Genomic DNA, 144,179 nt, shown 5'->3' on the forward strand with positions numbered 1-144,179 from the left:
ACTTCATTTAGGTCTCAGACATTTGGTTTTAATCACATTTCTGAATGATACAATTGACAAGGCATCAGAAACTGATACGTATGCAACTTTAGATGGGGCCCAACTCTGCCCTCCCCAGTTCCTGGGCTCAGCTGGTTTGGGCTTCACAATCAGCAGGGGTGGGGTGAAGCGTTGGGGTTCACTTTTCATCTGGAACTGGGGGAATGGCGGTTTGTATATACACATATTTGTTCCGCACCTTGCTGTCTGTGAGCACGTTGTCCCTGGACTCAAAGCAGATACAATCATTGCTAATACTCAAGTGACAGACAATAAAACATTATTCAAATAAAATAAGAGCATAAAGAGGAATAGCGATAGTGACAGGACTTAACGCAGGGGAGAAATTTGTTTTTTAAATGGGAATCATAGCTTTCAGCATCCTCCAGGATTAAAGTGAAGCAGGGTGTGATTTGGGGACAGACATACAGCCATGAACATTGTCACACACACACGAACCTATGAATACATGTATGTATGCGAGCACATGGGTAACACGGATTAGTGATGACAGCCACATTATATCCGCACAGTGTGTGGGTGTGTGGGTATGCTTTACACATTCTGGGGTTGCCTCTGTATACACACATTTCTCACCAAACAACTGGTCAAAATAAACTGGTTACTTTGTAGATAACTTACTGTTTGTGGGAATTTAATGATCTAAAAACAGAAGAAAAAGAAAAGAAGAAAATCAAAACCATGTAGGGTGTTTTCTTACCTTCTGTGTTTGAAATGTTGACAGGAAGTAGAGAGGAAACCAAACTCATTCAGGCTCAGAGCAGGTGCTCACGGTATCATGCGAATGGGAAGACCCCAGAAAAGGGTGTCCCTCCCCAAGGGACAGTGTCTGTCTCTTCCCACACAGTTCTGGGTGAATTCAGGGAGCTGGATAATCTCCAGATTGCCTCAGTGTACCAGCTCTTTTGACAGCTATGTCCCTAGCTGGTGGTGTGAGCAAATGGACAGGTGCTGAGTAGACTTTGTGCCTGGGTGGCTGTATTTCTGAAAGGATTTCTGCACTTCTTTTTAGGAGCAAACATCTCACAGGTCACCTGTTGGCAAGTGCCCCATTCCCACCTCCCACTTTGCCTCTTCTCCCCCTTCCTTCTCCAGAAAGCCCTGCCCTTTGCCACTCTCCCACAAGGTGGGGACTGTGGAGATTCAGCCACTGCTCTCCTGTCTACTTCTAATTCTCTGCCACCTCCTCTGGACCGCTCCAGTTCATGGCTGCAGCCCAGGGGGAGAAATAACACCTCCAAAGAGTGGGATGTTATCTTATCTCCCCATATCTTTATCCCACCTTGGGTGGCAGGGACAAGGCAGTGGCTGACAAGCAGGCTTAGATGAGGTTATTCAGGGCCCGGTTAAGATCTTTGTGCCAAGGTGGAGATCTAGAGGTCTGGCCTTGGGGCCACCCTGACAAAAACATCAGAGCCCATAATCTAGAAACATAATTTAATGCATCTCAGTGGGTTTGAGTTAGGAGTTTGGTGGACAGGTGAAATTTATGTTTGCTGGGATTCTTCAGCTGGCAGGTTTTTGACTGATGGACAGGAAATTTGCACAAGTATATCAAGTCACCAGGGAGCTCATGTTCACTTTGGCCTACCTCGCAGGGTTGGGAGGCCTCGGGTCTCAGGGCACTCAGGGGAGAAGGGGACTGGAAGAGGGCAGTTCTGGTCCGTCCAGTTCAATCAGGTTTGCAAACTGCTCTGCCGCCTCTGTCCTGTCCACTGCCACTAGGGTTCAGGTTCACGCTTATCTCACCACGTTGGTGTCGCCATCTCCCTCCCCAGGCTGGGGACTGGGATGAGGAGCACTGCCCAGAGCCTGTGAGTTGCAGACACACTGAAGACAGAAGTGGGGCAGCAAGGACAACAGGAATGTGTGTTTCCAGTGATGTCAGGAAGCGTCATGAAGCGATTGTGATCCTTGCCAGGGAGGAGTGCTCCCGCATGTGCACAGGGCAGCCTGAAGCTACCTCACCTCGCACTCCCTGCGACCCTAGTCCGGATATAGAAGAAAGCCGGAGAACGTGCTGTACTTGTTGTTATTGCCTCCGTGCGCCTTCCCGCCGTCCAGCTTCACATACACCTCGTCCCCAGAATCGAGGTGCAGCACCACGCTGTTACTGGCGTAGTCGTAGTTCTGGTCTGCGTCCTGAGCGATGGCGCTGGCCCGGACCTGAGGGCGAGTCACGGGAGCTGGTGGGTCGCAGCATTTCTGCGTAGGCCCTTACCCGGCCCCCACCTGGCACACCCCCGGCAGGCCTTCTGCCCACAGCTCCAAGTCCACGCTCCCACCCAGGCTCCATCTTCTCTCTCCAATTTAGCCAACTCTTTCTCGGCCCCCTCTTTTCCTCAGCTAGCAAGTCCGAGAAGGTGGAGAGAAGGGGCCTCATGAACACTGATCAAGCCGGAAAGGGAGGGGACCCGGGGTCAGGGCCGAGAGGAAAGGAGACTGACTGTGGGGCAAAGGGGCCAGCGGGGTGCACAGGGGGAGTTAAAGAAGAAAGAGGTTCCCGAGGAGCCCAAGAGGCTGCAGACAGGGTACGCAAGTAGACAGGGAGTGCAGTTTGGGTAGCGGGGTCTCTGGGCGCTCCGGGCACACCTCCCGCGCTACGTTCAGACGAATACGACCTGGGCGCATTGGGAAGTGAAATACCATGGCGCACTCCCTCCCGGGCTCACTCCGACGCTTCCAAGCCCGGAGAAAGGACGTTGATTCCCAAGCAGTTCGGGGCACCGGGTGGGGACAAGGGTCTGCGAGGACTTGCGGGCCCAGCAGGGGTGGGGTGGGGGGTCACTGACCTGCCCGTTCTTGCAGAGGTCCGCCCACATGCTGGTGCCATCGCCGCCGCGCATTAGGATGTGGTAAGTGAAGAAGTAGATGCCCCGCACCTGGCAGCTGAACTTGCCGGTAGTGGGGTCGTAGTGATTGCCGAGGTTGGTGACCACGTCGTCGAACTTGAGTACCTCGTAGCCTTCGTGGGGGCTCTTGAGACCCACGTAAAAGGCGATCTTTGGACCGCTGAAGGCGGCGCTGATCGCGCCAGTCATTTCGCCCTCAGAGTCGCCGCCGCCTCGGGTACCGCCACCCACCACCCCGTCACCTCCTGCCGCTCCCGCCGTAAGCTGCAGCCCCGGCAGGCCCGGCCGCCCCGAGTCGCCCTTCTCCCCCGGGGGCCCCCTGGGTCCGGGCGGGCCCGGCTCTCCAGGGGGACCCCGTGGCCCCGGCTTGCCTGGCCGCCCCGGGTCGCCCTTGGGTCCCTGAATGAAAGGGGGCGGAGGGTTGGCGCTCAGGTCTTGCATGACTTCCAGCGCGGCAGTGCTGGGTCCCGGCGGCGGAGTCTTGGCGCCCACGGGGCCTCCGCCGGGTGCGGCGCTGTATGGGTCGCAGATCATGCGGCAGGTGCCCATCATCTCGTAGTGCGCCGCTCCGGGGTCTGCCGCCTGCAGCAGCAGCGGCACCGCGATGAGCAAGCCCAGCGCCATGGCCAGAAGCACGCCGACGGCCGCCAGACAGGCGCGCCGCCGCCGCCGCGGCCACCGCCGGGAAGCGGCCGCCACCAGCTCCTCCTTGCCGCCCGGGGAGGTAATGGTGGGGCGGCGCGGGCGGCCCCGCTCCCCCCGCTCAGGGCCCGACTCCGCGGGTCTCTGCCGCGCGCCCGACGTGGCGACCGCCTGCTCCGGGCGCCGGGCGACTTCAGCGAGAGGCGTGCCGGCTCGGGCGCCGCTGCTCGCGGCGGGAGGGCTGCCCCGGAGAGCCGCGGGTCCCCGCGCGCATGGCGCGGGCGCACGGGACCACCCCGTCGCCCACGGGTGCGGACCGCGGAGGCCGGGAGCAACGGGAAGGAGGCGAAGTCCGGCGCGGGCTCGGCGTGGCTCGGCGCGCAGGGCGGGTACCGGGCTCTGCGGCGCTCACTGCTCTGCTCTCCCGCTGTCGCGGGCACCGCGCGGAGGGGGACCCAGCTGCCCTGACGTAAAGAGTCCGGGGCTGAGCGGCGGCGGTGGCGAGGCAGCGCGCGCTGCCATCACTCGGGAGACGGCGCCCTCATGTCATCAGCCTTCGATCCTCCTCCTTTCAGGCGGCGTTCCTGGCAGAAACGGCAAAGGCGCTGTTCTTCCTGGCAGCGCCTGGAAGCCACAAGTGGACGCAGCGGGAGCCCAGCGCCTCGGACACACCCATCGGAGGCCACTCTCACGCGCCTCCCACCAACCACACACCGAAGCTCACTTATCGGCGCACACGGGCACCTCCACATGGCCACGGAGGCATCCACAATCCTGATGCCAACAGGTGCTGCAAGAGTCCCCGAACCCGAATCCATCCCCCTGCCTGCAAGCAGGACCAGACCTCGACCCAAGGAGAACCTCACTTCCATGGGGCCCTGCAGCGAAGGACTTTCTAAAAGCGCTCCTGAGCTGCTTCTTCAGAATGGAATAAATCTCACTTCTAAAAGGTCTTTCACCCACCTAGCCTGAGGACTGCAAGCTGTTGTGCAGGCTCCGGAGACCACCCCACCAACTCTTTTAATGGCTCTTTGAAAAGTCCACAGCCCACATGCAAGAATCTATAAGCCTCTACCTCTTTCTTCCACCCAGAAAATGCCTGGCCCTTGTCCTCTGTATAAAGTTCATTTAGAGATGCAAACGCTGGACACCTAGCAATTGGCGGTAACCTGGGTGCACTTTGCTCCCACTCTCAGCTGGCCACTGCCAGTCAGATCCTGGAACAGGTAGGTGCCTGCAGATATCCCAAGCTTCCTCCTACTGAGGTGGGTTTAGTTAGTTTAAAAAAAAATACTCCAAAGCCATTATGAGCTAAAGTCTCAAGCTATTAACACCAGCTTTAGAGAATTATCCATCTCCAGTGCAGCATGTGAGCATGAGAAGGATGTGAATGCTCTTGTATCTGGGAAAGGCCTCCAGCTCAAACATCAAAAACTCTGTTCTCCAGTTCTGCTGCTCTTGCCTGAGCAGCTATGCGACTCTGGGCAGGCCATCTCCTGCTCCAGCCCTGCAGCTGTGGGAGTGCACCTGGCCAGGCCTGGGAGAAGAGTCCGCCCACGGGCTGGTATCAGCGTCTGTCAGAGCATCAGTATCCCCGGAAACAGCCGTCTGCCCTCTTGAAGCTGTTGCTTTGTGGAGAACATTCATTTATCAAGTATCGTATTCTCATGGTTACTTGAAAATCCATTTTTCTTTCTGGTCACTCTGAGCTATTTCCCCATCCCACCCCACCCCACCCCACCCCACGATGCTCCAGCCTTTTCCTTCCTCAGTGCATTTCCCAGGGATTGACAGACCTGGCACCTGGTAGGCCCTCAGTACATATTTGTAGTAGAGATGACTAAACTGAGGTTGCAGTGAACTTTACCCAGGAGAGAAGGGGGAGGAGGGATTCATTTCTTGGGCACCTACTGTGATGCATCAGGCACTTCACACATGCTCCTTCACTTACTTCTCCCAGCAGCTCTATGGATGAGCAATTATTCTCCCATTATACAGGTGAGAAAACAAAGGGTCTGAAAATGTTAGGTGCTGGCCAGTGTCCTCCACCCATGTGACAGACCAGACTCCTCCTCACACCCAGTCCAGGGGCTCTGAGAACCTGGCAGTGAATGCAGCATTGACAACTCACTTCTGGCCACACTCTTCACTGGATTGTCACATCTGGAATCCCTCCCTTCCCTATTCTAGTGCCACACCTGGAACTAGTTAGCTACAGTGACTCCAGGAGCCATACTGCCAATCCTGGCTCTGCAAGTTCATGTCTCTGTGACCTTGGGCAAATTGTTTTACCTCTCTGAACCTCAGTCTTCATGTGTGTAGAATTGGAATGACAAAAGTACCTATGACAGAGTTATTTAGAGATTAAATGAGTTAATTACTATAAAGGCCTTAGAATAGTAGCTGGCTCGGTAAAGATTAGCTATTCTTGTTAACATTGATGCTTTAGACCTCCTTCATCATCATGCTTAAGGTCACTGAGAGGAATCGTGAAGTAGCAGGGTGTGGAAGCTGAATTTATGACTTGTAAGTGAAAGAGGCCCAAAGACCTCCCACATGCTCTTTTTCTAAAGCCAAGAAGGGGCCACACTGTCTTTCCCCCAGTCCCCTCAGGCTGCCCTGCTCTAGCTTCCCGACCTCAATCAAGACTGCCCAGAATGTTTTCAGTCACCAGCTCCACTTGGACAGATGTTTTCAGGCAGATACTCACTGTGGTTGGATTTCCCAGCCCTGCAGACTGTCATCCCCTAACCCCACACTGCTCTTGCCCCTGCAGGATCTGGGCAGGGAAGAAGCAAGGAGGAGCACATGTGTGAGATGGACAGCAGCCGCCAGAGAGGACAGAGCAGGCCACATAAATCATGAGGTCCTTGTCCTGCCGGCCCTCCTTTGCTCCCTCCCACAGTGACACCATAGTGACAGAGCACCCTGCTGAGGTGTCTGACACACCTCCTCCTCCATCTGGCTTCTGGGCCCCCTGAATGATCTACATCATCTACCTTTTCATTAATATTTATTATGATCTTTACTAGCATATTGTCTTCCATTTTTACTGCATTTTTACATGTCAAGGCCGGTGATGACTCAAATCTGCCCAAAATTGCCCTTAGTAATCTAGCCTTCAATTCTTCCACCAACATTTATTGACAATTAGTCAGTTCCACCTTCTCACCCCCAAAGCCCTCTGGTCTATGATGTATAGTTTGACTCTTGATCACAGGCTATTTTGTTTGGTACCCTAATGCAGTGGTCCCCAACCCCCGGGCCACAGACCAGTACTTGTCCATGGGCCATTTGGTACCGGTCCGCAGAGAAAGAATAAATAACTTACATTATTTTCGTTTTATTTATATTTAAGTCTGAACGATGTTTTATTTTTAAAAAATGACCAGATTCCCTCTGTTACATTTGTCTAAGACTCACTCTTGATGCTTGTCTCGGTCACGTGATACATTTATCCGTCCCACCCTAAAGGCCGGTCCATGAAAATATTTTCTGACATTAAACTGGTCTGTGGCCCAAAAAATATTGGGGACCACTGCCCTAATGGGCAGCAAGAAGTCCCCACTCCATTCATCTGCACAACAGTGTCTTCAATCTAGGATGCCTGTCTCTCCTCATCTCTCTAGACTCATCTCTAATTATTTTTTAAGTCCCACCTAAGTGTCTCCTTCTCATCTGAAGTCTTCCCTGAAACCTCCCCAAGACAAGTTGACAGCTCATGAGGACAAAAGGTACATTGAATGTATATACCACTGCTATCATGTATCATGACTAAATGTGTGTTTACTTATTTGCCTCTTCTACCAGGATTTGAGTTCCATAAGGGTAGAAATCAGGGCATTCATTCATTCATGTATGTGTCTCTTACTTGTTCAACAGATATGTATTGACTGCTGTTGTGTCCTAGGCACTGTGCTGCATGCCTCGTATGCAGTGGGGAACAGTACAGGTGTGGTTTCCCTCCCTTCTAGCTGTTCTGCAAAGCTTCCTTGACCCCTTCACCTCTTCCTACTTGTATAGTTGGGTTTGCATCTGAACTGCTGCTATTTGGTGTGGCTGCTTATTGGCATGCTTTCTTTGAATTAGACCTGTGTCCCCAACTAGACTGTAAGCTTTTTATAGACTTTTCTTTTCTTTTTTTTTTTTTTTAGAGACATCATCTTGAATATGTTGGTCAGTCTCTCGGCTCCATCCTCAAAGGGTAGGGCAGCATGACACAAAAGGCTACATCATACAAGGCCTTGGAGTCCACGTTAAAAGATGTGGCTTTTATCCTAAGTGCAATCGAGAGACTCTAAAGGAGTTTGAAGCAGGAGAGTGACATGATGTACATTTTGCAAAGATTATCCTGGCTGCTGTGATGAATGCTGTGGGGGAGGGAGTAAACATGAGTAAACCAGTTTGGAAGATATTGTGTAAACAGGCAAGAGGTAATGGTGGTTTGGTATGGTATAGTAGAAGAGAAGTGGGAGAATTCCAGATGGATTTTGAACATGGAATCCAGGGGTCTTGCTAACAGATTCGAGATGAAAGTTAAGAGAGGAGGAGGAGAGATCAAGGTTAACTCCTTAGATATGGCTTAAGCAACTACACGGATGAACATGAGAAGGGGGATATTAGGGGAAGAACCATATATTGCAGGATATGGGAGTTGGCAGGTGGAAGGATTTTTGAGTTCAGTTTGGTAAATGTTAAGTTTGAGATTGCAGTGAAATAGCTGATGAAATCATCACCTGGGCAGCAGACGTGACTCTAGGACTCAGAGGAGAGGTCAGAAAAGGAGATATACACCGGAGAGGCTGCAGGATATAGGTGATATTTGCAGCCTTGGGAATGAAGAATGGGGAATTGGTAGAAGGGGAGGGAGAACCCAATCTCATGACCAACAGCCCCTCCACCCCAGTCATCTCAAAAGTGAATAGAGGAGAAAGGGGGAAGCAGCAGCCAGACAGAGGAAGAAAGCTTGGAGAATGTTTACAAAGAAGAGCATCTCAAGGGGGAGATATGATCATTTCTTTAGAAAACTGCTAAAAAAAATTAGTAAGATGAGGACAAACAGTTATCCAGTGGGTATGGCAACATAGCAGTCACTCAGGACTGTGGCAGAGATAATGCCGTATGCTCACAAAAACAGAAGTTCAATAAAAGTTTGATGTCTTTAAGAGTACTAGTGAGCCTGACCAGGCGGTGGCTCAGTGGATAGAGCATCAGACTGGGATGCGGAGGACCCAGGTTCGAGACCCCAAGGTTGCTAGCTTGAGTGCAGGCTCATCTGGTTTGAGCAAAGCTCACCAGCTTGGACCCAAGGTCACTGGTTTGAGCAAGGGGTTACTCGGTCTGCTGAAGGCCCTCAGTCAAGGCACGTATGAGAAATCAATCAATGAACAACTAAGGTGTCGCAACGAAAAACTGATGATTGATGCTTCTCATCTCTCTCCATTCCTGTCTGTCTGTCCCTATCTATCCCTCTCACTGACTGTCTCTCTGTCTCTGTAAAAAAAAAAAAAAAAGAGTAATAGTGATAGGTAATATTTGTTGAGCACTAACTATGTGCCAGGCACTGTGCCAAGAATTTTAGATTATTAATTCTTTTAATATTCTGTGAGATATGTGCCTCTGCTTTACAGATGAGAAAACTCAGATAAATCTATGTATTGTGTGTGTGTGTGTGTGTGTGTGTGTGTATGAGAGAGAGAGAGAGAGAGAGACAGAAAGAGAGACAGAGAGAGGGACAGATTAGGAACAGACAGGCAGGAAGGAAGAGAAATGAGAAGCATCAGTTCTTCATTATAGCTCCTTAGTTGTTCATTGATTGTTTTCGCTTATGTGTCTTGATGGGGGGGCAGCTACAGCAGAGCAAGTGACCCCTTGCTCAAGCCAGCAACCTTGGGCTCAAGCCAGTGATTTTGAGCTTCAAGCCAGCAACCTTTGGGCTCAAGCCAGCAACCATGGGGTCATGTCTATGACCCCATGCTCAAGCCAGTGACCCCACGCTCAAGCTGGTGAGCCTGTACTCAAGCCAGATGAGCCCATGCTCAAGCTGGCAACCTCAGAGTTTCAAACCTGGATCCTCTGCATCCCAGTCCAACACTCTATTTACTGCACCACTGACTGGTCAAGCTAAATCTATGTATTTACACATGTCACTGTTGTATGTAATTTCCTAAGTAGTTGCTTCAGGACACCAGACAGGTGTCTCTCCAGACCTGGAGCTTCGTCCAATACGCCATTCAGGCTGAAGTTTCCATGTATGTGTTACTCGTCTCTCAACTAAACTGTAAGCCTCTCAAGGGCAGAAACTATCATGAGGACATGGTAAATATTTGATAAACATTTATAACTCTTAAGAATTTTATACTGCTTGAAAGAAGTTTAAAAAAAGTTAAAGATACTCTTGATGGTAAAATAGAAGTAAAGAAGAAGTACCAACCTTACCTGCCACACAAATTCTCTTTCGCTTTTGAAAAACCTGAAGAGCTTGCCTTCCTTTCTTCCTTCATTCCTTCTTTCCTTCATTTCTTCCCTCCTTTTTTCTTCACTTCCTTCCTTTCCTTCCTTCTTTCCTTATTTATGTATTTGTTCATTCATTCTCTCAGTAAGAATTTTATTGAGCGCCCACCATGTACAGTATGCTGTGCTGAGAGGAAGGATTCAAAATGATGTTTTTGTTAAAGAGCTTACAGTCTAGTTGGGGGGCAAGAAAAATGAATAGAAAGCACTCGGGCAGCCATGTCTCTTTAGGTTGTATTGACAAGGGAAAGACAGGAAGAGGCTGACAAAAAGCAAGTCATTGAACCACAAAACTCGAGGGTAAGGGGACAGAGTATAACCTTAAAGGACAGGTGACATCTGAACCAGTAAGAAACCTGGATAGATAACAGAGGTGGAGCCTTCCTCCAAGGGTGTTTGGAGCACAGTAAAGAAGCTGGTATCTACTGGTCGAGGAGTTTGTGATGGGCTGGGGAAGCAGTTAGTCACGTGAGCCACAGTTCCCATCAAGTCCCCACTCACCAAAAACTGATTACAACGACTTCCAGCTCCATGTTCTTCTTGTGTCATTTTTGGAAAATTCTAGAACCATTATAGTAGGCGTGCCCTGTGCCTCTCTTTATGTACACAGCCCTTAGCCCCCCAGTCTTCCACTTTGTTTCCTGAGTGGTTTCTTTGAAAGGAAGATAAGGGAAATAATGTTCTCTACTTGGTGCTGGGCTCTGGGCTTATCAGTCTACAGGGTATGGGTAACACGGCCTCTCCGATCCTTTCAGCAGGAACAAGGTGAGTACACAGCTCCTGCTGTTCTCAGAGGCTGGGCCACTGTGACCCAAGGGATCTTTTCCATTTCCAACTCTAGCTCTTGAGAGCTCACAGCCAAAGGGGGTTGAGGAAGATTCCCCCACCCCGAAGACATTCAGACAGCCTTACTCAGGGGCCAATAAGAAAGCGCCCACCAGGCCTATTAGCCCCAAATCAGCAGCAACACATTTGAGTCAAGAGGGTCAACCTGCCCTTGAAAGCCCTTGCCCAGCTTTCTCCGAGACTATGGCTAGAGCCCTAATTATTGCTCTTCTGAAGAGCTGGCTCTGGTTGGGTCTTCATGAAGTTATGGTTCTATAGCTGTCTCTGGTCTACTTTCTCCAGGACCCTAGTTCCCTGCAGCACCACCAACTGCCAAAGACAGCTCTCCAGGAATCTCCGAGGTGATAGAGATGTAAGCTGGGGCCCCCCACTGAGCCAGCCTCATCCCCACAGTGTGCTAGCTGTTCAGGCTACACCACTCCCCCTGCTTATCTCTGTCCTTCGGCAGGCAGGAGGTGTAGCTTCATTCTTCATCTGTGGAGCACATATTGAGTGCCTACTATGTACATATATGGGAGGGGGAGATCCAGCAGAAAGCAAACACCTGTGCTTGCTAGCTGAGTAAGTTACACAGATTACTTTTCCAGCCTCCTCTTTTGCCTTCCTAAAAGCATCCACTGTCTCAGAGTTGGCGTGGTACATGTGAAAGTGACAATCTCAGATGGCCCTTGCAGTATCTTGCTTCTCTGAGTGACTTTTTCCCTCTAGGAGGCTATATTTTCTTCAGGGACCCTGATCCCACAGAACTGGTCCTGGGACAGGACCCCAACATACCATTATTGGATGGAATAGGAAGACAGGAAAGCCCAGGATTGGGTGTGTTTTACCCTGGGCAGCATAACAAGCTGCCAACAGCTCCACAGTCCACCAAAGGGGTGTGGCGTTTTGTTTGCTTTGTTTTTTTATTTTAGCAAGAGAGAGATAGGAAGGAAGAGAGATGAGAAGCAACAACTCGTAGTTGAAGCTTTTCAGTTGTTCATTGATTGCTTCTCATATTTGCCTTGACCGAGAAGCTCAAGCTAATCAATCCTATGACTGCTTGCTCAAGCCAGTGGCCTTGGGCTGAAGCCAGAAAAGTTTGTGCTCAAACCAGCAATGATGAGCTCATGTCAGTGATCCCACACTCAAGCCAGTGACCCCACGCTCAGGCTAGTGAGCCTGCATTCAAGCTGGATGAGCCTGTGCTCAAGCCAGCAACCTTGGGGTTTCAAACCTGGGACCTCAGTGTCCCAGGTTGACTCTCTATCCACTGAACCAAGTTTGTTTGTTTTTTCTTTGCAAATTTGTGCTTATCTTGTGCTTTGAATAAAGCAAGGCTCCATGTCCTGAAAACAAACCTATTGACCTAAAAGGGAAACAGGCTTTTGATTCAAAAGTTCATCAGAGACCATAGGATCTCCCCTAGAGGGAGACACAGCCTTTTGTTCATGCAGATGAAGAGCTTAGTCATGGAGCAGAGCCCTCCTCTCACTGCTCCGACATTAATAGAGCAGCTATTCCAGCTTGAGTAGTGAATATACTTCCTGGCCCTGAGGACACTGACCAGCCAGGGAACCATATAGTACAGTGCCACAGTGCTTGTGGGGCCTCCACTATCTCTGTGCCCTCCTGGAAAACAGGGCTATATCCTCTGGTACCATTGCCCTCACCTTGTGACCATCTTGTGGGTTAAGGCAAGCATTTCTTTTCTCTGGTACCCTGTGTCCATTGAATGGGATATGCGAGGAGGATGGGAGAACTTAGATGACAGCAAGTTTAGCTAAGACACCATCTGTGCATTGCAAAAATACCCTGGGATGCTATCAAAACTCAACCCCAATAGTGTCCACTTCTTGAGCAAGGGAAGTCCAGCCCATTCCCTTCCCAAGGGAGTACCTGGCAGGCCTGCCGCTGTCCGTGGTGCCAATTATTGTGGCTGCCTGGCTTCCCTTGGCAGGAAAGGCTCAGGTTTCAGAAATCCAAGAATTAACTCATATTTCCAGGCTTTGATGTTAGGCCATAATTCTCTGTGGAAATGTTAGACACCCCCCCCCCCGTATGCCCTTCCTATCCTGGCTTCACCTCTACACAGGAGACATACGCCCTGTCTGGGTCAGAGGTTAGATAGCTAAGAACTCTCTTCTCTCTCTGTCTCCCAGATTTCCTTCCTCTTATCTACTCACTCTGTGTTCCCATTCTGTCACACACACACACACACACACACACACACACACACACACACACACACTTCCTGTGAAATATGGCTGTGATGAGGCAACCACTCGCCATCTCCGACAGTCACCTTTCCTTCCAGTCAGGAGAGAGAAATCAAGCACAAGGCTAAAAGGGCAGCTTTGACAACACATGTGCCTCTACATTCAAATGTGTTTGATTTCCTTGTGTTGTAAAAAAGTGGAGGGAGCACATGGTTCCCTTAGGGAGGGCTGCAGCTCTGTGAGATGGTGGCCACCTAGCAACAGACCCGGCTGGGGTCATGAGGACCAGTGCCCACCCCCAATCAAAGGTCCTACCTCCAATGGAGTCACGCTTAGGAACAGCACAGCAATTCCCAAAGGGTTTTCCATTAATTCATACTTGAAAGAAAAAAACAAAAGTATCCCTAAGTAAAATCACTTTGGAAAATTCTAGGTGAAAATATTTGCAGTGTGTGTTTGTATCACCAATGCACTTTCAGAACCTTTGCTATTCCAACAGGCATCGTGCTATGTTTTCCTGACATATTTGGCCAGCTTTTATTTAGTCCATAGAGCATGGATTCTAGAATAATCTGGTTCATGTTCCAACCCTGCCTCTGCTATTGATGAGCTGTGCTGCCTTGGGCAATTTCCTCAGTCTCTCTGTGCTACTGTCCCCTCATCTCTGAAATGAGGATACCTGCCTCACAGGGTTGTTGTTAAAGTTAAGCAAGTTCAATGTGGAGAATCTTAAAAGAGTACCTGGCATGCAGTAAGCCCTAGGACACTGTTGCCTAACATTATCATTATCAGGGGCACTAACATGCAGGGAACCCAGTCTGGGCAATGCTGGGTTAAGGCGCTGTCTCTGGAAGGCTCTTGCAGAAATGCCACATAGCCTTTGCACAAGCTGTACCATTTCCCTACCTGGAACATCCTTCTTACCACTTCAAATTCCTGATGAATTCTTTTTAGCCTTCAAAACCCAACTCAAAAGTTTCCTCCTAAGAAAAGTCTTCTATAACTCTCTCAAGCAAAAGTTAGTCACTCTCTAAAAATTTAGAACAATGCTTTAGATTGGGGTTGTCTTTGATGGGAGAATTTGACACAGTAAATCGTAATAATGACGTGTCTCTCTCCCCCACTGTGCCACTACTTCTTCAAGATCAAGAACTACAGTCTATGTCTGGGGCCCCAGTACACAGCACAAAGCTTGAGACACACATTGTGCTCATCATGTGCATAATTAATTAATTGTGTGTGCTTGCATAGTGCCTGGGAAGGGTGGTATGTGATATTCTCTGCCATTCACTAGCACAATGAGGTGAAAAACATGGATGTGACTCGTGCCACCTCCACATATTAGATGTATGACCTTGATCAAGTTGTACCCCTTCCCCAAACCTGCTCCTCATCTTAAAAAGATACCGATACTCCAGCCCTGGTCAGTTGGCTCAGTGGTAAAGTATCAGCCCGGCATGTGAAAATCCTGGGTTCGATTCCCAGCCAGGGCACGCAGGAGAAGTGCCCATCTGCTTCTCTACCCTTCCCCCTCTACTTTCTCTCTACCTCTCTCTTCCTGTCCTGCAGCCAAGGCTCCATTGGAGCAAAGTTGGCCTGGGCGCTGAGGATGGCTCCATGGCCTCTGTCTCAGGTGCTAGAATGGCTCCAGTTGCAACAGAGCAATGCCCCAGATGGGCAAAGCATCGCCCCCTAGTGGGCATGCCAGGTGGATCCTGGTCAGGCACATGCGAGAGTCTCTCTGCTGCCCCACTTCTCACTTCAGAAAAATACAAAAAAAAAGTTACCAAATACTCTTTACCTCTTGGATCTGAGGGAAGATTAGAAGTAAATGTCAACCCTGCCCATTCCCTCAAACTCCCACCACACACACACACACACACACACACACACACACGTGCGCGTGCGCGCGCGCGCGTGCACACATTCATATATCTTGGGTTTTTCTGAGTGGAGGAGAGAGAAGGAAAGCAGGATATGGGGATTTGCAGGAGGAGGTGAGGGATAGGGTATCGTAATATTCCCGAGTTCAGATTCCGTGATAATTGCTCCCTAAGCACACCTAACCTGGCTGGCCTGGCCTGCCAAATGCATGCAGAATTCTGGAACATACATGCAGAGGAGAAATTCTTTTCAAAGCATGTTTCTCTCCAAAATGAGGGCAAGGAATTAATGTTACTGAAGGAAGCCCCCCCCCCAGAAGCCAGCATACTTCACTCAAGAGGACCTGAGGCTAGAAGGTGGGGCTGGTGGGAGGGTCTCAGTCCAAACAGTGTTTCAGGTGGAGCTGGTCATGGTGATCTCTACCACCCCCTTGTCCAGAACTAATAGAACTAATCTCCAAACTCTCGGCTCTACCTTACTCAACCTGAGCTTCACACAACTTTCCTGTCCCTTATTTATTTATATTTTTATGTTTTTGGAATTTTTATAAAAGTTTATTTGAGCTGAACTGACAACATACGCTCCCTACCTTTTCCATTCTTTAAAACTCCAAAGGATTCTGTTGGCCTCTGTCCCACACACCGGAGCTTTTCCCTGAGAGTGGAGCACAGCTGCCTTCCACATACACTAGTAGAGAGTAACCTATCAAGTCACAAACCCTTTGGTCTGAATTAGTGTCGGGGAGACCTTCTGAACAATCAAAGACACCCTGTGCAGCCTGGAAACTGGGTCCCAGGGATTGGTGAGAGCTGAGAGGAAGACAGCAGCATGTGAAGTCAAAAGAAAATGGCCAGAAGTGGGTTCCCATTTTGGCCTCTTACTGCTGGGTGACCCTCCGTCTGAGCTGAGTTTCCTCACTGTCAAATTGATGTCATAGCAGCACTTCACAGAGTAGATGATGCTGTGTGTCCGAGAGCCTGGCACCTCATAATCATGCAGGGCATTTCCATCCCCTCTCCACTGCCTTCTTACAGTGAGAAAAGTGACACGAGGCCTTGGCCAGTTGGCTCAGTAGATGGAGTGTTGACGTGGCATGTGGCTGTCTCAGGTTCGATCCCTAGTCAGGGCACACATAAGACGGGACCATCTGTTTCTCTTTCCCTCCCTCTTATCTCTCACTTTTTTTTTTCCTGTTAGACTAAATTTTATTTATTTTATTTTTTTTAATAATTTTATTTATAATGGGGCGACATCAATAAATCAGGATACATATATTCAAAGATAACAAGTCCAGGTTATCTTGTCGTTCACTTATGTTGCATACCCATCACCCAAAGTCAGATTGTCCTCTGTCACCTTCTATCTAGTTTTCTTTGTGCCCCTCCCCCTTTCCCTCTCCCTCTCCCCCCTCCCCCCATAACCACCACACTCTTATCAATGTCTCTTAGTTTCACTTTTATGTCCCACCTACGTATGGAATAATGCAGTTCCTGGTTTTTTCTGATTTACTTATTTCACTTCGTATAATGTTATCAAGATCCCACCATTTTGCTGTAAATGATCCTATGTCATCATTTCTTATGGCTGAGTAGTATTCCATAGTGTATCCCCTCTTGCAGCCATTGGCTCAATTGGTTCCAATGTCAGCTTTAGATGCTGAGGATAGCTCGGTTGATTCGACCATTGGCCCTAGATGGGGGTTGCCGTGCCGAGTGCGTGCAGGAGTCTGTCTCAGGACGGGGAGGTTGGGCAGTTAAGGATAGACTTCACTAGCCCTCAGCCCTTGTGACACCTGCTTTGCACAGGTATAAAGAGACAGACTCCTGCATGTGGGAGTCTGTCTCAGGAGAGATCAGGGAGTTTCACGTGGAGAAAGAGGTCTTGTTTGGGAGGTGCAAAAAGTGGACCCAATCCATTAATTCCACCAGTGCTCAATGAGGCCTGCTCTTTCCCTTGTTCAAAGCCTTCACCAGGGTGCTGCCCCTCATCTCTCTTACGTGGGAAATCTACATCCCTTCAGTGTGCCCACAGTGCAAAGGTGCAGCCCCCTGGTTAAGGAGGAAAGAGACAGAAGCATGTGGCCACCAGAAACATAACAAATTCATCTCACAGAAAATTTGGTGACCTTTGGGATGCTCAATGAGACATTTACAGGACATGAACTTGGACCAGGCCCACCTGGGATGTAAGAGTAAACAAGATATGGACTTGATGGGGCCCTCCCGGTGGAGGTGACAGATAAGTAGGGGACAAGAACCGCTGAGAATTATACAGCCCTTGCTCAGAGACACGAAGTTCTCCAGCATTAATTTGGGTAGGGTCTACTGGGCTGGTTTGGACTACTCTAGACCAGAATCCTGATACTAACTGCCAGGTAGACATTCCACTGGGGCCCTTAGCTGAAGACTTTATGAAGAAGATGTTTTAAGCATCATTGGCCTATCGTCTCCGCTGAGAAACTTGGATGAGCTCCTGCCAAGCACATTTCTGTGTTAGCCCATCTTCAGGGAAAGGAGGTGTGAAGCCCTGAGTCTTATCAGTTATCCTGTGAACTGCTACAGACACTTTTGGGGCTACAATCCTGGTCTCTGCCAAGGACAGTGCCCTCAAACATTCTGAGCTCTTTCCCTGTGCCTAGTCACTTTCTACTTGGGGTCCAAACTGACATACAGTATATCTTAGGTGGATGGCCCCTTGACTCTTTCTCTGTGTCCGCCCCCTGGTGGCAGTGGGCCCTTATTACTGTCTATTTTTTTTCTTGTCCAGGTTCATCTAGGTTAGGCCACAGCAGCAGGGGTGTGGGGAAGTTGTCTCTGTCTGGGGAGACAGAAGAGGAGTGTTTTTCAAAGAAAAGAGGACATCGAGGCCCTGGCCAAGCATCAGCCCAGCGTGTGGATGTCCTGGGTTCGATTACTGGTCAGGGCACGCAGGAGAAGTGCCCATCTGCTTCCCCACCCTTCCCCCTCTCCTTTCTCTCTATCTCTCTCTTCTCCTCCTGCAGCCAAAGCTCCATTGGAGCAAAGTTGGCCTGGGCACTGAGGATGGCTCCATGGCCTCCACCTCAGGCGCTAGAATGGCTCTGACTGCAGTAGAGCATCGCCCCAGAGGGACAGAGCATCGCCCCCTGGTGGGCATGCCGGGTGGATCCCGGTTAGCACATGCAGGAGTCTGACTGTGTGCCTCTCCCTTGCTTCTCATTTCAGAAGAATACAAAAAAATAAAAATAAGTTTTATAAAAAGACATCTGATATGCATTTTATAAACCAGCGGATAAATAAAGGAAGGGCATCTGGCCCTCAGAAAACCACATGCAAATGTAGGAGGACATCCAGGAGAGGTGATCATGAACCCCACGGTCTGGTTTAATGTGAGAAGGCAGAGGGAGGAGGGGATGACTTCCCATTAGCAGAAATAAAAGGGGCCTGAGAAGGAGCCTGAGGGACCTGTCGGTTGTGCTGATGGTGGGAACCAGCCTTTGCCAGATCCTGGGTCAACCTGGGCCCTCATTAATGTGGAAACTGGGGAATCAGATCCTTCACAGATAAAGAAATATTTTGTTCTAAAGGACCCCTGCCAGGTGTCTGTGACAAAGAAACACAACTCACCAGTAACAGAAGGGCCCGGGCCGCAGAGGGACCTGGGCAGGGAACCACCACCCATGTCAGGATAAGGAGGCTCCCACCCCGATAGCATTACCCAGAGGGATCAAAAAGTTGAATTCGCATCTTTCTATAGAATCATACCAGGGTTTGAAGGTGCAAAGGGGAACAGGGAAGAAGGGGACAAGATGTGTATACAGCCCTTTGTTTCTTATGTAATCCTCATAACAAACCCTCCAGAAATATGTCATTAGCTCTTCCACAGATGAGGAGCCTGCAGCTCAGAGAGGCTAAGCAACCACTCCCATGTCACCCTGTGGTTAGTGTATTTAAACCAAGTTCTACATGTAGCCTTTAATGTCTTCTTTGCCGGGCTCCACAGGGAGAAGCAAGTTTGCAGTGGCCATCACTGTCCACCCTCACAAGCCCCTGGAAGGCAGAGAGCCATCATGCCATTGGTCCTAAAGGCCATGATCTTTATTTGACACGTGCTCAGCCTGGGCCTGGGGGGGAGCCGCTCAATCTCGCTGTAATGATGCTGGGTCACCCTCAGTGTCAGCCCCTCCCCTTCCCGAGACCCTCCAGGCCCACAGAGGCCTTTCTGAACTTCTTACTGGGCATTTCCTCATTTCACAGTCCAGAAAACAGCCTGGCCCCAGGTCTCCGCCTCAGGGTGGGAAACAAGAGCACTGATGGGGTTCTGGCAATGTCAGCTAACGGGGTGGTGCAAGTACTTTTATTTTTTCTGGGGTGACAGGCCAGGCCTCCTGACATCCTGAGGGCCCAGCCACCCTGATCTATGGCAGACGAGGACTCCCCCAAGGGTCTTTAAACCTCCACACCTGGATGCATTACATACGAGGGCAGAGAGTCAGGCAAGGGGTGGAAGGGCTGTGCCTTGCTTTAAGCACACCCAGGTTATGAGAAAATCAGTTCCTACTCTGCCCCTAACTATAAGCATCTGAGCACATCGGGCCCCCTCTCTGGGCCTACGGCCTCCTCTGTAAAGTAAGAGGGATGGGGGGAAGGGTCATGTTTAACTCAAACATTACATAAAACTCTGGGCTGGGGAAACAGAGTGTATTAGGCACCTAAGGCCGCTGTAACAAATACCACAGCCTGGGTGATTCCAACAATAGAAATTTATTTCTTGCAGCTCTGGAAGCTGCCTGTCTCCTTGGCTGTCTTTTCTCTATTGTCTTCACATGGCCTTTCCTTTGTGTCCTAATCTCTTCCTATGAAGACAGTCCTACTGGATTAAGGTCCACATGTATGACCTTATTGAACCTTAATAACCGCTTTACAGGCCCCATCTCCAAATACAGTCACATTCTGGGGGGTTAGGACAACAACATATGAATTCAGCCCATAACACAGATAGGAGATATCCCTCATCCCATAAAAGAAATCACAGCCCCAGCCCTTTAACAGTGAGCTCCCTAGTGCATTTAAAAGAGAATTTAGTCTAATCTGTGGTAGCTGAGTGGATAAAGCACTGACCTGGAATGCTAAGGTCGCTGGTTCAAACCCCAGGCTTGCCCGGTCAGGGCATATATGGGAAGCAACTACAAGTTGATGCTTCCGGCTCCTCTCTAAAATCAATAAATAAAACCTTCAAAATAAAATTTGATTCTCATTTTTTCTCCAGGTCCACATCGAGGCCTCTGTGTCTGCAATCTGATATTAGAGGCCAGAAACAATACTTCTATTAGCCACTTACCAGGCACCAACCTCGGGCCACGGGCTGGTGGGGTGATGCAGAGACTCTGCCCTTGGGTGCAGCATCTTAGGAGGAAAGTAAAAGGTGCCAGCACTAGAGCAGAACGAGCACAGGCCTCAGGGTCAGAGGCCAGCATGGCTATCGCAGCTGGGGAACCTTAGGGAAGAGACCTCTGTGAGCCTCTCTTTCATCATCTGGGCAACGGAACTAGGGTGCTCCAGCAGATGTCCTGGCCCCCACAGTCTCAGGGCATGCAGGCCCCCTCCCACTGCCAACACCTGCAGCTCTGTGCTCGGGGTGTGGTGAGGACTGACTGGCAGCCAGGGCCTGCTCTGCACTCAGCTCCTTTGCCAAGAGGCCAGAAAAGCCCAGAAATCCAAGACTCCTTGGAGCAGTCCTTAACCAGTGGCCAGCGGGAGTTGGCTTATAAGTCCTCTAAGAGGAACAACTGTAAGAGGCATTTGCACATCTTTCCAAGCCTGACTCCCTTCCCCACTCCCCTCCCTGACCTCCCTGCTAAATAAATTCCTCTCGTTTACCCACCTCTCGCCCTGCTGCCTCACACTGCGGGACTGCCTAGGATCACCCGTGCACACTCACGGCTTGCAGTTTTGTGGGTGGTGGTGAAGAGAACATCACACTGAGAATACTTTTAGGTAGGAACCTTTATTGCTGCTGTTCTCTGATCTCCTAAGCGGTGGCGGGTCACTGGCTTCCACCTGCCTCTCTTTGAGCCCCTAGCAGTGTTTCAGGCTCTGGGAACAACCTCAGTGAAAGCCCAGTCCCCACCCAGCTTTCTAGTCTGTCATTTGGCCACTGTGCCAAAGTGGGGTTGGGGGCTGAAGAACAGCTGGCTCTGGTCCAGAAAGACTCTATTTGCATCTCAGTGGCCTGACCCGGTACTCTGACATCCAGAAAGACCCAGCAGTGAGGCTTTCATGGCCCCTTGTCCCCTTTCCATGTTCTAGATGGGAGACAGGCTGACCATGCTGGGCACAAGCTTGCCTCCCTTTCCTGAACAGCTTGGACCTCATTCTCTTCTCTCACCCAGACCCCCACTCCCTTCCCTTCCTCTGAGTGACACCACAGTCTGGGATTCCCTGCCTCTGTCCTTCCAAGAAAAGATGAGTTTTCACAAGTATTGTGAATTGGTCATTTCTTAAAGAGGTTGGAGACACAAAGCTTACATGAGGGGTGGGCTATGAGTGGTGGGCTTTTAGGCATTGGTGGCAGGAGAACCCCAGGCTGTTCTCTAAATGCAGAAGAAACAGTATTCTGCCCAAGGGTAGGTCTGTTTGGGGTGGGCGGGTCAGACTTCCAGTGGGGATTCCACAGTGTGCTCTCCAAGGACCCAGGATAAAGTCCTTTTCTGACCTATAACCCCAGGATTCAAACCCAGGCTACATATGTCTGATTGCAAACAACATGAGCTTGTCATAAGAGTGGGGCCTCGGAATAGGAACAGGGATGGGAATGGAAGAAAATAAGCCAGGCCCTCTCCCTGCTCCCCTCTTGTTTGTGCCTTGGGATTGGGAGAAGCCACAGAGGCAGGGCCCTCTGTCCCTCCCCTGGCTCTAGCTCTGTCCATTGGGCTGAGCCTGAATGCTGGGTCCACCAGGGCTCCCTATGTGTCATCCTTGGCCAGCAGGATGCTGCTGGCCATGGTCAGAGCCCAGCCAACCCCAGCCAGCCCCTTGTCCACCCTGGGCCCCGCTCAGAGGACAAGGCTGAACTGATTCTGTCAAGAAGAATTAGACTTATCTCCTGGGCTGGCTCGATGCGACAGGACGAGACAAATGCATTCGGACAACCTGGATCCAGAACGCTATCTGTCATCCACACTGCCACTTCTCCAGCAGGCAGCGCTCTCCCCGGAAGATCGTGCAGGCTCCCTTCATCCTGCCCTGAGAAGGCTGACATCAGAGCTTGAGGATCCAAGGTGAGGAAAGCAGGTGTCCGCAAGTCAGGGGCCCTCAGGGGAAAGGTGTCAGGATTGGTTCTGTCCAGGCCCTTGTGGAAAAGCCACAGCCAGCACTTTCTCGCCAACCCAGGTCGCTACACATCAGGCACCTGATTCCAGGACGATCCCAGCAGCACAAGCCCTCAGGGCCTTCACCCACCTGAGAGCTGCCAGGTGGGTGGAGAAGGAAGAGTTCGTTACTGGGCGACTCCAGCTTGATTCCAGAGAAGACTCGTACCCTTGCTACCCCCTGTAAGACCCCACCTGCTTCACAGACCAGCTGGCATGGCAGTCAGTGACAGGAGTGCTGGTTGAAGTCAGCAGGATGGAAGCCACCAGCCTCCAAGCCCGTCTCCAGGCTGAGCTTGCAGTGGGCAATGGCATGAAGCCAAGCCCCGCCCGTCAGCCCTCAGCCTGTCGGTGCTCCTTGGGCAGTCGTTCCCTCGTCCCAGACATCCCCAGGCCTTCCCCTGAGAAATGCAAGAATCAAAACTTCACTGAGCTGATGGAATCCCACTAGTAGGAATTTCCATGTATTGAGTCATCTTGGGCATCACCCATGTCTCCCAGCAAAGTAGATTTCTTGTCAATAACCCAGGTGGTTGGAGGCTGCAGCCATGAACTTCATGTCCAGGGTCTGAGTAACAGAGGCAGGTGTTATGAACTGAATGTGTCCCCCAACGCACTTCTTGGGTTGGAATCCTATCCCCCAGTGTGATGACTTGGGAGGTGGCTGGGATTACACAAGGTCATGCAAGGGGAGCCCTCCTGAGTGAGTTTAGTGTCCCTTAGAAGAGTCACAGGAGACTACTTCCTCTCTCTGCTCTCATCATGTGAAGACACAAGGAGAAGTGGCTCTCTGCAACCCGGGAGAGCTTTCACCAGATACTGGATCTGCCAAACCTTGATCTTGGACTGCCCAGACTCCAACACTGTGAAAAATACATTTCATTGTTTTTAAGCCACTCAGTATATGTTATGCTTAATTGCAGCTTGAGCTAAAACAGCAAGTTAGAGGATGAAAATTAGGCTCTCATTAGAATCATTCTTGGCCCATTCCTGGGCCTTTAGTACACTGTGTGACTTTGGGCAAGGGCTGGAGCCCCTCCGAGACTCATCTGCCCCCTATTTGTCTGTTTTGCCAGAAAGATGATTTAGAAGTAGCTATAGTCAACCTTCCCAACACCAGCTCCCAGGTGTTTATTTAATAATCACCTTCTCTATGCCTGGTTCTTGGAATACAGTGGGCAGAGCAGACAAGATTTCCTGCCCTCCAAGAACTCACATTCCAGTAGATGTGCCCCAAACACTCCCCTTCCTCTTCATAAGGCATTTCAAATATCAAAACTCTTCCGAACTCCCCACAGAGGGTCCTGTACTGACCTGTGAAAGAGCCAGAGCAATGGAAAAGGGACAGGAGCCTGACCGTGGTGGCACGGTGGATAAGGTTTCAACCTGGAACACTGAGGTTGCCGGTTCAGAGCCTCCAGTTTGCCTGATCAGGGCATATACTAGAAGCAACTGCAAGTTGATGCTTCCTGCTCCTCCCCCCCAGCCTTTCTCTCTCCTCTCTCTAAAATCAATAAATTAAATCTTTAACATAAGAAAAAATAAAAGGAAGGTGGGTGCAGATGAGAAGCCCTCCCACCAGGCCAGTGGCAGGACATACCAGCGTTCAGGGCCTCCCACTGCCCACCCAAGCCAGGGCACCTATCTGTCAGCCCGTAGGTGCCAGAGAGCCTTGGAACCTTTCTTGATCCCTTTTAAGAAATGCTTCCTTCAGATATAGACCCTCCAAGTGTGGCCCTCAAGGTGGTTCTGAGGAAGAGGGTGCTGCCCCCCCAGGCCTTACCTCTATTCTCTCCTCCGGTGATCCCTTCAACAGTGACAGCCTTCGCTAGGAGGCCTTTGGTGCTGCTTCCCCCATGAAAGTTGGCCAAAGAGTAGACTCAGGACCTGTCCCCCAAACCCCCACCCCTATAACACAGGATAGCAACACTGGGGGCTTCTAATAAGGACTGAGAAAGGGCTGGAGGACAAAAAGGGGGGATTAAGAAGCCCTGATGGTGTGGTTACAAAAACATGGTTTTCTGCCAACTTCCTGGCCACTATAAGGGCCTCGCCTGGTCTAGTCCAACCACTGGGCACTACCAGATGCCACTGAGTCCAGACTCAAGAAGAGAAAGCCAACTCTAGCCAGATAGCTCAGCTGGTTAGAGAATCATCCTGAAGCGCAGTGGTTGCTGCTTCGATCCCCAGGCAGGGCACACACAGGAACAGTCCTGTCTCTCTTTCCCTTCCTCTCTCTCTAATCAATAAAATAAACATTAAAAAAAGAAGAAGAAGAAGGGAAAGCTAGTCTCTCTCTCCTCCCACCCACCTGAGGCCCACCCTCACATGCATGGCTCGCTAGCAAGGGACACAGGGGTGGGGTGACTCCTTCCAGAAGCCTCAGCCTCTGTCAACAGGTTGACGGCCTTTCCGCTGGGCCACGACGGGGAGATAGAGGCTCCACAGCACACAACAACCCCACACCCAGTGCGGGAGGAACCCACGCAACAGCTGCCACAGCTGAGGGGGCTGGGGAAAGTGGGGTGCCGCCAGGGGGCCGTCTCCCTTCGGGGGAGAAGATGCGGCAGGGAAGCTGAGCAAGTTGATCGGGTGGTTTGAAAGTCTGCCCACGAGGCTGAAGCTGCTCTACCTGGGCCTCCACCTGGGTCTCCTCTTGAGTTGCCTGGACAGTTGGATCCCCAAGGTCCCCAGCTGCCTGAGGCTCCCCAGCTGCCCGAGGCCCCCCAGCTGCCTAGAAGGAAGCTTGAGTAGCTGTTTCCACATGAAGCGACATCCATGTGCAATGTTTACTGATAAAATGCAAAGGCTGTCAAAGGCACTCTAGCCCCCTCATTTAGCTCTGAGGTGTAATTAATACATAAATTAAGCTCCCACAGACTCACAAATGCCCAGGAAAAAATATATAATTAGTTTGCCCATATGACTCCATCTGTCAGCTCTGAGCTCAGCACCACGCAACAAATCCCGAGGGCTGTGGTCCCATCGGCAGTGCCAGGCGCTCACTGCTCCCGCCCTGCTCTGAGGACAGGGCTTTTCGTGGTAGCTGCAGGGAGCTGGGGACTCTGGACACGGGAATCCTGGTGAGCAGTGGACTCCGGAGTGCACACAGTGCAAGCTGGGGGCACCCGGAGTGTGGCCCTGGGTCAAGGCGGGTTGGGAAGGGCAGCCATGGGGAATTGGCACGTGTGTTTTCCAGGACTGTCCTTCTCTGAGCAGACCTTGAAGAGGAGGAAAGAGAACTGGAATGGATCTAAGACTCGTCCTTCTCCTCCAACCTGTCATCTCTGTCACATACTAAAGGCTGGAAAGGGCAACAGGAACTGGAGGGAAAGGAACCAGGGAGGGGAGGAAATGAGGAGGCGTGGGGGGGAAGGAGGCGATGGTAATGTCGCAGTAAGATAAGTAACTACGCACCCGTTTGTGTCATACCAATGGCTTTCACATGTAGTAGTATGTCACTAGATTTTTAGCACTCTGACAAAAGGAGAAATTTTTTATCCTAAAAATTATCTATATTACAAAATTAATACATGTTTGTTTAAATGTCATTTAAAAAAGAATATGTAGCAAAAAGCAACCCCAAATATTTCTTCCCTTACTTTCAATTCACAGGGGATCATGTGATTAATAATTTATTGGGTATTTTTTTTGATGTATTAATATTTGAAGCAATAGTTGTTAAGGGGATTGTGCTGGGCACGTGGTTTGGCAACTGTTGTGCTAACTCCCAGCTACACGCTACAGTGCTCTGCCAGTTACACACACCACATGTGCACACCTTCCTATGTGCAGTGTCTGTGCCACACGCACAGCGCTCTGCCAGCTACACGCACCACATGTGCACACCTTCCTATGTGCACAGTGTCTGTGCCACACGCACAGCACTCTGCCAGCTACACGCACTACATGTGCACATCTTCTTATGTGCACAGTGTCTGTGCCACACGCACAGCACTCTGCCAGCTACACGCACTACATGTGCACATCTTCTTATGTGCACAGTGTCTGTGCCACACGCACAGCACTCTGCCAGCTACACGCACTACATGTGCACATCTTCTTATGTGCACAGTGTCTGTGCCACACGCACAGCACTCTGCCAGCTACACGCACATGTGCACATCTTCCTATGTGCAGTGTCTGTGCCACACGCACAGCGCTCTGCCAGTTACACGCACCACATGTGCACACCTTCCTATGTGCAGTGTCTGTGCCACACGCACAGCGCTCTGCCAGTTACACGCACCACATGTGCACACCTTCCTATGTGCAGTGTCTGTGCCACACGCACAGCACTCTACCAGCTACACGCACATGTGCACATCTTCCTATGTGGCATGTGAAGTGATTCATGTATGTTCTATTTATATTTACCACTGAATCTATGTGGTCTTCTATTGATAAATTTGTGGCTTATTTCTAAAATTTTACTCATAATTAAATCTACAGAGATATTTAAGTCTGTTATTATTACTTTTTTAAACATATTTTTTCAAGACTTTATTTATTTATTTATTTGTATTTTTCTGAAGCTGGAAACGGGGAGAGACAGTCAGACAGACTCCCGCATGCGCCCAACCGGGATCCATCCAGCACGCCCACCAGGGGCGATGCTCTGCCCACCAGGGGGCGATGCTCTGCCCCTCCGGGGCATCGCTCTGTTGCGACCAGAGCCACTCTAGCACCTGGGGCAGAGGCCAAGGAGCCATCCCCAGTGCCCAGGCCATCTTTGCTTCAATGGAGCCTTGCTGCGGAAGGGGAAGAGAGAGACAGAGAGGAAGGAGAGGGGGAGGGGTGGAGAAGCAGATGGGCGCCTCTCCTGTGTGCCCTGGCCAGGAATCGAACCCGGGACTTCTGCACGCCAGGCCGATGCTCTACCACTGAGCCAACCGGCCAAGGCAAGACTTTATTTTTTTTAGAGCAGGTTTAGATTCACAGCAAAATGGAGAGGGAGGTACAGAGATTTCTCATCTGCTCCTGCCCCCACCATCAATATCCCCTATGGAGCGGTACATCTGTCACAGTGAGGAACATACATGGAAACATTAGTGTCACCCAAAGTCCATAGTGTACAGGAGGGTTCACTCAGGGTGTGGCACACGCTGTGGGTTTGGACAAATGGATAGGGACTGTATCCACCATTATAGTATTTCACTGCCCTGAAAATCATCTGTGCTCTGCCTGTATTTTTCTTCTTTTTAAAGATAGAAATAGGAGATCTAGGGAGATCACAGCTACAGTTACACAAGCAGGAAGTGGCAGACACTACCTGGGGTCCAGCCCCTCTGACTCCACATCCCACGCTCTCTCCCTTGAACCATTGTGGAACTGGGCAGGAGGCTACAGACGAGGAGAGGGGAGAGGGGAGGGACGGAGCAAAGTTCAAGAAAAGAGGCAAAGAAAATCAATGGGAAAAGGGTAGGGATAATGAGAAGGCAGAAAATAATTCACCAAAAAAAGATTTTAAATTTCTAAAAAGCCAAATGTTAAAGCAGGTTTGTTTGGGTTTTTTTGCAACATTGTACATAGTTATGAAAAATTAGACCCATCAACGTATCCAGCCATTTAGGGGAGGTGAAGTCCATGTTGATGACCAGCGGAGGGAGCACAGCACAGGAGCATAAAAATGACAGAGCCACAGGGAAGGAAGGGCGAGGAGCTGGTCTGGGGGGGTAAGGGAGCAGAATACAAAATGGTACATAACTTGGTTTAACCTCTCTCAAAATATGTGTGGGAACAAGAACAGGGAAGATGAAACTATGGAAGTGGTTGCGTTAGCATAATGACCCACGGGTATCATTTTTGTTCTACCAGTTTCCTTTCCTAGTGTGATCAAGCAACTTCACAGGCCCTCAGCTCTGAGGTCTCATCCAGGGCCTGGAACCACACACCTTCACCCAGGATCATCTCTCTGCGGGCTTTTCGGAGCCAAGAGCAGGGATTGGGGTGAGGAGCAAGCGAAGAATCTCCTCACTCTGAATTCATCTTTGTCATGGGGGGAGAAGGTCATTTAACTTACTGGGCTGTCGGAGGATAGAGCCGGGTGGCTGGATTTCCCCTCACTCCCGAGCCACCTCCCTCACAGAGGGCGGGGCTCCCTCACTGCTGGTGGGACCTGCGGGGTTCAAGGAGCTGGCTGAGCTCCATGATGGGGGTGGGCTGACTGTCAGCAGGGGTCCTGGAAAGGAGAGGCGACAGGAGAAGGGCACTTCTAAAAGATTCCCAAAGTTTACCGTATCTTCATGCCACTGTACTAGGTTCATTTAATGTTTAATTCTACTCCATTTTTAATTAAATAGCTGAGGCTTTTCATAGGTAGCAATTATAAATGGACAACTAATGCATAACTATTCAAAGAAAAAATGTTCTCCCGTACTCTTCTCACATACGCCAGTGGCTTGGGCCCCCGGCTTTGGGAATTACCCTAACCCAGGAAGCACAGGGAAGGGCGTTGGCACTGGCAGGCTGGGGCTCTCCACCGTGCCCTTGGGCAGCTGTGGGCTTCTCCAGCCCCTTTCCACACCTTTACAGGAATGGCTGTTTATAAAGAGTCAACAAACATGGTAGAAAGTTCCTGGTTCAAAATGGTAGACATACTGGAACATCTCTGCAAGGAGAGGTCAAAGAAGAGAAATTGTCTCTCCATTCCTGAATCCAGAACTCTGTATACAGAGAAAGGAAGAAAAGGTGAAAGTGGAGAAGAAAACGGGGGTTCTGTGGTCCCCAGTCTACGTCGAACACGCCACCAGCGTGTCTCTGGGACGGGGACAAAGGAGGAAAACATGAAGCTCACTACAGGGCCTGAGGAGTCAGCCTGCCCCAGCCACTGCAGACGGAACAACCCCGGGCACTGCCAGCGTGGCCGGGTGCCACTGCAGACGGAACAACCCCGGGCACTGCCAGCGTGGCCGGGTGCCACTGGCCCGACGGAACAACCCCGGGCACTGCCAGCATGGCCGGGTGCCGCCGGCCCGACGGAACAACCCCGGGCACTGCCAGCGTGGCCAGGTGCCACTGCAGACGGAACAACCCCGGGCACTGCCAGCGTGGCCAGGTGCCACTGCAGACAGAACAACCCCGGGCACTGCCAGCGTGGCCGGGTGCCACCGACCCACCATTCCCAACTCAAGCCTTCCTTGAGCCCCACTTGAAGCTTCTTAGCTTCATGAGCTAATCCCCTAATCACCTCCTTTCTCTGATATAATATCCAAAATATGCCCAATTTCTCTTCTGACGTCTGCTCACTCTAGATTCTTGACAAAGACCCATGTGAGGCTCCTGGTGGGCTGCTCTTCCGCCACTTCCCGGCCCAGCCAGTGCTGCTGCCCCCAGCCCGACACTCCCTCCATCCAAACCCACACACAGTCCGGACAGAGGCGGGTTAGGTCAGCTGAAGCCCCAGGCACAGAAGAAAATATTGGGTCCCTTAAAAAGAGAGAGAGAGAGACAGGGAGAATAAAATACATGTTAACCATATTTTTAAATAAATAAAAAATATTATATTAATGTTAAAAGTGCACATATAAAACCAAACTTGGAGTCATTAGAAAAAAGTATAAAGTTGGGGTTTTGCGAGACCCTTCAGAAGTCTGGGCCCAGGGCGTGCGCCTGGCGTGCCCACCATTAAATCCACCTCTATGTCCAGACCCTCAAGTGTCTGAGCAGTGCATCCACCTTACATCTCGTAGCACACCAGGACCACAAGACAAGACTGCTTTCTGCTGGAGGTGACCCAGAGACTGTGGGTTCCCAGCCCCTCCTTCAGGGTCAGAGAGGACCAGCATCTCACCTGCAGGGCCTACAAGCACAGAGGGGCGCCCGCGGGCAACCTTGCTCTGCGGCACTGCAGGTGCTCAGAGCCACCTCCTTTCTGAAGTGCTTCTCTCTGGGGTGGTGGTGGTTCTGTGGCCTCTCTCCAGGCAGGCAGAGCAGTGTCATGAGTCCCGGTTTTTCATGATTGCACACGCTTCTCAGCACCCCCAAAATATGCATATTGGCTTATTTTTATATATGGAATAAAGCAGATAAATTACATCCATTATAAAGCACATGCAAATTACATATTAAAAAGGAAGATATAACAATAAAATATTTTCAAGATAATGTTGTAACTTTACTTGTTAATGGTACTCAATAAAAGCCTTTTCATGTTTTCACTGAAAGATATTTAACAATAGCGCTGTTAGTGAGGGCAGGGTGATTGAAACTGTCAGATCCGATTAGTGAGTGACTTCTTCTTCCCCTTCTCATGTCTCACAAAGAGCTCCTCCACGGAGCAGAGTGTCAGCTCTGACCTCTCCTCTCATGCACTTGGGCTCCCCTCCCCTGCTCAGTGTCTACTCACCCTAAGCTGTGCTGCTCTGGGAGGTTTGCTTAGTGACTGTGCCTTCTGGGGATGTGCGGGTCACAAGTGTCCCAGCAGGCTGGGAAGGAAGCCAGCCAGGGCTCCTCTCCTGTGGACTGAAGAGCCCCTTCCCTGAGGACACCCGGGCAGGAGCCCTGTGCATGCCCCACGGCCATCCAGGCCGTCTCACTTCTCTTTGAGAGACCTCATGTCACGGTGGAGGCCAAGAACTTGCACGGTCTTTTGTGACTTGGCCTGAGAAGCCACACAGCACCACGTCTGCCATGGCCTGATGGCCCCACAGCGGTTCTGACTTGTGGAAAGAGCCATACAGGAGGGTGAACACCGAAGGGGAAGGGCCCCTCCTCCCACAGCCCTTACTAGCTGGGTGAACGCAGGGGGCTTTCTCCTGCTCTGTGGCTTGTCTTGCCTATAAAACCCTGAACTAGTTTTGACAGACTAAACTGCTCTGGGTAGAGGCATAAAATGGCTTTGTTTTCTCAGCCCCGTCTTTGCTTGGGCTCTGTCAAAACTCCTTTTTGTGTCCCCTACGGACACCTCTGTCAGGTCCAGCTCTGTTACAACCTTAGTCTCCTATTCAGCTGACTTATTCCTCTGCGCTCTGCCAGCCTGGGCTGGGCCCTGGGACCCTGCAGCATGGTGGGGACTCAGCTCCCCATTTCCCTCCCCCACCTTCTTTCTGCAAAGACCCTCTCTCCCTCTGGGGACAGTGAGGGCAGCCTGGGAGGTGATACTCTGCCCTCTCTCCCCATCACTGTCACTCTGTAGAACCCATCTGTGTGGCTGAAGGCCTCGTGCCACTCTCTGGATGTGAGTGGATCACCTGCTGGAATTTTCTGGGAGCCATGTGGCTACAGAACCCCTGACACGGGTGATCCCCACCTGAACCCCCTCTGCCGTGCCCACTCCTGACACTGTTGATCCCCACCTGAACCTCTTCTGCCGTGCCCACTCCTGACATGGGTGATCCCCACCTGAACCCCCTCTGCCGTGCCCACTCCTGACACGGGTGATCTCCACCTGAACCTCCTCTGCCGTGCCCACTCCTGACACGGGTGATCCCCACCTGAACCCCCTCTGCCGTGCCCACTCCTGACGCGGGTGATCCCCACCTGAACCCCCTCTGCCGTGCCCACTCCTGATGCGGGTGATCCCACCTGAACCCCCTCTGCCGTGCCCACTCCTGACACGGGTGATCCCACCTGAACCCCCTCTGCCGTGCCCACTCCTGACACGGGTGATCTCCACCTGAACCCCCTCTGCCGTGCCCACTCCTGACACGGGTGATCCCACCTGAACCCCCTCTGCCGTGCCCACTCCTGACACGGGTGATCCCCATCTGAACCCCCTCTGCCGTGCCCGCTCCTGACACGGGTGATCCCCACCTGAACCCCCTCTGCCGTGCCCGCTCCTGACACGGGTGATCCCACCTGAACCCCCTCTGCCGTGCCCGCTCCTGACACGGGTGATCTCCACCTGAAACCCCTCTGCCGTGCCCACTCCTGACACGGGTGATCCCACCTGAACCCCCTCTGCCGTGCCCACTCCTGCAGCCCAGGCTGGCAGCAGCAGGGCACCTCTCTGAAGTACCCCGGCCAGGCCAACCTGCAGGCTGCTCCTGGCCGGCTGCTCCGCCCCCGAACCTGGCACCAGGAAGGAGGCACTGGCCTGCCCGCTTGCAGGCACCCCAATCTCTCAGAGGCCTCCTTCTCAGCCCCTCCTTGGCTTCAAAGAAGCCAGGTACCCTGGGTCCTAGCACGCGGGAGGGACAGCTGTCCTGCTCACCCCCACCAAGCACTCACTGCCTACGCCTCCTCTTGTTCCTCTGCTCACACAGTTTGAGGGAAGCTTTCTGACAAGTGTGTCCCTCGTCAGCACGCCCTGCGAGGGTCTGGTTCACGTATTGGTTTTGCTCTGTGTGGAGTGCAGAGCACTTGGTGGCCATTTGTCCTCAGCTTTTGTCCACAGGATCCATCTCTGGGGAGGTGGGGGAGAGTCCCACCTGCCTGGAGCTGCCCAGTGCTACCTGCCAGCTGCAGAGCATGAGACGTTGAGGAGAGGGGCGCTCTGTGCCACTGTCCTGGTGATGGCTTGATGTTGCTGTCCCCTGTGTTTTTGTGGTCTTCCCACTCTCCACACCATTATCCCTCCCTGTGCAAACTCAGTCTGCGTACTCTGGTTCTCCGACTCTCCTCTCCTAGCTGTCTTCCAGAGTGACAGCTGAGTCCCCAGTTCTCTCCCCCGCCCAAGATTTAATTACTGAAATACTGGGCTGATTTTTCTCTTAAACTTTCCACTGTGGGGATTTTGTTGATTGCAACCCCATGGTGTAAATTACTCATTTCTCTGTTCCCTTTCTATAAATTAGCAGTTGGATTTTGTTCAGATCAGGGTTAGATGTTTGGCAAGATCGTCTCATAGTCTTCTTCCATGGGAAGGCACATTATAGCTAACTGCCTCTCTTCTTGTGAGGACAACAGTGATTGGTGCTCAGTGCTTAAACTCCTTGTTAACTACAGACTACAATGTGGATCTTCCAATTCTATCGTTTCATCTTCATTGGTTTTTTATGAAGAGATACTTCCTCTCATCTGCTATAGGATTTGGTTACTCAGCAATTTATATGGGAGAGGCAGGATGTTTTAGTCTTTCTTTTTATTTACCAATTGCCTAAAGAATGTAGTCCAATTCTAGAGCCCAAGTTTCTAATGGACTTCACCAGCAGAATGCACGTACCGCGGGGGTGAGCTGCTGTGCTCCTGCTGCGGGCAGGGGCCGACCACACCCTGCAGACCCTGCAGTGCTTCCCTCCACCCTTCATTTCCTTTACCGCACAGAAAGCCACTAATGCATGTGCACAGGCATATTGTATTTTTTTTAATTTATTTTTTGTTCCATGACCAATGATTTCTTTTCATGGACACCAAATGGAGATGGGGTGAGGAAAAACTGATTTGGCCAAAGTTTACACTTTCTCTATTACTGGCCTGTTCACTGCATTTCCATCTTTATCTTCTAGTAAATTTCTTGCTCTCAATGTTATTCAAAACAAATCTTTGCATATCTTTTTATTTTCTTTTTGTTTTTTTAATTTTATTTGCAAGATACAGAGAGGGACAGACAGGAAGGGAGAGAGATGAGAAACATCAACTCATAGTTGCGGCACCTTGGTTGTTCATTGATTGCTTTCTCATACGTGCCTTGACCGTGGGGCTACAGCTAAGCCAGTGACCCCTTGCTCAAGCCAGTGACCATGGGATCATATGTATGACCCCATGCTCAAGCCAACAACCCCATGCTCAAGCCAGCAACCTCTGAGTTTCGAACCTGGGTCCTCAGCATCCCAGGCTGACACTCTATCCACTGCACCACCGCCTGATCAGGCATATCCTGCATGTCTTATCTGGGGAATTCAATTTTTTTTACTTTTTGTAAAGCCAGGGACCATTCTGTCACTTTCTAAAATGTAGTTGTTTCATGTAGAGGAATCTGTCCTTACCTGGGGACACTGCACTTCCGCTTCAGATTAAGCATCTGGTTATTTAAGTATAGTTCTGATGCTGGGCTCTGTGGGTCCTTGGTTCTGGGGTGAGGCCCAAGTATCTGTATTTTGAACAAGTTCAGGAAGTGAGCCTGATGCTAAGACCTTCAAGAGCTTTGGGACACGCTGTTCTGATCCAGAGACGGAACAGTGGACCAACAGTCCCACATGTTTGACTGACGTGGAGAAGCTCTGTCTGAGGCTGCCCATAACTTGCTGTTAGAGGGAAAGCGAGCAAACACGTTGAGTACCATCAAGGGCTGATACAGTGCTTGTGGACAAGAAGGCATAACGGAAGGAAAGAGCAGTTTCTGCTCTGGCTCATGCTAACTGAAAGCAGGGGTGGGAGTGGAGGGAGGGCTGTGAAATGGGTGTCTAGGCTGTGAGCCCCCGAGTGAGGGGTGGGCTGGAGGCATGGCCAGGCCTGAAGTGACCCAGAGGCACATCGGAGTGGCATTCTGATACAACACTGGATTCTTTGTAAAGGTTTTGGAGGAGGATATGGGAGAGGGGGAGGGATTCCCATCCATCCTCCCACACACTTCCAGAAAACCGGTTCTTCCTCCCAGGACTGTGTCCTGGATAACCATAGCCCCAACTTTCTGCCCACCAGGGAAGGCCCAAAGAAGGGCTCTGTTTCAGTGTGTGGGCAGAAGGTTGAATACGAGGATGAGAATTGCACAGATGAATTGGCTGGCAGACAAAGGCACTGTACTCCTCCACAGACCACCTGCTGCACACCGCCATAGCCTACACACCCCCATCCCGGCCCCCTGGCCACTCCCAAGTGGCTGGTGAGCACTGCCCTGAGTAAGAAGGCACTGGGTTTGGCTGAATATTCAGGGATTCTTGTGACTATGCCCTTCTTCTTTCCTCTCCCATGCCCAGAGAATAATTGGGGTCTTTCCCCTCCCTTCTTTTTTTTTCTCAGAAGACAAAGGATCCTCCACTGTCATGGGTAATTTCAGGCTCTTTCTAAGGTGGAGTTTTTCCCTAAGCCTGACCTCTGTACTAGCTCTGCTTGTTACTCAGGGAGCAGGATGTGGACAATAGCACCGAAAACAATTGCACTCCTTCTGGGCAGGGATCCACTTTCCAATTATTTCTTTATCTCATTTACTTAATGACCAAACCCAGTGTCATTCCATATTTTATTGCCATAAGCAGACCAATGATAAAGGGAAATGGCTTCACACCACTGCCAGCAGGGGGCCCTGCCTGTTCTGAGCCTGAATGGACTGAGGAATACTTTCGGGCTGTCCCCTCTCTGCACTTGTGCACCTGCCACACCTCCAAGATCAGCTACCCCTTCCCACATTTGAATCTTCAGTTCTGCCCACTCCTGGGCCCCTCCCCTTGGCAGTGAACTCCAACCCCAGCCTTACAAACCCTTCTCATCCTGGTCCTCTCTTAAGTATCCTCACCTCCCTGCTCCTACCCTCCACAGAAGCTGCTGTATCCAGCAATAACGCCAGCTGCCCATGACTGGCACTCCCCAAAGCAAGGCACTGTGCCAAGCACTTTCCCAACCATTGTGTCCTTTAGTTCCTCTGACAATCACATTTTACAGATCGAGATACAGAAACCAGAGAGGTTAAGCGATTTGCCCATGGAAACACAAGCAGCAAGTAAAACGCTACAACCTGAACCCAGCTCTGATTCTAAACCCCATGCTTGCAAGCTCTGCCCTAGCCAATCCCCCAGAGGTCACCAGGAGCAACCCCAAACCACGCCATGGATCCTCTTGGTCTTAGTCTCCTTGATAGCCAAGCAACATTTGACCCTTCTGGTTTCTGATCCCTTCCTTGGTCTCACTCGACCTCTCCTCTCAGCCATCAGCGCCCACCCCCACAACTGCTCCACCACAGGTCAGATCTTCAGCTGTCTCCTCACACTCTGTTCTGTCCAGGTGGCTCCCTGAGTTTCAGCTGTTACCACCACCCTTGTGCCTGTCCACTCTGTGTGTACAGCTCTCCCCCAACTTCTCCTAGCCCCAGGCACGCATCTGCAAGGGCTGTGCCCCTTCTCTTCACATGCCTGCCGCCCACAGCTGTGTTGGCCATAATGTGCCCTGATCTCCCCTCCCCAGGTCAGCTGTGCCTCCTCCCACTGTGCTGCACTCCGCACGAAGGAAGCGGCTGCCCACACTCCTCTCTGTGCGCATTATTCTTCGTGCTGCAGCCCACTCCACACGTCCCTCCCACTGAGGGCCCCTGCTCGCCACCCTCTTCAGAAACTTGCAGATTCCTGATGGGTGCCTGTCCCCAAGTCCCTCACTGATCAGAGCCCTCTGTGCTTATCTGGCCAATCAAGTTGACACACCCAAGGCTAGCACAGGACTCAGCTCAGAAGCCACATCCACTAGAAGCCACACCCCTTATCTGGGCACTTTCTCCTCTGGGCTCTGACAGCACCTGGACTAACCTAAATACGCTGTGCTCCTCTGCGCCAGGTGCTGGGGACACTGGTGAGGAGAGCGCACGGCCCTGCCCTCCTAAAGTCCCCAGTTTTATCAGAGGAAATGGACATGGATAAAACGCAGAGGGCGTATCTAAGGTTAGGTTACATACAGGAGGCTGACAGTTATAAGGGAATGGTGGAAGCAAGACTGTGCAGAAGACAGAGACAAACAGAGATGCAGTCACAACAGAATCCGCAGCTGCCCCGTAAAAAGCTCTGAGCTGGGTGGCCCGTCAGAGCTGTCTTGACTGGCCTTTGCCGCTCCCATGCCCTAGAGTGCAGGCTGCTTCCAGCAAAGGCGTGGACTTGGACAAGGCATCCGCCTTCAGCTACCGCATTCCCAGAGAGGGACTGCAGCCATGGCACCATTGCAGCCAATACTCTAGGCAGCTGGGAACACAAGTGCCTCTGTGCAGAAGAAGGGTTAGTGCAGTGTATCCTAGCAACCACTCCAGGGTACGCACAGGGATGCCTGAAGAGGGGCTGTCCAGTTCCGCGTTGAAGGGAAAAGAAATAGAAAATGTTCACATTTGATCTAGGACTTGAACTACATACACCTATAGGTGTTTGTCAAGTAGACAATCCAAACATCTTAAATTCTATCACCTATCACCTCTTCCTCATATAAATATATGGTAATGACTAATGTTTTCCCTGCGTGTACTGTGCATCAGTCCCCGTGCAAAGCTCTTCCATTACATAACTTTCTTAATTTTTACAATACTCTAGGAAGTACAGCAGGTCCTCCAATGACATTGTGGAGTTCAATGTCATTTTGTTACAATGTAGATGAGATGCCAGAGGAACTCCACTTGTATTAATTAGCTTATGGTAAAACTGGTTCATTATATGTCATTTTGCCCAGTGCCAAGAACCTGTCAATGACATCAAGTGAGGACTTACTGTACAGCTATTGCCCTCATCTTACATAAAAGGGAAGCAAGGCTTAGAGAGGTAAAACAACTTGCCCAAGGTCACAGAGCAAGCTCGCATACCTGTCCTTTCATCTTTCAAAGCTCAAACCTCACCTGCTCTATCTAGTCTTCTTCATTCCTCTTGGAAAGATCAGCCCTGTTCCAGAGCCATGAAGAGAGCCAGCTCCTTGGATAAGAACCACCTGAAGGATTTCCAGAATTCCGAGAAGTGCAAGGCCTACCAGGACATTTGCAAGTGCTCTCTGAGGAAGAGTGTTTGCTTCCCCTTTACGGAAACAGCACCAAACCTCTGGTTCCTGCGTCACTAACTATTCTGGGCTGCTCAGCAGTGAAAACTGGAACCTGCCCAGGCCCGCAGGGAGACAATGACCACCAAGACTTTTGTTTTCCAAGTTTGGGTTCCCGATGTTGAAGAAATGGGATTCTCCAGACAGACAGGGCATCAATGCTCACAAAAGTTGGAATCCAGGGGGAAAAAGAATCTGATCTTCTCCAGGCCCTAGAGATTGAAATTTAGAGATCCTGGGGGTGGGGTCTCTGAGATGGCAGATTCTGGGCCTTCCTCTGAACATCTTCCCAAGCAGACAGCAAACTGCATGCAGGCGGTGCCTGTGGGAGGCTGACCTTACATACAGAAGCTCCCAACCTCAGGACAGACCCTCAGCTTCAGCCCGGCAGGGAAGTGGAAGGATCACTCCCTGTCAGAGTAACCAGTGAGAGCAGAAGCCCAGAGGGCTTTTCCCCAAACTCTAGTCCTGGGTGAAGTGTGCCTAAAACATGACAGAAACGTATTTCTCATCTATCTTGACAAATAGGGGTTTGCAGCCAGTTTAATTTGATTAAGAGCAAATAAAATAATGTGACATTCTTTCACCTGCAGCAAGAACTAATCCCTTTCTTCAGTGCCACTGCAGTGTAGCATATATTTCCCCAATATTTGTTCTTGGCATGACTGTGCTTCAGCCCTAGGAGTTCCTGGTCTCCGTAGGAGAGAGATGACAGTTTTGGCCATTTCTGCACCCCATATACTTAGCAAGGGCCCAGCACCCTGGGGGTCTGCAAGGAGTGGTGTCTATTGTAACCAACCTTCCTCTACATCAGCACATAGGACATCACTGTTGTTAGTTATTTGCATTTCTGCATCCCCTCCCCCTTCTCCTCACCTCATAAGTCTCCAAGCACATAGGACAGTGCCTAGCCCAGAGCGGGTAGTTATGAATATTTTATGAAAGACAAAATGGATGGATGCATGGATGGCTGGATGGATAAATGAAGGATGGATGGACTGAGAGATGAGGTCGGTGAGCAAGTGAAGAAATGCTGTTTGGGCCACGACCACTTTCTGTTGACTTAGCAGTGAGCATGCCACAGGGCTAATCAGCTTTAAATGCAAGGAAGTGTGTGGCCAGAGGAAAGTTTCTGCTCTCTCTCCTTCATCCTGATGGCCTTCACCCTACCAACTAGCAGAGGCCCTCCCCAAATTCTGCCATCAAGAAAGAAAAGCCATGACAAAACACTCTGCGTTCAGAAAGTCAACATTTGTAACACAGGCAGAACACCATGAACCTATGTCCCCAGCCAAGCACCAGGCGATGCCGTCTTGGTGGGTCTGGCCAGCACTGGCCAGCCTGTCTGACCTTTTCACCTTCTGCACATCCCACGTGGAGTAAAAACACTCATTCCCATCCGTTGCTCTTACCAGTCCCCATTGGCACAGCCTTTACTAAAGGGCAATGCAGCAATATAGGATAGCATTTTATTTATTTTTTATTTATTCATTTTAGAGAGGAGAGGGAGAGAGAGAGAGAAAGAGAGAGAGAGAAGGGGGGGAGGAGCTGGAAGCATCAACTCCCATATGTGCCTTGACCAGGCAAGCCCAGGGTTTCAAACCGGCGACTTCAGCATTTCCAGGTCGACGCTTTATCCACTGCACCACCACAGGTCAGGCCTAGGGTAGCATTTTAAATGGGCATTTGGTCCAGAGCTCCACTCCTAGGACTTTATCCTGCAAATACAGTCACACGTATGTACAAAAACCCATAAATACTGCAAAGCATAGAAACCACTGAACTCTCCATCAAAAGGGAGATAAATTAACATGGCGCATTCTGCCACCATCACAAAGAATGAGAACCCTACATGCTCCAATGTGGAGAATTCCAGGTAGTTGGCTAAGGTGGGGACGCAGGGTGCCACTCTGTGTGCATCATCTGCTGGGGAGGGGAGAGGGAAGGGAAGAGAAGCAGATGGTCACTTCTAATGTGTGCCGCAACTGGGGATTGAACCTGGGACATCTGCACGTCGGGCAGATGCTCTATCCATTGCACTCTATCCACTGACCCAACAGGCCAGGGCCTTTTTAGGTGCTTGTGGAAAGTTACCTATTTAGCATAATAAACCCAGTTGTGGTGGAAATGGGGCTGTTGTGAATAACAACACCCATTTCACCTTTATGGCTCTGAAGGATTTTCAGAAACTGAGGAGGAGACACCAAATATTATAACAAAAGACACTCCCATTGCTCTTATCAATTGGAGAATGCCAAGATTCGGGGAGCTGTGAGCCAGAAACCATGAGGGAATATATATGTGAGAAATATATTTTGGTTATCTAAATGACCAAATATATATTTTTTGCAAATCATATTTCAGGGGTAGTGAGAGGCATGGCCCCTCCTGCAAGCCTGGCTGGGAACATGGCCACAGTACCCAGTGGTGGGCCACCCAGATGTTCTCAGATATTCAGGGGCTGTGTTTTCCTGGCCAGCCCACACAGGCGCCTACTCCCAGCTGTCACTGAGGCTTACATGACTCTGTCTCCATGTCCCCAGGCCCCTGGCATGAACATAGCTTGCTCCATTTTCCTTGACCCATGTTAACTACAGATGTTAAAAAAAAAAAAAAAAAAAAGTAAAAACGAACAAGAGACCAAAATGGAGTAATTTTTTAAATTTTTTTTTTTTTTTTTTTTTTTTTTTTAGTGAAAGAGACAGAGACAGAGAGAGGGATAGATAGAGACAGACAGCCAGGAGGGGAAAAAGATGAGAAACATCACTTCTTTGTTGCAGCACCTTAGTTGTTCATTGATTGCTTTCTTATGTGTGTGTGCCTTGACTGAGAGGCTCCAGTCGAACCAGTGACCTTGGGTTTCAAGCCAGTGACCTTTGGGCTCAAGCCAGCAACCACAGTAAGGAGGGAGCAAGCCTGCCTTCTGCCCTGAATGGGGAGAAACCAGAAGAATACACGGGAAAGGAGCCTGCAGGGATAACTGAGTCAGCCAGTTATAAATTAACTACCTCCCATAGTTCTTTAAGTGGTTGCCTGGAGCCGCTTGCAACACAAAGCAAGAGAAGCAGGATCTGTATGTAGCTATGACCAGTGATCTGGAAACCCCTTCCTCCTTGCTTACTTCACCAAAACCCCCCCTCCCCTCTACTTGAGTCCTGAGAAACCTTAAACAAAGAAATCATGTGCCCATTGTTTAGATACTGTAAAGGTATATAACCTGTGAGAAAATCTAATTCGAGGAGCTTGTGTTTTGGTCCTACTAATCCCACATGCTCCGCTATCTACTAATAAATTCTCCCCTCTCCATTAATTAAGCTGTCTGAGTGCCTTATCCTCTGTCCGGGTCACTCCTCCAACAATGGGGTCATAGCCAAGACCCAATGCTCAAGCCAGTGACCTCAGGGTTTCAAACCTGGTTCCTCAGCATCCCAGGCCAGCACTCTATCCATTGTGCCACCATCTGGTCAGGCTAAATATTTTTTATTGATTGATTTTAGAGAGAGAGGAACATAAATTGATGTTCCACTTCTTTATTCACTCATTGGTAATTCCTGTATGTGCCCTGACTGGGGATTGAACCTGCAATCTCCCTTGCCAGTTGGTTCAGTGGATAGAGCGTCGGACAGTGTGCAGATGTCCCAGGTTCAATCCTCAATCAAGGCACATGTGAGAAGCAACCATCTACTTCTCTTCTTCTCCTTCTCCCCCTCTTCTCTCTCTTCCCCTCTCACAGTCAGTGATTCAGTTGGTTTGAACATCATCCCAGGCGCTGTGGATAGCTCAGTTGGTCTGGGCATTGGCCCCAGAAGGGGGTTGCTAGGTGGATCCTGGTGGGGCACATGCAGTTATCTCTCTCTCTATCTCCCCTCCTCTCATTTAAAAAAAAAAAAACCTACAATCTTGGTATAACATGATCATGACCAACTGAGCTACCTGGCCAGGGCCTGGACCAGAGTCATTTTTGCTAAGTCACGATCAACAAACCAAAATTTAGTACCTAACTTAATTACAGTTGAATTTTAAAACAGTCTGGAATTGCCTGGTCAGCACTTGTGAGGGAATCTGCCTCACTTATGATAAAACCCTGCCTTTCCCTGGAAGTAGGTCTCCTTGCCTGAAATAATTCACTCTTTTAGCTTCTTAGCCCAACCCTCGTTCTGCCTATAAAAACCTTCCCTTGGACAGTCCCTGAGAGTATCCTTGTAGTTGCTAGAAGGGACGCTGCCCCATACATGAGTCATTTAATAAAGCCAACTAAATCTTGACATTCGTTTGCTTAAAGGCTTTATCACTGTAAAAAAAAAATAGAAGACTGGATAAAGAAGATGTGGCACATATACACCATGGTATACTATTCAGCCATAAGAAATGATGACATCAATCACTTACAACAAAATGGTGGGATCTTGATAACATTATACAAAGTGAAATAAGTAAGTTAGAAAAAAACAAGAACTGCAGGATTCCATACATTGGTGGGACATAAAAAACAAGACTAAGAGACATGGACAAGAGTGTGGTGGCTACGGGGGGCAGGGGGATGGAAGGAGGAAGAGGGGGAGAGATGGGGGAGGGGCACAAAGAAAACTAGATAGAAGGTGACGGAGGACAATCTGACTTTGGGTGATGGGTATGCAACAGAATTGAATGACAAGATAACCTGCACATGTTTTCTTTGAATATATGTACCCTGATTTATTGATGTCACCCCACTAAAATAAAAAATTATTTATAATAAAAAAGGGGGGCCGGAGGTCCAACAATGGGTTGTGCCAGGACAGAAGAGCAGAAGCCATTTGAGGCCCATGTTACTATCTTGCATTCTGTAGTGCTCAAGCCACATGAAAGGCAGAGGAAATAACTATGGGCAAAGCCACATGTTCAGAGCAGTGTTTAAGAAGCTGCGATCCTGGAGGAGAACGCCTAGAAGGCTTTCAGGAAGAGGAGGCTCTAGAGAGAGAATGTGGGGACTGTCACATATCAGAGTTGGGAATGGAAAAAAATGTTTGAGTGATAATACCAAGAGCTAATATTTATTGAGGGTTTCTCTGGTCCGACAATGTTATAAAGGCTTTACATGAGTGATCTAAGGTGGTCCAAACAATAGCTTCTGACATAGTTACCATTATTATCATCTTCATTTTGGAAATGAGAACACTGAGACACACTGAAGTAAAGTAGTCTGTCTAAGGTAGCCCAGCCAGCAGGGGGCAGAGCCTGGCTGGAAGCCCAGATTGGTCTGACTCAAGACCAGTGCTTTAAACTACATATAATATTTTATTGCCATAAAGATCTTAACCCATTTGCATCTATTAACAATTTTTTTTTAGCATTTCTGATCACTTATATATATATGTCTGGTTTTCAGATTCGCCTTTGAATAGATTGTAACATCTTACTGGAGTTTCCTTGTTAATTAATTAGTTGAGTAAAATCTTTGACAAGTCCAAACAACAACAACAAAAAAATCTTGACATTCACTGCACCGAATCCTGTTCTTTAATACAAGGCAGGCTGTCAGGACAGGCATTCAATGAAGCCTTGGAACACTGCATAATGGACACATGGGGCTGGGAACAACTCCTACCAGAATGTCCACAACACAGTTTCTAGAAAGAAGGTCCAAAACCCCATCCTCATTCGGAGACTCCTTTTTTCCCAGATCTCCTTTCTGTCTGGCTTTGAACTCGGGCTCCTCACACTTTTTTCTCAGGTTGCCTGAAATTCAAAAATCCTGTATTTTAAATGCAGGACAGTTTTTCGTGTGTCTGGTGCCTCTGCCACCAAATGTGAGGTGAGGGAGTAGAGGAGCATTTGCCTTTCATAGTGAAATGCATATTTAAAGGTGGTGTCCCAAAGAAAATATCTCTCTCTCTCTCTCTCTCTCTCTCTCTCTCTCTCAAAAGAATTCTGCTTTCCTCCATGTCCCTTGCCCAAGTACCTCAAATTTTAGCCTGTATTTTTAAATAATACAGTTCTCTGCCTTGGCCTGGTAACTCAGTTGGTGATAGCATCATTCCGAAATGTCAAAGTTGTGGATTCAATCCCTGGTCAGGTAACATACAGGAATCAACCAGTGAATGCATAAATAAGTGGATCAACAAATAGATGTTTCTCTCTCATACTCTCTCTCTCCTTCTTCCCCCCTCTCTAAAATTAACATATTCAAAAAAATTTAAATAATACTCTTGACCAGGTGCAGTGGATAGAGCATCGACATGGGACCCTGAGGACCCAAGTTTGAAACCCCAAGATCATTGGCTTGAGCGGAGGTTACTGACTCAATTGAGCCCACAGGTCACTGGCTTGAAGCCCAAGGTCACTGGCTTGAAGTCCAAGGTCGCTGGCTTGAGCCCAAGGTCGCTGGCTTGAGCAAGGGGATTCTGGCTTGGCTGTAGCACCCCAGTCAAGGCACATTAGAGAAACAATCAGTGAACAACTAAGGTGCCACAACTCTGAGTTATTCTTCTCATCTTTCTCTTCCCTCTCTCTCTCCCTTCTTCTCTCTCTAAAAAAACCAATAAAAATATTAAGAAAAAAGAATAGCTTCCCAGACCCAAGACTCAAGTGGGGACCACAAAAGCGATACCCCATGTTCAGGCTGACTGCCTCAAATTCACTCTTGAGAAAGGCTGCATGGCACAGGTCCCATCTCTCTTCCTCTCTCTCCTTAAGACCAGATGGCCCTGCCCAACTCCTGGCTACCTCTCAGGTCCACACTGTGCATTTGGGAACCGGAGGGGACGCTCCTCTCCAAAGTGCATTACCCAGGACTGTGGTTAATTTTTCAGCAGCCACTCGCCTCACTAATGGTCAAGGAAATGGACTCAGCCTCCACCCCAGCTAAGTGCTTGGGCCTCCCCCACCTCTGCCCAGCTCTGGCAAGAAGCCGATGCTGCCCCCACAACCAGGCTCACCACGCTGCCATCAGCTCCCATTTGCCCTCTGCTGAGGATTTAAGCCCCTTCTGTGGAGTTTGGCATCTTGTTTTATCGATAATTGTACCTGGTCCCCATGTGGAAGTGAAAAGTTGTGTCTTATTTCACATGGGGAACCAGTCCATTTCTGAAGTGAATGCTACTTGGGAATGAATCCAGTGCTCCAAGGTTGGGGGCAGGAGGAGACTGGAAGCTGGGCTTGGAGACCCTGCACTGCCACGGGTGCCCCAGATTTCTGGGCCCTGCCAGCTCCAACCAGGCTTCTGTCGCTGCCACACCAGCCTCAGTGGATGCTGTCCCTCCTCACTGTGGCTGGCCAGTTGCCAGACCACAAAACAGCCTGGGAGATGTGGGTGTCTGAGCCAATCAGCCTGTCACCCCCAAAAGGAGTGCCTTTGCCCCCTGGCCAGGTAACTCAGGTGTGGAGAATGTGCCCAGGAAGCCCCAGGTCTCACAGAGCAACTTCCAGAAACAGAGCAGCCAGAGGGACCTGGGACAGAAAGAGAAAAGGGGGTCTCATCTCCCCTTCCCATACTGGGAAGGGGAGGGTTTCTGCAGCTCCAGGAAAGTGTGAAGCAGAGAGCTGCGGGAAGGCTGGGCCTTGCAGTCACTCAAATCGGGCCTTCCAGCCAAGGCTGGGCCAAGGGGCAGAGTGCAGCCTGGGTCTTAGCACTCTCCTTCTAGCCCTCACGCTTCTGGAATCCATGGTCTGGAATTAATTGTGGAGCCAAATAACCATAGGTGAGGGTTGGTGGGGGGACTAACACATGTTCAACGCCCAATTTTTCCAGCTGCACTTAGCTTACTCCTCCTTGCCGTCATCACTCCCATTTCACAGAGAGGAAAACTGAGGCTCAAGATTCAAACCTATGTCCTTGCAACTTCATGAGCCTTCTTTCCAAGTGTCAGTCAGTAGGTGACTTTCCTTCCCAGATTTCACAGGCAATAGATTTGACTTTGCATTTTCACCCCAAGTCAGAGGCCTGAGGGCAGTTGCTCTGACCTCTGAGTAAGTATGCGCACCCCGGACCTCAGCAAGGGCTTTCCAACACACAAAACTTACAGATGTATTACATCCCTTAAGTAGACTTCAAAGCACGGCCCGTCCCATCTGCCATCGTCGCTGTCCTGCTGTGACCCACCTCCCCCGTGGCAGCCAGGGCGAGGCTCTGCACAAATGACTGGCACCCAGGCAGCAGGAGCAGCACAGGAAGGGGGGCGCCAACACCGGCCTGTGGTTCAGGCTTGGCTCACCACTGTCTGAGCTATGTTGCCCACAGGAGGTGAGTTAAACTCTCTGCATTTCAGTCTCCTTACTTGAAAATGGAAGAAAGTATGCTAAAAGGATAAAATGAACAATACAATTAAAATGCTTAGGACAGTGCCTGGTATGTAGCAAGTCCTGCCCTCAGAAAATGTTAGCTATTATCACACTCTCAGCTTCTTAGCAACCTCCTGGGTCCTCAGTGCCAGCAGATAAGCATACCTTCTCACCCAAAGGCAAACCAGGCCCCTCTTCACCTCCACCACCCTCCCAGCCCCCTGCTGCCACACCCTTTATGGCCCCTCAAACCATACACAGAGTAGGACCTGTTTGCAGTGACTCTCCAGGCAGTTAGTTTCAAACACTGAGATCCCAGCCACCTTGAGCTGGCAGGGTCAGACCCAAGAAGAAGAGTTCCATGTTTCTCTTGAGGCCGGGCATAGCCAGGTCTTCCGATTCCCAGACCAGGGTACTCACAGAGCTATCTAGCCACTGGGCAGGACAGGAGAGGAAGGAGGGGTGGCTGGTATTCACTGCCCACCTGGAGTTCCCTGCCATGGAGCAAGGGGAGAGCAGGGGTGAGTGTGCTCTCTGAGGCCTTCCCAGAGTTCACTGAGGTCAGGAAATGGAAACAGAAGCAACTGCCAGGGGTGTGGTTTTGCGGACCTGGCCTTTTCAGTGTTCTGCCTTCCTCTCCCTGAGCCCCATTGCCTTTCCTCTCAGGTTGGCTGACTGCTCTCTGAAGGACACTTATTCAGTGCCAGGCACTTGCCTGGTAATTTCTCACTTGATTCTCACGCCCACCTAAGGAGATAGATACTCTCATCTTGAAGATGAAGAAACTACGGTTCAGTGGGAGACCACCTTCAAACCCAGGTCAGTGTATTTCCTCACCCTCCGGTTGCCACCCTAGACCAAGCTCTGCCCCCCCCGGAGCCCCTCCCCCAGGCTGACAGCAGGGTGCGGCCCTCGGCACAGAGAGCAGGCCTTGGGCCATGGTCTCCCTTACCTTTTCCAGTGGACCCGCTTCTCACATGTTGCCAGTGACCAGCACATGCCTGAAGACGGCTCGAGGAAGATGGCCCACGTGTGTGCATGTCAGTGAGATCAGGCAGCATGGCAGAGAGAACAAGACTCTTGAAGACCGACCTGACATTCCACAGACCTGCTCCAGGCTGTAAAAATATCAGGTGGCCACACCTGTGAGAGGCTGGGGGCCGCTGGTGGGATGGCACCTGGGCAGGGCTAGGGAGCATGGTGAGAAGCATTTTGGAAAATGACTCCCCTGGTTCACCTGGTCACACACAGGGACTGTCCCTGCTCTGCCCTCACACCACACTCGCTCCTGTCCTTGGCACTAAGAGGGTGTCAGCCACGACCCGCAGGAGCCCTCCACCTAGTGAGGCAGAGGAAGTGAAAAGATCTGGGAGCCAAGAGGACCTGGCTCAAATCCGAGCTCTGCCACTTCCTCACTGATGCTCAGTGAGCGCTTTCCTCATCTGAAAGATGGGCGGATTCCACCGCCCTGGCGGGGGTCTGGGCGGGGCTTAATGGGGTAACGGAACATAGCACAGCGCTTGCTGCAAGGTGGGCGGTCAGCAAATGTCACTTCCCTACCCTCACCTCTGCTGGGGAAGAAAAATTATCCTCTACCCTTCAAGGTTATCCTGGCTGGGCTAATATCAAATAACACGAGGCAGGCTAACAGTAGAAAAACACATTTAAGTTGAATAACACGTGTAACTCCTGTGTACATGGGAGAGACCCAGGAACACCCCAAAGTGGCTGAAGCCACCACCTGAAATACCACCTTCAGCTAAGGACAAAGATGATGTTGTGGGTGGAGAGTCAGTTATGGGAGGTGACCAGGAAAAGCACAGTATACAAGGGTAAGGTTGTCAAGCAGGCCCACTTCTCCATGACAGTGAAGTCGGCCTGGCACAGAGAGGGAACCACACTTTTAGGTGGATATTTCCCTGACAGATGTGAATGTTTTTTACAAGAAGTAACTCTGACTTTCAGGACTTCTCCCATGTGTTTTTTCTTAAAATTAAACTGCCTAAAATAATCAACACCCCCAAAGAGACCTAGTTGGGGTGGCAAACTCTGCTCCCCTTGGAAACCCAGGAAACAGAATTGAGCAAGGTTGAAACACATCCCCAGGCCTGGAGGGATGTAGGCTAAGCGGTGTGTTTGCACAGAGCCTTGACGCCAGTGACCCCACCTGCGCTGGGCCAGGCTGTGACCCTCCTGCCCTCGAGCATTCTCAGCTGGCTCCTCCTCAGCCCACACAGTGTGCTGACTGAGCAGGGGCCACCCTGCTGGGGTTCCCGCTGCAGAAAGAGCAGCTCATTAGAGATGGCAGCAGAAGCCGCTGATGAACAAGCCCCTGCCCTTGGCTGTGGAGAGTCCCCTCACACAAAGGACCCCCAACCAGGTGAGAAGGGGGCTGATATGCATGGAGGAAGCTCGGAAGGGCACAGAGTGAGCACCCCAAGTGGTTGTAGGTGAAGTCGGATCTTCAGTTCAGCAAAGGAAGAATTCAGAGCCAGGAACTCAAATTATGAGGGAAAGTTGATTTAGAAAGTCACAGAGGTGGCAGAAGTGAGCCAGCTGGGCCACGAAGGCTCAGGAGGCAAGGTACTGAGGCAGAAGAAGGGCCTTGGAGCTTAGGAGAGAGAAAAGCAAAGGTAATGGCCTGGTGGTGGGAGGCGGGAAAAGCTCAGGTGTGCTCCCCAGAGGAAGAGGGCCTTGGTCTTCAGGGTTTTACAGGCTGGGAGTTTAGGGGAGGTTTTAGGGGAGGATCTCAATAGAATAATCATCATCTTTATGCTGATGTGCCCAAATGAGATTTATTCCCCTGATTTCACGTGTCCTGGGGTGTGGCTGGCACAACCGGCACAGACTGAACTTCCACTATCTCTCTGAGCAGGGTGATCTAAGCTGTTTACCCTCTGGTTGGGGAGGAGCAGTGTAAACCATTTACTCTTAAGTGTCCTTGGTTAGGGGAGACAGTATTTTGCAATTTATTGGATGGCTGTAAACTGCTTGGTTGTTTAAATATCTGTCTCAGTTTCCCTATCCTCCTTGCCCTGGATTACTGGCCTGTCTCAAAGTGACCCCTAGCTGGTTGGATTTTCTTACCTCAGTAGCTCTGGGTAGAAGTCCAGGGCCACTTCCTTCTCCCAACCCCTCCATCTTCGTCTCAAACAGAACCCAGCACAGGATGTGTCATGCCCTGGCTCTGCCAGGAAAGGGTGATGTCCACCAAAGGGAAAGAGGACTTGCTACTACAGCACCAAGATGTTTCCAGTTTATCTTACTCAAACAACTGGCTGTTTTAAAAAGCAACTTAAGAGAGCTTATTAAAAAAAAAAAAACAAAAGAAAGAAAAAAAAAGACAAAGAAAAGAAGCTTAACAATAAGGCTAATAGTATACTAGACACAAAAAACATGGACTGGCGTGCCCCACTCCTCTCCCCCTCCAATCAGCACGCCCACACCTTTCTTCCCTCTCAAGTGTGCATCTTCTACATTCTTAGGGCCCCACAAGACTGGCAACCAGGGGAGCAGTGGGAAGCAGCAGCTCGTCCTGGGCTTATCCCCTGAACCTGTCTCCAAGGCCCCCTTTTCTCTGACTTTCCAATGAGTTAAAAGCAGCCCCACCTGGGCTCCCTTCTGTCATTGTGAGTTTCTTCTCAGTGAGTCCACACAGCCCCACATGGCTCACTAGCCTACAACAAGAGCAGCCCCACCTGGACTCACTTGTCTTTGTGAGTTTCTCCTTAGTGAGTCCACAGCCCCACATGGCTCACTAGCCTACAACAAGAGCAGCCCCACCTGGGCTCCCTTCTGTTATTTTGAGTTTCTTCTCAGTGAGTCCACAGCCCCACATGGCTCACTAGCCTACAACAAGAGCAGCCCCACCTGGGCTCCCTTCTGTCATTGTGAGTTTCTCCTTAGTGAGTCCACACCCCCACATGGCTCACTAGCCTACAACAAGAGCAGCCCCACCTGGGCTCCCTTCTGTCATTGTGAGTTTCTTCTCAGTGAGTCCACAGCCCCACAAGGCTCACTAGCCTACAACAAGAGCAGCCCCACCTGGACTCACTTGTCATTGTGAGTTTCTTCTCAGTGAGTCCACAGCCCCACATGGCTCACTAGCCTACAACAAGAGCAGCCCACTAGGCTGTCTCCTGCTGCTTCTTCTATCCTAAGCTCTTCCTTATTTCACTGTTTCCAGCTTTAATAAACGTACCCTCAAAATAAAGGAAAAAAATCATGGACTGAGGGAAAATAAAGTAGAACTTAATACATTTGATAAGGTTAATATAGTCATGAATATGGGTCTGAGGATGATAAACACCATGCTAAAAGAGGAAATAATACATGCCTGACCTCGGTGGTGCAGTGGCTAGAGCATCGAGCACTGAGGTCACCAGTTCAAACCCCAGGCCTGCCCAAAGAAACAACTAAGGGTGATGATTCCTCAACTTCCTCAACTTCCTCAACTTCCTCCATCTTTCTTTCTTTCTCTCTCTCTAAAATCAATAAATAAAATCTTTTTAAAAAGGGAAACAATATCAGTTATTAGAAAGTAGTAAGCATACTAGTCTTGTATTTTTTTCTTGAAGTTTTGTATAATAGACATTGAGTATTATGAAGGACACAGTCCTTTACTCCATGTTTATAAACATTCAGAAGCAGATTAAATCAGGCTATTTGGTTCATATGGACCTTTGAGAAAACAAAGCATACACACAGTATTAAAATAGAACCCCATGAGATGACTGTGGTCTAGCATAGGCTATCTACCTGGGCCTCGAGGCTCAAGGAGGTGTATGTTTCCTCATCTGCACTGTGGACCAACATTTCTAAACCTTTAATGTACATATAATCTCTGGCTGGTCTTGTTAAAATATGTGATTTTTGATTCAGGAGCTCTGGGGTGGGTCTGAGACTCTGCAATTTAAAAAGCTCCCAGGTAGCCCTTGCCCGCTGGCTCAGTGGATAGAGCATCGACCTGGCATGCACAAGTCCTGGGTTCGATCCCCAGTCAGGGCACACGTGAGAAGCAACCATCTGCTTCTCCACCCCTCTCTCTTCCCTTTCTCTCTCTCTTCCCCTCTTACACTCAGTGGCTTAACTGGTTCAAGCACTGGCCCTGGGCACTAAAGATAGCTCGGTTGATTTGAGCATCAGCCTCAGACGGGGGCTGCCAGTTGGATCCCAGTCAGAGCACATGCAGAAGTCTGTCTCTATCTTCCCTCCTCTCACTTAAAACAAAAATCTCCCAGGGCAACATGTGCATCATATTTGAAACAAGGGGCTAAGGCCCAGAATTCTGTAGTTGTGTGTCTTTGCAATCTCCCCTAAGTGAAAGAGAATGCAATGCTACCATAGACACACAAGAAGGACCTGCCCCTGGAATCACTAAGTGATTCCTGGGAGTGCTGGGCCAGCTTTCTACATTCGCATTGGCCATTGATGGCCTAGTCCAGTGGTCAGCAAACTCATTAGTCAACAGAGCCAAATATCAACAGTACAATGATTGAAATTTCTTTAGAGAGCCAAATTTTTTAAACTTATACTATATAGGTAGGTACATTCTATATAGGTGAGGTAGCGCCCACACGTGGTATTTTGTGGAAGAGCCACACTCAAGGGGCCAAAGAGCCACATGTGGCTCGCAAGCCACGGTTTGCCAACCACTGGCCTAGTCACAAGCCAAGGCACTTGATCTTATGCAAAAAGTTATTAAATACTGTGGACAAAAACGAGGTTCTACAGAAAGTAACTTCACAGGATGAGCGGATCATAAATTCCTAACTGGGCAATTCATGGTGGATAAACCATACCTTAGGCTTATAACTTCCCTAGTAAAAGTTTATCTTTGCCTGAAGCAAGTCCTGTCCATTAATTTGTGCATCTAGGTCAGTGGTCAACCTTTCTAATGCCGTGACCCTGCAATACAGTTCCTCATGTTGCGGTGACCCTAAACCAAAAAATAATTTTGGTGGCTACTTCATAACTGTAATTTTGCTACAGTTATGATTCGGAATGTAAATACCTGATATGCATTATGTATTCTCATTGCTACAAATCAAACATAATTTAAACATAGTGATTAATCACAAAAACAATATTTAATTATATATTGAGAAATATTTATTACTAATGGACCTCCTTACCTAGTGTATTGGGGCTACCATCCTGTAAATAGCTGCTTAACTAATGGATCTGGTTTTTTTCCAGATTAGTGGCAAGTTTTCTATATAGAACAGTGTGAACTACGTCATAGGATACACTGCAGTTTCTGCACAGCATGGTATCTTTCAGGGCTCTTTCACACTATAAAGCAGCGGTTTCTGCGGTGGAATCCACATCTCATTTACTTCAATGGGAGACCCGTGGATTCCGCAGAAGAGAGATCCCCTGTACGGCAGAAATGCAGTTCTGACACATTTCTTCCTCCTATTCAAGTCAATGGGAGGCCGCAGCAGGTTCCGCTCAAATATAGAGCATGTTGCTTAATTTTTTCTATGCTAGAACTTTTCCTAGAGCAGAAAAATTCCAAAGGTGGAACCTGCCACCCCCAATAGACTTCTATAGGAGTCAGATCGTTTACACTGCAGAATCCGCACAGCAGATTCCTCAGTGTGAGGCCTCTTTCAGTCTATTGGGGGTGGCGGGTTCCACCTTTGGAATTTTTCTGCTCTAGGAAAAGTTCTAGCATAGAAAAAATTAAGCAACATGCTCTATATTTGAGCGGAATCTGCTGCGGCCTCCCATTGACTTGAATAGGAGGAAGAAATGTGTCGGAAACTGTCATTTCTCCACCTCTTACTGAAATCAAAAGGAGGCTGTGGCGGATTGTGTGGTAACCCGAGATTCTCGGGAGCTCTCTTCCACAAAATCTGCCGCACTCCCAATGAAATCAATAGGAGGTGGATTCAATGCCAGAAACCGCTGATTTCAGCACTTTCCTCATTCAGAATATGGGAAAACAGTGGGAGATATGGGAGATAATTATACATTGGGGAACAGTGTGAACTACATCTTATAGTGGTCTCTGATAGTGTAAGACCGATGTAGTTCACACTGTGTAAATGTATGGTGCTTTGTGTAAGTGTAAGCTGCTTTGTGTACTGTGTAATGATTACACACAAAGCACCTTACACTTACACAGTATTGTGTGTATGGTGTGTGTACTGTTTTTACATTATTAACCTTTTTTACACCAGAAGGCTGTCTCGCAGGCTCTCTTGGCTCTCTGCCTCTTGCCTCCCCGCCTCCTAGGCTTCTGTCCTCCGGTGCTTGCTGCACCCGCCCACTGATGACCTCAGCAAGCGCCGGACACACGTAATGCGCTGCTATGGACTGTGGAGCGTTCCCCCTGCTTCCCCCGCCCCTTAGGCCCCGGAGGGATGATGCAATCACATCTGCGCATGACCGCAGGCATTCAGTTTGGAACTCACGTCCATAACGGCGTGCATTCAAGCTGAATAGCGCTGCTGCAGACGGTAGCATGGCTTCTCAGAGGCTAAAGCCATTGGAAATATGTATTTTCCGATGGCTTTAGGTGACCCCTGTGTTTTGGTCATTTGACCTCCGCCGGGGTCACAACCCACAGGTTGAGAACTGCTGATCTAGGTTAACACGTCTTCAAAATGCTTCTTTTCAGATCCCTCAAGCAAAATCACCCTCAGGAGAGCACATGATCTTGTTAACTATCCTGTAACCTAATCTGACTTTGCTTTCTCCTATCTTTATGTAATCTTCCTTAGTTCCCTCCTTAATTCCAAATGGATAAAAAAAAATCTACAAACTAGACAAAGTCATTCTAGGAAATATTTTTCTCAATCTGTTTAGATCTTGCTTCTTGGCATGATCTCTGTTGAGATCAAATGAATTTTTCTAAAAACTCTCTATAGGTTTGGACGTTTTTATATCAACAGTACCTACTATGTGCCAGGGAGCAACCTAGAAATAAGGTTGCTTCTGCTCACTTCACCCTCAGTTCTTTCTCCACCTTCCCCTTTCAGCCGCTGCCTTTCAAACCTTCTCCGCACTCTTGTGCTGACCACAGGTCAATCTTCAGAGGAATTGCAGCTCCTCATTCTCTGAGCTCAGAGAACTTTTCCTCTCCGGAGAGTTCATGTTTCAGCTGAGGACCAGAAGTAGGACAGCCTTATGCAAAGTAGAGTACCAGAGTACCAAACTCTAGGGCAGGGGTCCCCAAACTATGGCCCGCGGGCCGCATGCGGCCCCCTGAGGCCATTTATCTGGCCCCCACCGCACTTCCGGAAGGGGCACCTCTTTCATTGGTGGTCAGTGAGAGAAGCATAGTTCCCATTGAAATACTGGTCAGTTTGTTGATTTAAATTTACTTGTTCTTTATTTAAAATATTGTATTTGTTCCTGTTCTGTTTTTTTTTTTTGTTTTTTTTTTACTTTAAAATAAGTTATATGCAGTGTGCATAGGGATTTGTTCATAGTTTTCTTTATAGTCCGGCCCTCCAATGGTCTGAGGGACAGTGAACTGGCCCCCTGTGTAAAAAGTTTGGGGACCCCTGCTCTAGGGTACAGGGAGATTTGATGTCTGGGTGGGCATACCCTAGTGCCCTGTTTCAAAATAAGTTGCCCTGTGAAAACAGAGTAAGCTTAAGTCCCAGGTCCCAAGCACACTTTTGCCAGCCTGTCTCCCCACCCAGTCAGTGCCCCTCCTTCCCAGACCATTCCTGTAGCTCACACTGCCTCAGCGCTGGGAGCTTCTAACGTGGCTTAACCCATTGAGTCATCACAATGGCAGACACAACCCCTCAGTTTGCCCAAATCACCATGAATTTGTGGGCAAAAAAAGGGGCAACATAATAAACTTGGCAAGCTCAGGACAGGCCTGCATGGAAGGCCTTGCAAACTTAGAAACCTAGAGTAACCACATTGGATGGTCTGAAAGTAAAACTTCCTAACTAAAGGAACAGTGGGGGGGAGGTGCAGGAGGGTACACGGGGAGATATGTGACGGAAGATGAGTTTGGGAGGGAACGTAAAATACGGAGCACAGGTGATGTCATACAGAATTGTGCACCTGAAACCTATATAATTTTATTAACTAACGTCACCCCAATAATCAATAAAAATTAAAAAATAAATTAAAATAAATAAAAATTCCCAATTAAAAGCAAGCAATGGCGGTTGTCACATCTTATACCTATAGCTTCCTTGACAAAGGTCAGAGCTCCTCTACTGTCTTTTTACATCCTTGATAACATAGCTTTGAAACCTCAGAGTAATCTCCTTTTTTCTTTTTAATGTTTATTTTTCAATGACTTTAGAGAAAGGAAGGGAGGGAGGGAGAGAGACACAAAAACATCAATCTGTTCCTGTATGTGCCCTGAAGATCGAAGCAGCAACCTCTGTGCTTCAGGATAGTGCTCTAACCAACCGAGCCATCTGGCCAGAGAAAAAGTAATCTCCTTTTCCAAACCACTCAGGGCTCCACTTCCCACCAAAGCAGGAGACTCCAGAGCCCCTCATGGTTATCTTGTGCCCCACATACCATCTCTGTGTGCTGCGAATGTTGTTAACTATCCCATGCCCATCAATGTAAAAGATGTGTCTCTGTTTGACTCTTTATCCAATCTCAGAGATTCCCTTCTAACTTTTTCCCATCCCTTAATCTACCACCAATGGGCTTCATGTAACCCTCTTACATCTCCTGTTTGATTCTGTAGATAAAATAAGCTACAAAACTGCCATTCTCCATGGCATTTTCTCAGTCCATTGAGATATTGCTTCCTAGCAATTGTCCTCAGTTTGGTTCAAATACACTTATAAAAATTCTCTACAGGTCTGGACATTTCTTATGTCAAGAAATTGGAAGGCTCTGGTTGGTTAGCTCAGTGGATAGAGCATTGGCCCAGTGTATGAATGTACCAGGTTTGATTCCCAGTCAGAGCACACAAGAGAAGCAATCATCTGCTTCTTCACCCCTCCTCTCCCTCTTCTTTCCCTCTTCCTCTTCCATAGCCAGCGGCTCCATTGGCTTTAATGTCACCTGGGTGCTGAGCATAGCTCATTGGTACCAATGTCAGCCTCAGGTGCTATAAATAGCTTGGTTGACTTGAGCATCAGCCCTAGAAAGGGGTTGCCAGATGGATCTTGGTCAGGGCACATGCAGAAGGTCTGTCTCATTATCTCCCTCCTCTCACTTGAAAGTGAAGGAAGGAAGGAAGGAAGGAAGGAAGGAAAAAAGGAAGGAAGGAGGGAGGGAGGGAGGGAGGGAGGGAGGGAGGGAGGGAGGGAGGGAGGAAAGGAGGGAAGGAGGGAAGGAGGGAGGGAGGAAGAAGAAAATTGCAGATCTACTCCTCCCTCCCACAGAGGAGCAGCTCCCTGTGCCCAAATGTGGAGAAGTCTCACCATGCCTGGGTGAGAGGAGGGGTGAGCTCAGGTGAAGAGCCCCTTCCCTAGGGTTGCTGCCCTGGCCGAGCAGAACTGGATCCACACAGCCTGGCTCCCAGCCAGTGCTGTCAGAGTACATCAGGGCACACAGCTTCTCCTGGCCATCTCATTTTAATAGTCAATTAAGAGTATTTATTTTGTGAAATGGATATGCTCTGTCCCAGAATATAAATGCTGCATCAGTCTGAGAAGCTGAGAGGGAACAATAACCCTCTCCTCTCTGACCCAAGCAGATGATTCTAGATTCTCATCCTGGATGCTCCTGTCCTCTTAGCCAAAAGGCTAGCCTTGTTTTTAGGAAAAAAGGAACTCTGAGGAGACCAACAGCTATGGGCTCCATAAGGAGAATATTCAGCAACTCCAGGTGTAAACACACATCTGTGTGTGCACTGAGCACCTGCTCTAGAGAGCACCCTGCTAGCTCTTGGGCAGGTAAGGGAGGAGACCACAAGTGGGCGGGAGCCATGAGGGAAGCTTCCTAGAGATGCTGATGGAACGGAGAAGGGTGAGAATGGGACTGTATTCATTCAACAACTATTTACTGAGCACCTACTATCTGCTAGGCACTCAGGATACAAAAGTGAATGAGATAGGAAAAACTTCCTGCCCTGCGGGAGCTCACATTTCTATGAGAGAAGACAGTTATATGCCTGGGGTGTGATTACTCACCATGTCCTACTTATGGACAGACCTCTGCCAGTCCAGCTTTCAGATCTCCCTCTCCAGCTCATGGGGAACCCTACAAAGATGCCCACCTGGCCTCCTGGGAAGAATGCTGGATAGATCCAAGGACCCTTCCAAGTATCCTGTTAGCACCTTCAGTTCCCAAGTTCTATTTCCTGCGCCACCCATTGTAGTCGCAGGAAGGATAGCAGGAAGGACACACAGAGATCCCTATCAGCTAGAAAAGGTATTTAGAGAGCACCTACTCTGTGCAGGGTACCATGCTAGGGGCACTGAAGGGGGCAAGGAACTGGTTTCTGCCTTCCTAAAACTTATAACCGACTATTGAGGCAACTCACCATCTGAAGGCAGGGACCAGGCAATAGGCACCTGTGTCTCCAGCACTTGAAACATTGTGTGGCATTACAGGGCTCCCTGAGTGCTGAATGGATAAAAGACCTATAAGAACAGCCAAAGGAGCTCAGAGAGGGTGATGCCCTGAGACAGGGTGGGGCAGGAGGGTCCTTGAAGAAGAGGGGAGAGAATCTTAGCCTTGGAACCAGGCAGTACAGAGCTGGGAAGAGAAGATATTTTAGACAGGAGGAAACCGATGGTGGTGAGAAAGCAGATGCTCATGGTGAGTCTTGGTGGGACAGAGGGTGGAGGAGAGGCCCCTTAAAGCAGCAGTCCAACCACAGAGATGTCAGAACTCTGTCTCTTCATCCCCACTGTGCTCTCTGAGGTCCAGTGTGGGGCCATTCCTAAGGCTCAACGTCCCTGCCTCTGGCTTCAGGGTCCAGATAACCACTGTTAGGGCTTATCTCTCTAGCACAGTTGGCTCCCTGGAGTAATTTAAAGCTCTATAACAGGCTAGTAGAATATGCACCCCAGCAATATTCCAGAAAGTGTATGTGTGGGCGGGGGGGGTCAGATAACTCCCAATCAGCCACCCAGAAGATGAGTGACATTGGTGCCTAACTAGCCATCAGAGCCCTCATGTCCTCACCTGTACAGGCAGAGGAATAAACTGTCAGTAGCACCCTGGGTGAGAGGGCCTCAGATGAAGACACACATCTCTAGGAAGCTTCCCAGAAGATATCCCCCTCACTGCTGGGCTGTGATGCTGTCAGCATAGGGGAAGGAGGCAGCCCGCGGGGCTAGTTAGAGGCAGTTTCTTAGAAGCAAGCGCTGGTTTGGAGTTCAGAAATCTGGACCCAGTGGCCAGCTCCCGAGTGCCCACAGCTCCTGGAAGCCCAAAGGCCTTGAAACCTCAGAACTATTGGAAAGGATCAAAGGTCTGCTCTAAGGGTGGACAAGGGACAGATATGTGACAAGACCACAAGGCCTGGGGATTCAACCTTGTTGAGGGACCTTGCTGCCCGCTTCCATTGCAGAAAAGAAGGAAGCCAGATCCACCCTGGCACCTTGGCCTCTTACTATCTGTGCCTGCCACTTAAAGTCGTGATGAAATAGATGCGTGTGTGTGCGGGGGGGGGGGAGGGGAATAATAGACATGGATTTGAGGTGTCCCTCAGAGTAACAGAACAGGTCTCCGAAGTCACTCCGGCCTCCACGCCCCCCCCCCCCCCACGTTCTGGTTAACAGGCGGTTCCGAATTAAGGCACAATTTAACCCGGGCGGGGGAGGGAATGGCGCGGGTCAGGAAGCTGCAGGACGGGCTCCTAATACTGGGCCAGCGGAAGGTCATTGGCTGTCGCCGCCGCCAAGCTACAGCGCCCAGCGGATAGCGAGGACCCGGCAGCTCCCGGGTTTCCGCCCCGGGGGCGGTGGCCGAGCCGGATAAGCGGCAGCGGGCTGGCCGGCAGCCACCTTCCCCGCAGGGCCGCCGGGCGGGGCGGGGTGAGGAGGAGGAGCCTCGGTCCAGGCCACCGCCTCCGCCGCGGAGTCTTCAGCTGCCGGTGCTCCCTGGAGCGAGGATCCGAAGAGGTGAGTGACCCGTCTCCCCGACCGTCGCGAGGCTATGGGCTGCGCCCTGCCCCCGGACCCGTGGCTCGGCGGCTGCCCCGTTGCCCCCTTGCTCAATTGCCGCGTGGAGGCCAGCAGCTGCCACAAGTATGCGGGCGACCGCGGCCGCGGGGACCGAGCCACGTGCGCCCGGCGGCCGCGGGCCCGGGTCCTGGGCGCCCTCCTTCCTCAGAGACGCAAACCGCCGGCGCCTCCGAGGTGCGTAGGGTGCGGTGCGCTCCGCGCACTTGGCGGCATCCGGGAGACCCCTCGATGCAGCGCGAACGCTCCTCCCGCGGACCCGCAGAGTTGACTGGTCCTATGTTCCCGCCGCTCTGGCCGGCCTGTCACAGGGAGGGTCGCGGCAGTGGTCTGGGTCTTCCCCGCCTTCTCGTCCAGGTCGGTAAGAGGCTGGCACTGCCCGCGGAGTTCTTGCCCGGCAAACTTACCTCTTCCTGAAAGTTGGGATAGTCTGCTCAAAGACACGTGTGGTTGGAACTTTGGTCACTTTGGGTAACTGAAGGGAAGGGTACGCTAAGCTAATATAGGGGTGGGCAAAAGTAAGTTTACACTTGTAAGTACGCGAAACATAGTTTATTATTTGTATTAAAACTGTACACCTACCTTTGCCCACCACTATATGTTGTTCAGGCACTAGGAGGCAGGATCGGGGCTGATAATGAAGGCAGCTCCTTCTGGAGCCCTGGCGGAGGGCTGTGCGAGGCCTCCCAGGTGTCCAGGGCTGCCTTTGAGACAGGCTCCAGATGTGGGGGTTCTCGAAATACCTCCAGGGAAGTTCTTTGGTCCATCAGAGTGCAGTGATGACATAATTAATAGCAGACATTTATTATGCATTTATCTATGCCAAGCAGCTTGCTTTACACTCTATCCCTGTCAATCCTCAGGACAGGAAGGCACCATTATTATCTAGTTAAAGATGGGGAAACAGAGCCTCAGAGAGCATGGGCAATTTGCAAGGGCACACAGGTAGCCAGTTGTAGAAGAGGATTTGTATACAGCCTGACTTGGAGCTCAGCAGGCTTGGAGCATGTTCTCAGAGGACTGTGGCAGCCCAAAGAATGCAAGTGCTGGAAGCCAGATTAGTCACAGACTTACTTTGGTGTGTCTCTTCAGTCACCTACATGGTTTGTTAAAAATACAGATACCTAGGTCCTACCCACAGCTGACAGAATCCAAGTTTACAGCGTGAATCCCCCAACCAAGATCACCTGGGACCTGTTTTCTTCATCTCCATACCCATCTCTGTCCCCAGTGCACAGCAGAGGAGCTGGCATGTCAGTATCTGTGGCATGGGTGGATTTAGTGGAGCAGGGGGCATCTTGGGGTAGAGAAGGTTTCCTTGAAGGAGGCCTTAAATGGTGGACAAGTGGCCTCAGCCTGGCAACTCGGGAAGAAGGCCTGGAGTTGGCATGGGATGACACTGACTACAGAGCCATCAGGGAGTTAGGGGTTGGGCAGCCAGCCTCAAGCTTGCTGAGCTCCCCAGGATCCGGCCTGGTCACACTGGGACCACATCTCTCCAGCCTAGAGATGCCTGGAATGAATTCCTCTTCTGTTCATTTTTCCTGCCTTTGCCCTGTTGCTCTTCCCTCTTTGGACTTATCACAGTACTGGGTAGGGCTTTGCATAGTTAAAAAGTGAAAGTGACTGACTATAGGGAAAGGCGTCTGCCTTTGGAGTCAGAGGGACCCAAGTGTGCATACCTCCAGCTCTTTGCCATGTGATAACCTTGGCAGAGTGCTCGGCTCTCTGAATTTGTTTCTTCATCTGTAAAACATTGCTAAGGGCTTTGCACCTGATATTCCTATAAATAGGGGACAATAATGCCTTCCTAGGGAATTAATTACATGAAGGGCAGTGCTTTTAGGAGTGCAGAAAATATCTGATCCCTCCCCCTTCTCCCAGGGTTTGGGTATTAATCAGCTGGGACTTTCTAGTCTGAACCCCTCAGTTCCCTGGAGAAGGTAAGTAAGGCCCAGAGAGTGGCATCCATTGTCCTCTTCTCTGTAGCAGAGCTGGCCTCAGGCCCAGCCTCAAGACTCCTTGCTCAGTGTCCTGGCCTGTGTCTCCGACACTGGGAGAAATGTGTACCTCCCGCTTCATAAAACCTCAGCAGGCTGAGGTGATGTTCAGGTAGGCTGGGAAGCAGTCTGTGCAGTGGTACGAGGCTCCCTGGGCCCCAACAGAGGCTGGAGCCACCCTTCCTCTTTCTCCACCAAGCATGGTGGCAGGTCTTCCTGGGCTGGGCAGTCTGAGCTGCACAAGTTAAGCACTCCATGAAATTGCTTTCTAGCATCTGGACCAAGAATGGATCTCCTGATATAAAACAAAGAAGCTTGCCAGTTTTAGCCGTTTTTAAAAGCCAAGGCCAAGCTGGCTCTTTCCCTTCTTTCTGGGGGTTGGAGGGGGTGAGTGCCTTTCTGTTTCACTCACCTTACCCTTGCCAACCCTGTCCCATTCTAGGAGACTGTGGAGATTACAGAACTTGGAGAGAGGTAGGGAAAGGCCACTGTAAGTGGTTTTCAAAGGTTTGTGTACAGAAGCCTCACTTCTTTCTGCAACTGGGCCTACATACCTGTCCAACTTGACCTCCTACCGATCTCAGGCATCTGCATGCCAGCCCTTCCCATCCCCAGCATGCCATGGGAATCACTTCCATCCCACCTGAAGTGATCATCGTCATCACTGAACACTCAGCTTCCCCCCATCATTCCCTGGGCCGAGCATATTATATGTGTGAGCACATTTGAACCTTCCAACTCTTAATCATTTAAGTTTCCCAAGAATACATAAGACTCCAATCTATTCTTTCGACCCCAAACTTGCAGCTCCTAATCACTAACTATAGATATGCTTGTCCAAATTCTGCCTCATTTATTCATTTAACAAACATTTACTGAGTGCCAACTTGGTGAGGCACTCAAGACTTGGCTGAGTCCCACTCTTGGCAGGGTGAGTGTTGGTTGTCATTTATAACCCTGTGAAAAGCGCACACCCTCCACTTATTTCTAAATACAAGTAGGGATCTTGGCATCCCCAAGGCCCAGGTCCCACAGCTGAGGCGAGCCAGGATTCAAAACCAGAGACAGCTCCCCGCTAAGCGGGAGGTACTGACTGCTATGCTTGCTGGCAGGACTGGATCTGAGACTGCTAATTTATATGAGAACATAATATTCTGTCACTTCAACCCAGGGCACGTGTCCCTTCTCCTCAGGTGCGGAACACTGTCACTGGAGAATTACCTCATGCTTAGCTCTTCTCAATCAGTCTTTCTCATAAATCACCATTGTCACCTGGCAGAGCATGCAACAGATGCGCACTAATTGTCCTGCAATCACACAGTAACTTATTTTTGTCTTCCTCTTCAGATTTAGGAGAACCAGGTGGGGACTAAGAAACAGAACATTTTTAAGCCTTTGGAGCTATCAGATTAGGAGATTAAACTGTAAAAAACAATAGGCCCAAGTATAAATCAGTCTCAGGTAAATGTAAAGTAACATGGGAACTGACGGATGGGCCCATGAAGCTTTCTTTGATGGAGTGGCCAGCTCAGTTTATGTGTAGACGGCAGGTTCCTGATGCTGGTGTGCTGGCATCTGTGATGGAATAACACACACCTATTACTGTGGCATCTGTTACTATAGCGTCTGACGTTTGTGGCCTGGCCGTCACCAGAGCGGTCCTCTTGGAGTCCGAGGGGCCTGCACACAGGTTAGTAGCAGTGCACTGGACACAGTTGGTGTGGGGATGGGGTCAGTCACCACTTCCAGCAAATCAGCCACAACCTGGGTGTGGGGCTGAGCAGTGCAGGAGGTGAGACCAAGCCCTCTGTGTCTCCAAGGAGAGGGCTCCAGGCTGGCCAAAAGTATGGTAGCAACTGCAAGGGAGGGAACTAGGACCGTGCTGGGCCAGGGCACTAAGGATTGTGATGGACACTGGGGTGCTTCCTGGACCAGAAGGCTGGAGATTGGAGACCTGGAAGGGCTGCTTTTAGTCTTCCCATAACCTTTCTACAACTCTTCTTGAACATTCTGACCTGGTGCAGCTGTCCATGGTGAGGGGGAAGGGGAGTCCCCAGGATTGGGGAGCTCAGGGCACAGCTAAAGGCTCAGTGAGAACCCCAAGGGACCAGCATCTCAGCTGATGTGGACGACGCCAGCGACTGCAGGGGGTGCTCTTGGAGCCCTGTCCACTGTGCCTGGAAGGTTTGCTTTCAGAAGGAGGCGTGGTTTCCTGACAGGGCGGTTTCTCCAGAAGGACCAACCACCCAGAGGCTTTGAGAGGAACAGAGAGTGACCAGTGTTCACTGCCTGAGTCTCGTTTGCCCAAAAAGCATCTGCCAACCTCCCACTGAGCAAAGTATGCTGTGCAGGACTGTAGATACACAAGTGGGGAGGGCGCACAGGTCCTGTGCTTAGAGTCTATTTGGGAAGCTGAGAGATGATACAGCATGTGACCAGGCAGCAGAGAAGAGTCCAGGCTCAGAGCAAAGCACAGGACGTGTGTAAACAAGAGCAGTTCTAAGGTGTGGGTTTGGGGGCTTTAAAGTTCACTGTTTTATTTAATTATCACAACAGAGAAGGAGAGTAACCTGTCCAAGGCCACAGGACTGGTACATCACCAAACTTGAATTCACAGCCAGGTCTGCCTAACTAGATCCACCAGCAAACACAGCTACGTCTCTGAATTCAGAGCCGGGAGAGCTGGCTGTGGGCTATGGGCTCTGGGCAGTGCCCGAATGCCCAGAGGTTCAGGTGGCTCTTCAGGAAAGGGGGATTTGGGTAGCCAGGAAGATGCCAGGACTTCAGGGGCAGGTAACGGCCTTGGCCGAAGTGGGGAGCAGCGGGGACCAAAAGGACTGAAAGTGGAAGACGAGCTATGGAGGAGTCGGTCTGTGCGTGCTGGACAGTGCTGGGCTCCGGGAGGCTCAGGAGTACCTCTGCTCACAGAGGGTTCTGTGGAGCAAAAGCGAGCACACTCAGGGGCCTCAGCAATCAGGATCACCTGGGCCCTGTTCTGTTGTAATAACAGAGGAAAGATGTCTGGAGCCTGTGGTGTATATTCTGCTTATCAAATGCCCAGTTACTCAGAGCTACCATTTTCCAAGATTACCAGTTTTCAAACAAGTTGAAAACAATCTAATATATTTGTCCTAAGACTGAACTTGGCATGACTTACTTTAATGATACAGAAGTCTGCAAACCTTTGGCCTCCCTTTGTGCTGCCAGGGTGGGTTCTGGTCACCTGAGAAAGCCCTCAGCAGCAGACAAGCACATGCCCGTCATGCTTTGCCCTGTGACAGCGCTGTCTCTGTCTTTCTCCCCACCACGGCATTGACTAGGAGGTAAAGACAACAAGGAAACCTTTGTTGGCACAAAATGCAGAAAGAATCATCACTAAGCCTGTGATAGCCACAGTGATTGCAATAAATTATCTCCACAGCAATTGATAAATTGCCACTTTCTGTCCCCATTATGTTTGGCTTTGTATAAACACCAAGCATTGTACAAACACTGAAGCATAAACGCACCTCTTCCTTTCCCGCTTTTTTTCTCTTTCTCTCATGCGCTCACACACCCCTGTGGTGAGGCAGTCTGTCCTGCCTTGGGTGACATTTATTTATTTTATGCGTCCCAGGTTCTGCTGCCCGTCCTGCTTTAATTCCTGGTGCAAACAGACTTGAACCTAGGCCATTACTTATCACCAGTGAGGTTTCTTCCCTGAACAGGAAGTATCAAGCCAGACCTGCTCTTACAGTGTACTCTGTAACCGGTCACACCCGCGGCCAGTTCTGTGGCCAGGAACAGAATTGCAGGTTGAGGAGGGTGGTCTCTCGATGTCCCAGCCCCTGGGAGGTCCTCGCCTTCTGGGGCTGTTGGGCAGATAAAATATATTATGCTCACTTTGTTAAAGATAGTGCTGCCCACATGGAAGTCCAGGCCCAGGTGATTGCTTGGGATGGGCGTGATTATATTAATGTGTGTTGGGGGCAGGCTGTGGGCAGGCAGGATCCTTGTAGCCTGGGGCTTGGTTTTAGGATTAAGCCTTTCCCACCCTTTTTGATGTGGGGTGGACTTTGAATCAGATACTTCCCCATTTTGTATATTGGATTAAAAGTTTTGATTTCTGCACTATACAGTGGGGCAGACCGCAGACCAGGAGCTTGCTCTCTCAGTTTCTGAGATTAGCATTAGAGAGGAAAGCAGAGAAAGGCCACGTGGAGGAGGCCAGAAGAAGCAGCCAAGGAGTGCTGAAGGAAAAGCCAGTTTGTGCAGAGTTTGTTCATTCATTACCGACTGTCTGAATCCAATGCGAACCTGCATGGGCCAGGTGGCTGTGATGGTGGCCTTGCCTACTGGCTTTACCGAGGGTCAGCTAGAATCCTGCTTTCAAAACAAAAGTCAGGCTGTCCACAGGTCAGAAGGATACCTGGGCAGGAAGGGTGGCCTAGGTCACAGTGGAGTTAAGTACTGGCACTTCAAACCCTTGCATTGGCCACATGTTGTGCCAGCCTCTTGTAAGTCTGGTTAGGGCACAGATCCCAGATGGGAGTGCACGGTTCCCTCCCACCAGCCCTGCCAGCCCCTGGCCTGCTCACTGTCACTTCGAGATCCCAAGGACAAGGGCAGCATGGCCTCAATTCAGGTGCTGCCGTGTTGGGACTGGCAGCAAAGACAGAGAAATAATGACGTTCTTACCAAAGTAAAATGGGAAGTATTACCATTGAAACATTAAATCAGTAGCCTTTTCAAAGTACAGGATTCAAGAATTTGTCACACACCATGCCCTCAGTTAGTAAGCGCCATGTGCTATAGGGCCTCGTGTGTGAAAGGAAAAATATATTCGTGTCTGTGACGCATTTCCATGGAAGGCAGTCTTACTGGGAATTGTACATTTTATTTATTGGTAACCATTTCTAGCTTGGTTTATCACAGAATGGCTGCTGTATAAGTGATTGACCAGATTTTTCTAGAATGGTTAGAAATTCTAGATGTTTGCAAAAAGCCTTATAAATTATGCATTCACTTCTGTTTTGCAAAATGGTGTGGTAATAAACTTCTCTTTTCTGTCAGACCAAACTTGCATGTGTGTGTATTGTGCATGGATTGGCTGGTACGTGTGCATTTCTGTGTGTGCCTGAGATTTTTGTATTATCTTTTGTAGAAACTTTTCAGCCTTCCTTTTAAAAATATAATGATTTTTTTATGATGTCCAAATAACAATTCCAGGCAGTATTACAAGAAATATCACAGTGAAATGTGTGTGAGAGCCCATCAGAAAGGGAGCATACCCACAGAGAAAATAGAAACGCATCAATTAAGATGTATGTGGCTATCACCCAGCTTTTAAGCTCTGGTTTGAGACCAGCATCCTCTATCTTGTTTCTCCTCTCGTCAGTTGTGGGGACAGGGGAGAGGAGGACACAGGCAGAGCCTCCTTCTTGCCTCCTAAGCCCCTGAGCCCAGGAGGAAAGGAGGGCCTAGGGCCCAGGCTGCCATGGTTTGGCATCTAGGAGAGAGAGGGACCCAGATTGGCAGAAACAGCCTGAGAAAGAGGGCTAGAAAGTATGTGTTCGGGTAGCTGAGCAAGAGGAAGGAGCAGACCACCCAGGAGCCCCATGTGGACCAGGTGATCGGCTATAACTCATGCCCATGGCTGCAGGTTGCCTGCCCTCACCACCCTGAAAGTCACTTAAAAGCAGGGACTGGACGTGACTAGGGCAAAGCCAACTTTGGGGCCTTAAAGAAGTCTTAACTGGGCCTCAGTTTTCTCATCTGCAAAATGGAAGTAATGATAGCTTTGAACTCCTCAAACCCTGAGTGGATAATTCCACAGTCAGCATCTCTCCGCGTGTGAGTCTGGCCTGGCCTCACAGTAGCTTCCCCTCTGGTGACTCTGGATCCCTGCTGCTGTGCCATGTGCCAGACGCTCCCAGTGAGCTGGGATGTGGCCTGCTGGCTGCCTGCCTCTCTGAGGGGGAAGTTGGACCTTCATAGCCCTGGGGCGGCCCAGGATTTCAGCAGGAAGAGGAAACTAGGAGACTTCTCTGACAGCCGCTTTTTTTGCACAGTAAAGGGTCTGCTTTCTACTTAGGCTGCTCATTTCAGATCATAAAATGGGAAAGATTTTCCAGAAGCTGTTACTCATTTACGTCACTGGGAAGTGTGGATTATTATATCAAAGGCTATTAACTTTAATACTAAAATTAGCAAGTGGAAATGGGTGATGGAGATTATGGGGGCAGCGACCCCACCACCAGCCCTTCCCCTTGGACCTTTAGGGGAAAGGGGGCCAGCAAGAGGGAATTAATCTTAGCCCAAATAAGAGATAGGGATAGGGCTTCACAGAGGAGGTGGTTTTAAACCACTGGACCTTGAATTTCATCAGTTAGAGGGAAGAGACTTTGCAGGCAAAAAAGATTAAGTCTATGACCTCAGCAGAAAATAAAGGCCAACATACGTTGGCCACTGACGAGCCTGTAGATCAGTCAGGACTAAGTTAGGAGAGGCCAAGGAGGCTATCTGTGAGTGGCCATAGCTGAGTCTCACCTGCCTGTGAATAACCTGCCTAATGGAGACTGGACAGGCTCCTCCGAATGGCTGCTACCCCTGGCTTAGAAGATCATGGGCCAGGAGCCATTGACCTAGCCTCCCTGAAGCCTCCTTCCATGGGTACCACAGACTAGGCTGCACCTGACAGGCCTCAGATGTGGTGTCTGATTTCCCACGCAGGTCAGAGATGCATGAATCCTTTTGTGTTTTCTGTTTTTCTGCTGTGTTGAAACACATCTGCATTATTCATCTTCTGTGTTATTAAGTCAATCAAATACAGAAATGCCTGTCCAGGTCTAACAACATTGCCAGGCTACAGTAGCATTTAGAAGCTCATGGTTTTTAATTACCTTGGTACAGCAGGGCCCAAGCTAGGTCCCGGGGAGAAAGGCCAGGACTCACAAGCACACTCTGCCCTCGGCACAGCATCTAGCACCGAAGTCATTCAAGCTACAACATTATTGAGTACTACTTGGTGCCAGGCCCAGGTTGGTTGCTAGAGACATAGAAACGAGTAAGAAGAAGCCCCTAGTTTGGAAGCGTGACAGAGGAGTGAACCAGGGTGTATAGTCAATGGTACCATGACAGTGCAGAGTGAGTCCCCGAGGACGAGGGCCCAGGAGGAAGCCAGGAGGTGCTCCCAGGCTGCCTGGACCAGCCTTTTGAGTTGTCAGGGACTCTTAAAAAGTTGGGGTTCTACATGGAGCTGGCCCATAGCAGAACTGGCCGTGCTCAGGGAATAGTTGCATGACCCTCCTCACACAGCAGTTAGGGAGTGGAGGCTGACTTCCAGAGACCCTAGGGGTCCAGAGACTGCTGAGGGCCAGGGGAGGATGCTCCTTTCCCCCTCAGAGGATTCCTGGAAAAGGGGGCCCATTAGCTGGACAAAGCAGGGGAAGCCTGCATCCCCAGACCCAGGAATCGGACCACGTGAGGCAGCTGAGCTCCTCGGCAGAAGCCCCTGGAGCTGCCCCTGTGTGCCCTGGCTGCCGCTGGCACTTTCCCTGCACCCACACCTCCCCCTGCCCAAATTCTGAAAACCAACACTATGGCAGGAGAGGGGAAGGGCAGGGCAACCACAGACCAAAAAACTATGTAGTCCCAGGTTTGCAGCTCCACGTGTCCCTGGAAAGCAAGAAAGCTACCCAACCCCAGACACTGAGACTGCAAACTTAGCTGCTGCTGCCTGACAGCCTCCAGCCTGGCTGGATTCACCAGCCCAAGAGGAGACGGCTGCCCCGACCCCCTTGTGCCAGCTCCCTGACCTCACGGGGCAGCAGTCAGTCACTCCTCTCTGGTTCCCCGTCAGTCAAGCACCCTGCTCATTGCTGCAGTCTGCCTTGGGTCCATCCAAGAGTCCTGCGTGGACAGGCTGTCTTCTGGCCACCTGCATGGCCCTCGTGCCTTGCTTCTTGCTGGGTACACAGTAGGTACACAGGGAATAACGAATGAGGCAATGTTTCGGAAAAAGACTGTCAAGACCAAGTATTGCATAAAACTGCACAATGTGGATTACAATATAAATGGCGCCCCCTGGGGTTGTGCAGCACGGGGAATACTGGGTGGTAAGCATCTTCACTTCACTGCCTCGAGCCCCCGGCCTTGGTGCTGACCTCTGGCCTTCCTCCTTCCCCTTCCAGCCGACGCTGACCACCATCCTGCCTACGTGCTGGTAATGGGTCGTAGTGACCTGTTCCGGTGAGCAGTTCTTTCCAGCCCAGCTGTCAAGTTGTGGTCATGAAAGAGTCCTGGATGTAGTCAGACCTCTGAGTTCTTGCCGATTCCAGGGAACTTGGTCTTTGGTAAAGATTTCCCTAGTTGGGGTGCTGGGGGCTCCTGGGTTCCCCAGGAACTCTGGTCTCCCCACACCACTCCTCTGTTCCCCCTCAGCCCACAGTGGGCCTGATGACCTATGCTCAGGAAGGAAGTGGCTATGGGTGCGTCCCCAGGGTGTTTGCCTCATTGGCTCAGCAAACAATGCTGCCATGACCCTGACTGCCTTCTCCTCCTCAGAAAGACCCAGCTCTGACCCTCAAGACCTGGAGAAACACAGGGAGAGACCACTGATGCTGCTGGTCCGGGGGTCAGGGAGGGCTTTAGAAGGAGGCGGGCTCAGAGAGACCCAAGTATAAGAACCCAGGGAAAAAAAAGTCAGATACGGAGTGATTCTTGCAAGTGATTTGTTGATTCATTCATGCCTCACACAAGACCTTATTGAGCATCAACTACAGTGGTTTTCAAAGAGTGGTCCTGGGACCAGCAGCTTCAGAGATTCTGGGGATAGAGCCTAGCAACACATTTATCAGGCCACCAGATGACTCCACTGCCCCTCAAGTTTGAGCTCATGTGTGCCAGACACTGGGCTACATGCTGGGGTTGCTAAAGTGAGTTTGATGCCATTCCTCCCTCTTAGAGCTTTCCATCAAGGGAGAAGGCAGACAGGAAAGAGAGAAATTCCATCAGGGAAAGGGCTGCTCTAAAAGGGTGTGGAGGCAGATAGAAAGCTGGCATGGGTTTGATCTGGGAGCTGGAGCTCCTGGCAAGGAAAGGTCACCCGGAGACCCCAATGGTATGAGGACTGTCCTTTGCAAGGAGCCAGATGTTGGGACTAGCAGCCCCCAGAGGGCTCACAGAGCCCATGGCCAAATCCCAAACCATCTGATGCCCTATCCCTAGCCTCGAACCTCTCCCTACTCTAACCCCCTACCAGTCCCACCGCCCCCTCTTCCCACTCTGAGTCTCAAAGAGCAGCTAGTCAATTCCTTCAATTGCCCTGGTGGGAAGTGTGCAAAGCTCCAGGCCATTAGCTCAGAGCACATTTTTAGAACATTCTAGAGTAAGTTCTTCCATTCAGAAGAGAACACCATTTATTGATTTAGGAGCATCTATTTCTGCTTTAAACAGACAAAAGGTTTTTTAAAATCCTAGGCAGAGAGGAACAAAATGAAAAATGAGTGAATTTAATAGGCTCTGACGATGGCACTTGGCTTATCTCATATAATCCTGACTCTAGCTCATTAAAGTAAGTAATATCACTCTATTGTCCAGATGAGGAAACTGAGGCTCAGAGAGGTAAAGTGACTTGGTGAGGCCATCCAGCTAATAAGTTGCAGGGCTGAAATATGACCTCCGCTGCCTTGAAGCCTGTGTTCTGGCCTATTTTGTAGTTTAGTGAGGAGACTGATGCTGAGTAATCCCAGTACAGGCAGATGTTTTCCTGAGTCCACATTCTGAGCTTGCATTTGTGGCTGGCTCTCAGGGCTGATTCTCTACCTGAGGGGTGATTGGGTGGTGCAAGGGGAACAAATAGACCTAAGGCTGCTCCCAGTGGTTTCAGGGTTATAGCTGGTTTCCAAATTTGAGACTGGGTGCTCTGTAAGCCCTCGGCCATTTGGGTAATTAGCAAATGATGCCTTCCCTCATCCTTTGACCAAAACACGTCTATCTTGCTCACTGACCCATCCCGGAGCTGGTAGGGTTGGCCTCAGAACTCTGTATCCTTCTCTGCCAGCCTCCCATTTGTCCCTGGAATGGCTGTCTGCTTGCATGAGGTGAAGTTCAGACAAGTAGCTGTGTGAGCAAAAGCTGCAGGGCCCTCAGAGGCCAAGAGGACTGCTGGCCTGTGGCACCATCTCTCCACAACAGTTAATAGTGTTGATTACCTAAGCCTCACTTTTCTAGAGGTCATGGGGCTTAGAAGCCTCAAACATATGGAAAATTAGGAAGTAACTTTGGAAGATTGTAGAACCACCCATGTTGATGTACAAACGCCATGCATCAAGCTCAGGAAGAGTCCTTAAGCTCTCACTGAAAGTCTTAATTTGCTCATGTTTATAATAGGCTGTTAAAAAGTATTGTGGGATCACAATACTTTTTATAAAAGCTCTATTGAGTTATAATTCACATACCATATAATTCATCCATTTAAATATACAATCCAGCGTTTTTAGTATAAAGCTGTAGGACCATCACCACCATCAATTTTAGAACGTTTTGATCACTCTAAAAGAGAAACCCGCACTCGCTCCCTATTCTCCCTGAACCCCCGCCCGCATTCCCTGAAAACCGCTCATCTACTTCTGTCTGTAGATGTGCCCAGTCTGGACATTTCATAGAAATGAGATTATACAATGTGTAACCTTTTGTGACTACCTTTTTTCACTTAATGTGTTCAAGGTTCATCCATGTTGTAACATGCTTTGGTACGTACTTTCTTTTTATTGCTGAATAATATTTCTTTGGATGGATAGACCACATTTTGTTGATCCATTCATGAACTGATGGACATTGGGTTGTTTCCACTTTTGGGGTACTATGAATACGCTGCTAGGAATGTTGATGTACACATTTTTGTGTGGACATATGTTTTCCTTTCTCTTTGGCACATGCCTAGGAGTGGGGTTGCTGGACCACTTAGAAACTCCGCTTGGTGCTCGCAATGCCGCAGACCCTTCCACAGAGGCCGTACCCCTTTACTCCCCACTAGCAGTGCGTGAGGGTTTCAATTTTTCTACGGCCTACATTAAAAAGGGAAATATTATTTCTCTTTATTTATGACATCTTACTGGATGTGAAGTGGTATCTCATGGTTTTAATTTGCATTTATTCCCCTGGAGCTAATGATGTGGAACATTTTTTCATATGCTTATTGATGATTTGCATACCTTCTTTGGAGAAATGTCTATTCAATCCCTTTGCCTATTTTTATATAGGTTATTTAGGCTATTTGTCTTTTTTTTATTATTGCTTTCAGTGATAGAGGAAGGGAGCGAGAGAGACAGGAACATCAAGCTGTTTTGACCGGGGATCAAACTAGCAACCTCTGCACTTTGGGACGATGCTCTGACCAATTGAGCATCCAGCCAGGGCAGGTTGTCCTTTTAATGTTAGTTGTAAGAGTTCTTTATATACTTAGAAACAAGCCCCTTATCGGGTACATGACTTGCCAACTTTTTCTCCCTTTCCTTGTGTTGTCTTTTCACTTTCTCAGTGGTGTATTGTCCATATTTTTTGTTCACAGCAAAATTAACAAAACCTGGTGGTGGGGAGGGGAGCCTTTAAGAGACAAGCAGGCAGTCAGATGGCTGAGCTCTGATAAATGTTCTGACAACAAAGGGAGACATGAACCTAAACAGGTTCTATAAAAACAGAAGACAAGACCCAAGAGCATCCGCCTTTGCAGCTCAGGGGGACCCCTGAGTTCTGGGTGAAGTGAACAGTGCATTTTGAAAGGATGTTTGCCCCCAAAGGATAGAGTAATCTTTGGACGGTAAGTTCCAGGGATGTGTGCCTTCAGTCAGAAATATGAGTGTTCTCCTACTGTGTGCCAGGATGGTGCTGTGTGCAGGAGGCACAGCCATGGAGTCCTGGAACAAAACACAATCACCTCTGCCCCCTCAAGTTGACAGGAAGGTAGGGAAGGTTGATGAGCAGAGGTGTCACCAGACAAGGACTTCCAGAGAAGTCTCCAACCACAGAGCAATGTCCCAGGTGTGTAAAGTCCTCAACTACCCTGTGCTCATTGAGGCAGCAGGCAGTTTGGCATTCTTATTTCACAGATGAGGGCATTGAGGCTGGAGAAAGGCTAGGACTTGTGGTGTCTCCAGGTGAGGAAGTCATTGGGAGCAAACCCAGAATTTCAGCCTCTCACATTACTCCTTCCACTCCTATAATTTTTTAGACTTAAAAAAAGTTCTGTGCAAGAATTTGTGTTTGAATTTATGAAACACAAAGTCCTCAGTGCTGGCTGCAGGTACACACCAGACTGCCCCAGTGACTCAGGCTGCTGGTGGGTCCCTGCACTGCCGTTTGGAGCCCACAGTCCCTCATTCATCACTGCCCTCTTCTCAGGAGACCTTGCACTCTCTTTGGGCACAAATCTCAAGCATGGGGGTGACTCCACAGTGATTAAAAAAGCTTAGAGCTCCTCTGACACCAACCCAAGATGAACTAGAGCCAACACTACTGGCAGTGGGTGACAGACAGCACCAACTCTAGACTCAACTACTTACACAAGCAGCATGCCCAAAGAGGGAGTCTGTCAGGCACCAGACACTGTGGAGAATAAATACGCCCAACAGGACAGACATTGCACAGTGTGTAACACACATGATCAAGGCTGACCCTTAGAGTCAGCCAGCCTGAAGGGATAACCGTACCCACAAAAGGGCCAACTGCATCTAATACTCACATACAATGAGAGGGAAAATAGTACCCTCAAGAAGCATTCCTAGAACAAGGAGAACAACTGGCCTGGAGGACAGTACCACCGAGTCCATCTTCTTCATAAAGACACCACAAAAATTTCAACATTCACAGTATAGGGGTTCCTGAAGAAGAAGAAAATGAACAAGAGATAGAGAACCTGTTTGAAGAAACCATAGCTGAAAACTTCCCTAAATTGATGAAGGAAAAAGTCACACAAGTTCAAGAAGCACAGAGAGTCCCAGTAAAGAAAAACTCAAGGAGGCCTACACAAAGATGCATCATAATTAAAGTGCCAATGTTAAAAGACAAAGAAAGAATACTAAAAGCATCAAGAGAAAAGAAGTTAATTATCTACAGAGGAGCCCCCATAGGATGGCATCTGATTTCTCAACAGAAACACTTGAGGCCAGAAGGGATTGGCAAGAAATATTCTAAGTAATGCGGAGCAAAAACCTACAACCAAGACTTCTTTTTTTTTTTTTTTTTTTAATTTTTATTAGTGTTTTAATATTTTCTTGTTGATTTTCAAGAACATCAAGCACTCAGTAGACAGTGTTATGTTGAGTTGTACATTAGAAACCTGTATGGTTTGGCAAACCACATGAACCCAATACATTTTTTTTTTTTTATTTTTTTTTATTTTTAAAATTTTATTTGGAAAATTAACACAGTGACATGGGTTTCAGGTGAACATTTCTATAGCATTTGAACTGTTGATTATGTTTATACCCATCACTCAAAGTCAAATCACTTTCCATCACCTTATACTTGTCCCTCTTTTTTTTTTTTTTTTTTTTTTTTTTTATAATTTTATTTTTTTAATGGGGTGACATCAATAAATCAGGATACATATATTCAAAGATGACAAGTCCAGGTTATCTTGTCGTTCAATTATGTTGCATACCCACCACCCAAAGTCAGATTGTCCTCTGTCACCCTCTATCTTGTTTTCTTTGTGGCCCTCCCACCCCCTATCCCTCTCCCATTCCCCCCTCCCCCCCGTAACCACCACACTCTTATCAATGTCTCTTAGCTTCACTATTATGTCCCACCTACGTATGGAATAATACAGTTCCTGTTTTTTTCTGATTTACTTATTTCGCTTCGTATCATGTTATCAAGATCCCACCATTTTGCTGTAAATGTTCCGATGTCATCATTTCTTATGGCTGAGTAGTATTCCATAGTGTATATGTGCCACATCTTCTTTATCCAGTCATCTATTGATGGGCTTTTTGGTTGTTTCCATGTCCTGGCCACTGTGAACAATGCTGCAATAAACATGGGGCTGCATGTGTCTTTACGTATCAATGTTTCTGAGTTTTGGGGATATATACCCAGTAGAGGGATTGCTGGGTCATAAGGTAGTTCTATTTTCAGTTTTTTGAGGAACCACCATACTTTCTTCCATAATGGTTGTACTACTTTACATTCCCACCAACAGTGTATGAGGGTTCCTTTTTCTCCACAGCCTCTCCAACATTTGCTATTACCTGACTTGCTAATAACAGCTAATCGAACAGGTGTGAGGTGGTATCTCATTGCCGTTTTGATTTGCATTTCTCTAATAGCTAAAGAAGATGAGCATCTTTTCATATATCTGTTGGCCATTTGTATTTCTTCCTGGGAGAAGTGTCTATTCATATCCTCTTCCCATTTTTTTATTGGATTGTTTGTTTGTTTGTTGTTGAGTTTTATGAGTTCTTTGTATATTTTGGATATTAGGCCCTTATCTGAGCTGTTGTTTGAAAATATCATTTCCCATTTAGTTGGCTTTCTGTTTATTTTGTTATCAGTTTCCCTTGCTGAGCAAAAACTTCTTAGTCTGATGTAGTCCCATTCATTAATTTTTGCCTTCACTTCTCTTGCCATTGGAGTCAAATTCATAAAATGCTCTTTAAAACCCAGGTCCATGAGTTGAGTACCTATGTCTTCTTCTATGTACTTAATTGTTTCAGGTCTTATGTTTAGATCTTTGATCCATTTTGAGTTAATTTTTGTACAGGGAGAGAGACTGTAGTCCAGTTTCATTCTTTTGCATGTGGCTTTCCAGTTTTCCCAGCACCATTTATTGAAGAGGCTTTCTTTTCTCCATTGTGTGTTGTTGGCCCCTTTATCAAAAATTATTTGACTATATATATGTGGTTTTATTTCTGGACTTTCTATTCTGTTCCATTGCTCTGAGTGTCTATTTTTCTGCCAATACCATGCTGTTTTGATTGTCGTGGCCCTATAATAGAGTTTGAAGTCAGGTATTGTTATGCCCCCAGCTTCATTCTTTTTCTTTAGGATTGCTTTGGCTATTCGGGGTTTTTTATAGTTCCATATAAATCTGATGATTTTTTGCTCTATTTCTTTAAAAAACGTCATTGGAAGTTTGATGGGAATTGCATTAAATTTGTATACTGCTTTGGGTAATATAGCCATCTTGATTATATTTATTCTTCCTAGCCAAGAACAAGGTATATTCTTCCATCTCATTATATCTTTTTCGATTTCCCTTAACAATGGTTTATAGTTTTCATTATATAAGTCCTTTACATTCTTTGTTATGTTTATTCCTAAGTATTTTATTTTTTTTGTTGCAATCGTGAAGGGGATTATTCTTTTGAGTTCCTTCTCAGTTGTTTCATTGTTGGCATATAGAAAGGCTATTGACTTCTGTATGTTAATTTTGTATCCTGCGACCTTACTGTATTGGCTTATTGTTTCTAGTAGTCTTTTTGTGGATTCTTTGGGGTTTTCGATGTATAGGATCATATCATCTGCAAAAAGTGATACCTTTACTTCTTCTTTTCCGATATGGATGCCTTTTATTTCTTTGTCTTGTCTGATTGCTCTGGCTAGAACCTCTAGTACCACATTAAATAAGAGTGGAGAGAGTGGACAACCCTGTCTTGTTCCTGATTTAAGGGGGAAAGCCTTCAGTTTAGTGCCATTTAATATGATGTTAGCTGATGGTTTATCATATATGGCCTTTATCATGTTGAGATATTTTCCTTCTATACCCATTTTGTTGAGAGTCTTAAACATAAAATTGTGTTGTATTTTATCGAAAGCCTTTTCTGCGTCTATTGATAAGATCATGTGGTTTTTGTTCTTTGTTTTGTTGATATGGTGTATTACATTAACCGTTTTACGTATGTTGAACCATCCTTGAGATTCTGGGATGAATCCTACTTGATCATGATGTATTATTTTTTTAATATGTTGTTGTATTCGATTTGCTAGTATTTTGTTTAGTATTTTAGCATCTGTATTCATTAGAGATATTGGTCTGTAGTTTTCTTTTTTTGTGCCATCCTTGCCTGGTTTTGGTATGAGGGTTATGTTGGCCTCATAAAATGTGTTTGGAAGTATTGCTTCTTCTTCAATTTTTTGGAAGACTTTGAGTAGAATAGGAACCAAGTCTTCTTTGAATGTTTGATAAAATTCGCTGGTATAGCCGTCAGGGCCTGGACTTTTATTTTTGGGGAGGTTTTTAATGGTTTTTTCTATTTCTTCTCTACTGATAGGTCTGTTTAGGCTTTCTGCTTCTTCTTGACTCAGTCTAGGAAGGTTGTATTTTTCTAGGAATTTATCCATTTCTTCTAGGTTGTTGAATTTAGTGGCATAAAGTTTTTCATAGTATTCTACAATAATTCTTTGTATATCTACAGTGTCCATGGTGATTTCTCCTCTTTCATTTTGGATTTTGTTTATATGAGTTCTTTCTCTTTTTTCCTTGGTAAGTCTTGCCAAGGGTTTGTCAATTTTGTTGATCTTTTCAAAGAACCAGCTCCTTGTTCTATTAATTTTTTCTATAGTTTTTCTGTTCTCTAATTCATTTATTTCTGCTCTGATTTTTATTATCTCTTTTCTTCGGCTGGTTTTGGGTTGTCTTTGTTCTTCTTTTTCTAGTTCCTTAAGGTGGGAAGTTAAGTGGTTCACTTGGGCTCTCTCTTGTTTGTTCATATATGCCTGAAGTGATATGAACTTCCCTCTTATCACTGCTTTTGCTGCATCCCATAGATTCTGATATGTTGTATTGTCATTTTCATTAGTCTGTATAAATCTTTTGATCTCTGCACTTATTTCTTCTTTGACCCATTCATTTTTTAAAAGTATGTTGTTTAGTTTCCACATTTTTGTGGGATTTTTTTCCTCTTTTTTGCAGTTGAATTCTAGTTTCAAGGCTTTATGATCAGAAAATATGCTTGGTACAACTTCAATTTTTCTGAATTTGCTGATATTGTTTTTGTGGCCCAACATATGGTCAATTCTTGAGAATGATCCATGTACACTGGAGAAAAATGTATACTCAGTCACTTTGGGATGAAATGTCCTGTAGATGTCTATCATATCCAGGTGCTCTAGTGTTTTGTTTAAGGCCACTATGTCTTTGTTGATTCTCTGTTTGGATGACCGATCTAGAGCCGTCAGCGGTGTATTGAGGTCTCCAAGTATGATTGTATTTTTGTCAGTTTTTGTTTTAAGATCAATAAGTAGCTGTCTTATATATTTTGGTGCTCCTTGGTTTGGTGCATATATATTAAGAATTGTTATGTCTTCTTGATTCAGTGTCCCCTTAGCCATTATGAAATGGCCATTTTTGTCTCTAAGTACTTTTCCTGTCTTGTAGTCAGCATTATCCGATATGAGTATTGCTACACCTGCTTTTTTTTGGATGTTATTTGCTTGGAGTATTGTTTTCCAGCCTTTCACTTTGAATTTGTTTTTATCCTTGTTACTTAGATGAGTTTCCTCAACCAAGACTTCTTTATCCAGCAAGGCTATTATTTAAAATTCATGGAGAAATAAAACATTTCCCAGACAAAAAGAAAAGAAAAGAAAACAAAACAAAACAACTCAAGGAATTCATTACAACAAATCGGTACGTCTAGAAATATTAAAGGGCCTGTTGTAAAAAGAGCAAAGGAAAAAATATCTAGAAAAAGAGGATTGTAGACTTTAAGAATAAAATGGCAACGAACAACTACATATCAATAATAACCTTAAATGTAAATGCTCCAATCAAAAGACATAGGGTAGCTGTGTGGATAAGAAAACAGGACCTGTACATATGCTGTCTACAAGAGACCCACCTCAAAACAAAAGAGACACATAGATTGAAAGTAAAGGGATGAAAAAAGTATTTCATGCAAATAGAAATGAAAAAAAAAAAGCTGGATAGCAATACTTAAATCTGATGGACTTTAAATGGACTTTAAAACAAAGGTTATAGTAAGAAATAAAGAAGGTTACTACATAATGATAAAGGAAGCAATCCAACAGGAGGATATAACCACTGTAAATATCAATGTGCCTAATATAGGAACACCTAAATATATAAAGCAGATTTTGATGAACATAAAGGGCAAGATTGACAGCAATACTATAATAGTAGGGGATTTTAATACCCCACTAATATCATTGGATAGATCCTCCAGACAGAAAATTAACAAAGAAACAGCCTCCTTAAATGACACACTAGATCAACTGGATTTAATAGATATCTTCAGAACCTTTCAACCCAAAGCAACAGAATAAATATTCTTTTCAAGTGCTCATGGTACATTCTCTAGGATAGACCACATGTTAGGACACAAAACAAGTCTCAATTAATTTAAGAAGATTGAAATCATATCAAGCGCCTTCTCTGATCACAATGGCATGAAACTAGACATCAAATACAATAGAAAAACTGAAAAACATTCAAACACTTGGAAACTAAATACAATGATATTAAATAATGAATGGGTTATCAATGAGATCAAGGAAGAACTCAAAAACTTCCTTGAAACAAATGAAAATGAACATACAACAACTCAAAATTTATAGGACACAGCAAAAGCAGTCCTGAGAGGAAAGGTCATAGCATTACAAGCAAACTTAAGAAGCAAGAAGAGCTCAAATAAACAACTTAACCCTGCATCCTAAAGAACTAGAAAAAGAACATCAAATAAAGCCCAGAGCTAGTAGAAGGAAGGAAATAATAAAGATCAGAGCAGAAATAAATGACATAGAGGCTAAAGAAACAATACAGAGGATCAATGAAACCAGGAACTGGTTCTTTGAAAAGGTAAATGAGATCAATGAACCTTTAACTAGACTGACCAAGAAAAAAGGAGAGAGTACTCAAATAAATAAAATTAGAAATGAAAGTGGAGAAGTAACAACTCACATCGCAGAAATACAAAGGATTGCAAGAAAATACTATGAAGATCTGTATGCCAAAAAATTGGACAACTTAGGCAAAATGGATAAATTCCTAGAAACATATAATCTTCCAAAATTCAATCTGGAAAAATCAGAAAACCTAAACCAGGGGTCGGGAACCTTTTTGGCTGAGAGAGCCATGAATGCCACATATTTTAAAATGTAATTCCATGAGAGCCATACAATGACCCGTGTATGTTATGCACTATCCAATAAAAATTTGGTGTTGTCCCAGAGAGCAGCTGTGATTGGCTCTCAGCCACCCACAACTATGAACATGAGTGGTAGGAAATGAATGGATTGTAATACATGAGAATGTTTTATATTTTTAATGTTATTAAAGATTTGTCTGTGAGCCAGATGCAGCCATCAAAAGAGCTACATCTGGCTCGCAAGTCATAGGTTCCTTACCCCTGACCTAAACAGACCAATTATAACAAATGAAATTTAAAGTTATCAAAAAACTCACAGCAAACAAAAGTCCTGGACCAGATGGCTTCACAGGTGAATTTTACCAAATATTCAAACTAACTCCTATCCTTCTCAAGCTATTTCAAAAAATTCAAGAGGAGGGAAGACTTTCAAGCTCCTTTTATGAGGCAAGCATAATTCTCATTTCAAAACCAGGTAAAGACACTACAAAGAAAGAAAACTGTAGGATTATATCCCTGATGAACTTAGATGCTAAAATTCTCACAAAATATTAGCAAACTGGATCCAGCAATACATGAAAAAAAATCATACATCAAGATTAAGTGATATTTATTCTGGGGAGGCAAGGCTGGTACAATATTCACAAACCAATAAATGTGATTTATTACATAAACAAAGGAAGGATAAAAATCACATGATAATATCAAGAGATGCAGAAAAAGCATTTGATAAAATCAAGCACCCATTTACGATCAAAGCTCTTAGCAAAGTGGGAATACAGGGAACATACCTCAACATGATAAAGGCCATTTATGACAAACCCACAGTCAACATCATACTCAATGGACAAAAATTAAAACCAATCCCCTTTAGATCAGGAACAAGGCAGGGGTGCCCCCTTTCACCACTCTTATTCAAAATAGTTCTGAATGTCCTAGTCACAGCAATCAGACAAGAAGAAGAAATAAAAGGCATCCAAATTGGAAAAGAAGAAGTAAAACTATCATTATTTGGTGATGATATGATACTGTACATAGAAAACCCGACTATGTACAGTCAAAACCCTCAGTCAAAAACTACTAAACCTGATAAATGAATCCGGCAAGGTGAAAGGATATAAAATTAATATTCAGAAATCAGTGGTATTTTTATACACCAACAGTAAACTATCTAAAAGAGAAATTAAGGAAACAAGCTCCTTCCCTATTGCAACAAAAAAATAAAGTACCTAGGAGTAAATTTAACCAAGGAGGTTAAAGACATGTACTCAAAAAATTATAAAACATTGATAAAAGAAATCAAGAAAGATACAAACAAGTGAAAGCATATATTGTGCTCATGGTTAGGAAGAATAAACATCATTAAAATGTCTATATTACCCAAAGCAATCTATAAATTCAATGCAATTCCTATTAAAATACCAATGACATACTTCAAAGATATAGAAATTTATATGGAACCAAAAAAGAACACGAATATCCTCAGCAATCTTGAAAATGAACAATAGAGTAGGGGGTATCACACTTCTTGATATCAAGTTATACTACAAGGCCATTGTACTCAAAACAGCTTGGTACTGGCATAAGACAGGCATACAGATCAATGGAACAGAACAGAGAACCTAAAAATAAACCCACACCTTTATGGTCAATTGATATTTGACAAAGAAGGTAAGAGCATATAGTGGAGTAAAGACAGCCTCTTTAATAAATGGTGTTGGGAAATTGCTACCTGCAAAAAAATGAAACTAGATCACCAACTTACACCATTCACAAAAGTAAACTCAAAATGGATAAAAGACTTAAATGTAAGTTGTGAAGCCATAATCATCTTGGAAGAAAACATAGGCAGTAAACTCTCCGATATCTCTTGTAGTAATATTTTTCCAGATATATCTCCATGAGCAAGTGAAATAAAGAACAGAATGAACAAATGGGACTATATCAAAGTAAAAAGCTTTTGTACAGCTAAAGACACCATGACAAAATAAAAAGACAACCCACACAATGAGAGAACATATTTGACAATACATCTGATAAGGGGTTAATAACCAGAATTCGTAAAGAACATCTAAAACTCAACAACAGAAAGTAATCCAATTAAAAGTGGGCAAAAGAACTGAATAACACTTCTCCAAAGAGGGCATACAGATGGCCAATAAGCATATGAAAAAATGCTTAACATCACTAATCATCAGAGAAATGCAAATTAAAACCACAATTAGATACCACCTCACACCTGTCAGAATGGTGCTCATTAACAAAACAACACAGATTAAGTGCTGGCGAGAGTGTGGAGAAAAGGGAACCCTCCTGCACTGCTGGTGGGAATGCAGACTTGTTCAGCCATTATGGAGAACTGTATGAGGTTTCCTTACAAAATTAAACATGGAACTGCCTTTTGACCCAGCCATCCCACTCTTAGGGATATATCCTAGGAATACCAAATCACTGATTCAAAAGAAGATATGCACCCCTATGTTTATTGCAGCATTGTTTACAATAGCAAAGATCTGGAAACAGCCCAATTGTCCATTGTGGAAAGTGGATTAAAAAGCTGTGGTACATATACACAATGGAATTCTATGTGGCCATGAAGAAGAAGGAAATTTTACCTTTTGTGACAGCATGGATGGACCTGGAGATTATTATGCTAAGTAAAGTAAGCCAGGCAGAGAAAGATAAATATCATATGACCTCACTTATATGTGGAATCTAATGAACAAAGTGAACTGAGGAATGGATAGAGGCAGAGGCGGGCTCACAGGGAGCAGAGGGACAGCTGTCAGAGGGAAGGGGGATAAAGGGACGAGATCAGGGAAGTTAAAGGGATTAGTGAAATTATATATACATAACTCATAGATACAGATAACAGGAGAGCAAATCCGAGGGAAGGGGGGAGGGTGTTAGGAGGAGAAGGGCAAAGGGGTGTAATGAAGGACACTAGGGTAGGGGTGAGGGACTTATATTCAGTGGGACACTTGAATCCATGTAAACACAATAAATTAAAATTAATAAAAAATTTTTTTAAAGAAAGCTTAGAGTTCCTGTTTTACTTAAATTTTAGCCTTATCCCTTTACACTTATATGTTTAAGTATGATTTACTCTGTATATAACATTATAGTGCACACATTATAACATTTTAAATGTTTAACTTGTAAAATAAATGTAGCAGTAATAAGAATGTATCCCCCCCCCCAGTTAATTTTACTACCAGATAAAATTTAAAAACAAAATTTGAAGATAACCATGGGCAGCATGAGGACAAGTCCCTGGAGGCCAGCCTGGGCCAGAAGTGTTAGCTCAGTCCGCCTCAGCCTCTGGGGGTGGGGCGCCCCAGCTGACCACCATCTCTCCGTCTAGCTGCAGAGTGCACAGGCAGCTACTGTCTGTCCCCGCCCACATCCCACCCAATGGTTCTTCCTTCGTGGCTGCTGCCCGCCCCAGCCCCTTGAGTCTGAGGGCTGCTGCCCATGCAGAACAGGCTACAGGGCCACCCGTGCTGTGACAGCCACATCAGTGGCCTGCCCGGGAGCTGGCAGGAGCTGGTCGTCAGGCCCCTGGGCCAGGCGTGGCTCCTAACCAGAAATAACCCCTGTTGTGGCTCTGCTGGGAAGTGGGAGGGGATCTGTGGCCCTGGGCAGAGACTCAGAAGGGCTAGGACCTGTGGTCTGTGCCAGCTCTTGCATGCCTGAGCCACAGCGGTTTTTCCTCTGGCAGCTCGGGGGGCAGGGCAGGTGGACAGATCTGTGTGTAGGCTGCAGGCCTCAGCCCACGAAGCAAAAATTTGATCCCCTTTCCTTCTTCCTCCCCCAGATCTGTAAATAGAACAGCCAGGGAGCCGGGCAAAGCCTGGATTAGTCACTCTTTCAGGCAACAAGGTCTCTGCTGGACCTCTAGGGCCTCCAGGACTTGCCCCACATGTCCTACCCTTACCAGCCTTTACACCAGCAGCAAGCAGGCCTTGTTCTGGGCACTGGAAGGGCAGGAGAATTCTGAGACATGACCACTGCTCACAAAGCACCTCAGAGAACAGTAGGAGCACACACACACTCACATGTGTCCATGGAGAGATGGCTCTGAGCTCTTGCACGAATTAATAACTTTCATCCTCACAACAACCCTGTGGAAAGGTGTAGTTAGTGTCCCCATTTGAAAGGTGAGGGGACTAAGGCCCAAAGGTACCCAGCTAGTAAATGATGAGCATGGCTATGATTTGACCTCAGCACTTGGCCCAGCAGTGGCTGTCCCTGTATCAGAACTGCAGAGGAAAACACGGAGCTGGGGTGAAGGCCTCACTCAGGCATTACCACCTGGCTGGTTCCTGTCCTAGAAACTGAATTGTGATGGTCAAAAGCACATTGGAGGTGTTTTTTTGTTGTTGTTGTTGTGTTGTTGTTTTTTTACAGAGATAGAGAGTCAGAGAGAGGGATAGATAGGGACAGACAGACAGGAACGGAGAGAGATGAGAAGCATCAGTCATCAGTCTTTTGTTGTGGCACTTTAATTGTTCATTGATTGCTTTCTCATATGTGCCTTGACCATGGGGCTACAGCAGAGTGAGTAACCTCTTGCTCAAGCCAGCAACCTTGGGTCCAAGCTGGTGAGCTTTGCTCAAACCAGATGAGCCCGGGCTCAAGATGGCAACCTCAGTGTCTCAAACCTGGGTCCTCCACATCCCAGTCCGACGCTTTATCCACTGTGCCACCGCCTGGTCAAGCTGGAGGTGCTTTATGCTTCATTTCCATCCATCCTGCACAGGGCCCCTTAGGACCATAAATCTGGGACTTTGAATAGATTCCTAGGCTTCCAAGGGGATGAGTTCAGAAAGGATCTCATGTTAGAGCCACCCAGACAGGCTCAGTGAGGCTCCCTTATCTTGGCCAGTTTGGGACAAAGCTGGTACCAGTCCCAGGTCTTCCCAACCCTTGTCCATGGCTTCTTTCTCTGGAGTTGCTTCCATGCTTAGCTCCCCATGAAGCAAATATTGAGTTCAGTTCTGAGCATTGAGACTCAAGAGCCAGCTCCCAACGGTTCCTTCCCACCAGTGCCGCTCAGTCTGGGTTACACATAGACAGCATTCAAAGTCTGGATCTCATTGTCTTTTTTCCTTTCGGTGGGTTGGGTTTTGCTTTGAGTCTGTAAACAGTGGGCTTCTTCAAGGACCAGCAGAGGTCCTGTGCCACGAAGCCCAGCCTGGCTTCCCCTCCCAAAGTGCAGCCTGCGTCCTGAGCAAGAGCCCTAGTATGCTGGGACCACTCCCCATGCTGCCCTGTTCAGTCCTGGGCAGGTGCATGTTGTCTCATATTATATACACACGCCATTGAAGACCAGCCTGTAAACCTTCTGAGGTGGACCACATCTCATTCATCTTTAAACTTTTAGAAGTGTCCACACCGTACTTACTTGGGTGGAAGGGGGAGAGGAGAAAGCAATCAGAAGATAGTGTTGAAGGGGCCCTTCTAGGGATCCTCCAAATGGCTAGTGAATGTGGAGAAGATAGTCTAGAGCAGTGGTCCCCAACCGTTTTTGGGCCACGGACCAGTTTAATGTCAGAAAATATTTTCATGGACAGGCCTTTAGGGTGGAACGGATAAATGTATCATGTAACAGAGACAAGCATCAAGAGTGTGTCTTAGACGGATGTAACAGAGGGAATCTGGTCATTTTTTAAAAATAAAACATCATTCAGAGTTAAATATAAATAAAACAAAAATAATGTAAGTTATTTATTCTTTCTCTGCGGACCAGTACCAAATAGCCCATGGACTGGTACCGGTCCGCAGCCCGGGGGTTGGGGACCACTGGTTTAGAGGCCTCAGTGTGGTTCCTCTCCTTCCCCTAAGGGCAGAGCTCGCTCCCTGTGGCTGGTGTCCCCCGATGGCTGAGTCAGTGACTGGGAAGGGGGCCAGTGTGTCCATCCAGCCTTGACGGACCACAAGGAGCTCTGGAATGAGTCCCTGGGGAGTCAGTCTTTACTTTCTTTCTGGTCCAGATCCCTTAAGCTGGGCTATTGGTGAAGTCAGCCTGCAGAGGCAGACAGACCGGCATCCTGTTCTGCACACCCTCAGTCTCTCTGAGCCGCAATTTCCTTCTCTTTAAGTTGGGGATAATAAGGTACCTATTTTGTGGAGTTCTTGTGAGGACTGGGTGGCTGTCACTCATAGAAAGGCAGTCTGGTATACAGAGGGCATCTTAAAAGTAGGAGATGCTGCTTCTGCCTTGTAATGTGTCTGTGGTACAGTTTTTATAGCCTTTTAGTATTGCACTGTGTGTCATCTCCAAGGAGACACTGATGTCCATTCCTAAAGGTGGGATGCCCAGAGAGCCTTCTGGAAGGTTTGACTTTTAGATTCCATATATAAGTAAGATCTGTGTTTGGATAATTTCACATAGTATAATGTCCCACAGGATTTCCTTCTCTCTTAAGGTTGAATGTATATGTGTATATACAATACATACCACATTTTCTTTATTCATCTATCAACAGACACTCAAGTTGTTTCCATATCTTGTCTACTATGGATAATGCAATGAATATAGGATACAGAATTCTCTTCAAGATAGTGATTTTATTTCTTTTGGATACCCAGAAGAGGGATTGCTGGATCATATGATAATTCTATGTTTAATGTTTTTGAGAAGCCTCCATACTATTTTCCATACTGGCTGTACCAATTTACATTCCAACAGCATACAAGAGTATCCCTTTTTCCACATCTTTGCCAACATCTATTATCTTTTGACTTTTTGATAATAGTCATCCTAACAGGTATAAGGTGTTATGTATTGTGCTTTTGGTATACATTTTCCTAATTATTAGTAATGTTGAGCATCTTTTCATGTACCCATTGGCTATTTTGTATTTCTTCTTTTTCTTTTTTTTCATTTTTCCAAAGCTGGAAACAGGGAGGCAGTCAGACAGACTCCCGCATGCGCCCGACAGGGATCCACCCGGCATGCCCACCAGGGGGCGATGCTCTGCCCCTCTGGGGCGTCGCTCTGTTGCAACCAGAGCCATTCTAGCGCCTGAGGCAGAGGCCACAGAGCCATCCCCAGCGCCCGGGCCATCTTTGCTCCAATGGAGCCTCGGCTGCAGGAGGGGAAGAGAGAGACAGAGAGGAAGGAGAGGGGGAGGGGTGGAGAAGCAGATGGGCACTTCTCCTATGTGCCCTGGCCGGGAATCGAACCCGGGACTTCTGCACGCCAGGCCGACGCTCTACCGCTGAGCCAACCGGCCAGGGCCTGTATTTCTTCTTTGGAAACATGTTATTCAGGTTCATTTTCTTAAATGCATCTTGAGTTAGTTTTTGTGTATGGTGTAAAATAAAGTTTCAATTTCATTCTTTTGCATGAGAATATGCATTTTTTCCAACACTGTTTATTAAAGAGATTATCATTTCTCCTTTTGTAGTCTTGACACCTTTGTCCAAGATTAGTTGACATTATATGTGTATTTATTTCTGGGCTCTCTATTCTGTTTTATTAGTCTATCTGTCTGTTTTTATGCCAGTACCATACTATTTTAATTACCATTGCTTTGTAATATAGTTTGAAATCAGGAAGTGTGATGCCTCCAGCTTTGTTCTTGCTTAAGGTTGCTTTAACTATTTGCAGTCTTTTGAATAATCTTAAAATGATATTCTCTATAGTTGTAAAAAATGTAATTGGAATTGTGATAGAGATGGCTTTGGATTTGTAGATCACTTTGGCAGTATGGACATTTTAACAATATTCTGATCCATGAATGTGGATATCTTTCCATTTATTTGTGTGTTTTTTTAATTTCTCTAATCAATGTTTCATAGTTTTCATTGTACAAATTTTTCACTTCCTTAAATTTATTCCTAAGTTCTTTTTCCTTTTGAGGATATTGTGGATGAGATTTCTTAAAATTTCTTTTTCAGATGGTTCACCGTTAGTGTCTAGAACTATAACTGATTTTTATGTATTGATTTTTGTATCCTGCAACTTTACTGAATTAATTTATTAGTTTTAACTATTTTTTTTGGTGGAGTCTTTAGGGTTTTCTATATATAGGATCGCATTATCTGCAAATAGTGACAGTTTTACTTATTTTCCAATTTGGATGCCTTTTATTTCTTTTTCTTGCCTGATTTCTCTGGCTAGGACTTCTAGTACTGTGTTTCTCTGGCTAGGACTTCTAGTACTGTGTTGAATAGGAATGGCAAGAGTGAGTATCCTTGTCTTATTCCTGATCTTAAAGTAACAGCTTTCAGCTCTTTACTATTGAGTATGGTGGGAGGTGTAGACTCGTCATATTTGGCCTCTATCATGCTGAGATATATTCCTTTTATACCTACTTCCGTGAGAGTTTTTATCACGAAAGGATGTTCAGTTCTGTCAAATGCTTTTTTTCTGCATCTGAGATGGTCATGTGATTTTTATTCCTAATTCTGTTAATATGATATATCACATTTATTGGTTTGCATATGTTGAAACTTCCTTGCATGTCAGGGATAAATCCCACTTGATCATGGTGTAGGATTCTTTTAATGTGCTGTTGAATTCTGTTTGCTAGTATTTTGTTGAGGATTTTTGCATATATGTTCATCAGGGATATTATTTTGTAATTTTTTTTCTGTCAGTGTCCTTATTTTTGGTATTAAGGTAATTTTGGCATAAAATGAGCTTGAAAGTGATCCCTCTGTTCACTTTTTTGGAAGAAGGATTGGAATTAATTCTTTTTTAAAAAACGTTTTTTTATTTTTGAGGAGAGAGAGACAGGAAGGGAGAGAGATGAGAAGCATCAACTTGTTTGTGGCACTTTTAGTTGTTCATTGATTGCTTCTCATACGTGCCTTGGACCAGGGGGCTCAAGACCAGCCAGTGACTCCTTGCTCAAGCCAGAAACCTTGTGATCATGTTGATGATCCTATGCTCAAGCCCGTGACCTTGGGGTTTAGAACCTGGGGTCACAACATCCCAGGTCGATGCTCTATCCATGGTGCCACCACCGGTCAGGTGGCATTAATTCTTCTTTAAATGTTTTGTAGAATTCACCAGTAATGACATCCAGTCTTGGACTTTTTCTTTGTTGAGAAACTTTAAAATTACTGATTCAGTATCCTTACTCACTATTGGTCTGTCAGATTTTCTTTCTTCTCGATCTAGTCTTGGTAGATTGTATGTTTTTTAGGAATTTATCCACTTCTTCTGGGTTATCCAAGTTGTTCATACTAGTCTCTTATGATCCTTGGTATTTCTGTTATATCAGTTGTAATTTCTCCTCTTTTATTTTTACTTTTATTTATTTTCTCTTTTTTTTAGTCATGTAAAAGATTTGTCAATTTTGTTTATCTTTTCAAAACAAAACAGGTCTTAGTATTTTTTTTCTATTGTGTTTCTAGCCTGTTTCATTTATTTCCACTTTGACCTTCTTCTTTCTTTCTTCTGCTAACTTTGGATTTGGTTTGTTCTTTCTCTAGTTCTTTGAGGTGTAAAGTTAAGTGATTTGAGAACTTTTTTTTTTCTTTGTGTAAAAGCTATTAATAGCCTTCTTAGAACTGCTTTTTCTGCATCACTTATGTTTTGGTTTCCAATTTCATTTGTTTCAAGATTTTTTTTCCAGCCTTGGTCAGTTGGCTCAGCAGTAAAATGTCAGACCAGAGTGTGGAAGTCCTGGGTTTGATTCCCGGTCAGGGCACACAGGATAAGCTACCATCAGCTTCTTCATCCCTCCCCTTTCTCTCTCCCTCTATCCCTCCCTCTCTCTCTCTCTTTCTGTGTCCTCCCTACCCCCAGCAGCCATAGTTTGAAAAGTTTGAGCAAGTTGGTCCCAGGCGCTAAGGATGGCTCTATGCCTTGCCTCAGGTGCTGAAATAGCTAGGTTGCCGAGCAACAGAGTAGTGGCCCCAGATGGGCAGAGCATCACCCTCTAGGAGGCTTGCCAGGTGGATCCCGGTCAGAACACATGTGGGAGCCTGTCTGTCTGCTTCCCTGCCTCTCATTTAATAATAAAAAAAAATTTTCTCCCTCTTTTTTCCCTTGACTTACTGGTTTTTCAGGGATGTGCTGTTTAATTTCCACACAGTTGTAAAGTTTCCAGTTTTCCTCCTGTTACTGATTTCTGGTTTCATATTGCTGTGGTCAGAAAAGATACTTGATATGATTTCAACCTTCTTAAATTTGTTAAGTTTTGTTTTATGACCTAACATATGACCTGTCTTGGAGCATGTTCCATGTACACATGAGGAGGCTACAGGGCTGTCTGGTGTTTCTGTGCTGATGTTGTGTCTGCATGATCTATCTATTGTTGAAGGTGGGGATTGACATCCCCTACTGTATTGTTGCCCATTTCTCCCTTTAAAGCTACTAAATATTTTCTTTATATATTTAGGTGCTCCTGTTTACAATGATTTAAAATTAGTGATGAGTTTAAACAGTATTTGGAAAACTTTCACAATTAAATATGTGCTGTCACATTGGTCAGTATGGGTGACAGACTCACTGTGAATGACTCACTCAATGCTACTGCGGTTTGTTGCTTACATTCATGCATAAAGGAAATGGCAAATTTCAGTTAGAACTTGGTAACAATTAAATGTAATTTTTCCCAGTAAGTTTACTGCAAAGTCCTGGCCTAAGTCCAGGATTTCCTCCGTGTGCACTCACACCTCCAGCTCAGTGAAGCAGATGCACCCCCCCCCCAGTCTGAGAGCCCCTTCAGTGTCATGACCCACCCCCACATAACCCTCAGAGGTGAGATTTCAGTAGCTGTTCATTCAGTCAGCAAATACTGAGCACCAGCCCTGTTATAAAGAGTGAGGTCCAAATCAAATAAGATGAGGTCCTTGCCTTCCAACTGCTCAGGATCTCCATAGGGCAGAGCATCAGAGGTACCGTTCCAACACGCAGAATGTAGACCAGCAGAGGAACATGTCTACCCTTCCTGGTAATCCAAGACCACTCACAGAGATGGTGAGGACGGAGATAAAGGGCAGATTCTCACACTGCCCAGGCACCATTGCACAGCAGGATCGTGACACTCCATACCCTCTTTTCTCAGCACTCTCACTCTGGCTCGTTTGTCCCAAAGAAATGATTTAGCAGGAAGGACAAAGGGTGGAAGGCAGAGGTCCTTCCTCCTCCTCTTTCTGATGTGTGTCCTCCTCAGGGTGGCGTCTCATTCAGCTTGTCTCCCCCCCCCCACCCGCCACCCCATACTGGCACGTGTTAACACTCATGAAGTCCTGTTGGGTTACAATGCAGTTACAATGAATAAGAGACAGGTGATAGGAAGGGGCCCTCCATTGACCAGGCTCCTGTTTTCTCTTCTAGCCACCAAAATGTCAGGAGAGATGGACAAGCCGCTGATCAGCCGCCACCTGGTGGGCAGTGATAGCAGCCTTGCTGAGGCCTGCAGTAAGGCCCCCAAAGTGGGCATCCTGGGCAGTGGGGACTTTGCCCGCTCCCTAGCCACACGCTTGGTGAGCTCTGGCTTCAGCGTGGTCGTGGGAAGCCGCAACCCCAAACGCACGGCTGGGCTGTTCCCCTCAGTGGCACAAGTGACTTTCCAGGGGGAGGCAGTAGGCCCCCCTCAGGTCATCTTCGTGGCTGTGTTCCGGGAGCACTACTCCTCACTGTTGTGTCTCAGCAACGAGCTAACTGGCAAGATCCTGGTGGATGTCAGCAACCCCACGGAGCAGGAGCTCCTGCAGCACCGGGAGTCCAACGCTGAGTACCTGGCCTCCCTCTTCCCCACCTGCACAGTGGTCAAGGCCTTCAACGTCATCTCTGCCTGGACCCTGCAGGCTGGCCCGAGGGATGGGAACAGGCAGGTAGGTGCTGGGCGGATAACAACCATCATAACAAAAGATATGAATGGCTAACTTTCCCTGAGGGCCCTCAGTGCACCAGGCTTTTTGTGCCCTTTTTCTCAGCCCCTCTCACATCACTGCAGAGTCCCATTTTATGGAGGGGGAAACTGAGGCTCAGAGATATTGATGAAGTCCCACAGTTGGTGAGGTGGATTTGAACCTAGTTCCTATAAATATGAAATTCATATTCTTCTTCTGTGGTAACTTGATTACCCAAGGGGCAAAGAGGAAACAGTTGATGGCTCTCTATTTATGTTTAAAGTCAAAAAGGAAAGAAACTTTGCTTTTAGACTTGGACTCAGAAAGGGGAAAGTAACACACTTATGTGCCAAGCTCTGAGGTAATATGTTTGTCCCAAACTGTTATCCATTTGTTCGCTGGGCTTCCAAGAACTGAGTGAATTTCTCAAAATAGTCAATAGCAGGTTTTTCTAAGGGTAGGAAATGGCTTCAGATAATGACCAGAGCTGCATGCAGTTCCTGGCAGGAGGGGCTCTTACTAAGATAAGGTCGTTTTTAATACCAAGAGGCCAAGCATGTTTCTAGAGGAAGGAGGCAGATCCACGTGGTACTTCCTCTGCAGGCTCCATGCCAGGCTGTGGAGGAGCACACAGGCCTGCCACCTCTGTCTGCAGGGCCCTGTATGCAGCCTGCATCACAGGGTTCCCATGCGTGGACAGGCCGGGAACCGCGGGTTAGTGCTGGGGTGTAGGGCCTGGAAGGAACTGAGCTGGTGGCTGGCTGGGGAAGACTTCGAGGTCAACCTTGGCCTTGGTTGCCTTATGCACACTGAGCAACAAGGCATTCTAGGCTGAGGAAACAACCTGCAAAGGCACAGACCTCAGTTTCTTCACCTAAACAATGGGAACAGTAGTATCTCTATAGGCCTGTGGCAAGGCTAAGGGATCACAGACATTAAGCCCGGTACACAGTATGTGCTGAGCCAGGGCTGGGAGATCAGACTGATCACAGCAGTGTCAGCAGGGCCCACGGAGTGCACAGGGCCCTGAGAACACCAGTGTGCTTGCATAGTAGCTCACGGCGGGAGCAGTGGACTGTGAGGCTGGGGCAGGTTTGTGCAGATGGTATGTGTTGGCTGAGGACCATAAAGGGCCTGAGGAACAAGAACAGAGGGGACACTCCTGGACTGAGGGGTAGAGCTGCATTTGCAGCTATGTGTAAAGTCCTTGAAGCACCAATTCCTAGGGCCCATGGGAGCTGCTTATTTTTGCTTGTGGAGGCTGATGGTAATGAATTGGGCAAAACGTTCACTGGTAGGTGAGCCTGGTGTTCTTTTTGAGTAGTGGGCACTGCTGGACCACAGTCTGGGAGGCCACAGGGGGCAAGGAGACCCCTAGCCTGGGTGTCAGAGCCACTTCTGCTCCAGCTATCCTGTTTGCTGGCACAGCTGGACCTTGGTTTTTCAGCTGCTCGGGGGTGGGGGGTGGGAGGGGTTAGGCTCTGCTGCTGAGGCCCTGCCCACCCCAGTGGCCTGTGACCCTAATTCCCCCTCTCCTCCCCTCCGCAGGTGCCCATCTGTGGTGACCAGCAAGAAGCCAAGCGCACCATCTCAGAGCTGGCGCATGCCATGGGCTTCATGCCCGTGGACATGGGGTCCCTGGCCTCGGCCCGGGAGGTGGAGGCCGTGCCTCTGCGCCTCCTCCCGAGCTGGAAGGTGCCTGCCCTCCTGGCCCTGGGGCTCTTCGTCTTCTTTTACACCTACAACTCCGTCCGGGACGTGCTGCAGCCCTACGTGCAGGAGGGCCAGAGCAAGCTCTACAAGCTCCCCCTGTCCGTGGTCAACACGACGCTGCCGTGCGTGGCCTACGTGTTGCTGTCGCTGGTCTACCTGCCTGGCATGCTGGCAGCCGCTCTGCAGCTGTGGCGTGGCACCAAGTATCGCCGCTTCCCCGACTGGCTAGACCACTGGCTGCAGCACCGCAAGCAGATCGGCCTGCTCAGCTTCTTCTGCGCCGCCCTGCACGCCGCCTACAGCGTCTGCCTGCCCCTGCGCGTCTCCTACCGCTACGACCTGGTCAACCTCGCCGTCAAGCAGGTACCGTCCACACCGTTGCCCGGGTACCATGACCAGCATGCTGGTGGGCACAGCCCACCGTCACTGTCTCACCTGTGTCACTGGCATTCTGTGGGTTCTGCCCTGGCCAGGTATCAGTGAACGCAACGTGAAACTCGCGAGGCTTGTGGGCACGGCCCCGGCGGGGGAGACCTGACCAAATCCAACAGTACATTATAGAGGGTTTTGAGAAGGTCAAGAGTGCTAAGGATAAAATGAGGCAGGGGAGAGTGGTGGGGGACAGCTGAAAGGGTGCTTGGGAATACGTGAGGGGTGATATGTGACCGAAGGCGGGGTGGTGGTGAGTGTGAGCCCCCAACCTGCAGGGAGCAGCAGGAACGGAGACCCTCAGGGGGGGTCCAGTTGGCACCTAGAGGAACAGCCAGGTGGCCCCTGTGCTGTGTGAGACCTGACAGGTAAAGGCCAGACTGGGGAAGCCTTGCAGGCTAAGGATGGGCTTCAGCCTTGGACTCAGTAAACTAGGGAGTCAGTGAAGGCTTTTGAGTAGAGGGTAGTGATCCATCCATCTGATGTTTTAACTGGCTCACCAAGGCTGTTGGTAAACAGGCAGTAGGGGTCAAAGGTGGATGCTGAGAGAATGCGGGGGCTGTGTAGGAACCCAGGTGAGAGGCAGTGGAGGTTCGGGGGAGGGGGAGCAGCAGAGGGACAGGGAGGTTTTGAAGCCAGAGTTCACAGAATTGCTGGTGGACATGGGGTGGTCAAAGCTAGCTTTGAGATTTTGGCCTGAGCACCTGGAGGAATGGCATTGCCACTGGCTGAGATGAGGGCACCTATAGGAGCAGGATTTGGGGGCAGGGTAGCAGTTGACTCATTCATTCACGACACCCACACGCTGACATGCCGCCGCCGCTCTTTACCAGCAGGAGTCCCATGAAACATGCCCCTGGCCAAGCCAGGCAGCACCGCGGCAGCACCTGCTGGCACCAGCACCCACAGAAGCAGTCCTCCTGATGTTCTCTCCCAGCTTACAGACTCACCAGGCCCAGTCCTGAGTCCCACACTCAGGTCTGCAAGTGACGTTGTCTTTCTGTAGTTTCCCAGCCTGCTTCATTCCACCTCCAGCGTCCGGCCCCTGGACTGGTGTATGAGCCCCGCCCACTCCGGGATGCTAGTCCTCCAACAGAGTGAGGTCCAGGTGCCAATGACACATTTCTGCTCCATCTTTCTTTCCAGTATGGATGGGGCCTGCCATTCCTGTTCCAGCCTGGGGGAATGCAGGGGTTCTGGTGAGACTGTGCCCTCTCTAAGTGCACCAACCACACAGCCATCCCCCGGTGGCTGGGCCATATCCAAGAGCAGGACCAGGAAGCAAGGTCGGACCACTGCCTGTGAGACACCATCCTCAGCCCCTACTCATTCTCAGGTATCCTGCTGGCAGCTTCTCAAATGCCCTCGTCCTTTCCCACCCACAGGCACCTGGCATCGTGCAGCTGTGGATTTGGGCTTTCATAAGAGAAAGGGAGAATACCACACTCTAGGCCAGGGGTCCCCAAACTACGGCCCGCGGGCCGCATGCGGCCCCCTGAGGCCATTTATCCAGCCCCCACCACACTTCCGGAAGGGGCACCTCTTTCATTGGTGGTTGGTGAGAGGAGCATAGTTCCCATTGAAATACTGGTCAGTTTATTGATTTAAATTTACTTGTTCTTTATTTTAAATATTGTATTTGTTCTCATTTTGTTTTTTTACTTTAAAATAAGATATGTGCAGTGTGCATAGGGATTTGTTCATAGTTTTTTTTTATAGTCTGGCCCTCCAACAGTCTGAGGGACAGTGAACTGGCCCCCTGTTTAAAAAGTTTGGGGACCCCTGCTCTAGGCAGAGAAGCAAGATGCCTACTAGAAATGAGAGGAATGGAAAAAATAATAGTCATATGTTCTTAGAAAGAGTTCACCATGTTCCTGGTCTCATTCTAAAAACTTTGTCAGTGTGAATTCATTTAGGCCTTATTTCACCCCTATAAGCCAGGTGTTGTGCTACCCATATTGTACATGTGAGAAAACTGAGCCACAGAGAGGTTAAGTACTTAACCAAAGTCACACAGCCAGAAAGTGGCAGTACTGGGATTCAGATACAGCTCTCCTCTAGGTCCATGCTCATATCCACACCACCACTTTTTATAGGGGAAGTAAGTCCAGAGGAACTGTTGAATGAATGATCCCAGAAATGAGGTCATTATCACATTCATTCATGGCATACTCTCCCAGGTCCTGGGGTCACAATCTTGTGTCTTTCCTTGGCTGGGGTGGGGAGTTCTGGAGGTGGGAAGAATCTGAAGGCCAGAGCCCGAACTCTTGTCCTTAAACATTACTAATTGGAGCAAAGACCTTGACCTTGAGCAAGTCACAGCCCCTCTTTTGTCCTTAGGGCCCGGTTGTGTAGCTCAAGGTCCCTCCTAGTGCTAATGTTTTTGATGCTCTTTGATGATATTTTCTTCTAAAAAAAGAGCATCTCTGTGTGGTTCCTTGGGACTGGCACAGTGTTGGCTGCCCGGGAGGTGGCATCTCTGGGTGACAGACATTTCAGGCAGTAGGTGGGAAGAAGGTAATGCCCCGCCCAAGGCAAATCCTTACTCTCCCCCAGCCCACCCCCACGCCCACACACCCTCTGATGACCTTTCTCTTAATTCTCCACCCTTCCAGGGGTAATTCATGATGCAAATACCAGGGCACAGAGGGACACATGCCAGGTAGTTTCCCTGAGTTCCAAAGCTGGTTAGGGCTGGAGGCCAGGGTGGTGGTTGCCAGGCAACCATCACTCCCACAGGACTGGATCACTCTCTGAGACAGCAAAAACCTGTCACACAAAGGGGCTTAAACTTGTTCTGCAGAGGTATGGAGGACAGAGCCAGGGCTGATGTGGGTATATGGGGGAGGGGAGATGGTTAGAAGGCGGCAAGGGGCTTAACACAGAACAGAGCTACCCAGAAGTGGTGAGTTGCCTGACCTGAAGTGTTCAAACTGCAGCCTTGTTCTCAGGCTCTGAGACGGGGCACCTGAGGCTGTTCTGCATTCAGCCCCTAACAGCAGTGCCTCCAGGGTGTTTGACGTGTGACTTTCCCATCCTGCCCTTGGGCTACCCTCTCAGGGCCTCCTGATGGTGCACTCGCCATCCTAGCCGCTCTACTGGGCCTTTGGGCAAAGGGATCACATTGACCAGGGCACTGGGGACTGTAAGATTCCTTCAAGCCCCCGAGTCCACAGACATGGAGGCAGAGCTGTACCCCTGCTATAGAAAAAACTTCTCTAAACATCTTTATTGACTGTATTATTGCAAACAATAACTAATATTTGCACAGTGTTTCTGATTTACTTGGATGGTTCCCTACAAATGTATTTCAAGATCAAGATAAAAGAAAACGTTTAGCCAACACAGTTTTCTTTTCCCCCTTGTCCCAAATCTAGTGTAGGCTGTCAGAGAGCACTGTCTAATGTCACTGCTGAAAAGCACTCAGTGGCGCTCCCCTGCTCCTGTGGCACGTCACACTAGGTCCCATACTGCCCCATGCGTGGGCAAAGCTCTGGGCTCTCTACTCGGCAACACTGACAGTCTGACCTACTTCTGGTCTTCCTTCAAAACCCTACTTCTGTTAGGCTTGCCAGCCCATCTTCCCCATTCTCCATGCTCACATCCATAAAGTACATGTTGTCTACATTCTATGACTTTTCTTATGCACACTAATCACTCCTTTACTCATCTGTCTGTCTTCCTTCTGACTCAGAGCTCTGTGACTAGGTCTTCACCCAAGCATGCCAGTCACATGCTACTTGTTCCTCACATAGCCGTCCTCCTTTCAGCCCTTGCAGTAACACAGTGACAAAGAGCATTGCCATGAGCCAGGGTCCTATGACTGCCCCAGGGAAGAGATGACATTGAAATCCAGGCCATGGGGCTGCAAGGCCATTCTCTTCCCCACCCCCACCCCACACTATGGGCTGCCCCTGCCACATCCTGCCCACCACTTCTCCATGTCGGCACCACTCCCTTCCCACTCGTTACCTTTGGGACATGGAACGAGGCTAATGCTGCAGCCCCACTGGTCCTCCTGGCCCTGGGTCCTTCAGCCTCTTACCTGCAACCTTCAGGGACTAGGAAATGCCACATGAATGCCAGCCACCATGTCATCTGCTCTTGATGAAGAACACTTCCCAAGGTGGCCGTCTTGACTAGCTTTAACCATGGCAGAATGATTAGGGGAAATGAAGAGCTGTTAGATCCGCGTTCTAGCTGTGTGTGCCACCGGTCCCGCAGCCCTGAGGACTGCACTGGGGTTCCTGGGGCTTGGTAGGTTGGGTAAAACTCTTACAAGCTATTGAAGGGAGCTGGATTCAGATCCCCCTGCAGGCCCTATACCACCCATTGCTCCCTCGCTGCCCCCTCCCCACCCTTTTCCAGTATCCCTGCAGAGTGGAAATATTAGAGGAAAACACAGGACATTTTGCAAGCAACTGTGGTATGCGTGTAATCATCCAAACTCTGACTTGTGACATTAACTGCCTGCTCTTACCAAGATGCAGCAAGCAGTGACTAATGAAGTATGCTTGAAGAGCAAACAACTTGCAACGAGGAGATGACTTACTTAGTGGTTGTTGACGCTGCGAAGGTGTGAGTAAGACTCCTTCCGGCACAGTTACATGGGAGCCATCTGCCCTCGGCAGGGTGATATCATCCACTTTCTAGCTGCCACTGGCATGTGCTTGGTACACTGGCAGAGTCACAGGATATTAGACAGGACCTCACCCAGCTTTCTCAGGTACAGAGAAGGAAGCCCAGAGTCACCCGTGACTCGTGGTCAGAATGAGAAGCTGAATCCCCAGACACGAGTATTTTAAACTTTTTCTCATAAGCTGCTCAACTATTTTGCTCAACCCACTAGATTCATTTTTAACATTATATGGTAATTGGCTTAACTATTTTTTTTTCCTGCTGAAATACTTTCTCAAAAACCTGTGTGAGTCATTCTGTTTTGCTAAGCAGAGTCCTGCGGACTAAAGCTTTTCAGCATCTCCTAATGGAAATGCTCTTCCTTGTCCTGCTGGTAGAAGTAAAGTGCCAGCATTTCATGGCACTTCTCAGAGAACACCTTGACTTCCAGGAAGTGTGCTGCCTGGTCTCGTTTGGAAATGGCTGTTCTAATGGAAGGACCTTGATAAAAATTCTTCCTAGCCCTGGCCGGTTGGCTCAGTGGAGAGCGTTGGCCTGGCGTGCAGAAGTCCCGGGTTCGATTCCTGGCCAGGGCACACAGGAGAAGCGCCCATTTGCTTCTCCACCCCTCCCCCTCTCCTTCCTCTCTGTCTCTCTCTTCCCCTCCCGCAGCGAGGCTCCAATGGAGCAAAGATGGCCCGGGCGCTGGGGATGGCTCCTTGGCCTCTGCCCCAGGCGCTAGAATGGCTCTGGTCGCAAAAGAGTGACACCCCGAGGGGCAGAGCATCGCCCCCTGGTGGGCGTGCCGGGTGGATCCCTGTCGGGCGCATGCGGGAGTCTGTCTGACTGTCTCTCCCCGTTTCCAGCTTCAGAAAAATACAAAAAAAAAAAAAGTTCTTCCTCATGTGCGTGCGGTACATGTGAGTGTCGGCTGAGCTGGAAGAGGCTCAGCTGCAAAGAGTCTGGGTGGGGAGGGAGGGGTGGGAATCTCCAGGCCCATACAGACCTCTGATTTGTGTGTCCCTGGAGCTCAGTGGGATCAGCTCTGTGAGGACAGGTGTCTTTGCTTTCTGCAATCCAGAGCCCGGCACACAGTAGGTGTTTTATAAGTGCTCACTGGTACGCTTGGTATGTGGATGCCAGTCTCTGTTGCCTGGCAGTAGTAAGCCAGAGCTACATGTGTCAGACAGAAGTGGAGGTTTGGATGGGAAGTAGGAGCTGGGGGTTTTGACTCCGGAAATGCTATGGGTTTAGTTTAGTGTCTGTGGCTTTCTGTGCCCTGAGCGCGAGGAAGTGACTGGGGGCTCTGTGAGGGGTCAGGAAGGCACTGGGTCCGAGGAGCAAGCAGGCAGCAGACACCCGAGCCCATCTGGCTGACAGGATTCCAAGCTAGGAGAGCTTCTCCTCCCTCCTTTGGGGTATTTGGGGATAAGAAAACTGATGATATGGTCATGCTGGAAGGGTCTGTTTGTCTTGTTGATTTCTCCGACTCTTACCAGACTCATGTGCCCAGTCTGCTTGGCTGACCCCAGGCAAGTCTGCAGTAGCCACAGGGAGGGAGTCCATGCCTTAGGAGCCAGACTGTCGGGGTCTTGATCCCAGCTCTGCCCTCTCCTAGCTGAGTGTGATCATGAGGAAGAGACTTTGTCCTTTTTGCCTCATTTCCCTATTCTGTTAAATGAGAGTAGAAGTGACCTCTAGCCTGTGGGGTGGTTGTGAAGATTAGACGATCTGACTGTAAAGCACTGAGAGCAGAGCCAGGACTGTGCTACGGCTGGTGGAAATGCTCGTCATCACTCTGCGTCTTGATTCTGAAGGTATTCACTCGCCTACGCCCCAGGACACCGACCACTACCACGGTGTTCATGTTTCCCCTCCATCCACCCTAGGTCTTGACCAACAAGAGTCACCTCTGGATTGAGGAAAACGTCTGGAGGATGGAGATCTATCTCTCCCTGGGAGTGCTGGCCCTTGGCATGCTGTCCCTTCTGGCTGTCACCTCACTGCCATCCGTTGCAAACTCACTCAACTGGAGGGAGTTCAGCTTCGTTCAGGTAAAGTAGTGTGCCTCTGCTGGTGGGCTGCAGCCTGACCTCGCCTCGCCTGGCAGAGGCCAGTACCTCCCCCCTTGCAGACCGCCATAGTTGTGACCATTTATACAGCAGGACTGCTCAGTCAGATGCCAGCGGTTTCCAAGCCCTGAGGACCCATGTGAGTCTCCCAATGAAGGGGCTGCCTAGCACAAGCTTATCCTCCTGACATCTGGGAAACCAGATATAAGCATATGAAAAAATTAGACAATACAACACTGAACCCTGGATTAAACAGTATCAGTCTCTACAATTCTTGAGCTTCCCCCCAAAAATCTCATGATGTGCAGTCATTGGACATTGCAGTCATTGGTCTAGCTAGGAGTCAGTAAATCAGTGAGTGAGCCTCGCCAACCAACCTCCTTTGAACTCAGCCCTGTTGGTCCCTTTAACCCTTTGGTTTGGGCAGGACAGAAGAGAGGTGAGCATTGAAGTCACCAGTTTATAGGGGATGAAACACAGCATTTCCCAAATGATACCATTTCTGTTACAAATCCAGGGAAAAGGAGGTCTATAGTCAAATGAATTTGAATAAAGGTTTGCTTCCCCCAAGAGAGACCCAACGCACTTGGGCGCATCAAAGACTTTGATAATGTCTATAACAATGGACCTTGTCAACCAGACTGATTTGAACATTAGCACTGCCTACACTACAGAATACATCTTGAGAAATGCTGGTAGGGACAGAAGGTTCTTTATGCCAATTATTCATTCAGTAACTGTTTGTTGAGCACTTACTGCATGCCAGTCACTGTGCTAGGCCTGGGACGTGACAGGGAACAAGACAGGCAGAGTAACCACGTTTCAACCCTAAGGACCACTGAGACGGACTTCTTACATTTTTTTGGCATCTGCTGTTGTTCCCCATTAGAGTACGTGGTCAGCTCCCCAGTGCTGGTGGATTAACTCATCCCCTCCTGTGGAGGGCTGCTGACTAATACTGGATTCTGCTGCTGCTATTGTATCAGGGCAGGGGACAGCTGTCAGATCCACCTCCAGTCAACAAAAATCTGTTGAAATCTTTTCTTTGCAGTGGGGACACAGTATAGGATTCAGAGAGGGACACTGATGGTACAATGCTCTTATATAATCCAAATTGTCCCTGATTGGGACTACTTACATACCTCAGAATAAAAACAGAGCTATGGTTGGGTTTTTCTTGCCTTTTTTTTTTTAAGTATGTCTGTTTCTGAATCTCACTGGCTCTCTTCTTGGAAGGTCCTTGGAGGAATGCTTAGGACTGACACACTGCCAGCATTAGAGAGGAGAAAAGGAATCTTACTTATTGGCTACTAATCCTCATGTGTTGCATACCCAAAGCTAGGGTTTTCCTGTTCCTGCCCAGAGTGTCCCAAGGTGCATGGTTTATCCACAATTAAAACAGACTGCAGGCGGCTGCTCTCACCAGACAGTCGCTCCCTTAAGCAGCCACAGATTACAGGCCGGGCTCGGCTGCCCAGGGAAAGCCAGAGGATTTGGGTTTGGCAGCCACACTCTGCTTTACATATTGAAGAGTTGAAAAGATAAATATGAATGTCCTCCTGCCACTGTGAGGCCAGGGGGGTTGGCAGGCAGGGAGATGGGGAGAAAGGCAGAGCTTCCTTGTGGGAATCAGTTGCCGGCATCCTGTTCACAAAAACAAATGCTCTGTCTCCTCCGAGAGTGCTGATGGGAGGAGGAGCTGTGAGTGTCCAGGAGCCTGGTCCTGGCCCGGTCCCCAAGGACTGGTAACAGCCCTCCCGAGCCTCTTGTGAAATGGAGTCAGTGCTCTACAAGGATGCTGTGAACCATGGTGAGACTTTATGTGTGAAAAACGGTAAAAAGCATTTTGTTATTATTCTTAGGGTATGTGGCCACATTTCCATTATCCCTGACTAAGCTACCCATCAGCTATTTCTGGGTTAGTAGGAGACAGTGAGAGAAGGGTCAAAACACTCTGACCCTGGGAATAAGAATGGTCCGGGTCACTGTTTGCAAACTGCGACTAATAAATCATTGGTCGTCATGAAGTCCATTTATAGCTTCCAGCCAGCTTTTTAAAACATGGCATTGAGTAGAATGGTAAAGAAAACATCAGAGTGTTTTGCATGTTGGAAGGATATGTTTTTTAAAAGTTGTGTTGATTCAGTAAACATATATACACATATATGGTATGCCTGGTTGCATACCAGGCAGTAATGTCAAATGTGGTTCTTACTGTGAGCCACCATCCAAAAAGTCTGAAGTCACACAGCTATCTTGGAGAAATGCAGATGCACAGGCTCACCACTGACCGATGGAGCCCAATGACTGAGGGTGGCTTGGGATGGCTCTGGAAGTCGGGTTTTGCCAGCTCCTTGGATGACTCAGGTGTGCATGGTGCAGTCAGTGTGTGGCAACCTCTGGAGGAGGAAACAGATTTGGAGATAGCAACCTGGATTTCAGTCCCAAGATCACCACTCTCCAGCCTTCCACCATTAGATGGTTATTTTTAGCCTCTGAGAACATCTGTGTCCTCACTTAAGCCTATGTCACCTCCTGTGGTCACTGATAGAGTTGAGCACATGTAAAGGTCACAAAACCCAACAGCGGCTGTATGATTTCTGAGATAAGCTGCAATCTTCTGCAAAGTTAGCACTACCAGTGAGGAGCAAGCCAGACCCCGTTTCCTTCCCCTGCCACACATGACTGCAACAAGAGATGTCACAGTGCTCAAAGGACCCAGCCTGACCCTTTGGTCTTTACTGATTAATTAGCTAAAATCCATCAAAATAATACATTGATTATATAGAAGTGACTTGTGCTTACATTTATCCTTTTGCTCCTAAGACCGTTTTCAAAGTGTTAAATGGGGGAGGAGGGTGTTTGGGTGGTGGTGGTATTGTTTTGATTTGGTTTGGGCTGTGCTGACTACACCTAATTAAGCCAGTTAAATATCATTAAATAGAGAGTCCAAGATGGTGGAGCAGGTAGAAGTTACATTCACCTCCTCCCATGACCACTTCAAAATTACAACTAACTAAATTATAGAACAATCAACCTGGAGAACCATCTGAAGACTAGCTGAACAGAAGTCATATAACTAAGGATATAAGAAGTCATGTCGAGACTGGTAGGGGGATGGAGACACAGAATGGACTGGCACCACACCCATGTGTGGCAGTTGAGAATATGAAGGGATGCCTTAGCTGCCGAGGTCCCCCCGGGAAGTGGAAGGTCTCAGCCTCATGCTGAGCTTTTCTAAGAGGCCCCAGAACCAATATACCTGATGGCTGACCTCAGACCATGACAGAGTACCACCTGATTGATCCACAAGAAGCACACCCAGGCCCTGGCCGGTTGGCTCAGTGGTAGAGCGTCGGCCTAGCGTGCGGAGGACCCGGGTTCGATTCCCGGCCAGGGCACATAGGAGAAGCGCCCATTTGCTTCTCCACCCCTCCGCCGCGCTTTCCTCTCTGTCTCTCTCTTCCCCTCCCGCAGCCGAGGCTCCATTGGAGCAAAGATGGCCCGGGCGCTGGGGATGGCTCTGTGGCCTCTGCCTCAGGCGCTAGAGTGGCTCTGGTCGCAATATGGCGACGCCCAGGATGGGCAGAGCATCGCCCCCTGGGGGGCAGAGCACCGCCCCTGGTGGGTGTGCCGGTTGGATCCCGGTCGGGCGCATGCGGGAGTCTGTCTGACTGTCTCTCCCTGTTTCCAGCTTCAGAAAAATGAAAAAAAAAAAAAAAGAAGCACACCCAAAGGGAGGTCTCAGCAGGTACCAGACCCTTCTGGGACAAATTCCACTTTGTGGGGTCAACTCACACATAATAGCTTATACACTGTAGTCGTGGCCTATCCTCACAGCCAGTCAGCCTGAGGATCAACCCCACCCACAGACATGCTAACAACAATCAAGTATCAACTACAACAGGAGGGCCCATATAACCCACACAAGGGACATTCCTAGAGTGCCCAGCTCAGGAAATCAGGGATATTGAAGGAAGTAACTGAAGAAGATACAAATAATGGAACCATATAGTATGCTCATGAGTAGGAAGAATTAACATTGCTAAAATGTCCATACTTCCAAAAGCAACCTATAGATGTGCCACTGGACCCCACTGGACAACTACATTAGGCCACCATGTCAAGACTGGGACACCTACCTTATACATAGAAAAAAAACAGGAAGCAAGAAGAAAGAAACAGAGAAACATGGCTCAAATGAAAAAAGAGGATAAAACTCCAGAAAAAAGACTAAAAAAAGTAGAGGCAAGCAATCTACCAGATACAGAGTTTAAGACAGAACACTGGTTATAAGGATGCTCAAGGAACTTGGTGAGAACTTGAACAAAGAGATAGCAAGCATAAAACAGGACATAAAAACCATTAAAAAGCCTGACCTGTGGTGGCGCAATGGATAAAGCGTCGACCTGGAAATGCTGAGGTAGCCGGTTCAAAACCCTGGGCTTGCCTGGTCAAGGCACATATGGGAGTTGATGCTTCCTGCTCCTCCCCCTTCTCTCTCTCTGTTTCTCTCTCTCTCTCTCTCTCTCTCCCTCTCTCTCTCCTTTCTAAAAAAATGAATAAATAAAATAAAAATAAATATTTAAAAAAAAAGTTAAAAAAAAAACCATTAAAAAGAACCTTTCAGAAATAAAGAATACAATAACTGAAATGAAGAATACACTGAAAGGAATCAGCAACAGATTAGATAAAGTAGAAGATTGAATCAGTGATTTTGAAGACAAGGTTGCAGAAAACACTAATCAGAGCAGCAAAAAAAAAAAAAGAATTAAAAAAAATAAGGATAGTTTAAGGGACCTCTGAGACAACATCAAGCTTAACAACATCTGTGTCATAGTGGTACCAGAAGGAAAAGAGAGAGCAATAGATTGAGAACCTATTTGAAGAAATAATGACTGAAAACTTCCCTAATCTAGTGAAGGAAAAAAACACATAATTCCAGGGAGTGCAGAGTGCCAAACAGGATGAACCCAAAGAGGCCTACACCAAGACACGTCATAATTAAAGTGGCTAAGGTTAAAGACAGAATCTTAAAAGCAAGAAGAAAAAGACAGTTAACCTACAAGAGAACTTCCATTTGACTCTCAGCTGATCTTGCAACAAAAACATTTTTGGCCAGAAGGGATTGACACAAAATACTTAAAGTGATGGAAAACAAAGACCTATGATCAAGACTACTCTACAAGGATGTCTACTTTCAGCACTCTTACTCAACATAATATTGGAAATCCTGGCCACAATAATCAGACAAAAAGAAATGAAAAGCATCCAAATTAAAAAGGAAGAGGCAAAACTATCATTGTTTTCAGATGACATGAAATAGAGAACCCAAAAGATTCTACCAAAAAACTACTAGAACTGATAAATGAATTCAGTAAAGTAGCAGGAAAAAAAATCAATTGCATTTTTATACACCAATAATGAAGAGAAGTTAAGAAAAAAATCTCATTTACAATTGCATAAAAAAACAACCTAGGAATAAATTTAACTATGGAGGTAAAAGACCTGTACTCAAAAAATTATAAGACATTGAAGGAAGTAACTGAAGAAGATACAAATAATGGGACCATATAGTGTGCTCATGAATAGGAAGAATTAATGTTGCTAAAATGTCCATACTTCCAAAAGCAACCTATATATGCAAAGTAATCCTTATCAAAATACCAATGACATTTTTCACAGAACTAGAACAAATAATTCGAAAATTTATATGGAACCACAATGGACCTGAAATAGCCACACCAATCTTGAAGAAAAACAAAGTTGGAGGAATAACACTATCTGATGTCATAAGTATTTTATTACTATACTACAAGACTATCATAATTCAAAGAGCATGGTACCAGCATAAAAAACAGACACAGGTCACCTGACCTGTGGTGGTGCAGTGGATAACGCGTCGACCTGAAAATGCTGAGGTCGCCGGTTCGAAACCCTGGGCTTGCCTGGTCAAGGCACATATGGGAGTTGGTGCTTCCAGCTCCTCCCCCTTCTCTCTCTCTGTCTCTTTCTCCTCTCTCCCTCTCTCTCTCCTCTCTAAAAATGAATAAATTTTTTTAAAAAGTCAAAAAAAAAAACAAAACAGATACAGGTCAAAAGAACAGAGTAAAAAGCTCAGAAATAATCCCACGCCTATATGGTCAATTAATATATGACAAAGAATATGAGAACCTACAATGAGGTAAAGACAGTCTACTCAATAAATGGTATGGGAAAAATTGGACAGATTTGTGCAAAAAAATTGAAGTTAGACCCCCTTCTTTCACTATATACAAGAATAAACTCAAAATGGATTAAAGACTGAAATGTAAGACTCAAAACCATAGAACTCGTAGAAAAAAAACATAGGCAGTAAATCTCAGACATTCTCATAACAATTTTTTTTTCTGATATATATCCTTGGGCAAGGGAAACAAAAGGAAAAATAAACAAATGGGAGTACATCAAAATAAAGTTTTTGCAAAGCAAAGGAAACCATCGACAAATCAAAAAGACAACCTACTGATGAGTGGGAGAAGGTACTCACCAATGATCAACCCAATAAGAGGTTAATATCCAAAATTTATAAAGAACTCAACACCAAAAAGCAAACAATATGATTAAAGAAAATGGGTAGAGGACTGAATAGACACTTCTTCAAAGAAGACATACTGATGGCCAACAGACACATGAAAAGATGTTCAACTTCACTAGTCACCAGGAAAATGTAAATTAAAACCACAATGAGATGTCACCTCACACCTGTCAGAATGCTGTCATCAATAAATGAACTGCCTGACTGGTGGTGGCACAGGGGATAGAGTGTCAGCCTGGGACACTGAGGTCCTAGGTTCGAAACCGTGAGCTCGCCAGCTTGAGCACAGGTTCATCTGGCTTGAGCACAGCCTCACCAGCTTGAGTGCAGGGTCGCTGGCTTGAGCATGGGATCAGAGACATGACTCCATGGTGGCTGGCTTGAGCAAGGGGTCACTGGCTCAGCTTGATTCCCTCAACCCCATCAAGGCCCATATGAGAAAGCAATCAATGAACTAAAGTGCCACAAGTATGAGTTGATGCTTCTCATCTCACCTTTCCTGCCTGCCTGCCTGTCTCTCTCTCTCATGTGCATGCTGAAAAAGAAATATACATATATTATTGAGGTAAAATATCCATAATATAAAATTTACCATCTTAACCATTTCTAAGTATACAATCAGAGACACTAAGTACAATCAAAATGTTGTGCAACCATCACCACCATTCGTCTCCAGAACTCTTCATCTTGCAAAACTAAGACTTTGTACCCATTAAATAAAAACTTCCCATTCTCTCCCACCCTCCTTCCCCTCACAACCACCATTCTATTCTTTGTCTCTAGGGTTTTGATTACTCAAATATCTCATAAAAGTGGAATCAAATAGTATTTGTCTTCTTGCAACTGGCTTATTTCACTGAGTGTAATGTCCACAAGGTTCATCTATGCTGTAGCATGTGTCAGAATTTCCTTCATTTTTAAGGCTGAGTAATATTCCAGTGTGTGCCTATGCTATATTTTGTTTATCCATCTGTCAATGGACTCTTGGGTTGCTTCTATATTTCAGCTACATGAATAATGGTGCTGTGAATATGAGTGTGCACATATGTCTTCAAGATACATACTTTGAATCTTTCAGATGTATATCCAGAAGTGGAACTGCTGGCTCATATGGTCATTCTATTTTTATTATCCAAGGAACTGCCATACTGGTTTCCATAGTGGCTGCATCATTTTACATTCCCACCAACAGTGTACTTATTTCCAACATCTTCACATCCTCACCACAACTTACAACTTTGTTTGGTTTTTGTTTTTTGATAGTAGCCATACTAATGGGTAGCTCATTGTAGTTTTGATTTGCATTTCCCCAATGATGAGTGATGTTGAATGTCTCTTCATGTGTTGATTGGCCGTTCATATACTGTAATTTCTTTGGAGAAATTTCTATTCATTTCCTTGTCCTATTTTTGAAGTGGGTTATTTGGCTTTTTTTGTTGTTGTTGAGTTTAGAAGATCTCTAAATAGTCTGGACATCAATCTCTTAACCAGTACATGACTTGCAAATATTTTCTCAATGCTAGGGACTTTTGAACCCCAGTCATCTTCCATATCAATAAATCAGAACCTGGAAAAGATTGGTGTGGTTTAGAACATGCTAAGAGATTTGGAATTTTTGATAGACTCGTCTAGAAGTGATAAGAATTTGGTTACATGTCACTCACAGTCAAAGAGGCCTCCATTTGGGGGCTGACCATTAACATGACATACAGAGTAACTGGTTAGTGTCACACAGCCAACCATGGCTTTTCCCAACTGGCTGTGTTGAACCAGGAAATTGTTAAGGAGGAGATAAAAAGATCCTTGCTCTGGTCACAAAACCAAGAACAGCCAGAGATGGCTGGGAAGGGTAGAGAGGGACTCAGGATCTTTGGCAGCTAGTATTTTATTTGGGGTCAAAAATGCTGTACTTAGGAATCTGTCTGTGAACTTATAGTGGATAGGCATTAGAAAATGTTTATTATAATTATTTTTAATAAAAGCATCACAAGTAACTCTTACAAAGTATGTTCTTCCACTTACTGAGGTTTACCGTCTTGGTGTTTGTGCTGGTGTGGGAACCAGCAAAGGTCCTCCCACACTAGGGAGGAGGGAGAAGGAGACATTTAGTGTCAGACCCACTTAGAAATGTGTTCTGAAGGGAGTACAAACAAGGCAGTGCCTCAGCTGAGCCCCTGGGCCATTGCCGACAGGTTGGGCTGGAAGGACATCTAAGCAGCCCAATTGCAGCTTCTCTGTGGAAAACTCAAAACCAACCTATAAAGAGGACCTTGAGGTATCATCGTGCCATATTTCAATAAAACCTTTGCACTGTATCCTTGGAGAAAATGTAAATGTGTTCATTGCATTTTCATTCATTATGTAATAGCAAACTGCTGCTGTTTTTCATTATGTATAAACATAGGTCTCCCCTGCCCCATACCTCTCCGTGGCTCCTCGGTGCTTAGAGAATCCATCAGACCTGCCCTGTGCCTCTCCTCTCTGCCTCCCCATAAAGCTCTAACCTTGGTGCCCTCTCCCCTCCGTCTGCCTGCCTCCTCTGGAGGCTGGAGAATGCTGGTCTGCACAGCGCTGCTCCCGCATCTCTGACTTCAGCGTTTGGAATCGCTTCTCACAGAGGCTGAAGAAGTGACTTGCCCAGGGTCATAGCAGCAGTCAAGACCAACACCAGCAGTAGAATTGGGGGAGTGAGTCACTTGTGGTCCACAAGAAACCAGGCATGCAGAGGATTCCCCAGCTGGGGTTGCGGAGCGGCACTGTGCAGCTGTTCTCACAGGAAGTCATGTGTGTAGGCACTCGGAGATGAGCTAATCTTAGCTGGAAGTGACCCATATGTGGCTTAAGGGTGGGGTGCTTCCTTGGAACGTGGCCTGGACTTTTTGATTAGGGTTTGCAATGGTCTGGATTTCCCTGTGGTCTTTAACCTCCTTCCAGGAGAGAGGGTAATTTCCACCTGGTGCCCATGAATCAGTGTGTGGGCAGGAGGTGAGGTACCAGCACCCACAAAGAGCATCTGTGCGATGTCCTGGGCTTTATTTACAGTGTCAGGTCACCCAGCCCTCAGGCCCCAGTGGTCACCTTCAGTACTGAAGCCACGTCCATGTGTCAAGTCCATGTTTTACTTGTGTTTACCTTAGGCCAAATATTATCTGTGAAATTAAGATTTTGGTGTGCTGGTAGACCCTTGTTACTCTAATACACATGAAAACATACATGTTTAAAATATTATTATATATTAATATTAGTATTAATATATATTAATATATTGTTATAATACATGTTAAAATATTTTTAAACTTCTTTGAAAACCGGAAGTCCTCTGGCAAGCTGGGTGAAAGAGAGGAGATTAAGGAGTACAAATTAGTAGTCACAGAATGTTCACTGGGATGCTAAGTATGGCATAGGGAATGTGGTCAATATGTTGTAATAACTGCATATGGTGTCAGATGGGTGCTGGATTTATCTGGGTGATTGCTTAGTGGGTTAGCTGTCTAACTACTGAATTATATACCTGAAACTAATAGAATATTGTATGTCAACTGTAATTGCAAAATAAAAAATTATATAAATAAAAAAAAAAAAAACTTAAGTCCTCTGGCAGCCACCAAAGGTACACATAACAGTTATTTTATTGAATCCTCGTGAATCTATTTATCCTTATATACTTTCAGGATGGGAGCATTAGTCCTGTTTTTCTGCGAGGGAAAGGGAGGCTCTGAGAGTTTAGGTAGTGAGAAGATCATGCAGAAAGTGAGTGGCAGGGCGGGATCTGAACCCAGAGCCGTGACTACTAAGCCACACTCCTTCCTTCCCCTCTGCCAGGCAAGCAGTGAGCCATTGGAATCCTGTGTCTGTCAATCCCCTGGCCCTCACTCCAGACTTCTTTCTTCTTCCGCAGTCCACACTGGGCTTTGTGGCCCTGGTGCTGAGTACCCTGCACACGCTCACCTACGGCTGGACCCGCGCCTTCGAGGAGAGCCGCTACAAGTTCTACCTGCCTCCCACCTTCACGCTCACTCTGCTGGTGCCCTGCGTCGTCATCCTGGCAAAAGCCCTGCTCCTCTTGCCCTGCTTAAGCCGCAGACTCTCCAAGATCCGGAGGGGCTGGGAGAAGGACAGCACAGTCAAGTTCACACTGCCAATGGACCACGCCCTGGCCCAGAAAACGAGCCATGTGTGAGGGGCTCGCACCTGGCTCCAGAAACCAGATGCAGGCAGAAGGATGCCCTGAGCCTGTCAGGGTTTGTTTTTCTTGATCATGCAGTATGATGTGGTTTGAGGTCCGAATTCCTGGGACTCAACTGTATTTGATGATATTCAGAATGATACACACCTGTGTGTGATATATAAGTTCATATATATTTCATATGTATAACAGGATTTGCAATTATACTTATTTAGCTAAAGTGTTGAGTCCCTGAGTTTCCAACTTGTAAATTTAAAAGGAAGTGCCAGCTGTTAGAGAGCAGCGATTCACGTTATTGTGGCATTTGCAGACACAGTTTTTGCACAGAAAAAGCAATGAGGGGCTTGCACATTGGTGGAGTCGGTCCATTTGTGCCTGCCACTCCCGTTTTGCTACTTTCCCAAGGCTTTTCCAGAGCTGGGGTTCTTAGGGGGCAGGGAAGACAGGAGCTCTGCCTGGAGCCTGAATCCATCAGACTGCACCAGGCCAGAGTCACCTGTGAGGAGGGGGTGCAGCGTCTTCCCTGACCATCTTTGGCTGGAGCTGGAGTGGGTGTGGTGGGGGGTGGTGTCTGTGCCCTGGGAACCAGTTGAAGGCCCTTCCTTTGCCAGATACGGGGTAGGGAGGGGGTTTGGGCCTGAAGCTGCTCCCCCGAATCCTCCTTAAGCCAGGGAGATTATTTTTCCTTACAGTCAGAAGTCACCACTGTGGCTGCAAATCGATCCTCCTGTGGGAGTGTGAAGTCACCTCCTTCCCGGAGCCGCTAATGAACCCCTTCTTGAGAACAAGTGTAATTCCTTCCTTCCTTCCTTTCAGTTGGTAATGACCGTTCTTTTGACCACTGTGCCTTCTCACTTTTAGATCATTAGTTTGAATGTTTCCAGGAAGACATAGAGCAGACCCTCTACCAGTCCACAGGGGAGGGTCACAGCCTAGCCTTTCCCGGGACCCCACCCAGGGAGCTCCTCATCAAATTGGTCCTATGGAAAACACCAGGGATCTCTTCAAACATCCTCTGCGGCCACCAGGCAAAGAGCCTTCCTTCCGAACACCCAGAACACCACGTCGGTCCAAGTTGCTCTTAGAGGAGGGTTATGTTTCAGAATAACTGGAGCATCTTTCCACCAAAGCTACAAACTTGAAATTCTGCTGCCCCAGAACACAAGAGGCTGGACCACAGCAGGGCCGCAGGACACGCGCCCTTGAATCAAATGCCATCCCTCACTGATTCATACTGAAACTGTTTTCACTTCCCCTGGGAACAAAGAGTTGTTCTCCACTGAGCCCCCCGAGCTCCTGGCAGAAGCAAGGTGATCTGTCATTTCCACAGAAAGAAGCACCGTGAACACAAAGAGGTGAGATCCTGATGGAAGAGAGCAGCGAGCCGCACACTGAACTCTGCTCTGAACGGGGCCTGTGACGCACGCTCATATTTCTTAGGTCTCCTGGGCCAAAGGGCATCTTGGGATGGAACAAATAGAATCTAGCCGGCAGAGGCTGAGCAGAGAGTGCTGGAGGGAGGGGGGCCTTCATGAGCTCATGGCTGTGGAGCGCATCTGGGTCCTTTAGTGAAAAGGAAATAAAACCAAGTGCAAGATTATCTCATTAGGCCAATGACTGATGGAGGGGAGGCAGTGCTTCCTGCAGATGTTTTACTACGGCCACTCCAAGGCTGAGCAGCAGAAGCTTGTCTCCTAAATTGGCGCTGATGAAGTGGCAGCAGTGATCCTTAGAGAGTCTCTCTGCAGAGGAGGCAGTGGAAGCAGAGGTGTCAGCACTTCCTGCTGACAAGCAGCAGGGGAACATGGCAGCTGGAACCCACCCAGGACCACCAACACCAGTTGACATGGGCTGCCTTCCTTCTACAAGCCTTGCTGGGCCTGGGGAGTATTTGTTATACCAAAGATGCTGACACAGCAAAGTTCCATACACCCCCCCCCTCCCCTCCCACATCCTGCTGCAGGTGCTCCTTAGGAGGGAGAGGATGCCAAGGAGGGTGACAGGAAGGAACAGGTGTAACAGAGAACCTGCCACCTGCCAACTGGAGGATTAGCCCATAAAAGTCAGGGGTGCTGTGGGCTTGGCCTTGACCCTTTGCTGCTGCTCTTCCCTACCTCATCAAGCAGCTGGCAACAGCACCCTCAAGAGGGTGAGTCACTCCCTTAGAGCCCAGGAAATTCTGTGTCTCTGGGTACAAAAGTGCCTGAACCAACATACTCTGGGAATCCTAAATGCCATATGAGAGGTTGATGTTTAATATAATATTATACATATGCCATCAAAAGAGTCTCATTCTTACCTTGTAGAGCTTGTCTAAGAAGCAGCAAAAATAAATATCTACCCTTCTGTGAATTCCAGGCTTTTATTTCTGTCATGTCAATCACCTGCCCAATCATTCATCTGCTCATTGGCTCCACAAGACTAGCTGGAGCTCGCTCTGAGTCAGGCCACAGGCAAGGGGAGCACACCATGACCTGGGCTAGAGCTCACCTCTGCAGAAGGGCAGGCGTGCAGATCTACATTGACAGGCCATAATGAGCTTGCAAGATCCAGGTCAAAGTATGGGGTGGGGGAATGTGAAAGGAGCACCCAGGACCTGCAAAGGGGCTGGGAAGGCTTCCTGGAGGGAGCAATGTCTGTGCTGTGGTCCAAAGGCTGCAGCATTGATGCAGGTTAGAACAGCAGTGCTTCAAGAACTGTAATGTGTAAGAGAGTTGCTTAGGGGTCTCATCCACACACAGGTTCTGGTTCGTTGGTCTGGGGTGAAGCCTGAGACTGTGCATTTCTAATAAGTCCCCAGGTGACACAGATGGCGTTGATCTGCAGACACTGCGTAACAAGGGCCTCGATGGATTTCTTTGTGTCTGCTGTCTTGTAGTTGACAGCTCACAAACCAGTGCACACTCTGCCTGGTGAAACTTCCCCAGTAGCCTGGCTGTCCTGGTGAGCTGTGTCTCTGCATACTGCCCATTCAGCTGCAACCCCCTTGTTATCTTAAAGACAGAGGGAGGAAAGGACCAGAGGCAACGCTGAGAGCATCCTGTGCTCCCTGTTAGGATGCACCCTGGTGGTCCCACGCATGGGCCCTGGGTCTATCGGGAAAACAGCAATTCTTCAGACCACCCATCATAGAGCCAAGCTTTTCCATTGAAGCAACCAAAACTGCTTCCTGTGCAGGGAGGGAGAAAAGATGCCCATGTGCAGAAAGCAGTCTGCGGCTATAAACCATTTCTTGGGAGCAATAATAAAGATGGTCTTGCCATGTTGAGCCCATGATAATGGTTTTCCAAAGAAAGACCCATGGCCAGAAAACAACTTCACTACAAATACTTGTCAACAGGAAAAACAATCTTGTGCTTCGAGGTTTGTTTGTCTACTTTGTGTCTTCCCACACAAAACACTGAAAGAGTTCAGTGTAAAAAGAAGTGATAAAATATTTTGATGAAAAATCACTCTTTAGGTAGCTCATATAAGAACTAAGGAGCAACCAAAATAACTCCTATTAGTTAAAGAGACAAATATTATTACCCAGCTGTTCAACAAGCTGAATCTTTTCCAAAAGCAGTGACGTGGGCCCCTGAAAATACGAAGCTCACTTGTACGAGCTCACTGCCCTGGGCTCATGACAAGGAGGAAGTTGGTGCCACTGGAGCAGAAACCAATCCCACCAGACCAGCACCAAGTGTGTTCCAAGTCCCTTTTTACTAACATAAATGAAATCCAGAAATTTATTTTAAAAAAATAAATTTAAAGTCTTTATTGAAATATAAAGTAGAAATAAACTAATTTACTAATATATATAGTAAATATATATATATATATATATATATATATATATATATATATATATTTGTCTACTGTGCCACCACAGGTCAGGTATAACTGACATTTTAAAATAAGAGCTAAAAAAGTGTGTGTGTATGCAGGCACACACTGTGAGTGCTTGAAATTTGATTACTGTGGAGAAGGCAATAGGGTGAAGACAAGAGTCTACCGGATTTGAAAGTGTGGAAACTTTATGGTGAGAATTTAAGTGGAGTGTTGGAGGTAAAATCAAGATTTGTAGCTTATGAGTGAGAAGTAAAGAAATGGAGACTAATTCTGAACAACTCTTGAGATCTGGCCGTGAAGTAGAGGAGAAGAGGTTGGTAAGTGGAGAGCTGTGGGGGTTGGGGGGGGTGCAAAGGGGGTTGGTTATTTTTTTCCATAGTTCTGGCATGAACATGATTTAAATATTTTTGGAAAAGAACAAGATGAACAGGCAGGGTTGAAGATGAGAGAGAATGAGCACAAGCATCTTTAGCAAGGATGGGGCAGAGTGTCTTAAAATTAGGAGGAAAGGATAAGTGCCAGTTGGGGGAGGGGGTCAGCTTTGGTGATGTGAGGTATGAAGTTCTTTTCTGATGATGTCTACATCCTTTGTAAAAAAGTAGTCAATGCCATCTGCTGATAGTGGCAGAGAAGGAAGCTTGGCTCTGAATGAGGAAGAGGGAAGAAAAGGTTAAAAATAATTGTTGGATGAAGCCTCTGGAGCCACCAGAGCCACTGGAGCCACCTTGGCCGTGCTGGAGGAGGGCGGGGAAAGGATCATGTGAATGGGTTCTGGAGCCTGAGTGCCACACAGATTTTTGAAGAAGAAGGATGCTGATCTAGATATGGAAAAAGACCACTCCAGCCCCTGTATTAGAAGACATGTGGTGTATATAAAATTTGTGACAGTTGGGGGAAATTTGGGGGCAGCAAGATGGAGATGGAGTAGGCAGACATACCAACTTCCACCTCCCAGAACCAAAGTGGATTACAACTTAATTTTAAGAACCATCATCTGGAAAAACCAATTCTGGACTAAACTAAGAAGATCTTCAACCAAGGAACACTGAAGAAGCCACACTGAGACTGGTAGGAAAAGCAGAAACGTGGAGAGCTGCCCAGCTCCCAGGAGAGACCTGCAACTCAGAGAGACTTGCGTGGCGGGAAGTGAGTTTAGAGGAGAGAGGAGGGTCCTGGGCCCCAGGAACAAAAGCCCCAGCCTGCAGCCCCAGAGCCAATAAGAGGCATATGGACAGTATTTAGCTGAGAAACAAGTTAGGATACTGTTTGTGAGAAAGAGACAGATTTCTCAGACCCAGGATTCTTCTTATAGGGACCACGCAGAAAACCTCCTTCACAACCACTCACCCAGGGCTCGGGGGATAGGGAGAAAGGAAAGGACTGGAGTAGCAGGAAGAGAGTATAATCTAGGAGATACAGGAGGAAACACTTTGAGGGACAGCCACCCTAACCCCTGGGCAGAGTCACTCCCCAAATCTAAAGTGAATATTTCCCCTGGAACCAGCAATACCAGCAAAGGGAAGCAGGACACCAGCCAAACAAGCTCTCCCATGGCACTCAGAGCAGAGTTGCTTAGAAGCAGGGAGTCATCAGAAATACAGTATTGAGTGCTAGGATCTGAGAAGCAGTGCCCCCACCCACACTGCTGAGAGCTCATCAGAGGGTGGGTGGTGGCTGGATGCAGAAGCACTGTCCCGTAGGCAGAGGCAGAAGCCGGCCAGCCACAACTGAGGCCTGGCATGTACTCAGTCTCGCCTGGTGGGAGTGGAAGGGGCACACAAAAGTGGTTCAGCACGCTGTGGGCCCGCCTACAATCCTGCTTGCAGGGAAAGGCAAAACCCTGGGAACTGCAGAGACCCACAGCTGAGTGCTGGAACACAATCCCGGCCCAGCCAGCAGAGTGGGGGCTTTCAGCCCAACTTGCGAGCACAGCTCTGCCCACAGGGGCGGGGCAAAAGCCCGGGAACAGGCAGAGAGACCAGTGGCTGAGCAAAGACACACAGCCCTGCCCAGCCTACAGAGCCAGGGCTTGCAGCCCGATGCTCAGTACAACTCTGCCCATGGGGGAGGGGCAAAAACCCGGGAATAGGAGTAGGCCCACAGCTAAGCAAAGGTGCTCACCCCTGCCCCCGGTGCAAAAGCTTGCAGCCCCGGGCCAGCAAGCAGCCTCACCTGTGAGGATGGGGCAGAGGCCAAGGCTTATAGACTTGGGCACAGGAACACAGCCCCTCCCATGGAGGAGAGGCAAAAACCGTAGTGACAGCCGCAGCAGCAGCAGCGCCGGCAATGTCCATACTCCAATGCCCCAGTGGCAGATGGGTTGGCAGGCCTGCAGACAGACCACACCTAGGGAACACAAAGGCCACAACCATTGGACTCCAGTGACCACACCCTTCTTATACACAGACAAAATGGGAAGGCAGAGAAATGCAACCCAATTCAATCAAGAGAAATCCCTAGAAAAGAACTTGAATGAGTCAGATATAACCAAATTACCAGATGCAGAGTTTAAAATAATGATTGTTAGGATGCTCAAAGACCTCAGAACAACAATAGATGGTCATAACAAACAACTAAATAAAAATATAGAAAGTATAAAAAAGGACATTGATAGAATAAAAAAGAATCAGTCAGAAACAAAAAATACAATATCAGAAATGAATACCACAATGAAGGAATTAAAAGCAGGATGGATGAAACTGAGGATCGAATCAATGAGTTAGAGGACAAGATAAAAGAAGGCATGGAAGCAGAGCAGCAAAAAGGGACTCAAAGAGTCTAAGGAAACTCTAAGAAAACTCTATGACAACATGAAGAGAAATAATATCCACATCATAGGGGTTCCTGAAGAAGAGAAAGAACAAGGGATAGAGACTTTGTTCAAACAAATCATAGCTGAAAACTTCCCTAAATTGATGCAGGAAAAAGTCACACAAGTTCAAGAAGCACAGAGAATTCCATTAAAGAGAAACCCAAAGAAACCTAAACCAAGACACATCATAATTAAAATACCAAAGCTAAGTGATAAAGAAACAATATTAAAAGCTGCTGGAGAAAAAAAAGGCTATCACCTACAAAGGAGCCCCCATAAGGATGACATCTGACTTCTCAACAGAAACACTTGAGGCCAGAGAGAATGAAAAGAAATATTCAAAGTAATGCAGAACAAGAGCCTACAACCAAGACTACTTTATCCAGCAAGGCTATCATTTAAAATTGAAGGAGAAATAAAAAGCTTTCCAGACAAAAAAAAATAAAAAATAACTCAAGGAATTCATTACAACCAAACCAATGGTACAAGAAGTGTTAAGGGGCCTACTGTAAACAGATCAAAGGGGGAAAAGAATATAGCAAAAGAGGAATACAACTTTAAAGAATAAAATCACAATAAACAACTACATATCAATAATAAATTTAAATGTAAATGGATTCATGATCCAATCAAAAGACATTGCGTAGCTGCGTGAATAAGAAAACAGGACCCATGCATATGCTGTCTACAAGAGACACACCTTAAAACAAAAGATGCACATAGACTGAAGGTAAAAGGATGGAAAAAATATTTCATGAAAATGGAAATGAAAAAAAAGCTGGAGTAGCAATACTTATATCAGACAAAATGGACTTTAAAAAAAAGCTATAGTAAGGATAAAGAAGGTCACTACATAATGATAAAGGGAGCAATCCAACAGGAAGATATAAACATTATAAATATCTGTGCACCTAACATAGGAGCACCTAAATATATAAAGCAGAATTTGATGGACATAAAGGGCAAGATCAACCTATAATAGTAGGGGATTTCAATACCCTACTAATATCACTAGATAGATCCTCAAGAAAGAAAATTAACAAAGAAACAGCAGACTTAAAGAACACACTGGATAAACTGAATTTAATAGGTATCTTCAGAACCTTTCACCCTAAAGCAGCAGAATATACATTCTTTTCAAGGGTTCATGGTATATTCTCTAGGGTAGATCACATGTTAGGGCACAAAAGCAGTCTCAACAAATTAAGAAAATTAAAATTATATCAAGCATTTTCTCTGATCACAATGGCATGAAACTAGAAATCAACCACAACAGAAAAACTGAAAAATACTCAAACACTTGGAAACTAATTTGTATGTTATTAAATAACAAATGTGTTAAAAATGAGATCAAAGAACAAATAAAAAAAATTCCTAGAAACGAATGACAAGGGCATACAACTCAAAATTTATGGGACACAGCAAAAGCAGTACTGAGAAGGAAGTTCATAGTGTTATAGGCATATCTTAAGAAGCTAGAAAAAGCTCAAATAAACAACTTAACCCTGCATCTAAAAGAACTAGAAAAAGAATAGCAAGTAATGCCCAGAGGTAGTAGAAGAAAGAAAATAATAAAGATCAGAGTGGAAATAAATGACATAGAGGCTAAAGAAACAATACAAAGGATCAATGAAACAAGAAGTTGGTTAATTGAAAAGGTAAACAAGATCATTGAACCTTTAACAAGACTCACCAAGAAAAAAAAGAGAGGACTCAAATAAATAAAATTAGAAATGAGAGTGGAGAAGTAACAACTGACACAACAGAAATACAAAGGATTTTTAAAAAATACTATGAAAAACTGTATGCCAAAAAATTACAAAACATAGATAAAATGGACAAATTCCTTGAAACATATAATATTTTAAAAATCACTCTGGAAGAATCAGAAAACCTAAAACAGACTGATTACAACAAATGAGATTGAAACAGTTATCAAAAAACTACTAACGAACAAAAGCCTGGGGCCTGATGGCTTCATAAGTGAATTCTACCAAATATTCAAAGAAGAACTAACTCCTATCCTTCTCTAGCTATTTCAAAAAATTCAAGAGGAAGGAAGATTTCCAAGCTCCTTTTATGAGGCAAGCATAATTCTGATTCCAAAACCAGGAAAAGACAACATAAAATAGGCCAATATCCCTGATGAATCTAGATGCTAAAATCCTCAACAAAATATTAGCAAACCAGATCCAGCAATATATGAAAAAAATCATACACCATGGTCAAGTGGGATTTATTCTGGGGAGGCAAGGCTGGTACAATATTTGCAAATCAATCAATGTGATTCATCACATAAACAAAAGGAAGGATAAAACCCACATGATAATTTCAATAGATGCAGAATAAGCATTTGATAAAATCCAGCACCCATGCATGATCAAAACTCTCAGCAAAGTGAGAATACAGGGAACATACCTCAACATGATAAAGGCCATCTATGACAAACCCACAGCCAACATCACACTCAATGGGCAAAAATTAAAAGCAATCCCCTTAAGATCAGGAACAAGGCAGGAGTGCCCCCTTTCATAAATCTTATTCAACGTAGTTCTGGAAGTCCTAGCCACAGCAATCAGACAAGAAGAAATAAAAGGCAGTCAAGTTGGAAAAGAAGAAGTAAAACTATCATTATTTGCAGATTACATGATATTGTATATAGGAAACCCTAAAGTCTCAGTCAAAAAACTACTGAACCTGATAAATGAATTCAGCAAGGTGGCAGGATATAAAATTAATGCTCATAAATCAGAGGTATTTTTATACACCAACAATGAACTGTCAGAAAGGAAAATTAAGGAAACAATCTCATTCACTATTGCAAACAAAAAAATAAAGTACCTAGGAGTAAATTTAACCAAGGAGACTAAAGACTTGTACTCGGAAAATTATAAAATATTGATAAAAGAAATCAAGGAATATACAAATAAGTGGAAGCATATACTGTGCTCATGGTTAGGAACAGGGGTTCCCAAACTACGGCCCATGGTTGCATGTGCCCCCTAAGGCCATTTATCCAGCCCCCGCCGCACTTCCAGAAGGGGCACTTCTTTCATTGGTGGTCAGTGAGAGGAGCATAGTTCCCATTGAAATACTGGTCAGTTTTTTTAATTAAATTTACTTGTTCTATATTTTAAATATTGTATTTGTTCCCATTTTGCTTTTTTACTTTAAAATAAGATATGTGCAGTGTGCATAGGGATTTGTTCATAGGTTTTTTTATAGTCTGGCCCTCCAATGGTCTGAGGAACAGTAAACTGGCCCCCTGTGTAAAAAGTTTGGGGAACCCTGGTTAGGAAGAATAAACATCATTAAAATGTCTATATTACCCAAAGCAATCTATAAGTTCAATGTAATACCAATTAAAATACCAATGGCATACTTCAAAGATATAGAACACATATTCCAAAAATTAATATGGAACCAAAAAAACATGAATAGCCTAAGCAATATTGAAAAGGAAGAATAAAGTGGGAGGTATCACACTTCCTGATATCAAGTTATACTACAAGGCCATTGTACTCAAAACAGCCTGGTACTGGCATAAGAACAGGCATACAGATCAATGGAACAGGACAGAGAAACTAGAAATAAACCCACACCTTTATGGACAACTGATATTTAACAAAGGAGGTAAGAGCATACAATGGAGTAAAGACAGCCTCTTCAACAAATGGTGTTGGGAAAATTGGACAGCTACCTGCAAAATAATGAAACTAGACCACCAACTTACACCATTCACAAAAATTAACTCAAAATGGATAAAAGATTTAAATGTAAGCTCTGAAACCATAAGTGTCTTAGAAAACATAGACAGTAAGCTCTCCGACATCTCTTGCAGTAATATATTTACCAATTTATCTCCACGGGCAAGGGAAATAAAGACAGGATAAACAAATGGAACTATATCAAACTAAAAAATTTTTGCACAGCTAAATACAATAAGAACAGAATAAAAAGACAAACTACACAATGGGAGAACATATTCGACAATACGTCTGATAAGGGGTTAATAACCAAGATTTATAAAGAACTTGTAAATCTCAACACCAGGAAGAGAGACAATCCAATCAAAAAATGGGCAAAAGAAATGAACAGACACTTCTCCAAAGAGGACATACAGATGGCCAATAGGCATATGAAAAAAATGCTCAACATCACTAATCATTAGAGAAATGCAAATTAAAACCACAATGAGATATCACCTCACACTAGTCAGAATGGCGCTTGTCTATAAAACAACACAGAATAAGTGCTGGCGAGGATGTGGAGAAAAGGAAACCCTCCTGCACTGCTGGTGGGAATGCAGACTGGTGCAGCCTCTGTGGAAAACAGTATGGAGCTTCCTCAAGAAATCAACAAACTGCCTTTTGACCCAGCTATACCACTTTTAGAAATATACCCCAAGAACACCATAGCACTGTTTGAAAAGAAAAAATGCACCCCCATGTTTATGGCAGCATTGTTCACAATAGCAAAGATCTGGAAACAGCCCAAGTGCCCGTCAGTGGACGAGTGAATTAAAAAGCTTTGGTACATATACACAATGGAATACTATGGGGCCATGAAAAAGAAGGAAATATCATTTTTGCGACAACATGGATGGACCTGGAAACTATTATGTTAAGTGAAATAAGCCAGGCAGAGAAAGAAAAATATCATATGACCTCACTCATTTGAGGAATCCAACGAACAATGTGAACTGAGGAATGGAATTGAGACAGAGGAGGGTTCAAAGGGACCAGAGGAAAAGAGGACAGAGTAAAGGGGGATGATAGGATGGGATAAAGCTGAAGGGAAGGGGGGAGGGCGCTATGGTGAGGCGGGGCAAGGGAGATGTTGAGGGGAATATGGGGGAGGGGGGATGCATCTGGCATAACACTAGAATCTATGTAAACACAATAAATTAAAATCAATAAAAAATAATAATAGTTGTTGGAGAAAATGAAAAGGGAGCTGACCAGAGAAACATGGTAGTGTTAGCCCAAAACAAAACAAAAAAAAACCCGACTTGTTTACATAACATCTTTGGTCTAAGGTGGGACATGCTAACTGTGTTTCCTGGGACATATGCAAAGTGGAGTTTCTGTTCAGTTAAATTCTGTTTTCCCTCACCAGTTTCTGTAATAATTCCAGATAGTTTGTTTTAGTTCAGTTTGATGGCTAATAGTTATTCAACATGCTTTGGATTCATTTTTTAAAATATTTTTTTAGCATTTTTTTAAGTGAGAGAAGGGAAGATAGTGAGACAGATTCCTATATGCATCCCAACCAGGATCTACCCGGCAACCCTCGTCTGGGGCCGATGCTTGAATCAATTGAGCTATCCTCAGCACCCGAGTTAATGTTTGAACCATTCAAACCACTGGCTACAAGAGGGGAAGTGAGAGAGAAGAGGGTGAGGGAGGGGGAGAGAAACAGATGGTTGCTTCTCTTGTGTGCCCAGATCGGGGATCGAACCAGGGACATCCGCATGCTGTGCCAACACTCTGTCCACTGAGCCAACTGGCCTCAGCCTTTTTAGCATTTTTTAAAAATTTACTGATTGCTTCTAGAGAAAGAAGAAAAAAGAAAGAGAGCAAGAGACAGGGAGAGAAACATGCATTTGTTGTTCCACTCATTTATGCATTCATTTGTTTATATCTTATATATGCCCTGATCAGAGATTGAACCCACAACCTTGACATATTGGGACAGTGCTCTAATCAACTGGGTACCCAGCCAGGGTGCTATGGCTTCATTTTTGCTTTCTCTGTTTAAAAATGAACAATTCCAAATAGAACCTTTGATGCACGTAGTAACTAAAAAGCCTCCCAGCCAATCCTCCCATAATTATGAATATACAAACCCTTATTTAAGGGTTAATTTCATTTATTGGACCAAAAATGTACCTTATTTCTATCAAACACAAAGCCTACTCTTGAAAATCTAATTTCACTCAACAATTAAAACCTTCTCCTAATTTAAGAATCTATTAGGGCAGTGGTCCCCAACCCCTGGGCCGTGGACTGGTACTGGTCTGTGGGCCATTTGGTACGGGTCGCAAAAAAAGAATAAATAACTTACATTATTTCCGTTTTATTTATATTTAAGTCTGAATGATATTTTATTTTTTAAAAATGACCAAATTCCCTCTGTTACATCCGTCTAAGACTCACTCTTGACACATGTCTCGGTCACGTGATACATTTATCCGTCCCACCCTAAAGGCCGGTCCATGAAAATATTTTCTGACATTAAACAGGTCCGTGGCCCAAAAAAGGTTGGGGACCACTGCATTAGGGCCTTTACTTTCTGAAGAGTCTTCCAGATACAAAGCAACTAATTCCTGGACAAAAGACATACTTTTAATGCTGAACTTTCAGGATGTAAAAGAAATCACCAGGGAAGAAAATCGGCTGGAAAACACACACACAAAAAACAAAACAATGCTCTCCTTGACAGAAGCAAATTCAAGTTCTTTCTGAAGAAAAACCACCTCAGTTCAGATCAACCCAATAGTAGCTCAGCTCTAAAATCAACAAACCACAACTGAGAATCATCAGCAACACTACCCCCAAGATGTCAAAGAATAGAATTATCAAATATAGAGTTGTAAGGCCAGGAGCCGTCATCATGGCCATTCACATGCAGGTTCCCATTGGATTCGGGCAGACGGTAAAGAAATGGTGGAGTCGGAGGATGGTGGGCCATCCTGTTTATTGGTGTCTCACCAAGACAGGCAAACCACAAGAGAAGACAAGGGAAAAGCAGAAAACCAGCTTTTCCCATGAAGGGCAAGGGATCAGGGAGGTTCCTGCAATGGTGATAGCAGGAACCGAGAGAGCAAGCTCCTGGTTTGCCCCACTTTATAGTATAGAAACAAAAACCTTTAATCCAATATACAAACAAGGAAGTCTCTGATACAAAGTCACTTATCTGAGGCATAATAGGATTCCTCATGAGAGTGCACACCCACATCATGCAATCAGTCAAGGGTGTAGGGAAAGGCTTAGTCTTAAAACTAAGCCTCAGGCTATAATGACCTGGCCTGCTAACAGCCTGTCCCCCACACCCAATACAAACTATAAGTGAGCAAACATATATATCATATTTAAAAACTTATTTGACCACAAAAATGTATACTGAATAGTAAAAAAATCAAAATATAATCATAAAAATAAGTAATAAGACACTATGAAAGGACTAGGCATAGTGAAAAATAGAATCTTCAGAAATGAAAAATTGTTGGAAACAAACATAATTTGATGGGTGTAACAGCAGACTGAAAAAAAAATAAGTGAATTCTGCCTGACGTGTGGTGGCACAGTAGATAAAGCATCGACCTGGAATGCTGAGGTCATGGGTTCGAAACCCCGGGCTTGCCAGGTGAAGGCACATAAGACAAGCAATCAATGAACAACTAAAATGCTGCAACTATGAGTTGATGCTTCTCATCTCTATCCCTTCCTTTCTTCTCTCTCTCTCCTTCTCTTAAAAAAAAAAGAGAGTTTTTCAATAGTTTTTATATAAAAAGTTTCTATAGAACAGTGGTCCCCAATCTTTTTTGGGCCACGGACCAGTTTAATGTCAGAAAATATTTTCACGGACCGGCCTTTAGGGTGGGACAGATAAATGTATCACGTGACCGAGACAAGCATCAAGAGTGAGTCTTAGATGAATGCAACAGAGGGAATCTGGTCATTTTTTAAAAATAAAATATCGTTCAGAGTTAAATATAAATAAAACAAAAATAATGTAAGTTATTTATTCTTTCTCTGCGGACCAGTACCAAATGGCCCACAGACCAGTACCGGTCCACAGCCCGGGGGTTGGGGACCACTGCTATAGAAGCAAAGTGATCCCAGACCCTCCTGGGTGGGGTCAAAACATATCAAACACAAACCTTATTCCTTCAAGTGAGCCACACTTTGATTGGATTAGTTTATAACACAATTTATGCCCCAGGGCATTGTTGGAACATATGAAGCAATCAGCTAGCAATTAGTGGAGTTTAACAGCTGGGTGTGGTCAGGGAAAGACAGAAAAATAGCCCTACCATACAGGTCATCCCAAGGTGACTGGGTATGAAACATCCAGGTTCCAACTAAAAATTATGAAGCTTACAAGAAAAAATACCAACAAAAAATTATGAAGCATTTAAGAAACAATGCCTGACTGATGTTGGCGCAGTGGATACAGCGTCAATCTGGGACACTAAGGTCCCAGGTTCGAAACCCCAACATTGCAGGCTAGAGCATAGACTCACCAGCTTAAGTCCAAAGGTCACTGGCTTAAAGCCTGTTGGGCAGATAAAATATATTATGCTCACTTGTTAAAGATGGTGCTGCCCACGTGGAAGCCCATCATTGCCCAGGTGATATTATTGTGTGTTGGGGGCGGGCTGTGGGCAGGCAGGATCCTTGTAGCCTGGGGCTTGGTTTTAGGACTAAGCCTTTCCCACCCTTTTTGATGTGGGGTGGCATAATCCCATCATGCCTCAGATAAGTGACTTTGTATTAGAGACTTCCCTATTTTGTATATTGGATTAAAGGTTTTGATTTCTGCACTATAAAGTGGGCAGACTGGGAGCTTGCTCTCGCGGTTCCTGAGATTAGCATTAGAGGAGAGAGCAGGTTGGAGAGCAGAGAAAGGCCACATCGAGGAGGCCAGGAGAAGCAGCCAAGATGGTGGAATGCTGAGTGAGAAGCCAGTTTGTGCAGAGTTTGTGCAGGGAGAAGGAAGGAGATAGGGAACAGAGGTGAATAAGGCTGGTGAGCTAGAAACCTTTGATTCTAGTAAAGTCGGATAAGTCAGTAGCTTTGTGAGTGCTGAATGAGTAGGTTTTGGAGTCCAGTGTGTGTTTTTACTTGCCCATTGTGTGCAAGCTAGGATTAAAGACGATGGCCCATCAGCTTTTGGCTCCATTGTTTCTTTACCGACTATCTGAATCCAATGCGAACCTGTATAGGCCAGGCTGCTGTGATGGTGGCCCTGGCTACTGGCTTTACAAAGCCCAAGGTCACTGCCTTGAACAAGGGATCACTGGTTCTGCTGGAGCCCCCGATCAAGGAACATATAAGAAGCAATCAATGAACAACCAAAGTGCCACAACTACAAGTTGATGCTTCTCATCTCCCTTCCTATCTCTCTCTCTAAAAAATAATAAAAATAAAAAGGAGGCTCTGGCCAGACCAGGCGGTGATGCAGTAGTTAGAGCATCCGACTGGGATGCAGAGGACCCAGGTTCGAGACTCCAAGGTCACCAGCTTGAGCATAGGCTCATCTGGTTTGAGCAAAGCTCACCAGCTTGGACCCAAGGTCACTGGCTTGAGCAAGAGGTTACTTGGTCTGCTGTAGCCCTACAGTCAAGGCACATATGAGAAAGCAATTAATGAACAACTGAAGTGCCACAAAAAAAAACTGATGAGCCTGACCAGGCGGTGGCGCAGTGGATAGAGCGTTGGACTGGGTGTGGAGGACCCAGGTTCGAGATCCTGAGGTAGCCAGCTTGAGCGCAGGCTCATCTGGTTTGAGCAAAGCTCACCAGCTTCAACCCAAGGTTGCCGGCTCGAGCAAGGGGTTACTCAGTCTGCTGAAGACCCGCGGTCAAGGCACATATGAGAAAGCAATCAATGAACAACTAAGATGTGGCAACGAGCAACGAAAAACTAATGATTGATGCTTCTCATCTCTCTATTTCTGTCTGTCTGTCCCTGTCTATCCCTCTCTCTGACTCTCTCTCTGTCTCTGTAAAATAAATAAATAAATAAATAAGATTATGTGTTCTCTTGAAAAAAAAAAACAACTGATGATTGATGCCTCTCATCTCTCTCCGTTCCTGTCTTTCTGTCCCTATCTATCCCTCTGTCTGACTCTCTCTCTCTGTCTCTGTAAAAAAAAAAAGGAGGCTCTGGCCGATTGGCTCAGCGGTAGAGCGTCAACCCAGCATGTGGAAGTCCCGGATTTAATTTCCAGCGAGGGCACACAGGACAAACACCCATCTGCTTCTCCACCCCTCCCCCTCTCCTTCCTCTCTATCTCTCTCTTCCCCTCGTGCAGCCAAGGCTCCATTGAATCAAAGTTGGCCCAGGTGCTGAGGAGGGCTCCATGGCCTCTGCCTCAGATGCTACAATGGCTCCGGCCGCAAGAGAGCAATGCCCCAGATAGGCAGAGCATTGCCCCCTGGTGGGCATGCCGGGTGGATCCCGGTCAGGCACATGTGGGAGTCTGTCTGACTGCCTCCCTGCTTCTAACTTTGGAAAAATACAAAATAAATAAATAAAATAAAAAATAAAAAGGACAGGAAAATACAACTCATAAACCATGAAAACAAAACAGCAATAGAAACTGCCTGTGAAAATGACCAGATAAAAAAAATTTAAAAAAAGAAAAGAGACTTCAAAATCCCATTATAAACATGTCTAAAAGTAAAGGACAAATGAAGACATTCACAGATAAACAAAACTGAGATCATCACCAGCAGACCTGGCATACAAGATACATGAAGGGAGCTCTTTTGGCTGAATTAAAAGGATACTAGACAGTAATTCAAACCCACACGAAGAAATAACACCAGGATAGGTAACTACAGAGGTAAATGTGTAAACATATAAACGTATATTTTATTTATATCTCTTTCTATCTGATTTAAAATATAACAAAACAACAATTATATATCTGGTTGATGGGCACACTGTGTATAAAGATGTCATTTCTACAACAATAACAGAACAAAGGAGGAAGAGTGGAATGGAGTATAACTTTGCGAAGTTTTTTATATTACTGAAATTAAGTTAGTATTAACACAAATTAAACTGTTGTAATTTGTTAATTATAATTTCCAGAGCAACAACTAAGAAACTAACTTAAAATATATAGTAAAAGAAATGATAAGGGAATTGAAACGGGACACTAGAAAATACTATTTATTTAATGCAATAAATAACTAAATAAGTAATGGAAAAAGTGAGGAACAAAAAAAAATTAAAAACAAATACCAAGATGGCAATCATAAATCCTACCTTACCAATAATTACATTAAATGTAAAAAGGTCTAACACTTTCTAACCCGACTTAACCCCCTCATGCCTCAGTTTCCCCATCTATGGTTCTTGTCACAGAGGTTTATAAGTAGGTTATGACTCATAGGAGTTTCTCTTTATAATGTGTTTGAAACAGGCCTTCCACCAAGTAAGCACCATACAAGTATTTGCTAAACAAATACCTCCTAATGCAAACACAAAACCAGAATTACTTGCCATAAAAACCTTAAAACAAGTAAAATGTTAACTCTAGCTATATATTTACCTGCTAAAATGCTCAGTGGAGTAGCCCTGGTCTCTCTTTAAAAATATACAACAGAGCAGAGGGAATGAGGCTAAGGAACTCTACAGGACAGAGCAACACCAGCTGCGGCCCCTTCTCCCTCAACCAGAAGAGAATGTAGCAAACTTCACAGTGCGCTATATTACCTGGAATCATCCCCAGGCCCACTGTTACAGTATATAATGTTATAGTAATGAAATATAGAAAAATATGGAAGATATATAGAAATAAATTTGGATATAATATTAAAAGCCATTAAGGCAAGTGAATAAGGCTATGCCCTCTGGGTGGGAACTAATCTATTGTGTACAGATATGATAGCACAGGGCCCAGTTGTTGTGTGTGTGAACTTATATATAGACAAAAAGTAGCTTGATGTGATAACTCTGTAAGTTAACATAAACAAGAAGCTTCCCTAGGAACACCTTAAAAGTGGCTTGATGTGACATTTCAGTAGATTAACATAAAAAAGGCTCCCTGCGAGGGACTCCCAAAAAGGTGGTTTGCTGTGATAATAGTAAGTTGTTTTATAAAGATTTATTCTGCCAAACTTAGTGAAAATCCGACATAAAGTACTTGGTAAGTAATTATTATTATATGCGTTAACTTGCTGTAACTCTGCTTTATATCAATAAATTTTATAAAGTAAAGTTACTTCCTTACTTTATAAATCACCATTACTGTGGAACTGGTGGGCAGTTAGAAAATTTTACTACTAACAGAGATACAAAAGTGGATGGTAGGTATAAAAAGGTTGACTACCCCTGCTGTAGATTGACACCTGTTAGAAGGCGTAGGCCAGAAAAAGGTACTAAAACTGAGGGGCTCCCTGCTGCGGTAGTCACCCAGACTCCAACGTGAACGTGGACTGCTTCCACGCTGCTCAGACCAAGGACATCTGAGAAGAGCACACCGACGGAGTCCCCTTAAGCTGCACCCAGGCACACCAAAAGGATTTGTGCTTAATAAACTTCCTGTGTGATTCTTGCAACTAACTTGTGTGTCGGTCGTGTCTTTCCTTCGGTGGTAATTGGTCTAAGTACTGATAAAGTAGAATCCTCATAGCCACCTCAAGAATAGTCTCGAAGAGGCTGCCAGCCCAGTTGTTGAGCAGGAGTGACCCTAATCAATGTAGAGCTCAGGCTCTACTGGGACACCCACTGAGAGCACATGCTCTGGAAAGTTCTGGAAGGGCCATCTAGGTGTAGGATGTTGGGAAAGTGAGAGTTCTCAAGCAGCACATACACAGTAAGTAAAAAATGAAAACAGGCATTCCATGTCTATGTACATCCCAGAGTTGAGAGTGACATATCGTGATCGAGTGACACTGATACACAGAGTCTGTTTTCACTTTGAGTTGACGTTTAATTGTTCAAGGTGCTACTAGTGGGACTGTCCCTCACCAAGCTTCCCCTCTGTCTTTTGTCTCAGGGTGATTCGAACTTCCTAGTAGGTGATTCCAGGTCACAACCTACAGCCCACTTGCCTTCTACACTCTCAGACAGAACTGGCTTCATTTTTATGTAGGTATTTATTTTTTTAACCACCAGTATCACCTAAGACAGGTGGCAAGAGGGACAGACAATAGACTTGGGATCTTGGCACCTCTGAATGTACTGTGTTGTGTGGCCAGGTTACAAGTGCCCCTGTAACCAAATGTCCATCTCAGCAGGCCCTGATGGACAGAGTGAGCACCTGGTCCAGTGTCCCTCCATGAAAAGAGGAAGGGTGATGTTTAGAAGGCAGAGACAGGTGCCACAGGGATATAACATGCAGTTCTGCATAATCAGTTCAACAGCAGAACAACAAAAATGGGAGGGGGAGAATTTAAAATAATCCAAATTTATAGTACTGAAAGGTACATGATGAAAGGGGGAATAGTGGGAGCGTGAAGCCCAGAACCACAAACACTTGGTGCACTCCTTCAAACCCTCATGGTGGAGGTAGGGAACAACACTCTTGCCCTCGAGATCATTCTAAGTCTCTGAAAGAGTGTCTGCTTCTGAGGTTTCTCTGTAAACCAGCACAGGAGAACTGGAAGAGCTGGCTGCCTTAGATGACCATCAGGAGTAACAAGCTGTTGCACAGGCAGCTGACTACAGCCCAACTGAGTCCCCTCCCCACCCAGGAAATCTCTCCCTAAGGTCCTTGAGAGTTGCTGGTGACCATCTCCACTGAGGCTTCATTGGATGCCAGTGGTGGCACCAAGGGGTGGCATGGGCAAGGAGGGGGCAAGGAGGTAGTCAGGGCTTTGGCGTTCAGCAGCCTCTGTTGGACTCCTCTTCCCTCCTGTTCTTCAGTTTGTGTCAGATGTGCTCCCCCGAACCCAATGCCACAGCCCCTCTCTCTTCCCATGTTCAGGCTGTGGAGCAAACTCGTATTGGTCTCACTTTCTCCTCCTTCTGTCCTTCCATCCCTCCGTCCCCCTCCCTCCTCTTCCTCCCCTCTCACTTTTCCATGTCCTGTTTCCATTTTACAATCTTGAAGACTGAGATCAGAGAATTTTTCCCACTTCTTGGTGCCATATTACCAAATCCAGAAATCAGAAACTGGTCTTTGACAATGAGACCGAATCTTGGAAACTGAGACTTTCTGGAAAGTCCAAGACAAGGTCCTATTTGACTGGACGATGAAATGGCCAAGATACTTTGGGGCACAACTCAGACATTCCAGGTAGGCTTCCCAGGCGAATCGACTTTCCTGCTGTTCACCTGGGATATGGACACGGTTTCCAACACCATTCTCACGATTTCTCTAAGCCACTTCCTGTTCTCTCTCCAAACACTGGAGTTCCTAGAAGCCTTCCAGGGTTAACCAACACACAAGTGAGTTTCTCCATGAACTCTCAAGCTTCCGAACCAGGAGAGTGCAGCTTGCTAACTGATGCGAAGGCGTGTGCACTTCCAGCCCATGACAAGAGCTACATGCCCTGGCTGAGTCATACTTTGGACAGCACCATGTGAGCACTAGACAGACATCCTGATATTCAATCCTGACCACACCCCATGCACAAGACCCCATTAGCTTAACTTTGTAGGTGAGGAAAGTGAGCTCCAAGTAGTTTGCCTAGAGTCCTACGGAGCCCTGAGCTTCTGCTGTACTATGCGTCACTGTGCCTACAGAGGCCCTGAACAGACCTCAGTGGATCATCAGGTTCGTGTGATTTTTATTTAGGTACTCATCGTCAGATTACCTCCACTCAGAAATACTCTTCCCAAGTCCCTCACGCAGCTGCTGCATGGAGACACTGGTGGATATCATCAGCCTGTTTGTTTTGTATACTATGCATCTTTTCTGTTTCTGTAATCTAACAACTAAAATATCTTTCATGTTCAGAACTTAAATACACATACATGGGTAACAAATAAAAAGAAATAAGTATACCATGGGTGTTTGCCAACAATATGTTATGGCTGACAATTTTTGAAAGAACTTAACCCAGAATTTCACATAAATTAAATTAGATTTGAATATCTGTAGGTTGTGGAGAGAAAAAAAACTCTAAAATATCTGATCCTACACTGTACAGTATTGGCTGTAGAGACCTTGAGCAAGTCAACTTGTCTGAGCTTTGTTTTTCTCATCTCTAAGGAGGGGGCATAATATCTACTCCCAGGTCTGACTGGGCAGTGGTGCAGCAGATACAGTGTCGACTTGGGTTGCTGTAGACCCAGGTTCAAAGCTCCGAGGTCACTGGCTTGAGCAAAGACTCACCAACCTGAGCATGGGCTGAGCACAGGGTCACCAGCTCGAGTGTGGGAACATAGACGTGACCCCATGGTCGCTGGCTTGAGCTCATAGGTTGCTGGCTTGAAGCCCAAGCTCACTAGCTTGAGCCCAAGGACACTGGCTCAGCTGAAGCCACCGGAAAAAGCACATATGAGAAAGCAATCAATGAGCAACTAAAGTGCTGCAACAAACTGATGCTTCTCATCTTTCTCCCTTCCTGTCTGTCCCTGTCTATTCCTCTCTCTCTCTCTCTCTCTCTCTCTCTCTCTCACTAAATAATAATAATAATAGTAGTAGTAATAATAATAATAGTAATAATAATAATAATAATATCTACGGGGGTTGTAGAGATCAAATAAGAGCATTAAATACACCAAAAAGCACACAGTCCTCATTAAACATCAGTACTCTTGTAATTTCTTTTACAGGTTTCCTTAAATAAGATACCATACATTTGTTGGCACATTCTGACTAAATGTCTAAAACAAAAAATTTAGCCAATCCAAGTCATCTCTATAAGACATACTATATAATAAAATTATCTACTGTGCATAAAATAATTTGAAAGGAATGACACAGTAACTATCCACCTACATTTTATCTAACATGATAGAGTGCCATAGTCTCAGTACAAAGTGACCTTAACTGCTTCGAAATTCCTTCCTTGTTTTTACATCAACAAATCATGTGGCAAAGAAAGACCTTCATCAGGGTCAAGCAACTCAGAAGGGCTTCCTGGGGATATGTGCAGGCTTCCTTGGGGACTCTCAGTCATCAGTTTTAAGAGGCTTTTCCCTCACAGGATCTTTTCTGGTTCCTTTTATGTGTCGGGCCCTCAAGAGTGGGACCACATGTTCTACCTTTTGTATCCCAGCCCCTACACCCAGCCAGCCCAAACCAACAAATACACTTCAAACAGCTAGTGCACATCCAGCACCATCTCAGGGCACGAACGAATAGAAAAGAAGCAGAGACTGGGGTCCCAGCTACGAGGCACAGATAATCTCGTTAGGTAATTTGAACACAGCTGAGTTATCCAGGCATATTACTGGCATCTGGATCTTGTCATGTAAGTTCCAGAAAGCCCAGTGACTTTTAGAAAGTATCTGGTACAATAAGGAAAGCGAGTTCATTCATTCATACTTAAATAAATAGATATAATAAGTCCTGATATGTGCTGGGCAGTGGAGCAACAGTGAATAGGACTTGATCCTCAAACTCAAGAAGAGTCCCATATTGTGAGGAAGATCAACATAAAAAAAGTCTGGGCCCTGATTGGTTTGCTTCGTGGATAGAGCATCGGCCTGGAGTGCAGATATCCCCAGTTTGATCCCAGGTCAGAACACATGTAAGAAGTGACCATCTGCTTCTCTTCTCCTTCTCTCTCTCTTCCCTCTTCTAGCCAGTGGCTTGGTTGGTTCAAGCATGATCCCAGGCACTGAGAATAGCTCAGTTGATTTGAACATTGGCCCCAGATGGAGGTTGCTGGGTGGGTCCTAGTCAGAGAGCATGTGGGAGTCTGTCTCACTATCTCCCCTCCGCTCATTTAAAAAAAAAAATCAAGGCCACACATGTGGTAAGTACTGTGATAGACGGGCCAAGGCATGGAGAGGACCCAAAGGAGAACACAGTTGCATCCACTGGCCGTGAGGTGGTAGTGGCAGGGGTGGGTCAGGAAGGATCTTGGAGACAAGGTGATTCCTGACCCTGTCTTCCAAGATGAATGTTACTCTGGTGGGGTGGGGTAGAGCGTTTCAGAGACTGGCATGAGCAATCAGAGATGTGTGGCAGCATGATGTACCCAGAGGAACAGGTGACTGGGACAGAGGAGGGCTGTGGGAGAGAGGGGGTGGGGGTGGGGTTGTGACAGGTCACATGGTGAGAGGAAAGTTTGGAGGTTAAACCAGGAAGCCCCGTGCCATGCTGGAGTGTGCACTTCATCCCGAAGGAAAGAAGATCCATCAGTAGTTTTAAACAGGGAGGTACATGCTCAGACTCACATTTTTTAAATGATCACTTGGAGAGCCTGACCTGTGGTGGCAAAGTGGATAAAGCGTCGACCTGGAATGCTGAGGTTGCAGGTTCAAAGCCCAAAACCCCAGGCTTGACCAGTCAAGGCACATATGGAAGCAACTGCATGAGTTGAGGCTTCCTGCTTCTCCCTCTGCCACCCTCCTCTCTCTAAAATCAATCAATAAAAAAATTATTTTTAAAAAGGTGACTCTGGCAGCTAGCATGAGGGATGTACTCTGGGTGAGTCTGCAGAACTCTGGTCTGTAAGGACACCAGACCAAAGTGTCTCCATTAGCAAGATGAGAAATGATGAGGGTCCAAAGCAGGTAAGTAGCAGTGGGGAGAAGAAGGGGATGTCTTGTGAGATGTTACTTCAGGAATCCTGAGCTGACTGCCTTGAGCAGGTGTCAGAAAGCAGTGGAGGGCAGAGACGTCTATCGCTGTAGCCACAAGCAGGAAGTGTGTTTCTGGTGCGACAGGTGAGTACGAGGGAGCTCCCTTTCACCCTGGGAGCCTTCCTCTCCTACCTTCCTCAGTAGTGTGATAGTTGCTCACGAGGGGGCTCGAATCCCCACTCCATCACTAGGGTAACTAAGCAAATAAAACTAGTATGCACTCACTAAATGTTAGCTGTTATTATACCTGGCTCGGTTTCTCTTATGATGGCCTAGCTTGTCCTGCAGATGTGCTGAACCTTGTAGGAAAGATACCCACACTTGGCATTGTCACTCATGGAAAGTTCTCCATGAAGGAGCACCCTCCAGAAGCCAAGCAGTCAGCACAGCCAGTGCTGAGCACGTTGGTGTCACAGGTCGCCTATGCATACGCAGCCCCACCCCAGCGGTGAGGGCCTTGTGCCCACAAGTGTACACACTTGTGAAGGTAATTGAAAGAATGGTAATCATATATATTTTTGGTAAGAGGTCAGATACATTTGAAAACAAGGAGAAGCTTGGTTTTTATTCAGAAGAACAAAGGGGAGTATGATATTGAAGATCTGTAAAGGGATATAATGTTTGTTCAAAAACATTAGAAATCTTTCTGATTAACTGAGTTTTTAAATAAACACGTGATATGAAGTTCTGTTGGTTATGAAGGAAACTGACTTCCTCAAAATCTTTTCTAGGACACAGTAAACTTCTCTTCAGTCCTGAAAAAGGAGGTTAGATTTAGAAGAAATTTGAGCTTGCTTAGTTTTAATAAAATAGCATTGTTTTCACTTCAGTGGTGGATAGGCAGGGAGGGAACTGAAAAGGGGGTGGAAGGAAAGTTCTGGGGTGATGAGCATGTTTTGTAAAGATATAGATTGGGATATAGTGTATACATTTGTCAAAAGTCATAACTTTACATTTAAGATCTTTGCATCTTACTGTGTGTAAATTGTACTTTAATTTTTTAGAAGGAAGGAAAGGAGGAAGAGAGATTTCCAGTTAAACATAATAGACACCATATTCATTTTAGGATTTGCTCTAAAAACCTCACTAAAATGAGAGTAACAAGACAGTTAGGTATAAACCTATGAAGACAGAGAGACCAGCAGAGAAGAGTGCAGGAACAAGAGAGTTCATCCCCTTTTTGAAGATGAAAAGTGCCTGGTCAAGGCACATATGGGAGTTGATGCTTTCTGCTCCTACTCCCTTCTCTCTCTCTCTCTCTCTCTCTCTCTCTCTTTCTCTCTTCTCTCTCCTCTCTCCTCTCTTTTCTCTCTAAAATGAATAAATTTTTTAAAAAAGGAAAGACACAAGTTTCTAGATTAGAAGGGTTCACAAAAAAAATTTTTTTATATATAAAAAAATAAAAATTCGAATGGTCTTTCCCTCTCAACAGCTTCCTGTGAGCTAAAGAGCAATGGGACAGCACCTTCAAAGTTCTGAGCGAAGGTGCTTTCAACCTAGAATTTAGTACCCAACAACAGTGTCTGAGAGAACAAAGCCTTTTCAAACACTTCAACGCATGTACTGCTGTGCCCCTTTCTCAGGAAATGACAGGAGGCTATGCCACAGCACAATAGGCAAGTGAAACAGGAAAAAAAATAAAAGATTCAGGAAACCAAGAATATAGGAAAGAGAGGAGGGCCAGCCGCACTGCAGTGCTTTTACAGGGAACCTAAGAAGCAACCCCCCGACGGGCGCAAGGCCGTAGCGGGAGGTCCGAGTATGATTTCTTTCAACATTTAGTAAAACAACGAATTAAAAGCTTATGGCCATTCTGATGGGGAAAAGTATGTTTACGTATATAGACAACTACACAAAGTGAAAAGGAAAAGCATATGTATTTTTAAATGCCCAAGGAAAGTCACAATCATAACAATGTACACAATACCGTAAATGCTGACTTAACTACAATCTCCCAGAACAGAGTGTGAAAACAGGGCGGAAAGGCAGAGGTACTATGAGCGAGCCAAAGCCTCACCTACCATGGTAGGAAGTCGGGAGATCCTCCCTGAACCGGCACGCGAGGAGAGCGACAGGTGGGCATTAGCTGTGTGGAGAAGGACAGCCGAGGACACTGCCCAGGGCTCAGAACAGCTGTGGGCCTGAGACTAGGGCAGGAGCTAGGGCACGACATTATAGTAGAAGTCTTTCAGTGCTTTTTTTTTTTATTTGGGAAAAATAAAATATATACACAGGGGTGGGCAAAAGTAGGTCTACGGTTGTGAGTACACAAGTTTTTTTTGTTTTTTTTTTTTGCTTTATTTGAGGGATTTATACAAGAAACATATCTCACTTCCATAGCTTCTTGATGGACATGTTTTCCTCATTATCCTTCTATGTGCCCTTACTACCGCCATCCCAAAGTCCCCCCGGAAGATGGGGGTGCGCTGTCCCCAAGAGGCATACACACCAGCTTCGTGCACACACCCTTCACACCAGCCCCTCACACGCCAGCTTCGTGCACACACCCCTCACACCAGCCCCTCACACGCCAGCTTCGTGCACACACCCCTCACACCAGCCCCTCACACACCAGCTTCGTGCACACACCCTTCACACCAGCCCCTCACACACCAGCTTCATGCACACACCGCTCACACCGGCCCCTCACACGCCAGCTTCGTGCACACACCCCTCACACCGGCCCCTCACACGCCAGCTTCGTGCACACACCCTTCACACCAGCCCCTCACACGCCAGCTTCGTGCACACACCCTTCACGCCAGCCCCTCACACGCCAGCTTCGTGCACACACCTTTCACGCCAGCCCCTCATGCTCCTGGCCTGAGCTCAGCAATTTTTCTTAGGTTGATTCCCCCAGGGTCAGGTTCATTTTCGAGAATGGATCTTCAAAATGTCCAGCCAAGCCTCCTCATTAGGGGATGGAAATTCAGTTTTTCTGCCAAGGGGACCAGGGTGAAGCAAAGCTGAGTCCGGGAGACTGATCCTATCAGTAGCCATGATAACCTTGATATTCTTGGTGGCCCTGAAGCCATCCAGTTGGTCGAGCAGCTCCAGCATGGTGCCCGCCCTTTGCTGCCCCCTCCCGAAGCCCCTCCACCTGTGTGGAGCCAATGGAAGCAACTTTGTTCATGAAGATGATTAGGAGCATATTCTTGTGCTATGATGAACAGCTCCCTCGCCATTCTTGCCCCTTGCCCAGTGGATTTCTGTACCAGTTCAGAGCCAGAGACATGAATGAGGTATAATCTGTATGAGGAGCCGCAGCCCGGGCCAACCGTGTCTTCCCAGTGCCCGGGTCCATGCAGCAGCATTCACACGGCTGCGCAATGCCCAGCGCTTCACAGAGCTCAGGGGGCTTAATGGGCAGCCCACTGACTTCTTCAATCTCTTTGATCTGCTTGTCCAGCCCACCGATCACCTTGTAAGTTGAATCCAGCACCTTTTCCACCATCACCTCTGACACCCAGTGGGTCAACTTTGTTGGGCAGGATCTTGTGCAGAGTGTAGCTATCATTTCTTAGAGCCACTGGCAGCTGTGTCACGTCATTGATGTCAATGTTCTTGTCCACATCTATGAAAAACTTGCCCTCAGGATGTACTTTAACCGACACTTCTCTTTTTATCGATGGCCCAGAGTACTTCCCTGGCATAAGACCCTGTTCCTACAGCGGCTGTAGCTCCTCCCACAATAGGCAAATTTTGCATTAAGCTCATTCTTTAGTACCTGCATCTGTGGGAGATTTGGGCTCTCATCTCCACGATCAGCTGAGTTCTTCATCCCGGACAGGTAATATTGGCAGAGTCCACTGCCTGCCTCCCCCTTCCCCTCCAACTGCCTGGTCCTTCAACTACCACCTTCCCTGTGTTGCAGAGGCTGCCAGCATCCAGAATTTATTCTTACTTTATTATCCATTAATTATTGTATTATTTTCTTTTTTCTTTTTCTCATTTGATTATTTTTTTTAAATAAATTTTTATTAATGGTAATGGGATGACATTAATAAATCAGGGTACATATATTCAAAGAAAACATGTCTAGGTTATTTTGTCATTAAATTATGTTGCATACCCCTCGCCCAAAGTCAGATTGTCCTCCGCCACCCTCTATCTAGTTCTCTGTGCCCCTCCCCCTCCCCCTAACTCTCTCCCTCCCTCCCTCCCATGTCCTCCCTCCCCCCACCCCTGGTAACCACCACACTCTTGTCCATGTCTCTTAGTCTCATTTTTATGTTCCACCAATGTATGGAATCATGTAGTTCTTGTTTTTTTTCTGATTTACTTATTTCACTCCTTATAATGTTATCAAGATCCCACCATTTTGCTGTAAATGATCTGATGTCATCATTTCTTATGGCTGAGTAGTATTCCATAGTGTATATGTGCCACATCTTCTTTATCCAGTCTTCTATTGAAGGGCTTTTTGGTTGTTTCCATGTCTTGGCCACTGTGAACAGTGCTGCAATGAACATGGGGCTACATGTGTCTTTACGTATCAATGTTTCTGAGGTTTTGGGGTATATACCCAGTAGAGGGATTGCTGGGTCATAAGGTAGTTCTATTTGCAGTTTTTTGAGGAACCACCATACTTTCCTCCATAATGGTTGTACTACTTTACAGTCCCACCAACAGTGAATGAGGGTTCCTTTTTCTCCACAGCCTCTCCAACATTTGCTATTACCCGTCTTGTTGATAATAGCTAATCTAACAGGGGTGAGGTGGTATCTCATTGTAGTTTTGATTTGCATTTCTCTAATAACTAATGAAGCTGAGCATCTTTTCATATATCTGTTGGCCATTTGTATCTCTTCCTGGGAGAAGTGTCTGTTCATGTCCTCTTCCCATTTTTTTATTGGATTGTTTGTTTGTTTGTTGTTGAGTTTTATGAGTTCTTTGTAAATTTTGGATATTAGGCCCTTATCTGAGCTGTTGTTTGAAAATATCATTTCCCATTTAGTTGGCTGTCTGTTTATTTTGATATCAGTTTCTCTTGCTGAGCAAAAACTTTTTATTCTGATGTAGTCCCATTCATTTATCTTTGCCTTCACTTCTCTTGCCATTGGAGTCAAGTTCATAAAATGTTCTTTAAAACCCAGGTCCATGATTTTAGTACCTATGTCTTCTTCTATGTACTTTATTGTTTCAGGTCTTATATTTAGGTCTTTGATCCATTTTGAATTAATTTTAGTACACGGGGATAGGCTATAGTCGAGTTTCATTCTTTTGCATGTGGCTTTCCAGTTTTCCCAACACCATTTGTTGAAGAGGCTTTCTTTTCTCCATTGTATGTTGTTGGCCCCTTCATCAAAGATTATTTGACCATATATATGTGGTTTTATTTCTGGGCTTTCGATTCTGTTCCATTGGTCTGAGTGTCTATTTTTCTGGCAATACCATGCTGTTTTGATTATCGTGGCCCTATAATATAGTTTAAAGTCAGGTATTGTAATGCCCCCAACTTCATTCTTTTTCCTTAGGATTGTTTTGGCTATTTGGGGTTTTTTATAGTTCCATATAAATCTGATGATTTTTTGTTCCATTTCTTTAAAAAATCTCATAGGGATTTTGATGGAAATTGCAGTAAATTTGTATATTGCTTTGGGTAATATGGCCATTTTGATTATATTTATTCTTCCTATCCAAGAACAAGGAATATTTTTCCATCTCATTATATCTTTTTCGATTTCCCTTAACAATGCTTTGTAATTTTCATTATATAGGTCCTTTACATTCTTTGTTATGTTTATTCCTAGGAATTTTATTTTTTTTGTTGCAATCGTGAAGGGGATTATTTTTTTGAGTTCGTTTTCTAATATTTCATTGTTGGCATATAGAAAGGCTATGGACTTTTGTATGTTAATTTTGTATCCTGCGACCTTACTGTATTGGTTTATTGTTTCTAATAATCTTTTTGTGGAGTCCTTCGGGTTTTCGATGTATAGGATCATATCATCAGCAAAAAGTGATACCTTTACTTCTTCTTTTCCGATATGGATGCCTTTTATTTCTTTGTCTTGTCTGATTGCTCTGGCCAGAACTTCTAGCACCACGTTAAATAAGAGTGGAGAGAGTGAACAACCCTGTCTTGTTCCTAATTTAAGGTAGAAAGTCCTCAGTTTTATGCCGTTTAATATGATGTTGGCTGATGGTTTATCATATATGGCCTTTATCATGTTGAGATATTTTCCTTCTATACCCATTTTGTTGAGAGTCTTAAACATAAAATTGTGTTGTATTTTATCAAAAGCCTTTTCTGCATCTATTGATAAGATCATGTGGTTTTTGTTCTTTGTTTTGTTGATATGGTGTATTACGTTAACCGTTTTGCGTATGTTGAACCATCCTTGAGATTCTGGGATGAATACCACTTGATCATGATGTATTATTTTTTTAATATGTTGTTGTATTCGGTTTGCCAGTATTTTGTTTAGTATTTTAGCATCTGTATTCATTAGAGATATTGGTCTGTAGTTTTCTTTCTTTGTGCCATCCTTGCCAGGTTTTGGTATGAGGGTTATGTTGGCCTCATAAAATGTGTTTGGAAGTATTGCTTCTTCTTCAATTTTTTGGAAGACTTTGAGTAGAATAGGAACCAAGTCTTCTTTGAATGTTTGATAGAATTCACTAGTATAACCGTCTGGGCCTGGACTTTTATTTTTGGGGAGGTTTTTAATAGTTTTTTCTATTTCCTCCCTGCTGATTGGTCTGTTTAGGCTTTCTGCTTCTTCATGACTCAGTCTAGGAAGGTTGTATTGTTCTAGGAATTTATCCATTTCTTCTAGATTGTTGTATTTGGTGGCATATAATTTTTCATAGTATTCTACAATAATTCTTTGTATATCTATGATGTCTGTGGTGATCTCTCCTCTTTCATTTTGGATTTTATTTATTTGAGTCCTGTGCCTTTTTTCCTTGGTGAGTCTTGCCAAGGGTTTGTCAATTTTGTTGATCTTTTCAAAGAACCAGCTCCTTGTTTTATTGATTTTTTCTATAGTTTTTCTGTTCTCTATTTCATTTATTTCTGCTCTGATTTTTATTATCTCCTTTCTTCGGCTGGTTTTGGGTTGTCTTTGTTCTTCTTTTTCTAGTTCCTTAAGGTGTGAAGTTAAGTGGTTTACTTCGGCTCTCTCTTGTTTGTTCATATAGGCCTGAAGTGATATGAACTTTCCTCTTATTACTGCTTTTGCTGCATCCCAGAGATTCTGATATGTCGTATTTTCATTTTCATTTGTCTGTATATATCTTTTGATCTCTGCGCTTATTTCTTCTTTGACCCATTCATTTTTTAGAAGTATGTTGTTTAGTTTCCACATTTTTGTGGGTTTTCCCCCCTCTTTTTTGCAGTTGAATTCTAGTTTCAAGGCTTTATGATCAGAAAATATGCTTGGTACAATTTCAATTTTTCTAAATTTGCTGATATTGTCTTTGTGGCCCAACATATGGTCAATTCTTGAGAATGTTCCATGTACACTAGAGAAAAATGTATACTCTGTCGCTTTGGGATGAAGTGTCCTGTAGATGTCTATCATATCCAGGTGTTCTAGTATTTCATTTAAGGCCACTATATCTTTATTGATTCTCTGTTTGGATGACCGATCTAGAGCCATCAGCGGTGTATTGAGGTCTCCAAGTATGATTGTATTTTTGTTAGTTTTTGTTTTAAGGTCAATAAGTAGCTGTCTTATATATTTTGGTGCTCCTTGGTTAGGTGCATATATATTGAGGATTGTTATGTCTTCTTGATTCAACTTCCCCTTAATCATTATGAAATGACCATTTTTGTCTCTGAGTACTTTTTCTGTCTTGTAGTCAGCATTATTAGATATGAGTATTGCTACGCCTGCTTTTTATTGGGTGTTGTTTGCTTGGAGTATTGTTTTCCAGCCTTTCACTTTGAATTTGTTTTTATCCTTGTTGCTTAGATGTGTTTCTTGTAGGCAGCATATAGTTGGATTTTCTTTTTTAATCCATTCTGCTACTCTGTGTCTTTTTATTGGTAAGTTTAATCCATTTACATTTAGTGTAATTATTGACACTTGTGGGTTCCCTACTGCCATTTTATAAATTGCTTTCTGTTAGTTTTGTATCTAGTTTGATTCTTCTCTTTTGTTTTTCTATCATTTGTTTTTGTTTGTTTGTGTTCCATACTTCTTTCCTCTGTTGCTACCTTTTTTAAGTCAAGTGTTTTTGTGGTGGTTTTTTCAAGGGTGGTTACCATTAAATAATGAAAAGGGTACCTACCATATTCATTGTAGTACCCTATCTTATAAGTATTTCTGCATTTCATCATCCTTTGCTACTGTTAATCTCCATCCTCTCCCCCC

General features: G+C 46.6%; 2 protein-coding genes and 1 pseudogene across 4 annotated transcripts; 1 reads left to right on the forward strand and 2 right to left on the reverse strand.

Moving 5' to 3' along the window:
* Positions 1-26: 26 nt before the first annotated feature.
* On the reverse strand, positions 27-3,878 carry C1QL2 (complement C1q like 2). The gene is made up of 2 exons (XM_066279647.1): positions 2,853-3,878; positions 27-2,226 (listed from the first exon to the last, which is right to left on the reverse strand). The coding sequence occupies exons 1-2, from the start codon at positions 3,534-3,536 to the stop codon at positions 2,047-2,049; spliced, it is 864 nt and encodes a 287-aa protein (XP_066135744.1). The 5' UTR covers positions 3,537-3,878; the 3' UTR covers positions 27-2,046.
* Positions 3,879-48,455: 44,577 nt separating this feature from the next.
* STEAP3 (STEAP3 metalloreductase) lies at positions 48,456-114,105 on the forward strand. Of its 3 annotated transcripts, none has more exons than XM_066280719.1 (5): positions 48,456-48,570; positions 91,657-92,156; positions 93,723-94,250; positions 100,823-100,987; positions 111,481-114,105. In XM_066280719.1, the coding sequence occupies exons 1-5, from the start codon at positions 48,492-48,494 to the stop codon at positions 111,760-111,762; spliced, it is 1,554 nt and encodes a 517-aa protein (XP_066136816.1). In that variant the 5' UTR covers positions 48,456-48,491; the 3' UTR covers positions 111,763-114,105. The 3 variants fall into 3 exon arrangements, with proteins under 3 accessions (XP_066136816.1, XP_066136817.1, XP_066136815.1); XM_066280720.1 differs by lacking the exon at positions 48,456-48,570 and adding an exon at positions 59,013-59,206; XM_066280718.1 differs by lacking the exon at positions 48,456-48,570 and adding an exon at positions 59,225-59,443.
* A 24,078-nt stretch (positions 114,106-138,183) lies between these two features.
* The window catches only part of LOC136306525 (26S proteasome regulatory subunit 8 pseudogene), a 9,987-nt pseudogene continuing 3,991 nt past the window's right edge, over positions 138,184-144,179 (reverse strand).

The sequence above is a fragment of the Saccopteryx bilineata genome, chromosome 5, assembly GCF_036850765.1.
Source record: "Saccopteryx bilineata isolate mSacBil1 chromosome 5, mSacBil1_pri_phased_curated, whole genome shotgun sequence".
NCBI lineage: Eukaryota > Metazoa > Chordata > Mammalia > Chiroptera > Emballonuridae > Saccopteryx > Saccopteryx bilineata.

Bases quoted from the DNA above. Each gene is read 5' to 3' on its own strand.
- STEAP3 (XM_066280718.1), top strand. From the start codon at position 59,335: ATGCGGGCGACCGCGGCCGCGGGGACCGAGCCACGTGCGCCCGGCGGC. The intron at 59,444-91,656 runs GTGCGTAGGGTG...TTTCTCTTCTAG, and splicing joins AAACCGCCGGCGCCTCCGAG to CCACCAAAATGTCAGGAGAG. The intron at 94,251-100,822 runs GTACCGTCCACA...CATCCACCCTAG, and splicing joins TCAACCTCGCCGTCAAGCAG to GTCTTGACCAACAAGAGTCA.
- C1QL2 (XM_066279647.1), bottom strand. From the start codon at position 3,536: ATGGCGCTGGGCTTGCTCATCGCGGTGCCGCTGCTGCTGCAGGCGGCA. The intron at 2,227-2,852 runs GTCAGTGACCCC...ACTCGCCCTCAG, and splicing joins ACCTCTGCAAGAACGGGCAG to GTCCGGGCCAGCGCCATCGC.